Here is a 144,179-nt window from a genome sequence, read left to right on the forward strand (position 1 = left end):
AGTCATTCATGCCTTCTATGGCCTTCTGAATGCACTAAGAAAGAATATTAAATATTAAATGGTACTAGGTACTAAGATTCTGAGGCATGGTGAGAGCTGTTGCTTTTGTTATTGCTGAATTTTTGCACTTAAAAATATCTTGTTGATTATCTGTTTCAAACAGTGGACATATCAATTCTGCTAACTTGTGCATAATCAGGCAACATATAAACATGACCAGAACTGAACCTTACAAGTGTAATTGATAAGGTGGATTCATTTCATTATTTAGACGTATTTGTAGAAAGTTGCTAAGCAAACCAGCTCTTGACATGAAATCATAATATTTTGTGCAAGCAGAATTCTGAAATTTGGAGATTCCTGCAGTATAACTTTACTGTAAGATGTACTTTAAAAGTCCAAGCCACAAATATGTTAATGTCCTATCATTGATACATGTTTATTTAATGATACAGAAATTCCTCCATGCAGTAGGCTGGCTCCATGCCTTTGACTTCTTTTTGCTTTTCTAATAGCAAAACTATTGAATACACATATAGTAATGAGTTACTCTATTAAAAACTCCTTGAGCAGTTAGAATATTAAAAAGTGAAATAAAGTACGGTGCCTTAAGATTTAAACAGCAGCTGTTGAGAATATGTGCAGGTACAAAAATAATTCTATTTATTCAAACAAAACAACAACAACAAAAACAAAAGGTGCAGTAAGTACAGTCAAGATATTTCAGAGTGATGTGTATCCTGTTGGGATCTTCTACATGCCTCTGCCTAAATTAAGCCCAAATTCAGGAAGCGCTTTGGGTCATGGTTTCACTCTGTGAAGTCTTTTTTGAGAAGACAAGATCAAGGCTTCAGGCCTCTGGAGCATGGTCCTATTCTCTTTCTTCCAGCCTAGGAGGTGTATAGGTATTTACTGGATCAGCATGAGAATTAGGGCTGAACAATGTTAGTGCATTAGTGCAAGTGACAGAACAGAAGGAGCAAAAAGAAAGGAGAGGCAAGGAAAAGGATGATATTTCCACCCAAACTGTTCATCATGAAACCACTGCACTATGCTCCAAAAATGCCTTCTCAGTTCCTGATTAGGCTCTGATTCAAAAAGGCACTTAGATATATGATGTGGCCCATCTCTAATCAGGAAGGCATTTCACCACCTTGTTTAACTAGATGCACATTTAAGTATTTTATTAACTGTGTGTCAGTGAGGAAGGGGTAATGCCTTGATTCGGGGTTTTCAGGACCTTGAATCGAATTATCATTGTCCAGTGACTCTGCCAGCAGTTGGAGCACTGTAAATACAAAGGCTGACAGCACAAAATCCTGCATAGCTGAGCCTGTGCAAAATAGCAGTGTATGCAATTGCAACTGTCCTATGAATACCATGAGGAATTTTTTCTGTCTGAATAAAGTGGTTCAAAAGCAGGAGGGCAGTACTGAGGTAGGTGGGAGTGAATGACCAAGCCTGAGCCCTGTGACTTCGCTGCTGCTCCAGCTCACTGCCACAGTGGGAAAATAAATAATCACAACGGCCCCAGCAGGTTTACTGGAGATGCCAGTGACAGAGTGAAGAAATCAGATCTGGGAAAAAAAGCAATTCCCAAACAAACAAATATAAAAAACATCTGAATTGCACATGGACTTTCTCTGTCTTGTTCTGCCCTCAGGCAAAAGAGCCTAGCAGAGTGCATTACTTGTCTTTGCACCTCTTAAATGTTCCTTTACCACATGGTCTAGATAATTACCTTTAGCCTGAACAGTGGTGGGGCCCATCCCCGTTTTGTGACTTAGCAGAGGCTGGGGAAGTGAGTCAGTGCCATTGATGAAAAACCCTCACATTCATGGTTTCATGTCCTATTTCTGTGTCTAGCTCTGCTTTAGAATAGGATGAAAGAAACTCAGTGTCTTACATTTCACTTGAAGATGAAAAGACTCAGAACACTTTTTTTGTTCCCCTGAAATAACAGCCCATTTTATGGCAGTTTTCAGTTTCAGTTGCTGGCTGTAGCTATTTAAAGTATAAACTTTTCTTAGAACAATCATTGTTGTTGTGTTGTTTTTTTTTCATATCACTGTCTCTGCAAGACACAACTATTGGACTTACAGCATGTAAATGCTTGGTGTAAATGTGTTCATGTGATGCCAATACAGAAAATACTGCTACAGAGTCAACATGAGCTCTCCCAAATATTTTCAGAATCACAGCTGTTTGTTTGTGTACTGTACGTCAGACATTTCCAAGTAACATACTAGTGTGAGGACCTGTTTCTGACACACCAATATCCAATGTAGTTGGTTTGCCTTGAGGGTACAAAGAGGGTTAGAATAGCTTCCTCATGTCCCATCTTTTATGTTGTCTGAGAGTAGGGGGTCTTCCCACAGCAATCCTTTATACCAACCAAATTAAGCTAATACTAATGATTCTGCTGACATTGACACATTTAGTCTCATGTCTATGCCTGAATATGTGCTTATTTTTATTGTTCATCTTCTTTTGCCTTTTCTTAGAGGCTTGATGTTTCATCTCCTCACTCACATATGGCTACAAATGGGCAGAGGGTTTAAAACCAATAAAAGGGAAGAAGGTGATGGAAATGGGCAGAAGCATAAAAGCAGCACTATCATCTATGTTATATCTGCTTTACATCAGGTGAAAAATACGGTGTCTGTGTGCAAGTGACAGTTTGTCCCCTTTTAACATTTCGAGTTCAGTGACAGGACCAATATAGAGGCAAAATGAAGTTTTCTCTTTGTGCCATTTGAGCTGAGAGATGAGGTTCCTAGTAAGGGCTTTTGGAAGGACTCAAAGAATGCTGGCATCAGTCCAAGGGAAATGGATTATGGAAGGGAGATTGGTGAAACACTGAAAGGATGAATAAATGAATCATTTTCTACTATGTGTGGTGGCCCCTCCTCCCACACCATGACTGCTGGCAGTGATGTCGCTCATTGGGCCTGATCACTTGCTTTGGGTCACTCCTCCATCTTTATATAGTGCACTTATTTAATTTGAAGAAAGTGCAATCAATAAAAAGCGATCCTTTTATCTTCCTCATCAATCTCTTCTTAATGAACATGCACTTTTTTTTTCTTCTTAGATTCTTAGTTACAATGCTTTTAATTTCTCAGTGTATGGTAGAAAAAGGGGTGCAATCAAACACGATGGAGCAGTTGGTGCTGCATGTTGCTGGTTGCTTCTTAATGAAGAATGGGCATGTTCTTAAAGGAAACCAGTCGGGGGGGGGGGGGGTGCATATCACTTGTCCTATATTGATGTATGGTCCTCTGAGTATTCTTTCTTAAGCTGTTATACAGCAGAGCCATGAATAACCACTTGTGAAGAGGTATTTTAATTTCCTAATGTCCCAGCAGTTGCAAGACGGCAGATAATTCTTAGGGAATCTTTTTGTGGACTATTGAGACTGTATTTGAAGGACATAGATATTTGAAATCCAGTGGTTTCCACGAGAATGACTCATCAAGCTTACTTTCCAGAACTTTCAGCAGGTTTGGGTCTTATTATGGTATGACTGAAGGGTCAGCTGAGTTAAATGGTACTTGTGCTCTATTTGGAAGGTTGATGTTGGTCATAATCACACATCTATTCACATCCTTGTGGCTGGCCAGAGAAAATAGTCCTCTGCCGTTTGAAGTCCACCTCCTTTTAGCACCTATAAAACTGGTGTTTTGTGCTATTTCCTTGAGCCTTTTGGGAGTGAAACTTTGCAAAAAAACCCCACTTGATTCTTTGCAAAAACACTCCATGAAATAAAATTACAGTTTTCTAAGGCTCTTAGTTTCAACCTGTTATTTGGCAGGAGCCCAAATCTCAGTCATAGATCAGCTTCATTAGTGTAGAGTCAAACTGCATTTTCCTCTAAGCCAAAGAGACCCAAGCTGTGTGGGAATCAGGAATAAAGCTTTGCACATGAAGCTAACTTTATTGAAACAGGCAAGTAATTTCCTTCCTTATCCTGCTGTATATACCACCAATGGGCTACCCCAGTAAAACTTCGTTTCCTTCAAGGTCATGCCCCCATTTGATTCTCCAGGCCTCCCTTCCAATGAGCCATTTGCTGACTCTTCCCATCCTCTCATCTCCTTCAGCTGGGCAGAGTCTGTGTTTAAGCACAGCATGCAACTGCTAGCGTGTCACTACAGAAATGTAAAAAGCTCAAGCCTGCAGGATAAAGTATTTCTGCATTGCTTTGGGGGCAAGAGGAACAGGAAGGGCCCCTGAAGTCAGTGACCTGTACCTTCAGTTTATATTTTTATCTTCAGACCCGAAGTGAGAGATCATCATCAATGAGCGTTTACTACAGCCTCGAGAGCTGACTCAGAAAATAATGTGCTCCCGTACCCACCCCGACGTGGTAGAGCGCACGGGGCTTTTTTGGTCCGAATGGTCCCGGGAGGAAGCAGCCCGTAAGGTATAGGATTGCAGCATGGCGGGCAGGCTGTGTTCTGGCCCTGGCTTTGGCCACCTGTGGAGCGGGGCCAGGGAAGTTGGCTGGGCGATGATTCAGCGCCTCCTTTCTCCCTTCTCGTCGGGGAATAACGGGAGCCACCAGGCACCCCGAAGGCGGGGACAGAGCGCCGGGTGCCGCCCCGCTCTCCGGGTGCCGCAGGCCCCGTAGCCCCTGCGGAGCTGGGGCGCTGGAGCAGCTCTGCAGGCTTCCCTGCGGAGGGGAGGAGGGGGAGGAGGTCTGGGCACAGCCGGCTGCGTGATGCTGAGGCAGGCAGGCAGCGCGCCAGGGCTGGAGGTGCGGCGGGGGAAGGGACCCGCAGCGGAGGAGGGCACTGCAGCCTGGCCGGGAGCCAGGGACCGCGGGCACGCTGCGGCCGCGGAGCCGGCGGGGGTGTGCGGGTGTGCGGGTCTGCCTGCCTGCCTGCCTGCCTGCCTGCCTGCCTGCCGGGAGGTGCTGCTGCGGGCGGGCTTGGCCTGCCGGTGGAGGAGAAAAAGGCGGGGAGAGATGCTCTCCAGCCTCAGTTTAGCCAGCCGGGCTGGGGCAGGAGCCTTTGGAAGAGCCCATTCCCGGTCCGTGCGAGCTGACGGCTCCTGGCGGCAGCAGGGTGTGGAAGGGGGCGATGCCCCCGCGTGCAGAGGACCCCCTGAATGCGTCCCCCCTGCAGGTAGCCCGCCATCCCTCTGTCCAGCTGTGCAATGTTTTGTGTGTTCGGTTTAACTTCGTGGCAACCCTTATACGGAATATGCAAGGTCTCCACGTTCGTTTCTGTTCAGCCCCGCACCAGGAAGATGTGAGCAAAGCAGGAACATGATTTAAAGGAGGGCAGATAAGTGTAGATAGGATGGAGGGTCACAAAGATTACTGGAGATTGAACGCAGGCAGTTTGCCAGGAAGACCAGTGCAGGAAATATGTGGACAGGACTGGGGATTAAACACAGACTCGGAGAAGTGTCAGCAGGGAAAATTATCTTACTGGAAATAGGAAGGTTGAAAAATTAGACATGGATAAAGAAGGAAGGGAATTTTAAAAAATTTCTGCCAGGCACTCAGATGCTGTAGTATCTCATCTGTGCAATGAATAGAATATTCCCAGCTGGTTGTCAACTTGCACTCCACTTTGAAGAGTGATGCTGTAGCTTCACACTTGAGGAACAACTTGGGTGTGTGAAAGTGTGTCTGGTTTTCCCAGATTTATCAGTTGATCGAATGAAAGGTGCATCCTTTCTCTTGAAACCGTGCTTACTTGTAGCCACAGACCACTGCACCTGTCACGGCAGTGCTACTTTTTGTTACCCTTTCTACAGAGGTTGTGTTGTCAGTGCTGTTTGAAATAGGTTTTGAGATGCTCTAGAGAGACTGCACTGATGCAGGATATTACCAGCAAAAGGGAACATGTGCTTTGTAATAAGAGAAGCCATGTATGTAAATATGCAGTGCAAGCTGTTCGTTCTGTCTGAGGCTGCTGATCACATCATTAACCTAAGGACCAGACACTTCAGTGGTAATGTAGGCTAGATTGTAAGATGATTTATCTTTTTACATTCCTTCAGAGTGTTATCACTAGCTGTACTTTAAGGTAAATGCTCCAAGCACTTGATTGTAGTAGCATTGTGATTACTTCAGTGGGCTACAGCCACCTCACAGGAAGCTTTGTGATCAGACATCCATCAATTAGTCCTTGACATGACGGTCCGTAAAAACACTATGGGATTCATTCAGATTTTGATAAATCTTTTCCATGTGAATGTTACTAATGTTCCCATGGAAGGACGGGTGAGATGGGAGTAGAGTTGGAGGCAGAAAGAGAACATGGATAGAATCAGATGCCTCTTTTGACACTACCAAAAATAGATAACTACAAAGGAATTTACCTTTCATGTGCCTAAACAAGACACCAACAAAAATTAGTTCAGAGCAATTTTTAGCACTTGATTCTTTGTCTCCTTATGCATCCTGCAGCCATTCATACTATGGAGAAAGGGGGATTCTCACCAGCAAAACTTCAATGCAAATCTTTCATTAAGTTCAAGGACCTGGAAATTGTATTATAAGTGCCTTGCCTTTCATACACATCTTTATTGTTGCACAGGTGTATTTTTCTGTAAGAGACAAAAGAGACTGGAAATCGATCTGATTCTAGTCTTACTTTCATTATGTTAACTGGACTGTTGATTTACCCCTGTATTATACTGCATTGGTGGCAATGGTAGTGCTACATATTAGTGACAGTGAGAAATGGCAGCCAAATTTAACGAAGTGTAAGCCTTTAATTAATAATAATGATAAATAATAAAAGAGTTTATTTTTTTAATTTTTTTTTTTAGTCTAAGGTGAGTGAGGATCTATTCTGGCAATATGTGAGCTCTTGAAAAGTGCATTCAGGAACTGATTTTAGTGTGAAGTCTGGGGCTTTTTGTGTTTGGAGAAGGGTCTGGAAAGGAGGTTGGAAAATGGAATTTTAAAAAAAGCAAACCTCTTTGCAATAGCTTGAATGAAATTTATCAGAGATGGGAATGGCTTGGGGTTTTTTATTTCCTCTGCTTGATCTAAGATACATTCCAGCCTTATTCCTAGGAAATAAAACTTACTCAGGAGCTTGGAAAGAAAAGCTGTCTCTAGGTGTTAGGCAGGGAGAAACTGCTTCTGGAAAGAGGTCTTCCCCCTGGGAGAGATCGAATATCAGCCTAAGCAAGCCCAGTCCAACCCAAAGAGCTCCAACCGACACCCAGTCCTTGCTGGAGGACTTTGCCATGGATGGCCGCTGCTGCCTCTGACCACGCTTTGCCTGGAGAGAGGGAGTGGGTGGGTGAGCAACTCCTGTCCGCTCCCTCCCTTTGATTTGATGGCCTTTATTCCTCCTAATTGGATAAAATAGGAAGTCACTGACAGTCCTGCGTTGCTGAGTGTACTGATTTCACTCAGAGCAGCCCTGCAGAGTGCGGGGGGTGGGGTAGGGGAGGAAGGAGCGAGTCTGTACATCAGGGAAACAGGCTGCGAGGGGGCTGGGGGAGCGGGGCGGGCGGCGGGGGGAACGGAGGAAAGTGAATGAGCGCTCAAGGAGGACAAAGAGGGAGGGGAGATAAAGGGAGTTACCACCGTCTTGGCATCGCTCTTGCTTTCAAACCTCTCTGTAATGATATTGTTTGCAGTGATGCTCAGACAGCGAGCACCTGCTGCTCTGTAATGATTCAGCCTCTTTCAGCCGCCGCTGTAACACGACAGGATGCTGCTTCTACTGTCACTTCTGCCGTTGCCGCTGTTGTTAGAGATTTTGCTTTTGCTCCTTCTACCGCATGACAATTGTTTTCCTCGTCTGAGCAGATACCAGCCTCAGATGCTCAAGGTGAGAGTCTTGCCTTTCGCTCTGGGCTACTGGTTTACTTAATCTGGTCAGTTTGTTCAGTGTTTGTGGTTTTCTTTATCTCATGAACCCTCCTTATCCCTATTTTGTTTTGTTGTGCTTGCTTTTGGGGGAATGTTTCTTCCCCCTGCAGAAGAGCTGGAATTGCTTGAGAGGCATTTAAGGAATTATAAAAGTGTCTAGCAAACAGGAGCTCAGTAATTGCAAAGCTATTCTCAGTTCAGAGAAGCAGAGACAGTGACAGAGGGCTTGGGGGCACAGGGACTGGGGGGGATCTAATTTTTCCTGTGCATTACTCCTCTCTCAGTTTGGATGATGTTGCTGAGCTTCGACCTTTTATTGACTCCCACTCTGTGATTTTTGCGGAGCACTGTGACTATTACTACCATCTCTTTTTGTCTGTGTCTCACAGTAATGGACTGTGATAGAGTTAAGGCCTTTTGGAGGTGAGCTGTTTGAGAGCTGATGCTTAAACATGTCTGAAGTAGCTGCCGACACTTTCCCCAGCCCCTCAGCTCAGCTGAGCCCTGATGCGTCCCTCAACGGGCTCCCGGATGAGGAGAACATGCCGGGGACCCAAAGAGAGGACAGGAGGGTCCAGGGGATAGCAGGCCTTGCCGCAACCTGCTGTGTGTGCCTGGAGGCAGAGCGACTGAAGGGCTGCCTCAACTCTGAAAAGATCTGCATCGCCCCTATCTTGGCTTGCCTGCTTAGCCTTTGCCTCTGCATTGCTGGTCTCAAGTGGGTCTTTGTGGACAAGATTTTTGAGTATGACTCTCCTACCCACCTTGACCCTGGGAGGATAGGACAAGACCCAAAGAGTGCTGTGGATCCTACAGCTCTGTCTGCCTGGGTGCCTTCGGAGGTGTATGCCTCACCCTTCCTCGTACCTAGCCCCAAGAGCGAGGCTGAAGTGACAGTGCACAGTGACAGCTCACTTGTACCCTCCAAACCGTTCCTCCAGCCTTCTCTATATAACCGCATCCTAGATGTTGGGTTGTTGTCCTCTGCCGCACCTTCGCTGTCACCACCCGCCCTGGAGCCTACCACAGCATCTCAGGCACAAGCAACAGAAACCAATCTCCAAACTACTCCAAAACTTTGTAAGTAAAAGCTATGTGTTTCTTTGGGTTTTTTTTACCTTTCACATTAAAAAAAAAAAAAAAAAAAAAAAAAGAGGCGCTTAACTGTTCTGTGACTGTCTACAAGGAGGGCCTGTGATTGACTTGTGAAGCTTAAGCATGTTAAGAAAGGTATAGCATGGGTTGCCTTCTGAGAACAGCATCTAGAATCCTCAGAACTTAATTCTGAGGTGGGCAGGACTTCATCTGGGATGTCTGTAAAGGGCTAGTACCACCTTTTTCTCTCCATCCGCTTGCAGGGAAGTACACGACTTCTTCAAGGGTTTATCTGATAGCTATTCCACATAGTGTATTTTCCTTATAAATTGGCTTTGTCTCGTGTGCTGGATCTTCCATGTGTGTTCTTTGCCTTGCCTGCAGAGCATTTCTGATACATCCTTCCTGAAGTCTGTGGCTGCCAAATATCCCTATCATCCTCATGAAACTCTCAGAACAGTGAGAAAAAGCAACAGCAGATTTGAAGCAGTTAGAAACTGGGAACTATTAATTTAGCATCTAGCTTATGATTTTTCCCTTTCTCTTAAGAGCAAAGCATACATTTCTCTGTGTCTTCCCCTATCTCTAGGAGCTGCTTCTTGTTTAACTTGTTTCTCATATATTGCCTTACTCCCTTTTGTGGGGCATTTCAGGAAAGCATTCTTGCCGATGTGAGAAGAGTCAATTTCTAAATTAATCTTTGCTCATCAAAAAAACAAACAAAAAAAGGTATCTATATTATTTTCTTAGTAATCATAAAGCATCAAAATACTGCATTGCTGAAGTGTCATTTCTTTGACATTCATGATTTTAACCCACCAAATTCAAATCAAACCAAGCCAGCAATTCCTGAGCTGTGTAAAGCTGTGTAACTCTAGTAATAAAGAAGACAGCACACTCTTCTGCTGAGAGCACAGGGCTGGGGCTCCCTGTGGAAAGCTGCAGTGATCAGAGTGAAAAATTGCATTCCTCACAAATTTCCTTGCAGGACCCCATGTCATTTATTCTCCCTCATGCCTTCCCTGTAATGCCGCAGGCTGGCACATTGAAGATGGCACATTCTGGACCTCACCCTGGGGCTCTGAAGTCACCAGAAGTTCACTTCTAAGTTTAGCCCGACTGGGACTGAACTTAGTATAGATATGTGGTGTTTAGATTAAATCTAACATTTTAGGCCAACCCCCTTGCCAGTGAAAATGAGCATAATTACAGTGATTTCAGAGGAGGTGCTTTCAGCTTAGAGTCAATCTTGAACAGCAGTCCCAGAATGAGTGAAAGAAAGTTCTGAGTATTCCTGTAGAAACCCTGCTGCCTCTTGCTTAGATAATGGGTGGCAGCCATCCTTCAGATCAAAAGTAATTTGTCAGATGAAAACAGTCTAATAGAGAAATACTGCTGTACCATTAAATGACAGGGGGCTTTGCCTGTGGTATTACTTGAATTAACCACCTTTGCAATTAAATAGAACTATACTAAGTGAGCTTTCTTTTAAATGTTGCTGATGCATAAAATCTTTTTTGTAGTGCAAACATTCTGACATTAAATATATGACTTTTTAACACATTTTGCTTCATAAAGTGACCAGACACCACTATTCAGTCATAATTGCCTCAAGAATCCCACTTAATTTCTATGTATGTGGCAAACCTTTTTCAAAAACATGCTAACTTCATCTCTGAAGTAAAGGAAAGGGCAGAGGGGCTCAGAAAAGATTCTTTGGAGTTGTCACTGACAAACAGCCATTATCTGCATTCAGAGCTGCTTACATCTGGGAAATAAATTGTGGTCCAGAAGTTTGGTGATTAGGTTGAGAGGGTTTTTTTTTATTTTTATTTGGGGGTTTTGTGTGTGTAGGAGTTTTTGGGGTTTGAGGTTTTTTTTAAGGCATTGTGGAGTTCCATAGCTACAGACTGAAAGGAGAGGGACAACTGGTAGCAGATCAAGTTTGGTTTGCTCTAGGGGAGAATGTTGCATAGACAGAATTTATTCTAACTGTGGTACATAATTCTGACTGTGGCAAGCATCTCTGATTATCTGCAAAGAAAAATCAGAAAATCTAGCTGGAAAAATACACGGCAGAAGGTCTGCCTAAGAATTCCAAGAGGCATGAAAAGAACTTTTTTGGATGGCTCTTAAAGCACTGTCTTGGGGTTTTTGAAACAGCTGCATTTCAAACACATCATTGTGTTTTATGTAGAGCAAGATTTGTTGAAGAGGTTGACAGATTGCATCAGTGCTAACTTTTTTTTAATGCCTTTGACAGCTATAAAATTTTCAGTGACATGGCTTGAAAAGTAGCATCTGCAAATTGGATTGTCCCTTCTTTTGCCTTTCAGTGTCCTTTTTTTCTTTTCAGGCAGAGTGAGGTAATATGTTCCCAGAAAGTCCTTTATATGCTGAATTTTTTTTCCAGTGCAGAAATAAAAAAAAAAAAAGCACATTTCATCTTCTGTGCTTGATGTACTGTTTCTGAACCTATCCTCTCCATGAGTTTCCAAATCTTTTTCTCTTCTCCTCTCTTTTCTGTCTTACTCAGCATATTCCCCTTAAAGCTGTATCCTTCAAGGTCATAGTCTGCAGAGGGCTAATTGATTCTTCTTTCTCCTGGAGCCTGGAAGAGAAAGCAGAAGAGAGACAATCCTGATAATTGTGTCTGGTGTATTAGATTCAAGACTGGTCTTGTTCCTTTGGTTATTCTTTGCCCTTTATCAACAGAAAAATATTTCTTTCCATTTATCTTACCTTTTGTATTTTAATATAATTTTTTCTTTGCTGAAAGAGAAAGGAAAGATGAATGTTTTAAAGCATTCCCATATTTAGGGAGATTGTCAATCTTAGCATAATTACACCAGAGAAGATATTATTACAAGCAGGATATAATAATACACCCTAACCTACAATCTCCCTCCCTCTGAGAAGACATGAAGATTGTAAAAATGCTAACTCAGTTCAGGAGCTAAATTTCACTTCTTCTAACACTATCACCTTCAAACACAATTCCAGCCTTTATCCAGGCTGGTTAGAGATTCAGTTCTGTAGTACTGAAAAAAATGTGTTTCTGTAACAATAGCTTTTATATATATCTGCAAACCAACCATTCCGCTCTTTAAAGATCTTCCAACAGCCTCCTCTTTCCATTTAAGTCCACACAAAACTCCCAGAAAGGCCTGTGCAGAGCTTCCTTTCTGGGGTGACAGCTCTGCCAAAAACAGTGCAGCACTCCTGTGCTTTGGTTCTGCCCCCCAGCAGAGGCACTGTAGGCCCTGGCAGGCCAAGCAGGCCTTGGCTTTGGGACCACAACTCTTATAGCTTGGTCAGGTGCCACAGGGCAAACAAGAGACAGGGCAGGAGACAGACCACAGCATGAGTTTTCTGGAGTGGGTTTCCCTGAGAGCAGAGCTTGAGGACCATCAGAGAGCAGGGCCCAGAGGATGCACATGCCTGGTGGCACATCCATGCAGCCCCTGCACCCATTTCACTTCTGGCTTCCCTGGCCAGCTCAGGTACCATGCGCTGATGTGCCAGCTACACACATGCCATGCTGGTGGCCAGCAGACAATCAACAGGTGTGTCTTCATCTCCTTACAGCAGTGGACCTGCGCATGTCCCTTGGGAGGCAGGCAGTATTCCTTCTTTTCTCACTTTTGCTGGGCCTCGCCTACAGAATGTGGCAAAGTGGAAAAAGAGTTCTACATTACTGTCAAATACCTCTGACTACTCGAGGGACAGCTCTTTTCCAGTGTTTCTGATTTCTGCTTCCACTTCAGGTGTGCTGGGTCATTATTAGCAAAGGATGTTGCTTTCTCATCCTAAGTGGAAAAACGTTAAAAGATTGCTTCTGAAGCCTGGTAGTGGCTGTTTACCTGGGAAGTAGTCTCAGCTCGCCTTCTAATTTGACAAACAAGCTCCCTAATTATGGCAATGCTTTAAAGCATTCACCTTTCCTTTCTCTTTCAGCAAGGGAAAAATAATATTAACATACAAGAGGTAAGTCAAAGGAAAGGAATATTTCTGTATTGATAAAGGCATAGTGTAATAAAAGAAGCGAGACTAGTCTTAAGTTGAGGCACAGTCGCTAAATTTCTTGTGTCCTTTTAGAGCTAGAGATGGGGAAAATTGAATAAAAATTGTACTGTACTTTGTATCATACCGTAAATATTCCTTACATTTTTTCCCTGCCTCTTTCACTTCCACTCATTCTTTCTCAGCTCTGCATTTGATGTCATTTCTCCTATTCACAGTAATTTGGGAAGGTCTGTACTTTAGCTTGATAGCAGGCTAGAGGGAGCCTCTCCCTCCACTTAGAAATGCTGCAGCCCTCTAACTTCAATTTAAGGACAGAGGGTTTGTTCACAGAATCTTCATGCAATGTTTGTTCTTATTCTTGAAAGACTAAATCTGACCACCCATGCTCTATATTTCAAATCCCCATCACAACACCATAGGATTGAGTCCATGCCTGGCGATCTCTGAACGTGTCAAGGTCTGGGATGTCTCAGAGAGCTGCAGGGGGCTGTACTCAGGGGAGGGGAGAGGACATGATACAGCGCAGGCTCTACTTTAGCCTTTTCTGTGCTCACTGTTGCTCTGCAGGGCAGTGCCACGGGAGAGATTGTTTTTTCCTAAAACTTGAAGATGCAGGAACTTAGAGCACATGCTGGTCCATTTCTGACACAGTACTGGATTTGATTAGCTTCAGATACTTGACTTAAGTGCCTGCATTAGGAAGCTAGCTAGCCTTCAGCTATATATCCAGCATAAAGGGAGGGACTTCCCCTAGACAATTCCCAGAGTGACTCTTTAACAGGAGTCACTCTCTTTCCCCATGGGTCTACAGGGAGACTACCCTTGCAGTTCAGTTTCTAAGTTAAATATCTACTACACAATATGAGGAGTAATTTTGAAAGCCATGACTTTTCTTTATGTGTCTTGTGGATTAACAACATCTTGTCACAGGGAATTTACAGTTAATCATGATTAAGATGCCAGACAAGTTTTGAGCCTAACTCAGGAGCGTAGTAAAGGGATGCTGATCTCAGTAGGCCCAGGAGACACAACCAGGCCTCCATTAACAAGCAGCAATAAAGCAAGTGCCACTGTACTGAGCCAGCCAGTCTGTATTGCTCTGCTGTTCTAAAGGTCATGATGGCTCCTAGAGGTATATACTTGTGACAGGAGCACTCATGGGGACTGATGGGGTGAGATGCATAAGATGGAGCAATTTTTAGGGAGTTCAGGTCCATTAAGCCTTGCAAAGCAATAATTGAGACTTCCCCTCCCCAGTCCAGTTAGCTCACACTGTCTTTAAAATGTCCTTAGCAAGCACAGTTTGCTCAGACAAATTTATTGTTTTGTTTCTTTCAGTATCTCTACCACCCCCCTTTTTAGCTTTCATTGATTGCATGGAAACAGTTCTTCTGTTTAACATGCAGCAAACTATACGGATTGGTCTTGTGTTTCTTTCTCATGGACAAGCACCCCAAATTCATGGCTTTTAAATTTTCCTCATGGGTGTGGTTTTCCTTTCATGAACCACTCATTGTTCACAGAACATGGTGGAGGAAAAGCAGCATTTCTTGGGGTGTTTTCTTCTTAATAACAGTCTGAATTTCTCAGTACAAAACAGTAGTCTGCATTTGTATTTGTTTTTTAAAGCTTCATTTTGCTTTGAAACTTCCCTGAGAGTAAGTAATGTATGTGTTCTGCATGGAGCCTTTTGCATGTTCTCCCTCCTCATTTATATACAGATGGATATGTGAGTATAGAGAATACAGTAAATATGCAAAGTATATGGCCATTATTTCTTTATTTTAAAATGACATCTGCAACTGTTCTGCATCAAAAGTTCTAAGGAAAATAGATTAATAATTTATGTAATTACAAAATTCAGGATTGGATTTTCACTGCAGAGGACTAAAATTATCCTCTTTCTATATCTGTTGTATTTTTTACACTGTTTGATTTCCTGTTAATGCACTGCAAATAAAGCACACAGCAGCCTTCCTCAGATTTGCTGTGCCTAACTTCTGGTTACAGAGAAACCTTGGGGAACTTTCTCTGCATCAGATGAGAAAGCACAATTTGGCTTGCTGGAGGCTAAGTAGCAGGTTAATTGTGGTGCAGAGCTGGGATGATATAAATGAGCCTTTTCATCATTTGCAGTCTTGCTAATGGAAGTGCAATAGATTTGCTGCAGAAATCCAACTCAGAATCAATAGCAATGCAATGAGGCAGCTGGTTCAGGGGGAGCACATGTGATGCCAATCTGCTGCAGACAGTACCTGGGCAGAGATTGCGCTGTCTCTTTCAGGAAAGGGGAGACAGACCAAAAAAATGCCATAGCAGGTGATAAAAGAATTTTGAAAAGAAAAGGACTGTTTCACCTTGGATGGGCTGGAATTAGGAGAAAGGGCTTTTTCTGACTAAGGGAAGAGATTTGTTTTCTTTGAGGGATTCAGATCTGTTTGGACTCAAAGCTGGGTTATTGTTACACATTACTAAGTTCGGCGGCAACAAAAATCTTGGCGCTTCAGGTCATGTTCAAGTCACATAAAATTAAGGACTGAATCATGGTGTGTACTTTGGAGCTGGATAGATGGGTTTAGAGTATCTTCTGCCAAAGGCTTCTGCCTTCTTGTTCCCCAGGCAGACCACAAAGAGGAGCAGGCCCTGTCCTTTGTGGACGGTTTTATATTAGGCACACTGGCTATCTTTACAGTTTATACTGAAAGGCAGCCACTTTCCTGGAGAGTGAGCACTGTGAATCTCATCTTGATCCTTCACTTTAAAACATTTTGTGAAGTACCAGACACAGTGGGAGGTACACATGAAACTCAGGAGCTGGAGCATGACCACTGTTTGGCATTTAGGGAGCAGCAAGGGAGAAATGCATTATTTTGAGGTAATATGAACTCTGCTTATTTACACCCTGACCTGTCTCATCTTTCTCCCCCATTCACATTAAAGTCTTAGTCACTGAGACAAAAGAAAAGGTTTTAGCTGAGGGAGAATGTGCGGGAACAAATCCAGTGGGACATGGCTGGCCATCACTAAAGGCTTCCCTAAGGTAAACCAGAGGCAAGGTCTGTTCAGCTCTGGACAAGATCAGTAGTATTGCAGCATCCATCTGTTACATTTGGTCCTGTACTGTTTAGCTACAAAAGCCTTATTTCAATGTATATCTTCTCACAAGAGTAAATTCAGCTTTTTCACATATGCTTTCCCTACCCCCTCCCCCACTTTTTTATATCTCTGCTTCATCCTGGAACTTGCTGCCGGTGCATTCTCATAACTCACACAGCTTTTTATTTTGGCAATGAATATTGTCTCAGTTTTTGAGATGAAAGGAAATCAATACTGGGTTGGTAGTCACATGGCACTGGGGGAAGTATATGAAGCTGTGATCTTAAGCATGATTTGTGACATTGTTCAGTATTTGTATGGAATTCCTGAAAGATGAATTTTTACAATTTTTAACAGTCAATTAATTCATGTGATTAGACAGATCAAAGTAGAAAAAAAGAGTATCAAGCTCATTCAAAAGCTTCTCTCATATTTAAAAAAATGAAATATCTCTGAGGTCATAAAAGATTACTTAAATCGTCTAAGGAGGTAAGTGGAAGCAAGTGTAAGGCTACTGGAACAGCTTCTTGAGAAGAGAAACTTGGGCTTTTCTCTATATTAAATTAATCTGGATAATTAATTTAGTATTTCAGCTAGAATTAAATGGCCTGAATTTTCACTGGTATAAAGATTCTCAGATCTGTAGCCCTGTAAGACCTGTAAGAGCACTGGAATGCACATGACACAGTGTCATCCCTACTAAGGGGTCTTCCAGTTTTGGTGTGAAACCTGAGGGCAAGACATTGTCTGCCTTTTCCCTTTTTCTAGCATCTTTTTTAGATAAAACCACCTACTTTGACTTTGAAAATACTTGTTTGTATTCTGGCCACTCGTTCATTTACACCTTTTACTCCTTCCTGCCATGTGTTCCCCACTCATGAAGATCCATATACACTGTAATCAGCTCAACATTAGTAAGCCTTTTTGACAGGGTAGGTAGGCTGAACTCTATGATTCTTCCCATGAAGGAAGTTGTTTTCAGTCCATGAATTATTTCATCACTCTTCACATTTTCTTATTTTTCAGATAAATAGAGACATAATTTTGATGGTACTTAGACATGGACTAGTGCAAAATCCCAGCAAAAGACAACAAAACCTGCTCATTGCCTTGATCACTGTTTAGAAGTACTCAAAATGTATAAAGTATCATCAGTGGCTTTTTAATATTTTAAGCAGTAAATCAGTAGTCCAGTCAGAGCAGAAGACCAATGACTCACACATGCAAGGACCCTCACCAACCTGCTTCTTTAATTCCCAGGGCTGCACACTGCTTCTCACTGGAATAATAATTCTAAGGGCCAGTCAAGGGAAGAAAAGACAAATATTGCCCAGCTGTAGCAATGCTGTGTGCATTTTAGGAGGAGTTTCAGCTCCCTCATTCCACATCTGATTCTGTCCTACTCCAAATCATGCCTTCAGCAAGTCTCTTTGGGTAAACAGGAGGCCAGCTCAATAATTTGAACTGTGTAGAGTTCCCCTGTACACTTGACTTCTGCTCATGCTTTCAAAGATTTCTCCCTCTATGCCCCACTGATACTTCTCCCACTGTTGGCTCAAGGACCATTTCATCACTTTTCCCTTCATTCAGCTTATTATTCATTACTTTGCCCTTCATTCAGTTTATTATCTCAAATTCTCCAACATTCAGTTCTTCCTTCCAAAAGTGGAAACTGTCCTAGTGCATGAATTAGTGGGATGGAGGATTTTGGTCCTTACTCCTGTCTTCCCAGCTTAAAGATACTTTGCCTATGAATTGTTTTTCCTTTCTGTCCTACAGTGGATATGCTGAATGGACTTATCCTGATAGGGTTTCATTATGCCTGAGCATCTTTTATAGTAACAAGACATGAGAATAATGGGGCATGATCATAGACCAAGAAAGTCACAACGGCTAATAATGTCAAGATATCTGGGATTTTTAAGACATTTTTATATTTTCAAAATAGGTTTTCTTGGGTTGTGGGTGGGTTCAGCAGGACAGTTAGCAGTGTGACAGTAAAAATTCCTTAGCAAGGGAAATAAAGTGTGTCAGGGTGAAAGGGACAAGAATAGGGGAATGGAAGAATGATCATTTATTTACTAGCCTGAGTTGATCAGGGAACCAACCACTGAATATGTTGTTATGGTTTTAGGAGTTAAGGAGTACAGGATCAAAAGCAAGACAAAAAGCTTCCTGCTGTGTTGGTGCAGGATCTTGGATGAGCTTGAGCTCATACTTAAAAGAGCAGAACGTAATTAAGTAGCCAGGAAAGGGCCAGGAAACTGCAAAGAATTGATTGTAGCTGTCAAGCACAGGAGACCAGGGAAGGTCTGATATTTTCTTCACTGGATAAAAGCAGGAAGAATCTGTTCTCCAGTGCCACAGGTATTTACAGCCTGCATGGAACTTGCAGCAGATCCCAAAGCAGCTTTTCCCCCTGCTGAGGATCTGAGCTAGGAATGCAATCATTCCCCTGTCCATCCTTCATTTCTAAGGGATCCTCTGTAGGGCAGATCATCCTGCCATCTGGCCATGCTGAGTGCACACTTTTTGTTGATGGAGAGATCCAAGGAGTTGCCCTGCTTTCTCCAGCCACCCCAATGGCTGGAGTTGCTCTGCTTCCGCTGCAGACACTGCAGAGTATCTCTCTGTTACTGAATTCCCTCCCATCACTTTGTTCAAAACCCCTCAGTGTGCTCCAGCCTTTGCCTCATGGAGGTTAGTCAACTTACCCTTATTTTTGGAAGTGTTGATTTAGTATAGTGTTAATAGATTTTGAATGTCATTACTGACAATATTTGCAAATTCCTCCAACTGCATAATTTTTAGGACATACAACTGTGAATGCATTCTCTTTGTGAGCAAAGAGAGGCTGTGTTTCTGGATGAAAAGGCCAATGAATGCATTAGGACACAGACTTTTGCTTCAAAATCAGTTAACAGAAAGGCACCTTAAAATTCTCCTTTTGGCTTATAAAATGGCATCTGGCCAGTAAAGCCATCAAAATGGGATTTGAACGTGTGAATGTTTAAGAATGCGGCTAACAACCTTTCTGTTGTTTGCTATCTCCAAGCATTTGAATTTGCTGTGCTGTAGAGATTAATAGAGGCCTCTCATATAAGTAGCTTCTCAAGCAACCCTGTAATTTTCCTAATTGTTGGTAATAGATTGCTTAATGTGTGTAGTTTTTCCTTCCCCAAATTTGGAGGAAGGATTAAAATTACATGTTCTGTAAGTGTATTCAGATAACTATTACAAGCCCAGGAAGCAGATTTGCTAGCTGTGAATCAGAGAAAGTACCAGTTCACAAAAATCACTTAGCTGGGCAGAAGCTTGCAGGGGAGGGGGCTGAAGATGAACAAGGCAGAAAAATATTCTGATGTTTCCTGAACAGGACTGAGATCCAGATTGCATTGCATGTCAATATACCAGGATTCAAAGAAGAATCTAAATTTATTTGTCTTTAACATATCTAGCGGCTTCCCCAAGTTGCAGAATAATATGTGGCTATACTTTGCTTTTGCTTTTGCAGATTATCTGTAATGTCTTCTCAGGGGTGTTACTGATACTTTCAGCATGCTAATACACATTGATTTTTAACAAATGGGTACACCAGCATTACTATCTGATGTTAACTTACATTTAATTCGTATCTTGGTTTTCATACATTATTCTGTTTTACAAATGATGATGACATAATGGCATTTTTTGTCTGATAATGGATCAAAAATGATGACTTAGCAGAAACTCAGACACAGTTGAAAAAAGCACTATTGGCAAATGTTGGTCAAGTCATGTAAGTACTGCCCACTCAAAGGAGATCTTAAAAATGTCACTCAATAGAGAAAAATCAAACAACTTGATCAGGACTTCTGTGTCCTGATCACGTAAGAGAAAATCTGGAGTATTCAGATCTGGCAGGAAAATCTGCATCATGCAAGACTGAGCTGAAAATAGATTTTCTAAGCTGGAAATTAACCACAGTTCTTTTAAGAATAAACATGTTAAACTGCAGGAATTTTTCCTTTGGGGGTTAACTAACCCCCATCAACCACAGCAATGTCACCAGTTGTACCACGGTAACTTGCTACCCTAAGGTGACTGTTTCATATCCCAATCTCATCAAGAGAAAAACTTTCGCAAATTCAAATCTCTCTCTCTGGTAACTTTGGGTTGATGGAGATTTCTTCATGATTACAACAATTATTTGAAACAACTTTTTACCTACACACTGACTCTAATTTTCACTGAAAACCAGTGGGCAATTCAGCTACACTGACCTTTGTTTTACCTTGTGTTTAATTCAGGATTGGAAATGCTGTCTACCTTTCCAGTTGTAGCGTGACCTCTCCTGGCTTAAATGTAAAAATAGAAGAAATGTTGGGATGATAATTTAAAACCTTAGAACGATGCTTTGAAATCTAACACTTAATTTGCTCTGAATTCTGCTTATTTAAAAAGCATTATACTCCTTCCTCATGGAGGACCCATAGGGTGAATATTCCTGAAGTATAAGAAGACTGTGTAGCAGAAGGGCTACAAATCTAGTGATATTTCTTAAAGTATGAGAGTTTCTGGGGATGTTCACTTGTTAAGAGAGCTTTTAAAATTGTCAGATTGTGATGTGTAATCTCAACCTCAGTCTTTCCTGTGCTTCATTTTCTTTGCACTGTTAATGATCTGCCCTTCTCATTGCTTCTCAAGCTGGTGCTGTTTGTAATTCTCAGCAGACTTGGGCCTAGAGTTCTGCTCCTTAAGGCAGCTCATGTTTTGAATTATGCATGTGTCCATTTCAGAGGGGCTGCATTTCATGGCTCCTTTTTGGGGGTGGTGATGTAAGGGAGTTTAAGTACTATAGTGACACTTTTCATTTTTCATGTCCTAGCTCGGTTAAGAGCAAGCCTTGAATTGTGTCATTTTTCTCTCATGTGACTGTTTAATCACCTGAGAGAGCACCAGCCAGTTTTGTGGTAAGATTGATTATATTCCCAACAAAGTGCTTCCTTCAGCTGAGCGCCAGGAAGTAGCCAGTTTAGCAGCTAATGGGCTTCAGTCTGATGTGAAAAGGGTGGCTGTGGTGGAAATGTCACTGCAGCTCACGCCAGCCCTTTCAGCTAGGCTGCATGCTGAACTGAAATGATTGGAGGCTGCTCAGGTTAAAGATAAGGGAGATACTCCTAATCTGGGCTACACAAAGCTGTGCTGTGTGGGCACATCACCTCCTCCTTTGAAAGTGTCAGGGCAGCGCTTGTGGGAATATCCAGACAAGCGAGTGGAGAATGGTGTTGCTGCAGGGGTAATGATGACTTTTTTTGCCCTGTTAATCTTTATAGGACTGATATAAAGATTAACAGGTATAAAGATTATAGCCATGAGCTCTGCAATATCAGTGCTGGCATTGGCAAAGGGTGCTCCAAGATCAGACGGGACCCCAGTTTGCATAGCATGAAATGGAGAGAACCAGAATGGTCTTCCATTTAACTCACTCAACACACGTTCTGAGAGCAGCTGACTTTCATATCCATTACAAGACTGGGAGAGAGCTAAGGAAATATACTCACCAGTCTCATTTTGCACAGCATATAATAACATTGTAGGTGACAGTTTTTGCACAGTCAATAATAACATTGTAGGTGACAGTTTACAAATGTTTTGCCTTGCTTGGATGAATTCGTAGTCTCTGAGTGCCAACAGCCCCTCTTACAGATGCCTCTGTGATTTACCCTGTACAACAGAGGAAAGTCTGGCAGCACCTCTGGCAGCACCTCTGGCAGCACCAAGAATGAAGTCCCCCAGACCGAGAGGCAGTTGTGCTCCCTTTAAGTGGTAGCATCTACTAAGGAAAATCCAGGAAGAAAAATTCACAAATAAGGGGTAGTAAGTATAGACTTATACTTACAGGCGTGTGCATAAAGACAGCGCAAAGTAAAAACCATTCTGGAATCCTTCTCTTAGCAAGATTTTTTTTCTTTTTTTCTTTTTCATTTCTGCAAAGAAATATTGTCTAAAATACATAGGAAGACAATATGTCTTCACAGTTAAAATACCTTTCTAGCATTTATTACTAAAAATGAATGAAATAAATGCAACGAAAATAAGATCCTGACATTTCAAGTCAGACTGTTTTTGTGTCATTGTCACTGATCGTAATAGACTGTTGGCTAATGGCTCCCTTCAGGGAAAAAAAAAAAAGAAGCAATGTTGCTCTTCTTTGACAACTGACAAAGCACTAGTTAACCAAGGTCTGCTGATCACATTTCCCTAAGTTGAGAGCTTTGAGTGTTATAGAATAGTTGTTCACCCTTTATCTGAACCTCAACTAGCTGCAGGGCCTGTTTGTTTGTGTTTGTTTCTGGTTTCTGGTTTTGTTTTGTTTATTTGTTTGTTTTTAATAGAGATAGATTGCTTCTTTCCAATCTTGGCTAGTTTCAGTTTTTGTACATAAATACACAAAATCGGATCATCGTTTCATTGAGCACGGTCTGGTCCAGTGGCTGTTTTTGACCCTGTCCATTGTATAGTATGGGCTCAGCCCTCAGTTCCTCAGCCACTCATGAAGCTCCATTAAACTTAGCAGCCTTCATGTGCATACACAAAGCAAGGTTGCAGGCATGACCTTCACACCATCATCTCCTGTCACTGGCCAAGGGATTTCTCCCTGGGCAACAGTCACAATGAGAGTGCTTATGTCCCTTTTTCTCCTGCTTGGGTTGGAGGAGGAAGGAACCCACACTCTGCCAGATAGAGCAGCACTGCTGTAGGAACAAGAGGAGCTGTGAAGGGCCTGCTGTGCATCACCACCCCACTGCAGTGGTGACAGGTTGCCAGCCCTGTGGCTAGAAGGGCCAGCAGTCCTACAGCACTGACTGGGGAGGTTGCAGGTGTCTGATGGATACACAGCACAAGGATAGTTCCAGCTCAACAAGCAAAAAGGCTGATCCTCTGAGCAGGAGAAGAAGGGACATAAGCATTCTCTGAATACCCATGGGACACTTACAGGCCTAAGTGCAATTTCTTTGGCAGAAACCACCTCCTTGCTTGTCAGCCCTGTCCAGAAAGATTTTTTAGCTTTGCCCTTCACTATTGTCATTAATATAATAAATTGAGGATAATTGCTTAGTTTGAAACAGCTCTGTCTTCTGCTGTGTAGGTGGAGAAATGATGCCAGGAACAATCCTTTCTTCTCCTGCCAGTTTGCTTTTCTCTGCAGCAGGAATATATACCAGTTCTGTATAGATGCTGCTGTTAGCAAAAAGCAACCTAAGCATTGCCTCAGCTAGAAATGCAAGATTGATTACATTAGATGCGCTTTATTCCCAGTGTCCTGCATGAAATCAGCTCCAAAACAGGTTTATACTGTTGCTTCTGAGTGTAAAATGCCAGTGTTAATATAGGGTTTGTTACAGATAGACAGCTTGGTACAGAGCACAAATGCATGGGATTGGGTCGCTGCCAGACTTGTAGAAGAGAGGTCAAATGAAGGTTTGCGTGGGATGATATCTCCTATACCAAACTTAGCATGTGACCATTTGTTGGGATAACCCAGGGAGCTGTATCCTCTTTATATCTGAGTTCAGCTCTGCTATGATGCTGTTTACGGAAGACTGAAACACTTTTTCAGCCATGATCCAAATTATTCTGCTGCTTCACAATTAGGATAGGACACCATGACAACACTTTAAATCCCACTTGACAATGAAACATATCTTCTGGAAAGCATCTGGTTTGGAACTGCAGGGAAATTACTGGAATCAGAGCAGAGCACATGATGCCTACTGCAGGGACAGAAGCCTCTACATGATCTTTGTGCACTGCAATGGATGGATCACAACTTTTTTGGTACAACACACAATAACTAAAAGGTAGCAGGCCTCTGCTCCAACATCAGTGATGTTGGAGAGGTTAAGGGATTTTTCATTGCTTCAGACTTAGGAGATCAAGCTTGACTTTGTCTTTGCTTTGTGAAGCTCTTCCTCAGTGGTTCACGGAGCAGAGAAGAAACTGACACTATCAACCATATGAAGCCAGTGTACCCCCTACATGAGGCTGCGGTCCTTGACTCTCTGGGGACTGATGTGCAATTGAATGAACAAACCTTTTCCATCTGTCTTATCTCAAAGTGCCCTTGGAGTTCAGATTATGAGTGTTGCTGCATGAGCAGTGTGGGCTCCCACTTGGAAATTCTGTGGCTGGTGTGGGTCTACTCACAGTCAGAATGGAGATTTGTGCAGAGCTGGAGTGAATGCTTAGTTTGGAAGGGTGCCCCAAGAGGGGGCGAGTGATGCTGTTCCATGACCAAGGAGTGCTGCGCAGAGCCTTCCATCATGCTCCCATATCCCCAGTCCCCATGTGCTACGTAGCATCTCATTTGTGGCAGCCCTCTGCTGTAAATTTGCCTTCCAGAGGAGACATTTCTAGAGCAAGATTGTGCTTTCATACAGTAACCTGGAGATGCCTGAACGGTAAATGATCTTTTGCCCTTTAGGTGAGGACTGGTGCTAAGCTACCAGTACAGGGCTCTATACTTGGTTGATTGTTCTTCAGGACTGCAGGCTGTGAGGAGGTCCCAGTGCTTCTTCAGGGAATGATCACGCCAACATAGTTCAAATTTGAGGGTCAGGATCTGCTAGTTCTTTTAGATAATTTCCTGGCTTTGCACCTTCTCAGGTCACAGCTTATATCCATCCTGCACCCCAAGTGCTTTTTGGTAAATATGAGAGGACTAGTCAATTGTAAGGTGGGGACACAACATTTCTGAGACTTCTCAGTATCTTCTGTTACTGAGAAAGGTTGCATAGTTTGTGTAGTGCTGCAGTCCACAAGGCATGAGGTAAAATGCTGCACACCTCTTAGACACCAAACGGTAAGAGCTCTTTGGTTCACAAACTATCAGCAGCCAAAGTGATGCTCTGCCATGTGATACACCTGTTTCACATTCAGACTGGAGCAGAAAGCAAACACACTGTAGGCTATTTTTTACTCTTCCAGTGAGTTGGTGGATGTGGCAGAGGGCAGATCTGTCATGAGAGTTAATATCATTAGGAGAGAGTTAATATCATTAATTTTCTTATAGCTAGTCGTACAATAGAGTACATGTGTGAGTTAATGCCTGATTAATGAAGCTGTAATTTTAGGCCTGACTATTAAGCTTTTACCAAACACACTGGAACAATCAAGCACCTGTTTTCACTTACTTTGTTGGGATGATCTCTGAGGCTTGTGTGGACTTCTACAGGTATTAAATCTAAGTATCTGGAAGATAATTGAGAAATATGGATTCAGCATGCTGTAGGTGGTGGCCTTCTATGTTATAGCTGTGTCTTCTCACCCTTTCTTAGAGAATTGAAAACCCAAAACCAAAAACATCTGTAGTAAACAAGGTTGATTTTCCTGTCGTGTGAAGGTGATACCTGTGATTAATTGTCTCCCGACCACCTTCATCTACTTTCTATTTCCAAGGTAGTTTTGGGGTTTTTTTTCTTTAAGAGGTCTCTTGCATCCTGAAGCATTTCAGTGGAATATTGTTTCCTGTTCACATACCTTGTATGTCCTGGTTATCTGACACTTTTAGAGAATGGCAGGGAAGCTAAAGGCTCTTTATCTATTGCCTTGGGACATGGCTAAGAACTCCTTTTGCTTAGAAATTCGAGGTCTTTACAGGGGAAATGGGAGAGTTGCAATGGCTTCTCACTGGGCTAAAATTACTGTATTGTTACAGAGATTAAATAGAATAATCCTGAAAGCCCCTAGTATATTAGCACTGCCTGATTCCAGCTAAAAGCTGCTGGAACAGTTTTTCCAGGGGGCCATCTATTATTCATCTCTCTTTTTTTCTCTAAGAGAAAGACCATACACCCAGAGTATAACTAGTTTTACTTTTGCTTCAAAAGAAATGTCATGCTGTTTATTCTTTCATGGTGCAGTTAAGTCCTTTTGGAGAACTATGTAACAATCTGTTCCTGCCATGGTTGGGGAGGCCATAATTTATTCTGGCCAAAAAGGGCTTCTCAGGAGCATAAGGCATTAACCATGAGCAAGCTACCAGGTTCATAAATCTGCAGAAAATGATAGCGAGCTCTCTAGTAAATGAGGATTCTCGTACAGCCTCCCACTCCCCTTTCCAGGGTGTTGCTAATATTAAGGATGACACTTGTACCAGACCTTTTCTAGTAATGTTTTACTCACTTCCTCTCATGCAAATACACTTAGTTCTGTAATTGCTTTTCATAAATTGCACTTGTCTGCCTAATTGCTGCCATGTCATTCCTGCAGTACATGGTCTTCCTGGTACCAATAGAGCTCTTGCAAGTTCAGGACCATGCAGCCATGGGGAGAGGTTCTGAAATCCAGTCAGGGCCTAGATTATCACAAAAGGGTGTTTTATTGTGCAGTAGTTGCCTGGGACAGGAATCATCCCTATATCAACCAGCCTACTGTGGTACAACAAATTATCTGTGTGCTGGCATGGGAGCTGAACATGACCTGAATGGGGGGCAGAACTAATCAGCTCTCTCCACAGGCACAAGAGTGGTGCTTTGAGCGGCACACTGTTCTGGGCAACATGGACAGCAAGGACCTGTTTTCTCAGGGCTGCATTTTGTTCACCTTTTGTCTTCATGGATGTGACAGACCCTGGCTTTGCTCTGGACAAAGGTCAGAGGACTTCAGAGCAGCAGTGCAGAAAGCTACAGGTTTGAGCCTCAGCAGAAGCAGAGTGTACCAGCCCCAGTGCCTGGCCAAAAACAAAGCACTTTCCAAGGATGTTGGATGTCCCCTGTACTGCCCAGCTAAGGGCAAAGTTTGTGACTACTCCTCACGGGCATGTGAGAAGGAAGAGCACAATAGCTGAAACAGCAGGGCTTGGTCTGTAGTGCCTGCTGATTTGGGCTGTAACTCTATGCAAAAGCCCTACAAAAGCAAAGTCACAGCTACTGGCTCATTTTGTGTGGCAGCACTTAGTTAATGCTGTGTAATATAAGAACTGCTCTCTGCCAAGACCACTGTGTCCCTCCTTCCTTTGGCCTCCCTCCCCACTACCAGACACATCTCCAAGCTCAAAACCTGTCCCTCCTGCCCCAGATGAGAAATACATCAGGGCAGACTTTACATGAGTGGACAGAAGCAAAATCCCTCCCAGCACAGGCTTTGTTCTGTTACATAAAAGCCACATGGACATGGTCAGGATTATTGCTATTTCCTTCTTTGATCGTGCAAGTTGACATATTGCTCCCACAGACTCATAGCAACTCATGCATTGGAGTAGATCAAAGTAACCCCTCTGTACTCAGGTGTGAAATCCCGACCTGTGGGAGAAATTAATATACAATACCCACCCCAACCCTCCCACCTTCCTCCCAAGGAGAAGTGAAAGGCACTGGGGGAATTGCAGTGGGGCTGACATTCAAAGGTGTGGAAGATACATGCTCAGCTATTGCCGGTGGATGTGTCTTCTGTGGCAAATTGTTGGAACCCATTGGTAGCAGATGAAGTTATAGAAATTACCATATGCAGAAGGAATTGTGGACAATGCATGAAATGTCCTTACTCTCCTCCCTCTTTTTCCTCTTAAAAACTCTATGAGATGGAGACAGGCAAGGAAGAATGGCTGTGTTTTACTTGAGGGTAAAGTTTGACCCTTTTAGTAAATCTCCTTAGGTGTCAACCACCTTATTTAGGTATATAAATCTCTCTGAAGATTTGCCCATGCATTAGAGAAAGGTTGCACTGCCAGTGGAAAAACAACTTCTGCATCTCTAGCCTTGGTCTATTTCATCACAATAAATATTTTGCTGTTGTCAAAAATGAAATCCAGCATTGCTTTCCACTGGCTTTCTTGCTGCAGTAGCACATTTGCCCCATAGCATCTGTTCAGCCATTATTTACCTAGATTGTCAGTAAAAGCTCTTGCTTTTGTGATTTCAACCAATGTAGATGGTGTCAGCTGTTACTTGGATCGAGGCCCTGATTTGGTCAGCTGTTGTCAAAAATTACTAATGACAATTGACTAAAGATCTGCAAATGTTAATTATGATAATAGTTCTTTAGAGATACCTGTTTTGCAATAAAAAGCCCTTCAGAAACATGGATTGTCAGAACAATTGACTCAGAGGTTGTTTGTAACCAAGTGATATATTCCAGTGATGTAGCAATTAAAACATAAGCATGGCTTGTGATAGCATTAAGATACAGACACGAGACTCTTGGTACTCAGAACTTTCTTGACAAGTATCAGCCTATTCAATTCTGATACTACCTGAGCATCTGTACTTGATTCCTCTGTAAGACTATTTTTTCATAATTTCTAATTGTGATGATTGCAAAAATAAGTTTGAAAATCTGCATAGCTAAAGATGAAAAATCCAGAGGCCAAACCTAGTGTATCATTTAGTGAGATTTTCATTTTCATACCAATTTCATGACTTGGGATCGGCAAGATGAACTATATAACCTTTTATTGAGAACACAGGCTTCAAATCTTGGCAACTTCAGGAATCTAGACTTCAACAGATTTTTTTTTTCTTCAGGCCTGACTTCTGGTTTACTTTTTCTTGTTCTAAAAAGTATCCACTTTGGCTGAATAAAAAATAAACAGGCCCATATATGTTATTGGTGGAAGATCTGCATGATGTTACAAATGTTTAAAATCCTCTAGAATGTTTCAGAAACACATTGGATAATCTTTTAAACTTTTTGGAATTACTCCATTAATAGTTTTTCCCCACAGGAAATGACTATTATATTCCCAGTAATAAACATCCAGCATCCTCCAAATGACACTAAACTGATGAATTGCAAATATTGCTTTCCACTCAACCCTATACAGAATTTCTTGTGTTCATATGCACATGTACATGCACACAAACACACCGTGATCCAAACACCAAATGTTTGCCAAACAGAGCATCAGGATCTCCTTCACTCCCTACTAATTCCTCCTCACTGTCTCAAGACTTGTATGTCCTGTGTTGCTCAGAAAATCATGTCCATGGAATATAACAACTCTTCGTGAGTATAAAAAGAAGTTCTGAGCCAAACAAATGGTTTTCTCAGCTGCCCCAAGCAGACTGGAAATATTTGCGTTCATTGTAAAAAAGCATTGTAAGCCTACTCTAAAAACTAAAGTCCTTTAGCTCTGTTGTCTAGTGCTGGTGCTCTTAATGTAAGAGTTTAAAGGTTGCAGAAAGAAATTTGCTGAATGCTTATTTAATTAATATGCTTCTACCAGAAGAAGCATGGAGCAGGTTATCTGAAAAACCTTCCTTGAAAATTACAAGGGATTACAAGGCCTATTGTGGTGCTAGCCTCTCCTATGCACTGAACTCCATTAGAGTTTGAGCTCTGAAAGGGAAAATGCAAACAGCATGTATTTGGTATCAGAACGGAACCTCCATATCCTGGTAAAGTCAGATTTTGGTCTGCAGCAGCAGTAGCATTAAGTTGTTACACAGCTTAGGGCCAGGTCTGCATCTTGAATGTGTATAGTATCTGTTGCCCCATTTCAGCATTTCTGACCTTGAAGTCATTCACTCATTTCTATTCATGTGTTCATACGTTCATGCTCATGTTTGGGGTGATTATTGCTGGACTCTTCTTGGTTTGTCCACATCTTCCTTCTTCAAAGAGTGGACTGCAGTCTTCCATGGGGGGCTTACTGATGCAGCATGCCATGGGACATGATTGTTTTGTGGCTTTGTTGTTTCCCACTATTTGTGATCCATAATGACTCAGATACCCTTTTGTAGAATCGTTCATCCCTACCTGTGTGTTTATGGCTGGTTTGTTCTGTTCCCAGCATCCTGCTTCTGTTTTTCAAAATCTTTTCTCATGAAGAGACTGCCTGCTGTGCACTCATACTATCAAGACCATAACCAAACTTCTCAACCTTTAGAGTTTTGCCAGTGTGTGACACAAGCAATAGCAATGTGTGACAAATGACAAAAATGTGGAACATTTGTGCCCCATTGCATAGCATGCTGTAATTGACAAATTATAATCGTTTTTAGCCATAAAAACTGTTTACAGAGTGCCTTTTCAGAGACTATGAGTCACATAAAACAGTTTGGGTCACTCACTTGTTTACATGTGATTTGCAAAATGGGTTCTTTGGCCGAGTTATCAGATGGCTGTGGCCAAATTATCAGATAGCTAAGTCAGAGATCCTCAGCTGAGAGTCTTTGTTGGTACCTTCAAGGGTGAGATAGTGGCCAAACAAGAACTACCCCACTGATTTAGCTCTTATGTGTGATCTCTTATGTAGCTTTCCAGGTGTTCATGCTCCTCCCTACAGGAACTGGAACAGGTGTTACCAGTTGCAAATGTGCTACCATTTTATATAGCCTCTCCCTTATGCCCTCAGAGCTTGAGCATTGAGACTTTTCTCTTATCCATTCAGTCCCTTGCCAGCAGTGCTCAGAAGGCACAATGTTTTGGAAAGATCAGGCCCCAGCTGTCAGAAAGATGAGTGAAATGACATTAGTGGCCATGTCTAAGAACATCCTCACTTGCTAACATTGCAATGGAAGCATATAGCAGAGCCATGAATAAAGCTCTAGTTCCCTTCCAACAAAGCACAAAACCTTAATTGGGTTCCACCTCTTCCTCTATCCGTGTGGCTTCTTCAGTGATGGTTCTGGAGTTAACTGGTAGAAAGCAGCACAGTACCAGAAAAAAAGCATGTATCCTGTGGCAGGGAGAGAGCCAGGAAGACATCCCTTATGCAGAGGGACAAGAGACCACTGGTATTGCTAGCCTGGGAGTTGTGCAATTATAAATGTGACGGTGGAGTCTGGGAGTCCCACAAAAAGGAGTCTTTCACCCTTCTCTTCCATGCCAGCACAAATCCAGTGAATGTGTCGGCAGGATAATAGAACCAGTCTTATAGCAGCTTTAACCCAGATCACATTTAAATGTGCAATCTCACACCCATTCTATAAATTTGCCACATTCCAGATTTACAATTGAAATGAGGGAGCCTTGGTGAACGTTGCTTTTCATGGGATGCCACAAGAAAACACTGGCTTTTTTTATGTAGTTTTTAGAAAGCTGCTACCACTGTGCCCTCATTCCATAAATGTATGATTATGAGAATAAACTAACAGTGAGAATGGAAAAGGGAAGTGTAAAAAATTTTGGAAGAAGCTCAAAGATGTCTGTTTGGTTACCTGGAAAAACTCCCTAGCCATACTGGCTCTTGTAATCCTCACTTAAAAAAACATCAAGAATCAGATATTATAATGGCAATAAGTCCTCAGTGGGGGAGAACAGATAACTTAGACTGACTCGGCAAAATTTGACATTTGCCTTCTCTCCCAAATGTATGATGAGACTTGTTATTTTTCATGGTTAAACATGCAGGGATTGTCCACAACAGTGTTTGATCTAGGCTTCACCAGGAGCAGTCAAGGCACAAACACATAGCTAGCTGACAATCCATCCCCACTCCGCCTCCCCACACTAAAACATAAAGGAGGAGAAGCATATTTTAGTCCTTGAGAAACCAAATAAACTTGCACAAAGAAGCTGCAGCTGCTCCTACATAGTCTCTGCAGCAAAAAGTAAAAACTCTAATAAAAATCAGGTTCTGAAAAAAGTGCTTGCTTCTGTAGTTACCACTAGATCTGCACAGCAACAGCCACTACAGACTGCTATGCATTCATTAGTTATTACGGTTATTTTAATGAATTGCTTAAAGATGTAGGGAAGCATAAAGTTCCAATACCATGGAATTTTATATAGATTTTTATATAAACTTCTAGATTTTTATATAAAATTCAGCACTTAATAGTAAATTAAAAAGCTTTTGCAGTTTGTTGGCAAAGGTTTTTTTTGCAAATATATTATGTAATAAATCTTCTCAGGACAATATTGTCATGAAAATTGTGTCATTCATGCAAATATTTGATAACTTTTCAGAGCCTGTTAATTTTCAGGATATAGCTACTTACTTCACAGTGGGGGGACAAGAAATAAAAGAAGACGTTCACATTAGTGTTCATTGTTGCAGTATCAGTAAGACAACTTATTATGTCAGGAGTAGGTCCTTCCTAATTCAGCTGCACTCACTGAATTTTTTTGCTCTTGCCTTCACAGTACGTGCTTGCTATACAAAAATATAGGTAACAGAGTCCTAGAAGATTATCTTATGAGTTTGAATGCTTTCTAGCACATGTATGCCTAAAAGTAATTCACTCTCACCTGAGGGCTAGATATTATGTCAACAGACCAGAAAGGGGGAAAAAGGTACAAAACCTTGCAGTTTGTTTTGCAGCCCCATTTTGGGCGTCAGCATGTTTTCCCTTTGTTGTGCACTGAGGGGACTACCTCTTGCAGTCAGAGTCTATTAAGTGCTGGACCCATACTGACCACAGTGGATGGGAAAACTGAAGGGACCCTTTCCGTCAGCTCACGTTGCCCATGTGCATGTAGCTGGTGAAGCAGGTCTCATGGTGTGATCTCATTGGGAAGATCTTCATCACAGCTTTTTCTTTCTACAGGTAACAGTAATAATTTCAGATACCCAAATTCATAAGCAAGCCTTCACACAGGATTGCTTCCTTCTAAGTTCTCTTGCCATCGCAGTTTTAGCAAGGCCTGAGCTCTTGTGACACGAGCTCATGGTGACAGCTGCGAAGAGTCTGTCTCAGGTGCATTTCTGGACAGGCAAGTGGGGATCACACCAGCATCTCAAGAACACGGCCCACACCTGCATTAGTTACTGTGTGTAACAGTGACCACAGCACAGAGAGCTTGGACCTCAGCATAGCGCAATCATGGCAGAAAGTGCATTGTGTCCTTTTTGCTGCCAGATGAGTTGTGAATGTGGCAGGGTTTGTCTTCCAGGTTCAATCTCACAGCAAGGACATTCTCTTCCCCTATACATACTGATGAGGCTCTGCCAGGTGAACAAGTTCTAACTGTGTGAAAGCAGTGGATGTAGATTGTGTGGTACTAGTTTTCTCTTTGCTGGAAAGAAGTAAAGAAAGTGTGAGCTTTGAAGGCACTTAGGCCCTTGAGGAAAAACCATTGTTTCATTCATTTCAACAGAAGCCAGATAAGCTGGACACTGTTTAACATCTTGGTCCTTGAGGACATCTCTGATCACCTGCTGTTAAAGTCCAGCTCAAGGCAAGATATCAGGCAGTTCCACTTACAGCAGTAATTGTCTAATTATTGTGGAAAGGCTGCCTTTCTCCCTATGTCCCATTGTGTTTCCTTCACCAGTACAGCCTGCTACTGTGACTCATCTGCCTAGGGCTTAATGAAGTTATTCTGCAGCATCAAAAGCAATTAAAGTACCTTTGTACAGCAGCTCCATACAGTTACCTTTAGCTTGTCCTCTGAGAAGTCCTGTACTGCATCTGCAAAGAACCCTCTGCAGTTTTGCAGGAACAATTGTGCTCAATCTGCATGTGAGAAAAATAAGCCAGGATTGCTCTTGCCCTCAGTTCAGCACTGCTCAGGTCCTGAGCACCTGTGAATATAAGCCCTAAGATGCCAATGTGCTCTTGGGTTGCTCAGGACTCTGGCTGAGGTGTTTCAGTTGGGCACCATAACAAAACTCATTCTTTTCCAATGCACTGAGCACTAGAAGCTCAACAGTGAACATAATCCAGTTGAGTACATGGAATGCAGATTCATTCCCACTTCAGGGGACAAGGGCTTTGATACCATGTCTCTTATGCCCTCACTAAGCACACCAGCCATCCCTTCTCAAAAGGCTGCTGTCTCAAGTCCACCTGAAAACTTTGTAGGAACTAGGACTTTTGGTTTGCAACAAGTCAGTGCTTCCTAAAAAAATTTCACTGCAGAGTACCCACCTCAACTCTCATGCATGCTAATCCACACCCTCTGGGATTTTTCAGCTATGGAGATGACATTGACAGCCAGCTGCATATGCATATCTCACTCTCCCTAAGGCCTGTGCCTTGTTAGTATCTTGCTTTCCCTGATGCTGAAACTGATTCTCCTTCCACACACAGGGCCTTCAGGCCAAAACTGAAAGTTAGGTGGAGCAAGTTGTGTGCATAGTCAGAGGAAGTGAGCAAGGGGTTAACAAAGTTGAGCAGCAAACACATTTCTGGAAATGCAGGGACTAACTTCCTAAGCCAGGATGGAAGGCACCCTGAGGAGAATGCAAAGATGCTCCAGAGATTTACAGGGAGAAAAATAAGGATAGCTGCGGATGCAGAAAAAGCAGTATGCAAAGCAGGAACAGGATTTGAGAGGAAGACATAACAAGTAGTGTAATTCTTAACAGCTCTTACTCTGAAAAAGGGAAGTGTGGCAGAAAGGAGAGAACAGCTTGCTTTGTAGCTGTGGCAGCATCAGAGATCTGACACCCTCTCCTCCTGCTCATACCTCCCCAGTACATCTGTCTGACCCCCACACTGGAAGGGATAAGATCCCTGTTGTCTCATTCTCCATAGTTTGAGTCTTGTTTCTTTAGTTTTTAAGCTTCATTTGTGGCCATTTCATTCAAGCAAATCAAAATAGATATGTATTTTTCATCTTCTTTTGTGCCCTATCTCAATGCTTGTGGTTTTATGCACATTATATATTATCTGTAATGTTTCCTGGCAGTGGATGGAAACAGGATGCACAAGCAAGGATGTGTGTGTGTGGTCTCAGGAGGTGATGTGAATGCATGGGCAGTACCCTGGGCCAAAACCATGCAACGAAGAAGATAATTTTAGAAATAAGGGGCATGCTCTGCCTCTAGGATACAGTCTGGCAGGAACTGGTCTTGGACTGTTCTGCAGTGTGTTGCTTTCCATTACAAGGATAGGACAACAGTATGAACAACTGAGTTGCAGTCATACAGAAGAAATCAGGTCCCGTTTCATTGCTGCAGCCCAGTGCTGAGCAAGGAGTTTCCTCCTCTAGTGAGTTTTTAAACTGCTACTCTGGGGTATCAAGATGGTAGTATCACCATTAGAAAGAGTATCACCCAGGTCTGCAATGGGCACATCTGCCTTGGTATGTGTACCAGCTTATAAACCATTGTGCAGTGATTTGTTCCTCACTATATGTTCCAAGACTTCAGGCTGCTCTGCCAGGGGCCAGCCTTCATCCCAGCTGCCCAACAGGTTTGTCATGAAGACCTTCAGAAGGTTTGCTGAAAAGCACCTGTTTTAGGAAGGTGTTAGTACTCTTCATCACAACTGGAACAGGCTTTGTTTCCTAGAAATCGAGGAGATGCAAACAGTAAAACTCATTAAATAAGCAAACAACAAGCCGAAATGCTACACAGACAAACCCAGATTTTCTTGTGCTTCACACCCTTGGACAGAGTCTGTGGCACTGTGGTTTGAAAAATAGTGATCTTTCACATTGTGATTCCAGCACAATGTGAAGGAAGAAATGTTGTTTGAATATTAAAAGACTCAAAAAGACAAAAATAGCTTAGTCATGAGTGAATAGCCTCTGTAACGCCCCATGAGCTGTCTCCATGTCCTCTTCCAAGAGTACAAACCTGCTGCTTCTACAGCTCTGCTTTTGGTTTTAGGGTGTTGGGGTTTGGGATGAAAACTGATCCATTGCAGAAATACCTACCCCAGACGTGAGGAATGCCACGTGGACATGGCCAAAGACAGCTGTGTGAAGCGGGAGGGGGTGGGTGGTGGGGGTGGCAGGTGGTGCCCTCTGGGTACACACAACTCCTATTGTGAGATCTGCAAAATGAGAGAAAATCTCTGCTCTCACACAGCAAGCAAATAGGCAGGCAGCACACCAGCACCACAGCCAGCATGCTTTTAGTCAGTAGCATCTCCAGATTGTAATTTATAAGACATTTCTCAGTTAGCACATCAGTTTCTGCTAACTCACCATGCAGCAGAATGAGAAAGGCTGGATTCTCAGGAAGTGGTGGAGTGCAGCAGTCTCATTTGAATGCTGGGACCATTTTGGAGTAACCTTCCTCTGCCCATGGGCTACAGAGGCTGTTTTAACACCCTCATTCTGCATTCTCCTTGAGCCTCTAGATACCTCTGATCACTTACTGAGTTCAGGGGATTGCTAACATGCCCTCCCTGAAAGACTGCTGTCACTGGAGCTCTTGCCTGTTTCTTGCAAGACAAGAATAGGATGATTATTTGTAGTATTTTAGATGAAAAACATGTGAACCAACCTTGTAAAACTACTAGCCTGCCCACAAGTTTCCAGAGTACTAGTACAGAGACAAAAAGAGGTTATAAATTAACTTTGGAAGAGAGTGATTTAGTGTTGAGATACTCATTGAAATTCAGAGGTAAATGACTGGGGAATCTCAGAGCTGTTGAATATTTTCAGTTCTCCATCAGTATAACAGCTTTTGCCTGCTGGGATCTGCCTGTTTCTAAGTCACAGGGACAGAGAAGCCTTGTATATTTTGGGGACAGAGCTGGAGTAGGTGAGGAAATTACTGCCCATGGATGTTTTTACTGCCAGTCTTTTGGACTCACAGTTGAGTTTGAAAGTACAGCACTAATTTGGGGTAACTCTATACAGATGAGGACAAGATGCCTTGGTTATAGTGGAGTTACTTTGGAAGTAGTCCAGATTCCATCCTAATATGAGGGAAAATAAGGGAATTCTTAAGTGAGGGGAATTCTTTTAGATACTAGTTTAAGAGAATTTGATATGAAAAATCAGTTCTTATTTAGAGGCTATGCATAAGACTGTTAAAATAACAGTTTAGTGTAGCTGAGCATTTCTGGGTAGTAACCATGTTAGAGTCCTATTTTGTGCTGTTGTTTGAAATGCTTTACCTGATTTTGTTTGTAAGTGCAACACTATCCTTTTTTTTTCATTGCTTTGCCAATCTTATCATTACTTTCTGGTGCCTCAGACCATTTGAGGTATGTTTTTTGGACATGACATAGCATAAAACATAGCAGAATAAAAATGTATTGTGCCTCTATGTCAACACTCTGGGCCCTGTGTGCTGATGAGGCCCTTAGAAGAGCCCTTCACTTAGCAGATTGTGTGCTGCTTCTGTCATCCCCAACTCTAGCAATGCATGTGAGGGCTGTGTCACTCCTGTTAACCCCTTCAGGCTCCATGATCTCACTTCGGCTGGGGATACCAGGAGGCACATGCACTTGCAAAGTCATTATGGTAACAAAATAGTGTCAGTGTTTCAGATTCTGATTGCTACGGATCACATGGCGCAATGCAGAGAAGGTCATGCTTCAACCCTGGGGAGGACGGGAAGGGAAGGGAAGGGAAGGGAAGGGAAGGGAAGGGAAGGGAAGGGAAGGGAAGGGAAGGGAAGGGAAGGGAAGGGAAGGGAAGGGAAGGGAAGGGAAGGGAAGGGAAGGGAAGGGAAGGGGAAATTCCTGTTATGTGATCGTAGAACTGTCTGTTGATCTGTTTGTTGTGAAAAGTCATGGAGAAAGGAGGTAAAACCTTCTTGAATGATTGAATGAACCTTCTTGAATGTTGTCTGTGTGGAGATGGAATCTCATTACCTACATCACCAAACGTCTCCCAAATTCCATAAGAAGGGGGAAGTTTGGGGAAGGGAGGGTGAAGACTTGAAGAGAGGGGAAAAGAAAATGGAAGGCATGGGATAAAATTTGGACACTATACTGACAGATACCCTATGACTGCCCAGTGGCTAAAAATAGGCTGCTGATAGTGCGCACATAATGGATATTCAGTCTGTCTCCAAACTAGATGTGTGCAGGCTTTACAAATGCCCATTTTCTTCCCATGAAGACACAGAAGCAGGCTGCACCCCTTCTGCTTCCATGCACACAGGCACAGAAGCTCCTGACTTTCATTTGTACTTATTTAGACTACAGATGAAGCAAACTCTGCATGCTTAATCTAAACAAAGAGCCCAGGCTCCCAGTTTCACCTAGCCATTTCATGTTTCAGGAGGAGTGAAAATGGACTTGGAAACTAGGAAGAATGAGAACCCTGTGCAGGGCCAGCTTGAGGAGAAGCTGCTTGGGCAGCTCATCCCCTGAGATTTACAGGGCAGGTTTCCAGCTGGTGTTGCTCTGAGGAGCTCTTGTAGCCAGTGGAGCTGCAGGGATTTACAGTTGATGAAACTGAGACTCCCAAGTCTGCAAGCATCTGGTGCTGACTCACTGCTGCGTGCAGCAGGGTGTGGATATGGTGTGAGAAGGCACTGACATCTCATGCTCTCTGCAGCAAAAGCAGCATTAAAAATGGGAGCATGGCAAGACCAGTTCTTCATGCTGAAGGAAAGGCTCACTCTGCCAGCAGCTTTCTGATGAGGCTGGGAGGGGGATTGGGGGTAACTGGGTGGGTGAAACGATGCATGATGTGTTATACAGAAGCTGTGAGGCTGTGGATTTGTTTTAAATTTTGTTTTCAGTTCTTTGCTTATAAAGAGATTTCTTAATCTAAATCCCCCTCTTCTCACTGCCCACACCAGGAACAAGAAAAGAAAATACTTGTAAACAGCCACTTTAGTCACAGAGTATTGCTTCTGTCACATTACTGGCAATAGTGTGTAGCTCTGTACAAACTGCTGCCTGCCTGTGCTGCCAAACCCCTGCCTACAGGAGCCCTCCTCATTGTCAAATGTCTCAGCTTCCACATGTACTCGGTGAGAAGCAAGATTTATGGCAGTGATAAGTGGTCTCTGAAGTGCAGTTCTGCTGCTCTGTAACTGAAGCCAAGAGCCCGGCTGTTCCCAGGCCTCATGTGACTCTCAGCACAGCCAGCACTGCCTATTCCCTGTAGTGTTCTTGGCTGTACTTCTTCCCCATGCCCAGAAGCAATGCCCCCCTGAGACTTCTGCCCTCTTCTATCTCCAGTCCTGTGTCTTAGATTCACATAGGCAAGCAGTTCACTTCTGAGGCATGTGCAAGCTTTCCTCTGCCCACCAAAGTCCTAGTTAAGGAAAAGGAAAACTCTTCTCTTATTGTGAGCAGACATCAGTTGTGAGCATCTACTTAAGATAATGTTACAAACAGAGTGTGCTGGGTATGGGCAGCTGCTTTTGTCAAAGTGGCCAGGCAAAGCTATCTCTCCTAGGCAGACCTTTCACCTGAGGCTTTCTGAACAACTTCCCAGGAAACATCACATTAATAGGGGAGTACAAACACTGCAGGATGGGTAAGCAGCAGCCCAGGCTGGAGGGAAGGTCCACATGCTGGGTTTGTTTTTGTTCTTATTTGCTCACTTTGTCATTTGAGGAATTTCTCTGACACTTCCTTTATGAGCACTGCCTTGCTCCTCAGGTCCCAACAGTCAAATACACAAAACCTTCTGCAGGGATCCCAGAGGGTCTGAGAACTTTTTCTGCATGGAAATGTTTAGGGAAAGCATCAGGAAATGAGGAGAGGTGAGGATACAAGAACTGGAGAATATGGTTTCAGTTACTTTACAGCTGAAACATTCCAACTAAGGACATTTAGGTATTTTCCTAAGCACTGTACCTGTCTGTATTTCCAACCCAACACAAGCAGTGTAGAACACGGAGGGACTGTGTCAGAAAAGCTGGAGTGACCCAGCAGATTCCCATTGCCCCAGTCAGCCAGAAAGAAATGCCAGTGATGTACAATCACATTGCTGACCCTCGACAGGATCCAGCCCTGAAGACTCAACTACATATTAAATGTCTTGTTGTGCTGCACTCACTGGGAAAGCCATTTGCATGCATGAGGCTCCTTACCCTGACTGCCCCAGGGTGGATTTCTAGGCTGTGAGATGTGCACAGAAGTCACCCAGGGCACTGTCTGAAGTCACCACGGTTGTAGTTCCTTCCATTCCAGCACACAAGAACAGGCCAGAAAGTGAAAACAGGAATGGTTTCCCAGGGTGTCTTGTTTCTACCAACTGCTGTGATCCTTGGCAGTAGTGAAGGGAAAGAAGAGAAACTGTGTGCAAAGAGCTCAAAGAATGAAGCAGAGCTGTTAGCATTATTGAACTGAGGTCTTTCATACCTACAGGCATCTTAGAAGCTATTTGTTAGCATCCATGTTGCAGGCAGTAGGCTGATGCTGACTCTGACCAAATGCCCATGGATAAATAGTATGATCGTGTTACCTGAGGATGGTGGGACACAAGGTGCATATGAGACAGGCTGGCAATTCACAAACCTCAGACTTAGTGTACCCAGTTTCCTGAGTGTTGGCAGCAGAATTGCTGGGTTTATGAGCAATGATGGGACACAACAGAAAAGCTTTCAAAAATATTCTTGGTTTGGTTGCAGCACAAAGAAATCAGGACAGATGGCAAGTGGTCCAGAAGTGTTTGAAGTGTTTGAAGGCAAGAGATATGACAAGTTTAGCAAGCTTAGCCACTTACATGTTACTGTGTTTAAGGACAATACCTGTAGGTGATAACCCAGCATCCGCAACATTGGGACCACAGCTAAGTCCATGACATCTTAGCTCAGTCAGTTTCATTAAGAGAGGCTCACTAATATATATACAGCACATGTACACATACATCAAGCCATATCCACCACAGATGGATATGAGACACCCTGGGAAACCATTCCTGTTTTCACTTTCTGGCCTGTTCTTGTGTGCTGGAATGGAAGGAACTACAACCGTGGTGACTTCAGACAGTGCCCTGGGTGACTTCTGTGCACATCTCACAAAGGCCACACTGACCTTTGTTTAGTTAAGTCTCAGCACCAGCAGAAAGCGATACTTGTGGAGTATAAGAACATTGGGATTAGATTAATTTGTGGAAACTGTAGAGGCTTCAAAATACATTGGCGGGCTCAAAAGGTTGCCTAGCTTGTTCCAGTTCAGTCCATCAGTCTACCAAAAGACACTGCTGCCTAATAGAGACCTTAACTCATTTAAAAGTTAAGATGTACGAGAGTTACAAAGATAACAAAGAGGGTTCTGCCCTAAGGCAGGACAAGGTAACTCGTTTACCTCTGTTACTGCAAAAAGTACGATTAAATCTTCAGTGGTGTGACAGGGATATCTCCTGCAAACATCAAAGCATTGCATACACCCGTTATATTTAGCGGAGCATGCTTAAAATGGAAGGAAAGGTGTGAAAAGCAAAGAAAGTTTCACATCCATCAATAAGTTACAAAAAACATCCTCCTCTGTTTTAAGATGGTAATGAAAGAATCAAAGCTTTCCTCTCAATGGAAGACATGGTTGCTGTCAACTGAGTACTATTCCAGAGATGTCCAAAGTAGCAAATAGCCTCAAACGACAAGCAATTAGCTTCAGATGAGAATGAAAGTGTGCCCAAGATCTTCACGTTCATCTCAGCCATGGCCACAATACACTGTAAAAAGCCAAACCAGAGAGTATGTCTACTGTTTTATGGCCCAATCTGAAAGTCCCTGTGGAGCAATGTGTATAGTACTCTGTGTTCTTGAGACAAATAATGCCTACAACAGGGCAAACCAGAAAGAACAGAGAGGCAATGTACAAAACCAGTAACAGTGAGGAGCCAGACACACTTTAGTTACTAATGCTCTTTGCAAGAAGCTGGATACTTCATGTTTAGTCAAAGGCAAATTGAAAGTAGGATGATGCAGAGAAAAGTGGATTCAACATTTTATCTTTTGCTGAACACCCACATGAAAACAGCATAGGCATCTATCTCCACTAGAAGGCACAGAGACAGTAATCCACACTGCTGAGTGTGATGGTAGTCTGTGTTCATGGCAACAATGTCAGAGCAGAAAAGCTTTTGACACAAAAACAGAGATGAAGAAGATCCTTCCCAGCACTCACTGATTGTTTATAGGGAGTCAGGAGGGAAAAGAATCCAAAATACCATAAAGCTTATTGAAGGAGTGACCCTGTCTACACCTGGCCCATATTTAGCAAAGCCCAAATGACAAAGAATCATTAAAAATGGGAGGAAATGAGAAAAAAAGTAAGCCTTCCCAGTCAGGAAGGTGGCTAGTGGAGATCTGCCAGATGTCTGGGTTTGTCTGCCAGTGAAGAGCAGCCAGATGGATAGCACCTCCCTTTCTTCAGTGCAGAATATCTTCAAGGTGTCCTCTCCCACTGGAGGATGCAGGACAGTCTTAGCAACCCTGTAGGGGTTTTGCCAACAAACCCATATGCAGTACAATGCCAAGCAGGAGGGCAAAGGATGCAACTCCAGTGCTGCTGTACGGTTTCATTTCTATGGATTTGCCCACCCCCACCAGTCCTTTCTTGTCCTGCTTCTCCAGAGGCTTTCCCATAACCACAGTGAGTAGGCTCTGTGAATTCTAGACATGAAGACTGTGGGCCAGCTGAGTGCTGGAAAACCTGTCACCAAGACACCCTTAACTTCCACCAACACAAACAGTCACATGTCAAACCTCCAAACCTGAAGAGCACTGGAATAGAAGACAGGTCAGAGGGCAGACTATGAGGAATTTGCCAGAAGTGACTTGGGTGATAGTCACCTGAGACATTACCCTGGATTTTATGTAACAAGGTGGTATGCTGAGTGACCTGTTTGATGCAATTTTCCTTGAATTTTGGTCACTAAAAAATGATTGTTATCCCTCTGTGTTGCAAAGGTTCTTTTCTTCACTGCATCCTCATCTGAGATGAGCATCATGTTTGCAGGCTGTCAGTTGAGCATCTCCAAAGGAAACCTCTATTACTTTTTATTTCACTTAAAGTTTACTGCCTTCAAGTTGCAGTCAGCATCCCTAAGTCATAACACCCCCCTCTGAAACATGTGTGCTTTTTGTCCCTGATGTGTTTAAAAAAAAAAGTTTTGCAGCCAAAAAATAGTTTTAAAAAATAGTTTTAAAATCTTGTACTCACTGAGAGACCTGCTATTATTAAAAACATCTGCACAGTGAGCCTTACAATAGACCAGAAAAACTGAACATTCTACTTCTAAAATGATGGTCAGTGCATTTTCCACCAACCCAGCTAGTTTTAAAAATGTTTCTCTATATGACAAAAATATTTTAATTCCCTAAATTGTTTAAAAGTCTTCCTTTCTCAAACAGGTACTGTGTCATTTTTTTTTATGGAAAACTTTTTATAGGACAAAAAAAGGATGAGCATGTTCATTTTTTTTCTTTAATCACCTCATCCCAAGGAGATGTACATTGCATCTATCTGTATCTAAAGTGGGAAATAGTTAGATAAGTATGAACCTTGTGAAGCTGGACATAGAACAACTTGGTTTTGTTGTTGTGTGTGATACAAAGCACCATGCTTTTTGTAATTGTTTAGTACTGTTCTGCTCTATGCTGCCCACCTTTCAAACTCCTGAAGACAATATAATGTATTATTTGCTAGTAAGTGGACAAATCTGATAGCCCCACTGCGGTGAGACTGCAGCAGATCTGTGCCCTAGATCCAGGCAGCAGTGAAACTGGGCACCCATTCATAGCAGGCATGCACACAGACACATGTATATATACACATGACATGTAGACACAGGCACATCACTCCCCCATTAAAAGAGTTGGAAATGGAGTTTCATGAGAAGATTGGACAGACTGCTCTCATCATATGCAAGGCACAGCCACAGAACCACAGTGATCAGTGCCTGTTTATGCGTATTGTCCTCATATCTCCCTGTTTCCCCATGTGCATTCCCTGTCAAGCCTCTCAGATCCCTCTCCTTCCCTGCTATTGCTTCCTTCACTAAACATCTTGAGCCTTGTACCATGCCAGAATGTCCTTCCCTCACATCCCATGAGGAGTCCCAGACATCCAAAGGCAGCAATACCCCTCTGTTTGAAAGCTGCACCAGGAAGCCTTAGGAATTGGATCACAGTGGTAGATTTCATCCCTTGATGTGCGGCTGAAGGCTCCTGTGATGGCTCTGGGAGGGGCCAGGCAGGGCATGGTTTGAGGACCCCCTATCTCCCCTTGTGTCTGTGCACTTTCTCAACAGTGGGCAAATGAGCTTTCATCACTTAACCTGATTAGAATAAAAAATAAAGGTGAATTGTGATCAAAGTAAGTTGTCCCCCTCTCTTTCACTTCTGTCATTCTCCAAATTTAAGATTACTTTCATTATGGGTCTTTGTTAACTGTGTCACTTACCAGGAAAATAACCCAACCCTAAACAAAAAAGTCAGTGTTTCCTGCTGATTTTATTTGCCTTTAACTGTGCTACAGGCACAAATTATTTCTGCGTGTTGTGATTCCTAGGTTGCCTCCAGAGGCATTTTATGTGTGCTTAGTGCTGTCACTGGTTGGGGTGTGAAGAAGCACAGCCACAGCCACATTCCCATGAGGTGACATTTCAGTTTCAGATCTCAGACAGATCATAGTCACACAGGCTAACCTGGTTTGTCCTTTTACATTGCTAAACCTCATACTACAGCAGTACCTTCAGCTCTGTCACAGATCTTGCCTGTTAAAAGGCAAGGGTTTCCAGCCCAAATTTTCCAAAGAAAGGCATATTTTGGTGCAACACCAGTAGAGCTGAGGGTCAGAGGAGGGAGCTGACCAGGACAACTCAAGTACACAGCAGTTTGGGGTCCTGTAAGAAACTGCTAAGTGAACATGGTGCAAAACTCAACAAGCCACTGCTGCAGAAATGTTCACCTCTTTAAAAATGCTCTGGAAAAGGCACGGTGCTGGGGAGGATATAAGGGTGTCAAGAGAGGTTTGTTTGTAACCTGATTATGGGGCTGAGAGCATCTGGCTGCTTTCAGTCCCTCTGCTCTGCCTTTACTTTTTATCTGTCCAGAGACTGGGTGCCTAGGGAAAGTTTACCAGTCTCCTGTCAGACCTGACTAGCATTCAAGTAAAACAAACTTTATTTAAATAAACACTTGTTTAGAGATTAAGTGCAAAACTGTTTTTTCCTGCCAAGGTCTAAGCTCAGAGCTTTTTACTTCCTCTGCAGCAATGAATGACATCATTGCCACTCTTACACTGTGTTAAGCATAAAGGATGCCATCCAGTGCTGAGCAGAAACAGAAAGCAACTACTTAGAAATCTTACATAGCAAAAATAAGTTACTTTCTTTTAAATATTGAAATTTCAGTAGCCAGTGCATTGTAGCTAGGTGTCTATGGAATTTGCCATGACAGGTCCATGCTGTCAGTTGTTTGCAACTTTTACACACTATTCAAATGGAAATTTTCCTTTCCTCATGGTTTAGGTAGAGCATTGTTTGAAAAATTTCACTGAAAAGAAGTTTTCTGTTTTTCTGAGAGACAGATTAGGGAAATTTTTGCAGCACAGGTTTGGTGGTGCAAAAGAATATCTTGTGAGTACCTACAGGATGAGCTCACAGTCACGTATGAAGCTGGCTCTTTAGATACGGAGTTATGTGGTGGCAGCAGGGACACTACTTCAAAGCACCCATATGCAGAATTATGTTTCAATATCAGTGCACTTGTCAGACAGGTAGATCAACCTTGATAGCATTTGGAAGAGAGAGAGAAAGTATTTTGGCAGCATGTTGTAGTCGGCATCTTGCATGTGCAAGTCGGTCCTTTTCAGGCCATTGTGTGAGCATTAACTCACATCTGCCTGCCTCCATTTTCTGCTTTTCTGCCTATTAGTTTTGCAAGTTGTTTGAATCGTGTGGGATCTAGACAAGGTACAAAACTGCCAGCCCAGTGATGGTTTCAGGCTTGGTCACTGGCGCTGGGGCTGAAGGTCTGACCCAGGCAGAGATTTACCAGTCCTCTGGATGCCTGTCAGCTCCCTGGTGGTTCATCAGCTTCATTCAGCCACTTCATACAGCCATTTCTTATTAGTGACACCCAGTTTGCACCCATGTGGGATGCTGACTTGCTGCTGTTATGATCAAGGTGTGTCTAAAATATCTCTGTGTCTGTGGATTGCAAATACTATAAAGGGGAGACAACAGGGAATTAGTGGGAGGACAGAGATGTTAACAGCAGATTGATTTGATTTAGTGTGGTCCTGATAGGAAATGGTGGAGATTGTGCTCACTATGGTAACCTTGTTCTTCCCAAAAGAGAGGGGTGGAGAGAGGATAAGGGGACAATTTAGAGGGAAAGTATATACCTGCTAGTAGTAGGATCCCTGAGAAAACAGTAGAATCTCTTACTTCATTTTTGGCATGGCTGACAGATTCACCATTAAGGGAAAATAAAGGTGATCTGCCTCCCAGAGTGAATCAGCATTGTATGCAATGTTGAGAGGAGTTTGCTTGGTGTTACTCATCATCTGGAAGAATAAATATCTGGAATTGTGACTAAGGACCACATTGCCCTGAGGCATGGTTTTTGGGTTTTTTAACTGTTATTCATCTCCTTATGTATTTCTTTTTTCATTTTATGAATTATCTGCTTTACTTTTAGCTGAAAGACACATCCTAGCTCATTCACTTGGAGCAGTCTTAAACTGCAAATGGAGAGCAAATTAAAAATTAACAACTGCAAAGCACCCCAAAGAGTCAAGGATAAGAGCTGGCATCATCAGTGATCCTTCCAATTGCATTGAGAGGATGTAGCACAGGCCACATTTCTGTTTTCCCCTTTGATTTGCTACAAGTTACTGTGAGCAATGTTAAATAGCTTAGACTTCTATGCTTCTCTCATTCATTTCCATAATTTTTCGGTCATCTAAGATAATGCCCCAACAGACAGAAAAGAACGAACGTTGGCTTAGAAACAGCGGCTATTTGTCAAACTAATTCTGGCCGCTCTAGGAGAAAAGTCTCTCCTATATGTCTAACTCCCTTATACTCTCTTCATCTCCACTTCCCTCCTCTATTCATTGTCAGTTTTTGTTCTGAAGGGCTTGTCTCAAACTCAGCCATCATTTAAAATCCTGGGATAGTAATCATAAAGCAGTCTGGCCAGCATTTTAATGAGCATACAATATTTCTGGCATTGGATATGATTCTGTTGTTTAGCCTTTTGCATCCAAGAGCGAGTGTAACTACATGCACCCCTGTGTGTGTGTGTGTGTGTGTGCACATGCGTATGCATGGAGGCTTTTAGTCATTAGTTAGCTAATTTTCTTTGTCACTCTACGTGCCATACAAGGTAGACTCCTGTTGGGCTGTGCATAACAGCTTGGATTTACATTCCATCTGATCTGGGTTGTGTTTGATTCATACAGTTGCATTGTGGCCATTGCATGAAGTTGCATTCAAAATTACAAACAGTGTGGCATGCAAGAGTGCATGAAAAGCAAAATGTGCCATTTGTTACTGTATCTCTAACTGCTCTTAGGCAGCTCCTAGGGCTTTGTTAAGGGCTTGCCTATCTTGCGGTGTCCGTCACTGAGTACCCTGTGTCTTCCTCTCATGTCAATCCCAGCAGCCTGGAGGCCCAGCATTAGATCTGGGAGCTGCGTAGTGCTGTCAGTGGGAAAGGGGTTTTACTGTTCCTCACAACCTCTGTTGTGAGACAAGAGATAGCACCCCTTACACTGCTGCCCTGGGAAACCCAACTCCATTGGTCAAACAGCCTCTAAACCTGCAAACGTACAGGTGCCTTGGCAGAGCAGCTCTGCAAACCCTGCACTGGTCAGGGAGCAGCAGTCCCATGTGGTCAGGAACTGGCTGTAGTGCTTGTGGGGCATCACCATAAGCCTGAAAATGATGGAGAAGGGAGTATCAGGGCTTTGCAATGTGGGAAGTTACAAAGGCTGCCCAAGCTGAGGACCAGTGGAATCTCAATGCAAGCAGGAATTAACAGCAGCGGGGACAGGCCCTGGTGGAAGAAATGTCTTTGGGAACAAACAACTGGTTTTGGAGGACAAAGCTGTTGAAATCTTGAAATCACAGATTTCAAAAGATCTTTTGTAGACTCACACATGTTATGAATGCTCATCAGCTGAGAATGGATTTTCTACAGATAGGAACGGGGAATGAAGTGTCACATTGGCAGTCAATGGGTGAAAGTAGCATGTCCACCAAGGTGCTGAAATGTCCCTTTCCTGATATGAAAGAGAGTCTCTCATGACTCTGGACTTTGGCCCTGAACTACCCTTTGGAAATTCTCTGCAGAATATCTAAATCTGTGGTTGTTCTTGATAGTTCTGGAGTTTTTCAACTTCCTGTATATAAGAAAGAAAGAGCGTAGAAAGATGACCTAAAGTGGTGGTCAGGTTTTGGTAATACTGCAGCCTTCATTCAGGAAGAAGAGTGTAGATGGTGGCCTCATATTCCCACATTTATTTTTTAAATTAATTGCATTTTCTTCTGAAGTGAAAACTGTTATCTCTAAGTACAGTTAAGAACTCATAATATAGAGATGGTGAATTTCTTTGTATCCTCTTCTGTCAGAGAAACCTCATCAAGTTACAGTATCATAATTTATTGTAATACTTCTGCATTTTACCTTCTGATAAAAAAACTGTAGTGCTCTTCTCCCAAGAGCCCTAATTTTCTGTGTTTTCCTCTCCTCACTTCCATTTCAATGTTACAGATCATGACAGCAAAGGCATTCAATGTACCCTACCATGGTACAAAAGCAAGTGTACAAGCAGAGTCTCAGAAATGCCAGTTCTGTCAAAACTACATTTTAACTGATGCAACTGATGCACTCATGCAACTGATTCTTTTCCCCACCACCATGGTTTCAAAATCTTTAAGCTGTAGACACTGTCAGTGTAAAAAGCAGGCTTTGCAGTGTCAGAACAAAGGAGGTGGTCTCCCTGTACCTAAGGTTGGATTAGCTTTCCTTGTTAAGCTTGGAATTAATCCCTCCTATTACAGTTCAATGAAATTGGTCCATCTGTGATGTACTTGTAATTCTTGCTAGGTACTAACAGCTTTAGAAAGTCAAGGATAATTGAACGGGAGAGAGGAGAAAGGTTGTCATACATAAAAACTCAATATTACAATTTTTGCATATCCCTGGTGGCTACTGGATGGGATAGAGGGGGAGGATGATTTACAGAAACAACTCCAGCAAGAGACCTAGATTTATGTTTTCTGTTGTTTTAATTGAAAGCCAATGCACTGGTCTGTGTAAAGAGTGAAGTGTAGTAGCCCTAGAGGAATGGATAATCCAAATAAACTCTTCCAAATATCTGGCTTGGGTTTTGTAGTAACATGAAAATAGATTTTCCCTAAGTCAGGAGAATGAAAAATTGTAACAATCTTGCTTCATATTAATAGGGGTTGATTTACAGTCTTTTAATTGTCTTACAATTATTTCTTTTTTTGTATCCTGCATTGTGTCACTAGCGAAGTTTGACTGCTTCCAGCTTCAGACTTCTTAGTTAGTAGTCCAGGCAATGTTGGAATTAGAGTGATCCTTTTTTTTCCTTTGAAAGCATTTAAGCACAACCTGGCATCAGCCCATGCCAAAGCACCACCTCTTCTAATAACATGGTAGCATTTAATTTTTTTAATTCAAAATGCCAGTCATCCTCTTTCTTTCTCTGCTCAATATGCATAAAAAATGTTGTGCAACATGAAGATCCAAGAGGGTAGCTGTGGCATTTTGCTAGGGCCTGCCTTCAGACATTCTAGGGACATTTGCTAAGCAGTTGCTAAGTCTTCCTCGTTTGGAGTGAGGCCTCAGTTCTTTCCAAGTGACTTGGCTGCACCTACAGCACTGCTACATCTTGTTACTTCTTCCTGCCCAGATCAACTGGCAGTTGCTTTTCTGTCCAGATGGTTCCTGTGGTTCATCATCACGTTCTAAGTACAATACAGGCAAGATTACTCTGTACCCAGTTGTGTCACCAGGGTGCCCATGACACTCTGCTTGCACTAGGGAAATTACAAGTACTTCTACGATTTTCCCAATGTAGGTCTTTCTCATGACAATAAAATTAATATGAGGAGCAGTCTTGCTTGGTGCACTTTTCCTGTGTAAGATTTGGGATGTGTTTCAATGCAGCAATAGATGGAAACCTGTCCTTTTACTATGTACTTGTGAAAGCTAAAACTTTGAGTATTCAGAGCTGAAACAAGTGAAGTCTGACTGTGAATGGGAGAGAGGTTCAGGAATTGTTTGTCTTGTACTTTTCCAAACACAGCTCCAGCCCTTTATTCTCCTTTGGGAGAAGGTAGCTGAGAGTTACTCAAGGTCTAAAGCAATGTTCGGAAGAGACATTCTAGAGGAAAAGGCAATGGTAGAAGCTCCCCCTCTCCTGCTAAGCTGTCATACCTGTTAAACATGACTCATCAGGGTGCTGCAGCAAGCAGGTTGCTACCTGCTTCGTTTGTTCATCTGTATCTCCTTGCAATCATGTAATCTTGAATGTCCTCTCCAGATTTTGCTGCCATCATTCATGTTGTTATCACTTGGAGACTGGATGTTGCACAGTGCCCTCTCTTACTGCCACCTCCCATCCACTCCATGCCCATACCCCATTCAGGAAGCACCTGTGTAAGTGGAAAAGCGGGAGAGGCAGAATGTGTTCAGGAAGTTCAGTGCTGTCCTTTTAGTAGCACATCATCACACAGGTAGGCAGATGCCTAGCTATGGCTGGGTGCTGTACTTTGGGGTATGCATAGCTTCCTCCCAGGTATTGCAATGTCTGGACTGTATGGGTTCTTCGGGATGTTCTTTCCAGTCCTTGACTAGCTTATGAGAGCCACTGTAGTTTCTCTTCCAAATAAAAAAAATTAGGTTGCAAGAAAGCATTATGGTTCTACAAGATCCCAAATGCAGACAGTTCTACAGGCTTTACAGGGAGATCTCTCTTTCTCACAACACACCATCTGAGAGTTGTGCAAATGTTCTTCCTTTTCTGCAGTTCACAGCGGCCCTTAACCCTGAGTAAGGACTTGTGCAAGACCCATCTTCTTCACTGCCTTTTGTTTTACTTGTGCTTGTGTTGTTTATCTTTGTTTATCTTTGAACACCCAGTACTTCTGCTGCTTCACCCAGTTTTGCAGAGAGGTCCTATACCTGTTCATGACTCCAGACATCTCAAGCAATTACTTCGTTGTGACGCCTATTAGGAGAAGGGCTGTGAAGCATTGGTTCTTTGATACAAGGCAATGCCTAAGTATGGAGAGCAGCTACAAAGGAAAAGTTCAGTGTCATTCCTGTTTCCATGCCATCCTTCACTGAGCTGTTTATGTTGTCATTTGAATAGCATCTTGTTCTTTGAGATACTGTGGTAACCTTGAGGCCACCACTGGACCTTGCCTGTACTTTGGCTTGGGTGATCTCCCAGAGCTCCCAAGAACACATCCATGAGATAGAATGCCTAGCCTAGCAATCACCCCCACTTTCTGTACAGCTGTCTTCCTCAAATTCCCTGACCAGTGGCTATCCACGAATAAAACTGCCATGCCACTTCTACTCTGCCTTTAAATAAGGGGTTACTGAAAATGAAGCAGTTTCACTTCCTCCAGTCCAGTAGATGACAATGATGGAGGGGCCTGGTATGCCCACAGTGGCACTGAAATTGATTCATTACATTGCGTCAGCTGTAAGACCCAGATTTTGATTAGTTAAACAGCTTGGTTGGCTAGTGATTAATGTGCCTGGAGGACTGAAATATGTTTTTTCTAGAAGACAGAGAAGAGAATCTGTATAAAGTAGAGGCTGTGGTACACACATTTGATTGTCAGAACAGTGACCAGAACAGATTGCAGTTCTGGGGATTTTTAAGGCGAAAGGTTAATGCTACAATGCTCATTGTATTGCATACTCCTCTGCATTGCATGAGGAGCACACTGATGCTGCTGCAGAGCCATCCATGCAGCCTTGGAGTAAGTGGAAACTTACATCTCCAACTCACAGATCTTTATCATTTGGAGGCCAGTGGAGCCCATTCAGCCTGAGATAATGTGAGTGATGGCCGCTGGTAAACTTCCAGTTCTGCACCTCCAGCAGAGAACCTTCACAGTGACAGGAAGTGTGGGAAAGTAATTCATACTTCTCATGTAGTAGGAGATATGAAGAACATGGAAGAGTAAGTCCTAAGTTACTTATGCAGACTTTTCTACTTGGTTTCTCAGAAAGCTCAGCTTTTAATTTAAGGAAGTTTTCCTTGATGGAAAATCTTCAAGGAAGTATGTTGCTGGCACTGCCATCTGTCTCTTTTCTGGGGAAGTATATCTAGTGAGTGAGGAGGAATGCTAGCTGGTGACTAATAACAAATTTTACCCTTGCAATTGCCAATTCTGGTCCTAAAGACTACTGGTCTGTAATAAAGCAGTGAAAATATTACATAAATAAATAAATACATAAATAAATAAATACATAAATATCTGAAATAAAATATCAAAAATTATAAGCTGTTACAAGAAAGTTTAAACAATTTTTGATCTAGGGACATCTGTGACTCTAAAAGCTGTTTACAGAAGCTCTGCTTTTGGGGTGCTGACACATCCTAGTGCAGACTGTTTGGGGTTGCCTAGGTGTGGGGTTGGCTGGGAGATGTGTTCTCTCAAACCCATCACCTGTGTTTTGGGCCACAGGCACAACTTGGACCAGTAGTACATATCTCTCCCTTTTGCTCCAGCTCTGGGGTGGGTATTTGTCAGGAAAACAGGAAAAAGGGAAGGAGGGATAAAATGGTGAAATAATTTTTATTCGGACAAAAAATTGAAAGCTAGTAGAAGGAAGTACTTTCTCACATAATACACAATTAGCTTATGAAACTCACTGCCAAAGGATACAACTGAAGCCAAAGATTGCAGACCTGTTCAAAACAGGATTAGGCATAACATGAAAAGCAATATTAGCCAGACTCATAACAGTTAATACTTAAAAATAAAGAAGACATCTTGGAAGGAATATAAATCCTTGGGCATCAGGACAGAAGCCAAGTTCTAGCTAGCAGGATTTAGGGAGAAATTATCCCTCGGGCCTGCTTCTTCTGTAATAGAGTCTTAGCAGAGTACCTTGCACCTTCCTTTGAGGCAACTGATCCTGGCCACTGTCAGAGAGGAGACACTGGGTGAACTGGCCCACATCCAGACAGAGTCTGGCAAAAACAATTTCCTTTATTTAAATAAATTCAGAATTAAATAGAAATGAAGCAAAAGTTTTGGGAAAGCAGAATGAGTTTTCTTGCTTCAGAATCTGGGAGCAAAGAACAGAAATTAGCTTATCCCCATACTCAATAGCAGGAAACCTAATACCTAGCCTCATATGCTGATGTAATCTATTGAGTTCAGTGAGACCTAACCACATACATCTTTTTGTATGGACATCAGTATGAGTCCAAGAGGCCACATCATGCTCTTCCACTGTAACACTGGAGCCAATCAAAACCCTCTTTTATTTTTAATGCAGCTTTTTAATTTTTAAAGCAATCTCTGTGGGATCTTCTCTGCAGGAGAGGAGGTGTGCCAGTTCTGCTAACACAGCAAGAGGTTTGCCAAGACTAGGTTTCTCCTAGGACCTTCCAGAAAAATCTCACTGAGCTGCAGCCCCTATGAAAGAACAGCATATCAACACAGTTGACATTAATTGTTCCTAGTGAAGAGTTAGGGAGGAGTTCCCATGTAGAGAAGAAAGCTCTGCAGAGGGATCTGGACATGCTGGATTGATGGGCCAAGACCAGTGCTAAGACGCGCAATGAGTCGAAATGCCAGGTCCTGTCTTCATGTCACAACAACCCCAGGCAGTGCTGGGGGCAGAGTGGCTGGAAAGCTGCACAGTGAAAAAGGACCTGGGGGTGTTGGTCAACAGCAGATAAACATGAGCCAGCTGTGCCCAGGGACCCAAGAAGACCAATGGCATCCTGGCCTGTATCAGCAATAGTGTGGCCAGCAGAACCAGGGCAGTGACTGTCCCCCTGTACTTGGCATCGGTGAGGCCACTCCTCAAGTTCTGTGTCTGGTTCTGGGCCACTCACTACAAGAAGGATACTGAGCTGCTGGAGTGTGTCCAGATGAGGGCATTGGAGCTGATGGTGAAGGGTCTGGAGCACGAGTCCTGTGAGGAGCAGCCGAGGGAGCTGGGGGTGTTTAGCCTGGAGAAAATGAGGCTCAGGGATGACCTTATCACTTTCTACAACTGCCCTACGGGAAGCTGTAGCCAGGTGGGGATCGGCCTCTTCTCCCAGCTAACCAGAGACAGGATGAGAAGACATAGCCTCAGCCTGCAGTAGGAAAAGTTCAGGCTGGACATCAGGAGGAATTTCTTAATGAAAAGGGTTGTTTAATATTGGAGTGGACTGTCCAGGAATGAGATGGCTTCCAACCTTGGAGATGTTCAAGAAATGACTGGACATAGCACTCAGTGCTCTGCTCCAGTTGACAAGGTCATGGTAAGTCAAAGATTGGACTCCATGACATTAGAGGTTTTTTCACAACATTATGATTCTGTGATTCTGTTTCAGATGGGACAGTATAACTGCAGCAATGCAATGGGGAGGGCAGGGAGAGAAGAAAAGAGGAGTTTGGAGAAGGTACTGAGGTAGGCAAAGAGGAGACTGGCCCAAAAAAAAAGGTGGACTTCAACCAACATTCAGATGCATCTTCTTCTTTTGAATAGGCATGTACAAAAAATGCACATCTGTTTTAAAGAGCAGCTCCCACTCATCTGGATAAACCTGTTGGCAGAAAGTTTTCTCAAAGGAACCAGCAAAAGCATCACTAATCAATTTTGAAAACTTCCCTAGGCAGCATTCAGTGTCACCTCTGACAGAAAACAGTCCCCACAGAAAGCCACAGTTGGAGAAAATCAGACTACTAGTAGAAGCAGGCAGCTTTTCAGTCTTTGGAAAAGTCTGTCCTCATTTTATCAGGTTATTCTTTATTGCTGCAAGATTTGGCACATTTTGATGCCAAAATTGAGCTCATTTTCTTCTTCCAAACTTCAAGGCAAACTTTTGTTAAATCTAGAGAGAGAATGATATCAATACTGGAAATTTTTCTATTCTAAAATCAATTTTGGAAATGGATGAAGGAGGAAATAGAGGGTTTCTTCTTCATTTAGCATCACACAGGCTCAACAACATGAGTCTGGTAACTGGAAAACTGTCACTTTAATAAGAAAGTTCATTAAAGTGTCTGCAATAATTTCCTGTCTAGTGGCCATTCTTGGACCAGATGTGCCAGCAGGAACATGACAAAGAAGCAAGAAATAAAAAGTGAGACATATACCTATTTATAAATCAGACCAGCTGTAAGACTCAAAGAACCCCTGAGACCTATGGAATGAGGAACATGAATTAAGGGCTCCCCATTTCCTCCTTCCCCTCTACCCTGAAAAATACTCTGTAGAGTGTATTATGTCTTTCAGGAATAACTGGCTGACTTTTATCTTTGGTTTTCTTCTTTTTTTCTTCCTTGAAAACTTTGGATCAAAGTCATTGCTTATTTCCTTGCTGAAAGTTACGCTTTGGCTACAAGTAGGTTAGTTAAAGTTTCGTTGTCTCTTGGGTGACTGTATCTGTGCAGATCTGTTAGAGCAGAGCTTGTGAAACAGTTATTTCTCCTGATTCATATTAAACAGATCTGGCAAATAATACATGATACAGGGAGAGAAGAGGAAGAAGAGAGCCTCTGGGGGGACAGTGTGAGAGGTATGCCTCTGGATACAAGAAAACAGACTTTGGGAAACAGGTGTATTCCTAGCAGTTCTTTGTGATGCTTCCTCTCCCATTTGGTTAGATTGCTTGGAAGTGATAAAGGACATAGGTGTAATTAGCTCAGCTATCCATTTCCCAAGAGAAAGCCAGAACCACAGCACTCAGTCACACTCTTGGTTTTTACTCAGGATAACCAAGTGTTTTCTCTGTCTCTGCTACTGACCCTGTCTCTATCATATTGCCTCTTTTGTCTCTCTGCTGACTTTGTGTTGGAAGGACCTTAGGGATGAGTCTTCATTTGCATTACAGATGTTTCTGAAATGCAAAGTTTATTCTGCTATTTTAGTACAGCTGTAGTTCAGTAATTGTTGTTGTTGTTGTTGTTTTTAAAGCCATAAAAGGGGCCCTTCTGCACATACCATGTGGTCAAAGACCCAAGCAATTGTTAGGTAACATAAAAATTAGAATAGGAAAGCTATAGAGAAAATGTCATCATGCCTTAATACAAAATGGTGACTCTAGTACTCTGGAGTGCTGCCTCCTGCTTCATTTCATATTTAAAATAGCAGAGTAGAAAGGGAATCAGCAAGAAGTTAGAGGAATAGCAGTTGGCTTGGAATAAGTCTAAGGGGGATTCCTGTGTGAGGAGTTCTGTGCTGAAGTACTTGGGGGACAGCTTGGGGAGACTGGTGATTTTAAAACTGGCCCTTAGAGGATTGATAGGAGGTTCTGTTCTCTTTATCCAATAGTACAAAAGCAAGGATGTTCTCAGTCACATTGCTTGAGGGACTAAAAAGCTGATCAAAGTCAATCATATATTGCTTGTAGTTAAAATGTGAAGCTTGTCACCACAGAAAATCATAGTTTGAAACCAGAACAATGATTTGTTGGACTGGGTTTCTGAGCATGGAATTGTCTAAAAAGTACTGGAACTGCTTGGTGGAAACTGCCATTTTCTTCTTGGAAACATTTGTTTCTTAAAGGTACAAGTAGCAGTATCTGGCCAATTTCATGTCCTGCAGCAAAATAGGAATTCAGGACAAGGTGATGTGCAGGTGAAGAGGAAGATTGCGCTGGCTCAGTCCAGGAAACAATGCAGTTGAGATTGGTCAGCAGAAGGAAATGCTTTAGCTAAGGAATGAGCCATTGGCTAATCTATCAGGTTATCAGAAACCAAGCTTGCTGGGGTCCTTCAGGCCAGTCGACAGCATCACGAGATAAAAATAGCAGCTTTCCAAGGGCAGCCAGCCAGCTGCTTCTGGGCAGACAGGAATGCACCGCAGTGCTGCAGAGCTCTTTCACCTTCAGTCCCAAAGCACACAGGCAGAAGAATTTTCTGCCTCAAGTTGGTACCATGTTTGTCATATCCCCATAGAGGAGAAGGTCTTCTGAAACTTGTAGAACAATCCACTGAACAAGAGAGGGATGGTGCAGAGGTAACAACAGCAAATGTACCATCAGTTCTCCCTACAGGCCTTTCTCCTGGGTCTGTCTTTTGCTGCCAGGTGATGGTTGAGCCTTACAGACTTGTCTTCCTTGATTTTCAACCACCTTGCAACTGCATATCCAAGATGAAGGGGCAGGGACAGCACAGCTAGAGGTGAGCAGTGGGGCTCTGGCTAGTGCACAGGCTGAGCTAATAACCTGCTTCAGGCTGTGGGATCTCTGTCACAGCTGATGAACATCTCACGACTTCCAGAGAGCAGTCCCAGAGTTTGCTTTCAGTTACTCCACTCTGCTCTTGTAGATCTTTGTAGAAAACACAATTCTCTTTATAAGATTATGTCCTGGCCCCAGGCTGATAAAAAATGAATGGATTTGCTCCCATGAACAGGTTCTGCGTGGATCTGGGCTAGGAACAAATGTAGCTAGACTTTTGCTCCCCAGAAAAAGAGAAGGGAAAAAAAAAAAAAAAGAGAGAGAAACACATAGCACATTAAAACTTGAAACTTGATTCTTTACAGGTGGATTTGGATTAAAAATGTTCACTGTTTCTCTGCACTAGCAGACCAAGACCATCTGTAGCCCTTATCAAACAGTCTAATTTGGATGTTGTAACAAGAGATTAGATTTCTTTCAATAGCATGCTTGTGTGTTTTAAATAATTTGTCAGATGAGCAGAGAAAACTTCCTGTATGCTTTGTTAACTCAGAGAATATATGGTCCCAAAAAGTAAAGCAGAGAGACTATGAAGAAAAAATTAAACATTATAAAGAAAGTTTTCTAACTAATCAGATCAAATTTTCTGAAGTAAACAGACTTAGGACACTGAAAAACAGTAAGACAGAAGCACAACCAATGTGTGATACAGGAGCTGATATATGTTTTCACTTACAAACCATAGCTGCAAAGCAAAATCAATTACTTTTTTCTACTTTTCATAATACTAATAGAGTAAATCTCACAAGAAAGCAGTAACATTTTAGTTCTGGTTGGAATAAGACAAACCCCTTCGAGTGCATTCCCAATTTACATTTGTAATTTTTCGTCTGCCTTCTCTACGGCCTTGAAATTCATTGGCCCTTTCAAGAATCTTTTTCCTTTAATAATACACATGTACTCTTGGTGGGAGAAAAAAAGCAAAACAGAACAGTGATTGCACAGACACTTAGGTATGATGAAGGAGATAGTTTTTGCCTCGAACAGCCAGAGGAACTGGGAGACTCAAACCACCCTAGTACCAATGCGTAGCAGCAACTGGTTCACAGGTGAAGGCAAGCAAAGACTTTTCTTTCTTCATCTACCCTGAAGGTTTTTACTTTCCGGCATTTTTGCTGTTCAGAGGCTTAAAGAAACAAAACAATCAGGAAATAAGACCCTGCACAGGCTATTTTGCTTCAGTGTTTTGGGACTGATACCAGAGACCAGCTGTTTGCCCCATGTATGTTCTGGCAGTGATTGGGTTCCCTGTTAGTTGATGTGATGCTGCCCATGTTGAGGTCTTCCTCCAGCTTGGCAGCGGGAGAGTGATGTGCAGGTGTCCATGAGCTGATGCTTACCTGCAGCCAAACTATGTTTGTTGTGATTTCAGGAACAAAAGCTGCTTGAGCCTACACAGTTTTGGAATGTGACGGTTTTTTCCTGTGTTTCTGCATGGTAGGGCTGTGGAGCATACAGAAACCTGAATCTCTGGGCACAGGGCTCTTTCCCAGCTGGTGTTAACCAGTTTGCTGTCTTTCAGATGTTTTGCACATCCCCTGTTGCGCAGACTGAAGCCCTTGAAATAAAAGGATTTATTCTCTTCAGAGCCCTTTATAAGCAGTCTGAAAAGTTACTTTCCTGGTTTAGAGGTGAAAGGGCAGAAAAGCATGTGTTTACTCAATGTTAACTCTCAGCATGCTAATGAAGAAGCCAGTTGTTTTCAGTCCTCCTTATAGCTGGTGGAGACATTCCCAGAATATGATTTAGGGGGAGCACACCAGAGTGTCACTATTCTTTCCGGTTGTATGGACCTGTCTGCCTGAGCATTCTGTTGCTGCTCTGCCTGTTCACCCATCTCTGAGGAACAAGTATCAGGTGCAGACACAGAGCTGTTGCGTGGCAGCACCCTTGCACAAAGATCTACCATGGTCCATAAAGAAACTGGCTGTCCTTTTCCTCTTTCTCCTGATGCAGAGCCTTAGCAAATCATTCAAAAGTACCCACGGCCAGAGAGGGTACCTGTCGCACATGTCTGCTTTTGAGGTCTTGGTCGGTCACCCTGAGAGATATAGCAAGGCTGGAACAATAAGTTAGCAAGAGGAAGAGAAAGAGAAAGAGGAGGAGGAGGAAGAGGAGGAGGAGGAGGAGGAGGAGGAGGAGGAGGAAGACTCCAGACCTATTTTGCAAGTCCCATGCCTTCCCAACAGCACCTTGGACCATCAATGGATGGAATAGGATTTTGGTCTAATTGGATTTCCCTTCCACCCCATCCTTGTCCACATTTGTTCATCACTTTGAGGGCTCCTCCACAGAGGCTTATGAAAAAAAGAAGGCAGGTGGAGGAAAGATACAGTTTCATCTGCTTCTGCTGCTTCCCAAGAGAAATGAGGTTGTCTCTTCCCAGCCACTATTTCATCTGGTTTTAGCAGTATCTCATCTGTCGTGTATGGCAGAAAAATTTCCTTCTTCCCTTAAGACTCCGGTGCTGTCAAAGAGAGCACACAGCCTAGAGTTTTGTGCAGTAGAGGAGATCAAGCCCAGATTTTATCTATTCTGAAATAGGCTGCATGCAGTTACAAGGAGGGTTTTTTGTGGGGTTGTTAATGTGTTGGAAGAAGAAATTCTGATAGTAATCCCAGCATAAGTATTTGTATCCTCACAGAAACCTTAGAAAAGGCTAGAGAGTCTGGATGTACTGTAACTATAAAATGTCCCTAGATTCTTTACCTCCATGTACTTTTAGTGCCACCACAGGGAGCTACATGGAAATAAGAAGAAAGAGAAGGAAAATAGAAGAGCTGTTAGCACGCTTCTCACTGCAATGCAGCCTCATTTTAAGAAAGGGTGATGAGGGCAGTTGCAGTTAGTCCAGCTGGGTACTCACATGCTCAGGTGCCCAAATTCATTGATCAGTTCAGATATCCAAAAGCAGTGCTTGACATCAAGGGCCTGCAAGCCTTTGGCAATGTGCCATCCATCCCATAAATCATTGTTCTTTCACTGAGAGCTGCCAACTACTACTGCCATGCGAGATTTATGTTGTGCATGAATGTCTGATAAAAAACATAGAAGATTAATTAAACAGAAGTAATAAACACTTGCCAGTGCCTTTGATTTCAGTGAAAGCTGTTCATACTCAACACCTATGAAAAAATATACTGTATGAGATCATTATTTAATTGAAGAAATATTTAAATAGAGACAGAGTCAAGGGCAAAGCTGAATTCTGGAATATGTTCAATAAAATCTAGCCAAACCTTTTTTTTTTTTTTTTAATGTGGTAATGTGCTGATTCTAAGGAATGAGGGAATTGATCCAGACTCATGAGCAGGGAACTGGGAATTGCATGTGATATGTGTTTCCATATGCTTAAATGTCCACCTGGAAGTGCAATCTTTCATTTAAGAAAAGTTTTGCAGACATTATATTTAGAAGGCAGGAAACCAAACATAGGAGTTTAAGCACTCCAAGGGACAAAAATAGCATCATAGTCATACATAAAGGATGTGAAGATCTGTAAGTCTTGGGATCCATAAGCACTCTTTCCCATATATGTTTTTTCTTTTTCAGGGTTTGCTGATCCTTCAAAACAAATATTTAGAATACTGAAGTCTGCTTTACAAATTGGCTGTAAGCTTAGTGGCTGAACATGCTGTTTAGAAAGTATAAAATCATAATTGCGGATATACTGTAATGGTCAGAGATACATTTTCTACTTTTTTCCTTAGGTTTTCACATAAGTATCTTGCCTTTAATTCTGTGAGCTAATAATCTCTTGTAGTTTTTAATTTACATTGGACTCTCTCACTCAACAGACCATTGCCTCTATGCATGCCACCAGCTGGAAAATTTCACTTGATTTGCTTGATCTGAATGAGATCCCACTTTTTGAGATCCCACTTCTTGTGAGGTCACTGTAAAATGATTGTGGGTGGCAGACATGATCTGCATTCGTGCTTGTTTGCTGTAAGTGTAAATTTTGTTCAATATTTAAAAGAATTCTGGAGAAGACGATCTCACAAAATGACATTGTATCATAACTGGGGAGGGACTGAGGGAGCATTACTAAGCTGCACTGTGTAGGCTGCAATGTGTGAAAGCACAGGCTGAACCAGCACATGATTTGATCAGACAGTAAAATCAGCTCCATGGGTAGCTGGTGCAGAGCTGGAGCAGAGCACAAAACCTAGCACTGAGCTGGTTGTGTTTTAGCAGGAGGGGCAGGAAAGATTGGCATGTCTGGGAAATTTCTGTCCTTGATGAGCAGGGCCGGCATTACCACACAGTCAGAGGATGCTCCCACAGCTCTGCTGACTGTAGCTTGGCACTGAACACAGCAGGACCAGGTGACCTGAGCTTCTCCAGATCTACTCACTGACGTTTGACTCTGGACGGGGCTTTTCAAGGCATTTGAAAGCCTCTGAGACTGAGATTCAGTCCCTTTGCAAACCAGTGGGTATTCCTTGTGCACCTTTAGGAAGGTATGTGTGCATGTTGCATCAAGGTAGTGCTTTAAGCAGGCTGTCTGTGCCAGGTTTTGCATAGGGTTGAAGCCCAAAATCTAATTAAGTTTATTATTTAACAGACTGAGAAAGGGGGGTTCTTTCTTCAGCTTGCTTACTTCATTGCTGGAATTAGCTCAGATAAATGCCTGTCTTCCTTTGAGGTCTATTGCTTGGTCATTTCCTCTCATAATGGGTCTGTCACTCTCTGCTCTCTACTGAAAATCCAGAAAGGCCTAGGTAAGTGCTCAGAAAAAAAAAATACACAGAAAAGCTGAATCTCCAAGTTTGAATCCAGAGCAATAAGCTCTAAAATACCTTTTTTTCAGACTAAGTAGCTGAACTGAGGCTTTTCTTTGTGACTCTTTATTTAATACCATGGGCATGTTCTGTATCAAGATATAACCAGACCTGTCTCAAGAGAGCAGTCAGTCTAGGAGAGGAGCCAGGCACACCAGAACATGCAGGGGATGCAATTAGTGATGGGTCTGGTTACTGTGTTGAGCCTGCTCCCACACATAAACTGTCTCCCAGCCTCTCTTCTAGACCTGATTACTCACTTCTCCTTCCTTCCAGACAGACACATACCTGCAGGTAGGGAAAGAGGACAGCCCTGTTCATGTTGGCTGCAGAGAAGTTGTCCCTTTGCCATCCCAGCACATCTCTGGCTGCTGCACATCTGGCTGGCATGGGCAGGAGCACGCCAGCGTTTGTCAGGGTGTGCACGAATGACAGAGACACCCCACAGACACTTCTCCTGTCCTTGCCTCCTGTAGGGCCACTGCTCCAAGGGCATGCTGAGGGGAAGGGAGGAGAAAGAGAAGTGGCTTCAGCTGGTGAAGAGAAGGGCTGTAGGGATGGCTAGAGGAAAAATTGTGACAAGAAACAGAGACCGACAGAATGGACTGCTGGTTTGACATAGCCTAAAATAAACTATCGGGTAGAGGGTAAAAGGATCTGAAAACAGAAATGGTAAGTGTTAAATGGTAATGAAATGGTACATGTGCTTCATAGGTCCACTGTTGCAACAGTGAGAGCCAGACTTGGACTTCAGTTCTGTGTGGAGTCAGAAGTACCATTTTAGGTAGCCATAATGCTTTTTGAGACTGGAGACAGTCTAGTTAGCAAATTTCAAGCAGTTATAGATAAAACCCTGAAAATTGCTTTTTCCTGGTTTATCTCAAAGTGATAGCTTCTTCCATTTCTTTTTCAATGGGATACACTCCTCCAGATCACACTGAATATGTGTGAAAGATGGGAGTTAATGAATGGCATCCTGTTCTCCCTCATTAGTAAAATGTGTCTGCTATTGACTTTGGGCCAAACACTGATCTCAGTTATAAGACAACAGACTCCTAATTCTACTAGGAGCTTATACTGTTGCCATTTAAACTCAGAATTTAGGAAGAGACTGTTGATTTTTTAGGTACCTCCAGTTTTGGACTCCCTAATTCAAGGTAGCTTCAAGATAGGATCAGTTCAGTTTCTCAAGTTGGTCTAACCAAACCAGCAGTATGCCATAGCAAAATGCTTCTATCTTTTTTTTTAGGAGAACAACTTTCTGACTATCTCGACTACTGAACACTAAAACAAGGTTGGGGGTGGGGGGGGAAGAGGAGGGAAAGCATTTTTGATAGAATTTCTTGAAAAATTGGTATTTCTTTTCAGACAGAGGTAATGATGTTCATGACACAAGCAGCATATACTGCACCTCTCTGATAGAGACAAAAGGTGCCTGACAATATACCTGAAAGATTTTTATAATTATTCAGTTCAAAGCTTTATATATCTTCCTTTTTTTGCCAATATTTCATGTAGTGTATTTCCCCATAATTTAGAGCAAATTCATAAGCAAAATTGTTTCCTTGCAGCAAAAATTATGACTGTCAGTCTTTCTGTTCTTTTTCAAGAAAGTATGGAAATAAATATTGATCCAATTCCTTTTCCAAATTGTTCATTTTCAAATCCTTTCTAAAATATTAAACATTCTCCTTGTGATCTCCTTCTTCATAACTGCTGTCCATTGATTTTTTGAAGCTTTTCTTTTTGCTTTGATTACTAGTTAGGAAATAAAAGTCAAGAACCAAAAAATTGTTCCTCGTGCTTTTGGAAGCACAAAATTGTTTAATATGTTCATCGGACTCCTTGAGCCTATTTCTAGTTTTGCAAAATATAAAAAGGGGTTTTTTTCATTTATTTTTTTCTAGCATCATCTCTTAATGGATATCTCTTTGATATCCACATTTCTTCTGATCAGCATGAGTAATGAAGGGAAGATTCTATGCCACAGTAAATTTCTGCAAGACCACATAGAGCTAACAGACCAAAGCAAGGAGAAAAAAAAGTAGTTAAGCAAATGTATTTCATATCATTCTTAGTTTATTATCTGTGAATTCATTTTTCCATTAGTCAACTCCTTAATCAGAGCTATCATCCACTGATTTAGACTTATTTTTCCCACATGTGCGTGTTCTAATCTAGTCTTTGTTTTCATCCCTAGCTAAAAAGGAAAATTTTCATCTAGATGCTCAAATTTACTCATTTCCATGCCAGCACTGTCTCATACTATTTATTTTGAAGAGCTGCTTCTAGCATTAAGGCATTAAAGAAAACTTCTCCAAGGACCACTCTTCATTGGTACATGTAAATAAAGGCAGAGAAATCATGCAAAAACATCAGAGAGAAAATGTCTCTATCTCCCTTCCCCCTCCCTTAGTGGCATTAGTTTCTTATTTCATTCAAGTCATAAGTGACTTTGGCAGATAAATTCTCCTGGACTGTTTGCCCTTTTGTCTCAAAGCAGACTCCTTGCACAGCAAAATGCAATTTCATCCCATTCAGTCAGTTTCATAAAGGCCATGGAAAATTAATGGCATCCAGAGGTCACATCTACAGCACTGTGAGAGTAAGAGATTGCACAAGCCATGTGACTTAGCTCACCACTGGCATATTACCAACCCAGGGCTTTCATTACCTCCACGATGTGGCAGCTGCCACTAACAAAATGTAGGCTTTGGTGGAACGAAGCGATGTTGAGTAAGTGGACGAAGACAGCAATGTCTGCCACAGCACTATCTGTGTCCTGCTGACCAAGATTAAATAAGATAGACAGCTGACACAGGCCTCTGATACAAGAGGAAAGTTGGAGAAGACATGAAGTCAGCTTTGCTTGGCTGTAAGAGAATCACCCTGAAGAAAGAAAAGTCATTCTTTTTTGCCTGACATACTCAAATTTGACTTGTCTTCACTGACCTTGAAGTCATTTTCCAGCAAGGAAATGCATCCTCTAAAACACAGGTTTAGGCTAGAAGTGATGTTCTCAACTTATGTTTACTGAGAACTTTGTGCCAGGAAGCTTGCTGAGTTTCTGCAGGTTGAAGATTGGTAAGGAAGGCTGCAGGAGAGGGCTGACAGCAGAAAGGGAAGAGGCACCACTCCCCAAAAGCATCTCCCACAGTCTCAGGTGCAGCCTTGTGCCAACAGCAGCAGCTCTGGCAGCACAGAGATGTGATGTCTGGGCACAGCCACAGGACTGTCACACATGCCAGGCTGGCATCCTAGTCCTTTCCCCCGCACTCTTTCCAACCCTGGAGAAAATCAACCAGTTACTAGTTTTGCCCTGTTAAAAGGCTCAACCTTTTTAAAAATTTGTAAGCATAACAAAAAATTGCCATTACTAAATCCTTTATCCTTTCACAGGCTGGTAATGTGCTCCTTGCAGTTCAACCTGCAACATTATGGGGTACAGCAGCCAAGGAACATTTGAAAGCAATATTTACAGGCAGTTTGCAATGGATTGCAATGTTTTCCTGGCTATGGTAAAATGCTGAATTACTGCAACAGCACACAACATAGAGAGAATCCCTTCAAAAATTATTTCCTTCTTCAAGCTACATTTTAGCTTTCACTCAGAAGGAAAAAGGGAAAGTCTAACTGTTTGGATTGCAATACAAGATAAGCTCAAAGGCTTATCAACAAAACAATAAAAATATCTAGTGAATTATTGAATTTTATATATATATATATATATATATATATATATATATATATAAACTAAACTAAACTCAGGGTTTTTTTAAGATTGGCCCAGGATTTTAAAAGAGCTCCGACTTTTGATCTTCTTGTTTTACCTCATATTAGAAGATACTATTCAAGAAAAAACCTGCATCCTCTCTATCCTCAGGAGAGCTCCACTGCTGTCTTTATCAAGCATTCACCTGTGATGTTGGCTCTGAACACTTGGTAGCTTCCCTTTTCACTGATTTGTGCAAAATTTCTGTCCTGTCCTCAAGACTTTCAGGAGCTTCTCTCTTTCTGTCCTTAGATTGGTACATATACCCAATAACTGTAATACGTGGAACACATTCTGCTTTTTGGTGTGAATAACACTGAGTTTTGCTGGGCTCAGGTGTGCTATTCTCTTCCAGTCTTTGGGTTATCTTTTGGGCTTTGTTAAATTGCTGGCTGAAACCCATGAAATAATGCTGTTTGACAAGCAATGAGATGAGGGAAATCCCCAGGGTCTCTCTTGCAGGGTGGTGGACGGCAGTTTCCTGAGTCACCTGCAAGAGGCAGTGACACATTTGATACTCAAGGTCCCCATTAGCACAGATTTCTTTCTTAAATGTATGCCTCCTGGCACTACAAAACAGATGGGTCAGTTGAGAAACCATAACAGTACAGCTGTAGACTGAAAGAAGATTTAAAGACAAACCCACCTTAACATTAACTAATGAAAATATACCAAATCGCTCAAAAAATTGTGAGCAGATGGAGTGCTTGGAAGGTCATTGGTAGGGTACCACATGCACTAACAGTTTTCTGTAAGGAACCTTAAAGATTAGGCCCAGTCTGCAGAAGAAAGCTGAGCCTCCATCTTTCTTGTAGGCTCCCTTCAGGTACTGGAAGGCCACAGTTAGGTCACCCTGAAGCCTTCTCTTCTCCAGGCTGAGCAAACTCAGTTCTTTCAGCTTTTCCTTGTATACATGAGATGCTCCATACCAGCAAAGAATCCCTTTTAGAACTGAAGAGCAAGGACCAACGATAGGACTGCCTTAGCAACTTGCTTTATGCTGGAAAGGCAATTGCTAGGTGTACATAGTGCAGTTCTTTTGGCTGGGTGGCTGCATGCATTGTTGCCACATTTCCTCCCTTAGCTGGACAAAAATCTTTGCTTTCTGTAGAAAGTATGCTGTTCATCTGGACTGCATGTTCTCCTTCACTCAGAGCCTGTCTTGTCCTGATCAGACTGCTGAACCATTTTCTCATTCCTGCAAATCCATCCTTTCTGCATGTCTAGTATCTGCATGAATACATGAGTATGAAAGTGGCTCTATTAGCAGAGCAACTGCCCAGAATCTGTTAGCATTCCATTATAAATCTGATTTATGACAGATTTATAACCAGATTGTAGAAATCAGCTGCTGGAGAAAATGTGCCATTTATTCTCAACAAGAACACATTTTATTTTTCTGCAATGGTTGTTACTAGACTGTTTTTTAGAGGCTAGAAAAATAATGTTATGCTTGTTTTCATGTATTTCTTTTTAAGTGAAAAAAACTTCAATCTTTTGATAAACATTTGAAAACTGTCTGGTACAGTAATGTGTTTACTGTGTAGTCCTCTCTGATGTTTCTTGAGAACAGGAACTGATTAAATGGCATTACTGTACCAGCACATTAAAATACATCTTAGCTGAATAAAATAAGATTAGCAGGTGAAAAATACATGTCAGAACAAACAGTATTGTTGATAGAACGAAGGTAGTCCTTTCTATTGCAACAAATATACTACTATATTCATTTTTTAAAAAGCCTGAATTGACAGCAGATGTAACATACAGCATTCCAATTCTCTTGCAGGAACTTCTGAAGTTTTGCTGCAAAACTTTGTCAGTGAGCCCAAGGTGAACTACTGCACACCTTTTAATGCAGGCAGTGGAAGAAGTGTCAGGAGTGAGGGCAGGGGAAAGAGAGCAGACTGTCAAGACTGGTCTGGGTGTAAGAATTTGCTCCTCTGCAGTCACAGCTGCCATCTGCAGCAGTTCACAGAGGTCCTGGGCAGGGTTCACTGAGGACACCAGGCTGCTTTCTGCTAATGTGACTGCTCCTGACACATCATGCAATCTTTTGAAGCCTGTGGGAGTCAGTCCCACCAGGACTACACTACACAGTTATGAAAAAAAATTCTTTCAGGCTAGGCAACCTGAAATCTTTCCACTTTGCCCTACTGGTCACGTTTTCTAGGCCATTCTTGTTTGTCTTTTTACTGTCACAAGTATGATTTCCCTGAGTGCCACTTCACACACACTCATTCTCAAGCAGCACTATAAACAGTGACAATTTCATACCTCCAGGCAGGAAATTAGGGAGGGAAATGAGAAAAGGTTCCCTTGCTACAGAAAGCTCTTTCTTTGATAGGAATTCTAAGGGCTTTGACAGTTTGCAATTAAAGGACCCTGCTTAAAGAATCCAAAGGATCTTGTTATGAGCAAGGCATAACCTAATATTGTCTCTCTCCACCACTGTTCTCTAGAGAGAGAAATTCCAAACAGGGAGGTGGTAACTCTGTATTCTTCAAAACAATAGGTCCCATTGCTGTGCTGGTGGATAACACAGTCAAAATTTCCCCCTGCAGCCACCCTGAGAGAATTTTTCTCTCTGGTCTCAATGAGCAATTCCCAAGGAGGACAGAAGACTCAATCATCTCGCAGAACCTGCATAAGAGACCTAACAGCTCTGTCTGAGATTTTATCATACCTTTTTCCAAGGAAACTGACACATTTCAAGTTGAGGTATTATTTTTAACAGCAAAAGAATAAAGCCTGTCTTCTTGCCTACAGGTTATATTTCAAAACTTTATTTTGAATTGTACAGGAAATTTTAAATTTAAAGAAAGGTAAAAAATCAAAGGCCATGGAAATCTCTGGTGTAATACAAATATCCAGGTAAACTGACAAATAAATTGAGTGCATTAGAAAGGAAACTGTCTTTAATGAGAATGCTTATTCTTGTTCTTTGCTTATCTTCCTATCTGTCTGTCTATTGAGAGTCCTTTCTTGTAATTCTTTCTTATCAAAGATATCAAGGAGATATTTGGCACTCTGTGAGCAACCCTTTGTGTTTTCTAGAGAAGTTGCCTTTGCTGTATCTTCAACTCAGAACTGAAAGCACATTTCTGCACTAGTCTGTGTCAGAGCTTGTGACAAGGCTACAATTATATCTTAAAAGCTAATCTCTGCTACTCTGCTCTTCCCCACCGCCCAGGGTCCTCAGGCTGGTTGAACAGATTGAGCTTCCATTGCCTTCAGGTTTAGCACATCCCTTTCATGCCTCACATTTCCAGAGGCTTCCTCTCATCACCACCTCCCTGAAGCAGATTGCCACAAGGAAAGCAACCAATAGCCTTCTGTGCTTTGGGGATGGGGGCATGGGCAGGAAACGTGTCCTTAATGACTTTGAAGATGTGCTTCAAAGTCCATGAAAGCTTGTTTCATTGTGGAATTAGTAACCTATATATTTTTCACTGCAGAGTATGCTGTAGGAGACAAATTAATGGGTGCCTAAGAATCCTGGACTGGACATTTAAAATTTTTCAAGGAAAGGTTGCAGACACAGCCTCCTCTTGCAAATTTATTTAACATGAAGTATTTCAGTGGGTAAATCTTGCTTTCAAGAGGACTAAAGGCACTTCAGGCTTAAGTGCCTTAACACTTAAGGCACCATGCTGAAGTCCATTCTCCTTCAGAAAAACTTTATAAAGACACAAGGGGAAACATGGAAGTGAATGTGTCAATAAATTTAGTGGGTGCTTGAGTGCAATCTCAAATTTATGTGGGCTTATTGGCTCACTTTTAGTTATATTCTTGCTGTAGTGCTTTTCTGAAAGAGGATTCATGACAGGGATTATCATGAATTTATATGAAATGTAATTTGTAATAAAAAGCTTCCAGGCTTTCTTTCATAAGCTGCTAAATATTCTTTATTATCCCTGCTTCTCTGTGAGTTGATAGAGCTAAAGAGGTAAAGCCATTTTGCACTGATCTGCACAAGTATAATTGGTTACTTGGAATTAATAACAAAAATCCTTCAGAGGAAAGAGGAACAAGAATAGATTTTGACTGACTATGTTATAATGGAATGAAATTATTTCAGTACTCTATGTGATAAGGAAGTAGTTATGACAGTATCACTACATACCCATTAGGGCAAACTTGATGGTACCAAATGGAATCTGTAATCTGCCACAGTAACTTTCAGGAGGAGTAAGACAGCACGGCTACCTGAGCTGAATCTAGCTGCAGCTAATCAGATCTAGATTTTCTACCATTATCTATTTGAGTAATTGAATATTGGTTACAGCACAAGTGAGCTAAATGATCAACACTCACAGAAAACATCATATGTGGACTGTAATAGAGAAAAAAAATTCCAGAGTTTGCATCCTGAGGCAGGGAAAGCAGTGGTAATACAGCTGTACTTGCTATCTCATTTCCCAGGAAGCTTGCTGCCATGCAAATCTGCAGTTGAATTTGGGTAGCTGGCAGGGCCTTAAGATAATGTTCAGATTCCCTCGGGACATTTTCTTGAAGGACAGCCATCTGTCTTCATAATCTTCATAGTCTTTGTGTGCTTGTCCTTTCAGTTCTGTCAAGGTTGTTCTTCCCTGCTTTTTAAGTGAAAAGTCTTCTTGAGTTAAAACTTTTGGCTATGGTGGTTTGCTCGTACAGAAAGGATGCTGTTTGGATTAGGGTGCCCCCCCACACTGCCTTTCAGAACCAGGACATTTAGGACTTGAGAAAAGAGCCTAAGTTCTCTGCTTTACTGTCTTGAGTCCAGACCTCCTGCCAGCAGTTTGATTTCCATATAGATCCAATCAGTCACCTCTTCAGGCTGCAATGCAGCTGCAGATGGTTGCAATAGCACCTTTCTTATTGCTTAGACAGGGCCATGACAACAACTGGAAAACTTGATCTGCCCAGTGATTTGGTGCAGTCAGTTCTCCTGAGGTTGGTATCTGTGCCTTGGCACTCAGCAGAGGATGGCTTCTCACCTGTCCAACAGCTGTTTTCTCTTCTGAGTGAAATGGCTCCACTGGGAGCAGGGCTAACAGGGGAGGAACTGGACAACCAAGGCAGCTCTTCCTTTGTCAAGCTCCACCTCCACTCTAAGTCTCCTTTTCAGTTTCAGTGGTCTCCTCTGCATCTGCACTGGTGGTCAGCAGACTGAAGAGACCTTTCAGAGCTCTGTAGAAGAGCTGTGAGATACACAGGAATAAGACACACATGATGAAGCATCTCCTAGCAAATGTATTAATGGTTGTTTAGAATGGGCTCAGCCCATTATTTAGCCCATTACTTCAAGACCAATAAGTTATGTACCTTACCTTGATGCGCAGTGAACATGGAAAAGAGGCCTTGTGGCCTCCAAAACAAGGTGAGCCAGGAATACTTCCCTAAAGTTTATTTGGCCACTCAGGTTTTTCTGCATGATGGGATCTTCTCCAGTGCAGCAAAGGACTCCTCACTGGATAACATTCATTGTATCATGACATTTGGATTCAGCTCCTTGTCTGCTGTCTGCTTTAATCTAAGGTCTCTAAATTTTCAGACCCTCCCACCCATTCCTGGCTCTTGCAATGTTGTCTCCCAATAGTAAAAGCACTTCCTTGTCTGGCTTGTCTGACCACTTCCTGTCAGTTTAGCATTCCTGAGCTTAGACCTGTTTTTCCTGCATTGGTCCAATCTATGTATATTTCCTCTGTGCCTCCTTTCTTTTCTTTACCTTCTGTTTCTTTCTACCACCCACACACTTTTTCCTCTAGGAATGCTCTTGTCTGTCACTGCCTTGTGTTTCACCATTCATGTTTCCCTTCATCAGGTGGGGAAAGTTTTCTAAAGGCTCTTACAAACCTTTCACTTATCACACCACTCTCAAGTGCAAGCTGACATCTTTCATGGTAGTGAAACAGTATGCCTTGTCTCAAAGCTCAGTTTCAACCAAGTCTTTCCATTCACTAGTAGTCTTCCACAGCCTACGTTTTCCACCCTTCTTCTGAAAACTTTCTTTTGCAAGCAGTGATTGCATGTCCTCACTAACAACTTGTGAACTTCATGTGTCTGTGCCCATGCTTTCTACCATCTCAAAGTTAAATGAAGCAAACAGAAATTGTTCTTGATCAGCAGTGTTTAGCATGTGTCACCTCTTGACCCTCTGTGGTGAGCCAGATGCTGTGCAGGTCTCGCCGTCGTGCGCCTGCCAACTGGGTTAGTCTGTTGGCCTATCGGGGAGGAAGCGATCGGGTGGTGCAGCAAGCTGAAGCGTCTGTGCTTTGTTTTTCTTCTTTTTTTTAATTATTTTTTTTTTACTTTGCTTTGCGAAGGTTGGATTTGTGAAAGGAAACCACCACTGAGTCCGTGTCATAGGGGGAAGAGAGACATGCTGCCTTGGTTCAGCAAGAGTTTATGTGCTCTCAATCTTTCCTGAAGTTTCTATCTTGCAGACCCGGCGATTTCCTGTTTCCTTCTTGCTGGCCCTGATCTTCATAGAGATAGTGCCAAAGTGAGAAAGTACTGTCTTAGGGCCAAAGAACAATTCCACTAACTTTCAAGCACTCAACTCCAGCTGCTGGCTGAACAAATCCTCCTCTCGTGTAGAGGTCCCAGGAATCTCTTACACTGCATGTTATTTGTGAAGAGAGAAGCTGAAAAAAATTTTAACTGGATTGAACAGCCAGTTTAGGGTATTAAATCACAAAAACAATGTGAAAAATTCTGAGCAGCCCCATGAAATAGACTTTAAATGTCTTATATAAAGACTTGGCTGTTTTGGAGGGTTTTTCCTCTGGTGTTTATCTGTTGGTGTTGGTAGTGTTTTTTAAACCTTTGGTATGTTCACAGCTACATGAATGCAGTTTGAGGTCTGAAACAATTAAGTGTGAAGGACTGTATGAAATATATCTTTTTACACACCTGGTAAAATAGAAAGTCTTGTGATGTTGTCTCTTCAGAAAGGGCCTAACTTTTGATTGCTCTCATGTTTTGGCTTCTCTTCTCCTTGAAAGTACACATATAGCTTCTGCTGCCCACAGTTACACTGGAACCAGCAGCTTTCCTCATTCAGTACAGTACAGAAATGCCAAGCTTTTCTGTACTGTAAGTACCTTGCAAGTTGGATTCATCAGGGAAGTCAGAGTGAGTTGAAGAGGTTCAGTACTCAGCAGGAAGAAAGTGTAGGTGGTTTCATGGAGATACAGTGCTACAGCCAAGGTTGCACAGGGAATCAACGTACCCTACAGATCAGGGATGTGCATCGCTAAACTGCTTATCAGCAAGTCAAGAGGGAGCTGGACTGTGTTTTCAAAGAAATGAATGAACTTCCAAGTGTAGGGATATGAGTTTGTAAAACTGGCTTTCATCTGGGAGCAGACACTCTGTTGCCCCAAAGCATGTTTGTGTGTACCTCCTTCTGTCCCTCTGTCCGTCCTTCACTCCATGCAGGTCCCTTTCTCACCAACAGCATGAGCCACAGGTTCACAAAAGGGGACTGGAAAGATGTCCATATGCAGTCCAATAAGGTGGCATATTTACCTCCAGTAAGTGGCCTTCTAGTGAGAATGGCAAACTTTCCTTTGTGCTGCAGATGCCACTTTGCCTCCGTTGAGTCATAAGCATCTCACTAGCTACCTTGCATGAGTTTGAGTGTGTCCTCTGATTTTACACCACCTTTGCAGAAACTCAATTCAAAAAGGAATGGATACTATTCTGTTTAGGTTGCAAAGCTCTTCCCTCTTAGTCTGAATTGAGTAAGAGATCCCTTAGGGCTCCTCTCAGTGGACCGTCTAGTCTGTGCATGGTCTGGGAGTCTTGGTGCTGTAGCCTCTAAACATCAGAGGGTTTCTTGGAAAGTAAGAGAGAGAAAGAGAATGCATTTTTCTTTCAGACCAGAAAAAAAGGGTCAGAGATTTCCCAGGTAAGAACAGAATTACATGAAGTTTTTTCTGTTTGACATGAAATGAACCTAAGGTAGTTTTACAACAGTAATTCACCTTTCATAGAACTGCTTTTGTAAAACGGAATAACTTATATTTTTCTTCTTGTTAATGTCTTTAGGCAATTCCCATGAATGGGAGCCAATCTCATTGTTTTTCACTGCCGTGTGAATATTTGCTCTACAAGTAGTGACCTTGTTCACACTGCCTGCAGCTGCTTTTTTAAATATGGTGTTTCTGCCTTCAGAGAAGGAAGAGGGGAGTGTTTTCAGATATTCTCTCATGCATGATATTTTCAAGTTGTGATTTACCTGTACTGTGTGTAACTTAGTCCTTGCAGTAAGCTGTGTTAGAAAAAAAACAGCTTTTCTCTCTTGTGCTTGTATAGCTGAAGAAAACATTTTAAAAAAGAAAGTAGGTACAAATTTTGACTAGGTGGAGAAGTAACAGTGTACAGATACACATTCTACAGCTGTGTGCTTTACCTCATCACTGCTGGTCATTCCCACTTAACATTTTCCGAGATCATGTCTGCTAGAGATGTACCGAAAGGCCATATTCTGGGTGTAGTTATGGGCTATATGAAATGGCTCTGATGAACACCTGCTCCCAAACACAACATTTCTTCTGTTATGTGGTTTTAAGTGAAACCCAAACCCATAGTTAGTGTTTCTTGTATTTAATTGGCAATTAGGCTTATAGTGCATACACTGAATACGGGCCATATGCCATAAAAACTATGCATTCTTTGCAAAGAAAAATTAATATCATAATTAATTCCCGGTAGATCTTTTTCCTCCCCTCAACTCATTACAAAACTCAGACAGACAGGGACTATGGTGCCAGCAGAGCAGTAATGCAGAGAAACTTCTTGTGCAAGATTTATACAACAGTTTTGAACATGTGATGCCCAAAACATGGATGAAGATACTCCTCACAAATATATGTGAAGCCCTTGTCTCATAAGATTCCTCTGAGAGCTGCAGATTATTCCCATCTCTGATAATCAGTTCAGAGCAATTGCTGCTGTCCAAATCTGACTTATATCAGTTGGAAAATCACTGGTAACTTTGAAACTCCATGGTGTTCTGGTTTTGATTGAACTTCTGCTTAAAGAAAAAGCAATTACAGATAGCTACAAGTCCACTTGTTACGGTATCTACCTTCAATGTTCAATTTAAAACATTACATTAGCCAGCAGGTTAGCAAAATGGTGGGGTTTCTTTTTTTTTCAAAAATGTTGCGGACAATATTGCTGGTTTTCCCCTTTCAAATTAATGCACTAGCTTTCTGAGCTCAGGGACATCCTCAGGTATTTGACTCACAGCTTGAAGTGTGTCCTTTATTAAGGGGTGGACTGTTTATCAGCAGTGATAAGCTTAATATTGTGTGCATGTTGAGACTCACAAAGGCTTCAAAGTATGCATTAGCTATGCAGATGGAATTTGTTCACCCCCGTTGTTACATCAACATGGTATGACACAGCCTGTCATGTCAGGCATCTCCTTTCTGATAATAATCCAGGCTTCTTTCAAACTGGCAGAGAAGGAAAGTCTCTTCTACAAGGCAAATCGCCCCATCCTAAGGGAGGGGAGATCCTCAAGGATGGTGGTCAAGCCTCTGACATCAGATATAGAGGACTCTTCATTGCTGAGCGGATGGCAGTCTGGAGGCCAGCCTTTTGTCAACATTGGGTGCAAAGTCCTGTTTGAACTGGTGCTAGCTGAAAGAGTGTCAGACTACTCTTAAAACATGACCCCTTTTCCTGCCCCTAGACCAGACATTAATTTATCCTGGTCTGAGAGGATATAAATCATGCTTTGAGGGGCCAGGAAAAAGGAATGTGTTATTAAGAGGAATCTGTACTCCATGTTTGCATTTCATTAACACTAAGAGGCCCCAGTCAAGACCAGGATCTGTGGAGATGTGAAACAATGTGTGGATGCAAGTGAGAAGTAGAAGGGAGCTTCAGTTTTGGAGGCCAATGGAGGGTTTTTCCTGACCTGTTAGAGGAGAGCACCCCATACAAGCAAGGCAGCATGGAAGAAAGAGAAAGAAGGCAAGGTAGTGCACTCGCCCAAGTACTGAGTGCTAAATATGTGTTTACTTGGAAGATAATGTGAAATGCATAAAAGTGAAATGTGACAGGGACTGTATCATACTATAGTTTGAAATGCATAAGTGGTATTTGTTCGTAGTTGATCTGCTAAAACCATGTTTTCTTCAGATTCAGTGTGCACAGGAAATGGTAGAATGTCACACATCACCTATTATAAGCATACCCCTTGGGTGCCTTTGTGTTAGAAAAGGTTTCAAATATCAGACAACTTTTCTGTAGGTATTTGCAGCTTTCTAGTCAACTCCAGTGAAATCAGTCAATAGGCAGTAGCATTGTTTCACCTCAGGGTACAAACTGTCTCTCAGAAACAAAAATATTGAGTTTTTTTGATCACAGTAGCAAAATTCCTAACTTCTGTATGTCTGGAAATAAACAAATATCATGCAAGAATCTCCACCACTTTTTACAGTTTGCAGGTAGTCACTTCAGTTAGTTTTAGCATTTAAAATGTATGGGCATATTGTCAAGAGTTTAAGCTTCACCTGCAATCAATGTGGACAGACCATCACCACCAAAGGGGCTTATCCCTCTCCTTGGGGGGATAAGTTGAGTTGCTTTCTGTGAGCTTATGAAGAGCATATCCTTGACAGAAATTGCATTGGCAAATCCTAAGACTGTGATTGCTTATCCTTCTCTGGCAGCATCCCTAAAGGTTGCTAAATAAACAATGCTCCTGCCTTCTCTAGATATTCCCTAAATCCAGCTCGGAGTAAGCTACAAAACACTGTGATCAGGGTGATCCTTTCATTTAATAGCAATTTAGACACCTAATGGTTTTTAGCAGCGTTGGTGTCCCAAAACGTCATGCTCATCTCAAGCAGATGAGCCCAACTGCAGAAGATGCTAGGCTGGCCTCTGGATCAAAGATTCCTGTGGACACAGTGGTTGCAATTGTATATGCACAGGAAGGAACAAAACCTCTCTTCCTCCTAGAGAGTCAATCCAGAAAAGTCACAGCTGTCATTTATGAGCAAGAACAGAGACAGCCAGAATTCAGCCATTCACCCTCTCCTCAGGGAGAAGGAAGTGGCTGGACTTGAATAAGCACAGGGCTTCAGGTTAAGCTTCACTGAAAAATACCTGCTTCAAGGCAATACCAGGAGGAAATATCATCCACGACCTTATCACTGGACACTGTATCAGCAATTGGTAATGACTGTCACACCCCAAAATCACTTGAATGCAATTAATGCAACAAAAATTACTGCACATAAATTACACATTTTCGAGGAAACACCTATGAGTGGTGCAAAAATTTTAGGCCACTTCATGGACAGGGCTAGGAAAACCCTCACTTCCTCCCAGGCTGAGTATGGGATTGTGTGTCTCTGAAGTATGTATTTAAACTCCACTCTCTCTGGCAATCAGCAAAATACAGGGTCAAGTGATTAGTGCTTATGGTAGCAGCAGATAGAGAGCTCAAAGGGCTTGCCATATCCTCCCTAGCATTACTTCTTCCCTCACATAGAAGTACACTTACCAGTCAGAAAGAAAAACAGCCTCTGATCTGTGTTTTCATTCTTATCTTTTGCAGCCACTTCCACATCTACAACTGGGACAAGTCATCTCACAAAATGTGACATAAAACAGAAAGCCTTCTGTGTGAATGGGGGAGAGTGTTACATGGTTAAAGACCTCCCAAACCCCCCAAGATACCTGTGCAGGTAAGAAATCCTATCTGTTTCTTTTGTTGGAGCCATCGGGTCTCACAAATGTTTTTTTCTTTAGAGAAGCACCTGAAAAATGTCTTCTTCTGAACTTGCATTTCTTCATTTTTTAACCATGTGGATGTGGAAAGAATGCCAAGAATAACCTCTGTGTTCTACAGAGGCATATGAAACAAAGCAGAGGCTAACTGGGAAATATTTCTACATGGTGATGGCACAGCATCTTCTATTGGTGTTTATATGGCACAAAGTAACACAACTTGATCCTTATGTTAGAAAAAAATGAAACAGACACTGTAAAATAAATATGCTACATTTAGGGAATAAAAATGAGGGGGTGGAAACCTGCATTGAATATTACACTTTGTATAGAAGAAACTGTTCTTTTAATTGTCTGATGTATAACTGAACAGTTTCTGGTGAGACCAGATTCACAACTGTTGTTGCATTTAATTGCATAAAATCAATGAATGTCATGATCATGGTGGAGGTTACTATTTTGTGTGCTGATCTTGATTCATGAAATCATATGAGTTTTGTCTAGTGGGGTGCTTGTGCACCTTTCTCAGGTCCTGGTTGTGCCGTGTTTGTCTGCTGCAATAGTTCCTTGCATCAGAGAACATCCATGAAGAGCTGCAGCACTGGAATTTATCTCCTGTCTGGGAGCATGTCATGTAGCTTTTACCCCTGAAGATGAGCTAGCCATAGGGACTTCTTCACGCTATTTTGAGAGGAAACTCAACCTTTAAACCTTGGTACCATGCTTGGTACCTAAGAGTGGTGAGTGAAAAGGGTGCACTTTTGTGAGGATAATACTGTTTTCAGACAAAGAGATAGTGGTTGGTGAAGACTGTCATCTGCTGAAACTGCAGAATTTTTCAGTCTCCTTGGACTAAAAATTCAAAAAATTAAAAAACACTAATTTTGAAGATAGCTTTGGTAGGTGAGTTAGGTGAAGGTCTGTGATGCTTTCCCTAGGCCAGGAAGAAATTGACGGCTTGTCTTTGTTGGGTTTTTTGGGTTTTTGGTATTCAGGTTTTTCTAAAGGAAAACAAACAAACAAAAGCCAACAAAACCCCACCAAACCTCACAATGTCACAATGTGCAGGCTTACCTGTAAGTTTCGTCTTCTTTTTTTGTCTTTTTTTTTTCTTTTTTTTTTTTTTTTTTTTTTGTAGAAAGATATTACCTGCACATCATGGGCTTTGTTTTGCTTTGAATTTTCATGGATTGCTGTACTGCTCAAAGCAATGAATGCTCCATTGAATTTTAGGATCATTTTTAACTAAAGCGAATATGGAAAAGTTATATGTGCTGTGGGTTGGATTCTTTTTGAGAAAGAGAAAGAAAGATTTGTGTTAAATTTACATGGTCATTGTAAGCCAGCAGTCAAGATGAGCAGTTTGCTATGACTCTCCAGAGCATGTACAAGAGCCTGTGGGTTTCAGCTTCCTATCCAAACAGTGCTCAGAAAACTCCAGTGAATGGCAGAGCTGAGCATTGAGTAGGCTTGCTAATCATGAATATTGTCTTGGTAGTTTCAGAGGTATCCCATCTTCACTGGTATGAAGACGTCTTCATTTTAATTCAGACATCTGTGTATGTTCTGTAATGATGTTATAGACTGGCTAATTTTTTAATAAAATATCTTGGGGACATTTGAATAAAGTGGGGGCTGTTTTTCTCTATTGTGGACAAGAAATAACCTTTAATTCTGGGGCTGTGTTTCAAGGAAAAGACGATTCCCAGATTTGGCAGATGTGCCTCTGCCTGGGTGGTCCAAGACCTATTTGGAAAAAGCATCAGAGCTGTTAATTTAGACAGGATGAATCTCATTTACAAGAAGGCAGTGGAGAAGAATTCTTACCCTGAGAACAGTCAGGGCCACCACTATTTTGCAGGGCCACTTGCTATGCCCTCTAATACTTGCCAGAACAAAAATTTTATGTTGTGTAGTAAAACAATGCAATTCCACTACATAAGAAGTAAAAGTGAGTCTTTGAAAGTGGATGAAAATGAAGGGACAAAATACAAATACAAATACAAAATTAGTTTTCTTCTTACTTCTTTAAAAATAAAGATGTCCACTATTTATTCTAACATACCAGTTATCTAAAATAGGTATCTAACCACTACACATTGTCTTCATTGTTCTAAGAAAACAAATCTACTCCCAGAACATGCTTGTGGAAACAGAATGCTTGAAATATGGTACTTGCTCTTCATATTTCTGCCTCAGTAGCAAGTTCACATTTTTCCATATGGTCCATCTGTTGAGAGCAAAAACAAAATTTCTAAAGCATGAGCCATATCATTCTAAATTGGTTTTATCCCTAACCAAAAAAACATGACTCAGATTCAAAACAACCATGGAATTTTCCAAGTAATCTCTGGTTTTTTAAATCCCCTATTCTACTAAAAAAAATCCTAAATTCATCTTCAGTTAAAATCTGGCTACATATTAAAAAATAAAGTTTTATTAAATACATAGTGATGATCTGGACAGGATCAGATCTTGCTCTTCTGGATACTAGTGTGAACTTCAAGAAAATTCCCTGCTTTCACGAGGTAACCATGTGAAATGTTCAAGAAATGTGTGAAGACGTAGTAAAGCAATGTACAGCTACATCTGTGGTAGCATGTATTTTCCCCACACGTATTTTAATTAAGGTCCAAGATGGAGTAAAACACTCTCAAAATAGGACAGTTGGAATAGGAAGCTTTGACTATTTAAATAAACTAGTGTATAAAATTTTCAGAAGCTTTGTAAAAACATGAGTCACATTTTGAAAACATCATAGACTTAAGAAGCCTGGATGTTACTGGCTTCCTATGAGACTGGGATTCCTAAGTCATTTCTCTTCTGTTGGAAATGAATCCCCAGGTTCACTGAAGAAAAAAGATTTCAATAAATGCAAAATTCCTAGCAATTCCTTCTTGCTTGAAAAAATCTATGTGAATATAAGATCTGTTACACTTTTGGAGTGTTCTGCTTCATACCATGAAGGTCTTGATAATCTGACCAATTGATTTCTGACTTGCAGACATCATCTTTTCTAGTGGTTTTGTTATTACTGAAGAAATGAAATTTACAATGGAATTTCATTGGATTAAAAAAATGCTACTGTCTTAACAGAAGTGTGCTGCTGCTTTTCTTAACAGCAAAGGAGTGGATTATTTACTATTTAATGATATAGCCATTTTCTACATCTGTCTCCATGTAAAGGCCTTTGTAGAATAGAAATGGGCAGAATTTTCTTCAAACCAGCAAGTTTACAAGCAGAAGTTCCAGAAGTATTCATTCAAGAGACAGGATAGAAATACTAGTTCTTATTTAGGCCATGAAATGGATTATTAAGTACTGTACTTCCCATGGTAAAAAAAAATTCTCTACCACAATGCATTTGTTTGTAGGCAGTGAATGAAATGGAAATACAAACAATTCAGCCGTTTCCCTCCTGATGAAAAACAGTCTGATGATATGTGTTCAGTGTTCTGAGAAGCATCCACTAAACATGTGCAAATGCTGCTCTTTGCAACTAGTGTGTGTAGAAGGAAAAAAGCAATTATTTTGTTATATGTGGTTTGCTATTTTGGTTTTACCCAGTTAATACAATAAATAAATGGTTCAAGTAGCCTTTTTTAAGGCAGAAACAAAATTACAAAGCTCTTACAGCACAAACATACACATTTTGCTCTAAGTTGTTTGACCTCAACTTTTGCTACTGTCCTAAAGGAAAATGATACATGGATAACGATACAGAAAAAAAAAGCCATAACAAGAAATAATATCTGAAAACTTTGAGTAGGAAAAGGTGTTTGGGAAAGGATACCATAGCAAGCTGATTGTAAAAGTACAGTCTACAGGAAACAACCTTTCAAACTGGAAACTGTGGAAACTGTGCTGCAGTGCACATCTGAGCAATGAAATACCTTTAGCATTCACACATCCTCGTAAGTGGACAGGCTCATCTCAGCTTTCCTCTCATCTGTCCCACCCTGAGCTCATTCTCGAGGCAGATGCTGCAGCCCATTTGCTGACAATGGTTTCAGAGCAGTATAAACACACTGGAGCTGTTTTCGGCACCATCTCAACAGGGCTGACCCTGCTTGGTCTGGAAGTGATTTCTGCATTGTCTATACCAGTGCTCAAGTTGTTTTCATCACCTCCACAGCTGCACCAACATCTGAAAACTAGTACAGACAAAACAAGCAACCACCAGCAGCCAGTGGCAGGAGGAAAACATGAGGCTTTCAATCACATTCCTTGGGAATTTGTAGCATTTAGCCTGATGACAAAGATGTAAAGGACCCTGTGAACTGAAAGCCAAGCATAAGCAAATGCCGGCTTTCCAGGGACAGCCATTTAACAAGATCAGTAGTGCAAAAATATTTTTATTGCTGATTCATTAACACAGATCAAAATTCTTGCTATCAAAAGCACTTTACCTTCTCTCAAATGTGCAAAGTCTTCTGTCATGCCTAGCAAAAACATCTTCTAAAGACAGAGTTACCCTTGTTGCGTTTTTCTCAGCTGAATATGTCTGTGGAGACTGGGATCTCTCCACACTGGGTACTCGCCAAAAGAGGTGACTTTGGCTCTGAAGAACCCAAACTCTCTTCCTTAATAAACAAATATATCATTGCAGCAAATCAGGTTCAAAGAATCAGCTTCAGATTCTCAAAATATACCTTTATTACACAAATATCATTCCTGCATGGTTTGTTTGAACAAGATGCTAGTGTTTATCCCTGACGCTGATCCTTTGCCAGAGAGATTTTCTGAAAGTCTCACTTGTGCAAGGGCAGCATCCCTGCTTTTTAGGGCTAGAGGCAATTGTAGAAAAGCAGAATTTAAAATATTGGGACAGCTTTCAGCACACATGGAACTCAGATGGATAGAAGAAATGGAGGATTCTTCTGACCAACAAGTATTTGCAAATAATAAGGCTTTTTAGCACATGGCAAGTAACTTATGAAGACATTTGAAAAAGAGGCCAGCACCATGTCATCAGCAGGAGAAAAAGAGTGGGAGATTCTTGCATGATGGCAAAGTCACGGAAAGCATCACGAAGACAGGCAACACAACAGAAATGTTTTCACAGGAGCGGATATCAGGTAATTTCAGGTTAATGCTGAGTAAGAGTGGCGAGAAGAAAGAGAAAGAGGAAAGATTGAAATATGTAGATCCTTAGTATGGTGGACAGTCATTCACACTTAAGTCTGAAGCACAGGAAGCCTGTCTATGGTGATATTTTGGGAGCCTGAGCCCTACCCCGCCATGGAGAATGAAGGTGAAGGAAGAATTGGTAGGAAGCATCAGAAAAGAAGGGCAAATCATTGAAGAGAAATTCCTTCTCTATGATCAAGGAGAAAGCTGCCCTGAAGTTTTTTGCAGAAGAGCTTATAAGCTGGAAGGACAGATAACTCCAGGGCTGCAAATCTTGGGAGCACTTCTGCCCTCTCATTTTACTTATTGTCTGGACTGACTTATTTTACCTTCTTGTGAGCTATGTTGAATATACTTCCCTTTGGGTCTGACTTTGTCTTCTCACCTTTTGGATTTTTGCAGCTTTTTGGTGATCACTGTACTAACTATTCCTCCTCAAAGCAAATTACCAGAAGACACAACGTGCCACCACAGAAATAAGAAAATCATGGTATTTTCATAGATTTTATGTGACTAATGAAAGCAACAGTGTAAATTGTTGTTATGCACTGCATTGCAAGTTTTAAAAAAGAACTCAAACTGGGCCTTTCATGAGATGGAATAAGCAGTGAGCTGGTACACATTTTTGCTAGCCATGATTCTTCTATCTTTTTCAAAACAGACAAGGGAAAATACTTTTTTTTTCTCTGATGGATTTTTGCTGTAAATTTTGCAAAGTTTTATCTTCTGGAAAGGTTATACTTTCTTGCTTCTCTTCTGATCATTTGTCACTAACACCCAACCAGGAGGTCACTTAATGCACTCGCACTCCATAGACCAGCAGATGTAAGTCTGTTAGTGCAGTGGTTTTGGTGTACTATTGCTTATCACGTTTTTGCCCTTTAGGTGCCAACCTGGATTCACTGGAGCAAGATGTACTGAAACTCTGCCCATGAAAATCCAAAACCAAGAAAGTATGTTAAAATAATCTGAACTTTGCTTTCTTCCCCAACTACAGCAACAAAATCAATAGTACTTGGTGTTTTCACAGTTCAGCTGGAACCGGCCTCTTTACTCACTAATTTGTGACCTGATTTTCTGAAGTACAATCTGTACACCATGGCATTATTGACCTCCAAAATATTTCTTGTTTGTGTGATTTTTGATCTTTCCATTCATTCACAGATGCATTTGTTTTGCACACGCTGGCAGTTTTCCTATTTGGGAGACTGCTGCAAAGTGCAACCCTAAAAGACCAAACTCATGGAGATGACTGTGTACAGATCTTGTGTCCTTGCTGCCTTGTGGAAAGAGCATCCTAAAACCAATCTCGGTCTCTGGAATGGTGAATTTCTGTCTCAGATCTTGAAACACATTTTGATCTGGATTGGTTTGGTTTTGGCTGGTTTTGCAGGGGGTATTTCTTTACATTTCCACAGAGCAAATGACTTGCTCTCAACATCCTGAGCTATTTTAACACACTAAACCGAGATTCAGTTTCTGAAAGTGAACTCACCAAGTCATATCAGTTGACACTGAAGGAGCTTCTTTCTTAGCATATATTCACCTCTTCTCTTTTCTCTGTTTTTTTCTCTACCATTTTTTTTTGTTTGTTTTTCCTCTCAGGTGCCCAAATGAATTTACTGGTGATCGCTGCCAAAACTACGTAATGGCCAGCTTCTACAGTACGTCCACTACTTTTCTGTCTGTGCCACAGTAGAAGCATGCTCAGTCGGTGCTGCTTTCTTGTCGCTGCATCTTTCCTCCAATTTTTTTTTTAATCTGTAACTAGATTTGTTGCCTAAGGCCTAATATTGATTGTCTCTGCCTGTTGCATGAGAATTATAACAAAAAGCAATTGCAAATTATAACAGAAAGCAATCCTGAGATTGTTTGGCATTGAGGGTAGGGGGAAATGCAAGGCTTAGGAATGCTGTGAAATTAATTCTGACTGTGTGATATGGACTCCCTGCTGACATCAAGCAGAAAAAGTACAAAAATGAGATTTTGAAAGTCTCCCCTTTTATTTGCCACAAAAAGCTTAAGAGTCACGATACAGGCCAGCACTCCCTCAACCAAAGGATGGGTAGCTAGTCCTCTACTTATATATGACATTTGGAACTAAAGGTTAAAGGTAATTGAAGTGCTTACATTGTTTCTAGTGAGTACTTGCCAAATAGGATCAAAATTTTCTTCCTCCTCCTTGTCCAAGCTTCAGTGGAGAGAGCACAGAAAAAAAAAAGAAAAAGAAAAGATGAAGACATTACTTAAAGAACGAGGTCTAACATGTTTTGGGTATATTGTGAGTAAGAGGTGCAAGAGATCAAAGATTAATCGGCCAAATGAAAGTGTCAGACACGCACATACACAGACTGCTAGAATCAGCACTGTAGTCACATCCCATAAGATTTCCCATGGAGAAATGGGCTAATTATTATTGTTTGACAAGGATGTAGCAGAAGGTACACTATATATTTATTTTCTCTCATTGGCTATAGCAAAGTCAAAGGTAACGTAGAAGAAAATTGCTTAGGTCTTACATTTAAATGCATGTGTACTACTTACATTTGATTGTTCCTGGCATCAGAATATGTGATCTAAAAGCAGTATTATAGAAACTGGTTTTTTGATGGATTACTTGCCAGCACAGAAAGACTATAAGCCAGCTTAGTTTAATTTCCATTGGTATATAGGACAAAAAGCTGTAAGTATGTGCTGGACATTTTGGAGCCTGAAGAGGTGCACAGGTTTTCTCTTATACTGATGGATGAAAAGCATCCATACATAATTCATACTTTCTGTCATAGAAGCTACCCACATAAATCCCAAGAGTGCTGACTGGGGAACAGACCTTCCAGCACTCAAGTGTGCATTTTAAGCCCTGCTTTAGAAGCTTTATTAGTGTGAGTTATATTTAAATGCCTCTGGTAATGATGGCTCTAAAAATTTTAATGCTGTTACGGTATTTGTTTATCAAATGTTAGATTTAAGTGGCCTTTTCTGTGGATTGTGGTGGAAAGTACAGTTCAGATTTTCTGATCTTAGAATAATAATTTAAAAGGAGGTGGTGTAAAAATATGAGATCCATTGTTTGCTGCTGAATTTTTTCTGAAAACTAAAGAAGAATTGTATGTTGATTATAAATTCATTTTCCAACCTAGGAGAAAAAAAATTTTTAGGCAGGTTTTCCTTCCTTTCTTTTTCAGTTTCCGAACCCTGGTTGGGATTTTTAGAAACACCCGGTTGAGATTTTCTGAAGTTGATGCCATGGAAAAGGCACAGATGTTCTTGCCTTGCTGCAAGAATTACACATAGTTATTACTACTTAAGTTGGTCAGCACTTCCTCTCCTTGAAATGCAGAGACAGAGAGCACACCCCTGCCTACCTTAGGCCACCCTGAGAGCCCCAGCCAATGGCTATGAGAGTCTGGCACTTCTGCCTGCCCTGCATCTGCACTGCAACATCTGATTTCTTATACTGCTTAAGATCTTGGAATGACACTTTTGGAAAGGGTCCACTGAGGGCACATTTATACTTAACTAAAAAAAAATCAATGAAGAAGCATTTATATGACTTTTTATTATCATGCCCAAGGCAGACCAGACCAAGTTATTTAACAGAGAACTTGGAGAGTTCTCTAAAGGCAAATGTTCCATCTGGGACTTTAAGCCAAGCTCATATTTTGCACCCAATTTTGTGGATGATTAAGTTAGTTCTGTGGATGCAGCTTTTGCAAAGTACAGAGCAAACTGAGATGCTAAACAGCGTAAGTGGTAGTAGGAAACAAAAGTGTGTGTGTGAACCATACAGCTATCTAATTTCACTTGCTTTTAGAAGGGTCTTTCTTCATTTGGAAAGAAAGAGTCAGTGGGGTTCCAAGCCATGTGTACCTACCGATGAGCTGTTACTGTCTTAATTTGGCTGTTAAAGAAAATTTTTCTTCTGAAATCTCCCCTGGAGTTGGTATTTGAGAGCCCTGAAGCTACTGGGCTGAGGACCTTTTGCCAGATGAGAACAAGGCACCACTGGGCATTCTGGAAATGCCCTGTCCCAACAGAGTGCAAGGCTAACTTGACTCATCTCACAAGCCTGGCTCGCAGACCCTGTAGTGTCCTTTCCTTGAGCATAGCAGTCACAGCTGCTATTAGTGCTGCCCTGGGCTTTTTCTGTGACTGCTTTGACTTTGAGACTTGTAATCCACCACTGGTCCGTAAGACAGCAGAAGGCAGTCCACAAATTGTGGCAAAAATACATCAATTCCATGCATTTTCTGTATGAATATTCACACATTTTCCCCCTTGAAGTCAAGGAATCAAGGCAAATGGAGGACAGCAAAAGTAATGAGTTAACATTAAAAGTTTTGGGTAATTTTCATGTAGTTAGGCAAGAGAACTCTTACAGCAGCAATGTGCAGAATGGTCCCTGGGATAAGAAACAGTGATAAAACCATGAATTAATAGAAGGTTGAGGGAACATCTCTAGAGTTTAATCACAGGTGAACCCCTTGTCCTCTCAAATGCCCCAGATGGACCAAGGACCTCACTCAAAGGGGCTATGTACTTGCTTACTTCACTAGTTAACAATTATATATGAATTGTGAATTTAGAACCTGCTGGGGGCAGGCTGTGGCCCTTCTTGGGCATCACCTGAACATGGTCCATGCCATCCTTCAGCATGAGGCACCAGTTTAAACAGTGTCCATTTCAGCCCTGCCATCCCTGATGAGCAAGAGGGACAGTACCAAGAGGGGTGGAAGGAATTTTCTGTTTAGATTATAGTGGCCCTTGCCTCATATTGTCACAGTGAAGCTGGCTGAGGCATTCAAGGGGGCAAGAGAAAAGCTCTGATGTTCTAGAAGGATGATCAAAACTGCAGTTACTGTGTGATGGCCTGATTTTTCAGCCTTTTCATATAAACTAGAGGTCTTCAAAAGTCTGCCTTTAGCTATTCTACTACTTCAGTATTTCTCATTTTCTACATATTTCTCTATTACCCTCATGCAGAAGTAGTCACATCTGCATGAGGGTAATAGACAATCTCACCTGAAATTTTCATTTCCTAAAGCCTTTCAGCACCCTAAGTTGTACACTCTGTGTGCTGAGACTAAGACTCCTAAATGAACAAGCAGATTTGAAAAATTCCATTGTTCATCTTTTGCTCATAATTTAAAAAGACAGGTTTTCACTATAAACTGCTCAGTTAATGTTCACAAAGTGCTAAAATTGCTCTGATAGGATACTTCAATTATGAAAGGACAGATTTTCCATGCTCCTGAGGTTTGAACCAATTGTCACTTTTACAGGAGCCATAGGACTTAAAACATTAAGTTCAAAACCAATTTTGCAACCTGAGTACTCTTGAAATGAACCAGATTTTGGATCCAAAGGGGAATCTAAATGTCACAAAGAGACTGTATCCCAGTCTCTTAAATAGAAATTGTTGACAGACAGGGGTTCTGCTCTTTGGTAGTTTAGGAGATTTGAGTTTGTTTTTAATTGAAATTGCATGAAGAAGAACTTATATTTTTTAACATTTTTCATTACCCACAGAAAGAAACATGACACTTAGGTGCTTTAGAGTTGCAATGGGTCTTCCTGGACCTCTCTGCTGTTGCAGTTGATCCAGATGGGTCCTTTCTTTGCCAGGTGCAAGTTCTCTACAAACACCTGAGGTAGTGCTCACCCCTCCCTGGGCAGCACCATGTCCCTTGGCTACCCACCCACCTGAATCCAGCAGCCCCCTCAACAGCAGCTGTGGCACACCACTCATAAACAGAGCACGTAGTGCTGAAGGATTCTGTTCCACATTTCCCAGCACCATCCTCTTGTTCCGTAGACCCTGCATCTCAGCAGGCTACAATATATCCAACAAGTTGTAGTTTTAAATTACTTTGGTGAAAAAAAATTGCTTCCTAAGCATTTTTCCTACAAGACTGCCATATCACCCCCCAGTCACAACCAGAATGAAAACAGAGTTGTTAAAAAATAATTATTTGTATTTATTCTTAGAGCACCTAGAGACAAATATTCAATAGAAGCCACATTGCATGTAAAAAGCGTGAAAAAATATCAGGCTAAGTAGGAAAATATCAAAAATAATCACCTGTTTATAAAATGAGAAGTGTTGGGATGTTCTGCTTTTCAGATCTAAGGAATGTAACTAGGAATACTGTAGATAAGTCAGAGCTACATAACATCTAGATTTGAATAAGCAATGCATGTTTCTTCAGCATGTTTTCTTGTTAGGCCTCCCAGACAGAATATATTCTGATTTTAAATACCAACTCCCTATTGAATTATATGAAATAGAAACTGCATGATATGAATGACTTCCCTAAAATTAAATTACCTTCAAACTAGGTGTCTTAGCTATAAGCAAGCATAATTACAGCAATATATGTGCATGGGCATGTCATTCATTTTACTGAAGATTTAATCAAGCTTTCTATGCAACTAATGTATATCATTAGCAGAGGTCAGGTAGGCATGTGATACTGGCCCTTTCGGAAGAGACCTGGATGGATTCCAACGTACTTAACCCTTAAAATGTTACTGATTGACAACAAAGAATTGACATTCCCCATGTGTGCAAACTACATTAAAAAATCCATTTGCTGTGAAAATTATCATTGGATGTAAATTTCACAGCATACAAGAACAAAAAAAGGCAAGAGCTACTATGGCTGTGGTATTGACCCCATGGGGAGGGTCTCCTAGGGTACCTGCTGGGGGGAAACCTGTGTTCCTCTTGACCCACAGGTGCTGGGGCCTGGGTGTGCTGATTTAGGCAGTGATTACTGTAAGGGATCAGGACCCCTGCACCCCAAGGTCCATACAGTTGGTCAACAAGTTGTTCTGCCAACACGGCACAGTCCAAAGACAGGGAAAGGGGGTTGGCTCCTCATTTTCCAGAAGATGGAGGCCTGCTGCAGTCCATTTGCAAAGCAGAAGACTCCCACTACTGAGTAATCAGTGCCAGCCCCTCTGGGTCACAGCCTTCAAGAGCAAGGGTACACATTGCGGGGACAGAAGCAGGGTCAGAAGAGAGAGCAATGCACAACCCATTTACAGGGGTATGCTGCCCTTCATAGAGCATCCCTTTGCTGTCATGTTCCCAAAACAGTCAGCCGTTGTACATGGCATGCTCAGTCCACAGCCCTGTTTATCTCAGTAAGATCTTTAAGGGTTAATGGTTCCTGTTGCGTTCCCTAGACTGTGGCTGCTCAGATGCTCCATGTATACATATTTTTGTGTATAAGCCTTGCAGAAGGTCTGGTCACATAGCTAAGAAAGGTGCACTTGAGCACTGCCCACATAACCATGTGCCCTTTGTCCTGTTTCATGTGCAGACACAGAATAGCTGTAATTCTCATATGTAATTTATTTTTAAATACAGTGTATTGCTCTTTTCTGAAACTTTTTCCTTTTTCTTTCTTTTTTTGACAACTTTCTGCATTGGCAGAGCATCTTGGGATTGAATTTATGGGTATGGAACAATCATTCCTTTTAGCCTGCAGATTCTAGACCCTGAGAGATAAACTCCTTTTAATTTTTTTTTCTCCACTTCCCCCTTTCAATTCCTAACCAATTTCTTCATGCTTTAAAAGGGATCATACAGCTATAACAACAACCCTTGTCGAAGTGTTAGTGGAGATTAGTTCACTAAAATGGTCATCAAAATATGGATAGGATATTAATAGACTTAAGGAGTTTCTAGGAATTACTGGAGTGATCATAACATTGTGTACATTCCTTTTTCTGCTGTATAGTTGTGACTAGTTTTGACCTCTGCTTTTGGTGAGTTTTTCTTGGGTTGCCAGGTTTTGGAAATACTCTAAGTGTTAAGCAAAATGTCTAACTAGTATATTAAAAGGCAGAAACTGTTATGGCCACTTAAAATCATGCAAATTTGCAGTGTTGAGCTCTGATTTTCAAGTCAAGTTTCATGTCTAAACCCACATCTTGGTGGTTACACATCATGTGTAAACCAATTGCCTATACATATCTGTAAATGATATGAATATATACGTTCCTTTCCAGGTCTGTAAATTCAAAGTGGACTGAAAGTTATTTAGGAATTTAAGTAGAAGTTTACAGCTAGACTCCAGATCCTCAAGTCAGCAAATAAATTGAATATTTCTAAAAGTAAGCTCAACAAGAACATTGGCAATGGGTACTGTTTTCACACTTCAGCTTTAAATATAATAGAAATAGATCTTTTAAGTCTTATTCATGAATAGACTGTACTTATAACTAGCTATTTGTATTCAGAGGTACAAATAATGCATTACATGAATAGGCTAACTTGAAATTCAGATCATTTTTAGTTTGGAATCTCCTATAATTATTGATAAATAAAAATATAAAAAAACCAGATGGTGAGGCAGTTTTCATTCATGTTCTTATTAAAAATGCCCCCACAAAATGTCATTAGCTTAAGCTATGAACTGTGGAAAACCCATTAAAAGGCCAAATTTTAAAAATCACTCACAACCCAGCTTCTTTTTGTTTTTATTATTATCATAAGTTAGCAGTAATTCCCACTCACATGTATTAGATTATAGTGGAAGAGTGGAAGACGTACAGCTACATTAACATATGAGGAGTTAAATTAAAATCCTTTTAAAAACTAGCATGCATGTTATGCTTTATATATGGAATTACATTAGCAGAACAACCTCTTGGAATTAAATTCTTTTAAAAATCCCCAGAGATATGTAAGAAGAAAAACTTTAAAACAGAGCAACTTCAAGACTTCATATATCATCAGTTATGTATAAATTAGAGTGATGTGAAATTAATTGCATAATATGAATATTTGAAAGGCTGCTTATGTAATACCTTGACTTAAGTATTATTATGATTTGATTTTCCTAGCATTCTGTAGGGTAAAAAAATTATTGAAATTCTTTTTAATACTTAACAGGGTAAAATCTTTCCTAAATTCTCACTGCACATAAAATTCTTTACAGACTTTCCTGCAAGGCTGCTATAAATTTTTTTCAAGGTAGTTTAATCAGCATACGTAATTTAGCTGGGTGTCATTAATTGACTCCATAAATGTAAACACTGGTCAGAGACAGAAGGCAGTTTTGGGGCAAGATGTAGTGTAACCCAAGTGCCCCACAGGAGTTCTTCACAAAACTCTTCTTGCCCTTAAACAGAGTCCAAGGCTTGTCTTTGAGGCACCAAGCCATCTGCAAAGTCTTGACCAGGCTATCCCAGTCACGTCCCAGCTGCCAGCATCCCCTGTCACCCTCACTGGCCCCGCAAAACATCTGGGCATCCCTCATTTGGCCTTGGCTGTCCCCTGCCAGCTCGGAGCACAGCCTTGTTTACATGAGAGCTTGCTGGTTTGCTGGGCATGACATGCCCAAGTGCTTTCCTGGGCAGACCTTGCTCCTGGAGTTTGAGGGAGGGCATGGCAGCACCACCATTCATGCACACCATGTCAAGCTGCATTTTCCTTCGGGCCTTGTTTCAAAGGGCACAGGAGGGAACTAAGGCTATGAAAGCAGATCCAGGGATTTAGTTTCCCATGCCCATCAAGACCTATAGTCCAGCAGTATTGCTGGTGCTGGGAGCATTGCTCAGGGCTGCACCCACAGCCCTGCTCCCTCTCATCGTCCCCCATCCCCTGCAGTGAGTGAGCACCCAGAAAGTCCCACACATATGAAACCAGCCTCAGCCCACAGGCAAACTCAGTCAGACCATCACCAGCCAGCTGCCCAGCTCATTTGCAACTGCCTCAGCCTGCGCCAAACTTCCCAGAGTCAGTGCAATTTTTCCATCAGTACAAAAACTGAGCAGAGTGTCCACTGTTAATCTTCTACTTCCTCTGCCTTGTGCTCAAAAAAAAAAAAAGAGCTTGATACGTCATTATTCATTTTGCTTTCATAAGCTAACAGCTGACAGCATGACAATAAAATAATAATAATAATTCAAAGCATTTCAGATTAGCCCCTAAATTGCTTAGCACAATTCTCCTGTTTCCTGTGACATCCTTGTAATACACCATTTCCATGGCTAACTAATAAGCGCTTTCAGAAGGGGCAAAAAAGGGAAGGGGATCCAGTGCCACTAACTAGCCTAGGTGAGGAGTTATGCTGTATGAGAAATCCCTTCACACTCTGCTTCAACCTTTTTTTTGTCCCCAAGCATTTCTTCTCTCTGGTTTTTTCCAGTTCCAAGCATGCTGTGCCAGGCCTGTAGTTGACTTCTGTACCCTTTTTTCCTGTCTTTCCTTATATTTCACCTTCCTCTTTTTCTTTGTCATAGTTTGGTTTGGTTGGAGTTTCAGCCATTTCTTCCTTCTCTTCTTTGACTTTCTGTTCTTGGAGTGATATTTATTTTTCTTTAATAAATTTTTGCAGCATCCTAGTTTTACCACACTCACTTCTTCTTTCCTCTTCCCCCATCTTTGTTAATAATTAGTACTATTAATTTTGTCTGACAGTGCTCATGACCTGTTTGCTGGTGTTTGATTTACAGTGGGTTTGGCTTGTAAGACAAAGTTGTTCCATGCTGTGGTGCATTGTATCAGAGAAATTAAGATCTATTTTTGCTTTTTGGTTTGTTGCATGGAGTATTTGCCACTTAACCCCAGAAACTTTAAAATAAAACTAGACAAGCTCAGGAAACATGAAGAAGGGACGTCTACTCCCTGTTCAGTAAGGAGTATTTTCCCCTTAACTGCTGTGTCATTTATGACAGCACATCATTTGGACACGTGAAAGATACATGGCACGTGTGAGAGATCACTGTGCACCTCTGTACCAGCCAGATGTAAGTCCCTTCCACCAGGAATAATGCTGACATTTATCCCAAAGGTAGTGCAAAGCTGTGCAGTTCTAATTCATTCATTTATTTTTAATCACCTGCTTGTATTCTGACTGTGGTCAATATGGCAGATCACTATTGTTCTCTCTGCCTAAACTGCCTAATCAAAAATAAGACTTGAGTAAAGGTAGACATCCATTTTTGTCCTAATAGCAGGAACACAAATCCTCATCTGTATAGTGTCAACACAGAACACGCCTGTGTTTCAGAACTCCTTGCGTAAAATTTCCCCAGCAGAGCACTCAGCACTGCTCTCTGCCAAGCATGAGCAAGGCTGGAAAGCATCAGTAGCTCCAGCCCAAACATTAGCAGTGCTACTAACACCTTTATAAAAGCGAAATATCTCCGATGAATGAGATTGGTAGCAAGTTGTCATCACTGAGCAAGCTGCCACCCTAGATAGAGTTCCTTTGTTGATCACAAACAAGTTGAAACTCTGCATTTCTCTCACACAAGGCACTGCTGGTTGTGGATATCGTTGTGTTTTAGGAGGAGCACTGGAGAAAGGGTCTGAATTTTATGACCAGAGCTCAAAAGCTGTCTTCATTTCCATTGGTGATATAATTACAAGCCAAGCTCATGTCTCAAATGTACAAGAGCATTTTAAAATTTCTCCTGTAAAGACAGCTGAGATATAAATTGATGTGGGACCAGAGGGATATTGCACGTGAAAACAATCCAAAAAAGATAATAAGAAAATAAATTTCTCATAAGACCTGTAAAAATGGCTTTCATTCCAGCTGTCTTTGCAAAACTTCCAAAGCATTTGCAAATTCTTGTTATTACCTTACCACACTTCATTTTTATTTCCAGCAAATGCTGTGTTTGTCAACTAAGAAGTTGTTTCTTAGATATTATTCTTGTTGGCTTAAAAAAAAAAAAAGTGACTTTGACTGTAATTCTGTAATTGTTCTCATCCCCAGTATTGTGTTAATAGTTTGTGGTATAGTCCTGTTCTTGCAGTCAATAATGAGTCTGCCTGAAGTGTGGTGGCTATGTCTCGGTGTGGCTGTGTGAATCTATGCAGTGGTTTGTAGCATGACAGCTGTTGACTGTGTGTTCCTTGCCTAGCCACCCTCCATGTTGTGACTTTCTCTGTTTTTGTCCCTTTCTAGAAGCTGAGGAACTGTACCAGAAACGGGTGCTGACCATAACTGGCATTTGCATTGCTCTTCTAGTAGTTGGCATCATGTGTGTGGTGGCCTACTGCAAAACCAAGTAAACTTTTCTCTTCTATTCTATATCTGTGGTTGTTGGTCAGGGCCTTCTCAGTTGACTGTAGCTTCTCTGGGCAAAAGGTTGTATCTGGGTTTCTCTAGAGGTGAGCTTAAGAGACAAACATGTGACCAGGGTGCTCTGGTCCAAGCCAGATGAATGTGAGTCTCCATGTCCATCAGCACTGCAAAATTAAGAGAGGTATCTGAAAGATTCTCAGTCTTCAAATGTACTTTGAAATTTTTTGTCTTTTTTTGTTTGCTTTCTTTTCTATCACCCATTTCAGCTGGTTTCCCCTGTTGAAAAGCAACAAACTCCAACCCTGGAATCACGTTGCTTTCCAGCAGTGAATTTTATGTATAAGCCTAATTTGTTTGTACTTGAGACACAATTAATGATGGTAGAAGTTACTATACACCAAAGGCCAAAAAATGAACACAAAAGCGCTCTCAATGCAAAAGTAGGCATTTAAATGTGTTCTGTGAGTCTCTAAATTACAGGGGGTGACTCTCAAACATGCATGAGGCAGTCTGGACTATAAATTACACAGAACATCAGCAGAATTTCTGCTGCCAAAACTACTGGCTGCCTTTATAAATCTCCCCACCAAAACACAGAAAGACTTTATCATAAATATTCTACATTTACATAAACCTGATTTACTGTTTCAAGGCCTGATTGGCAGTTGGTTTTTGTTTTAAGCCCCACCAATAATGGATGTGTTGAAAGTGGGGGAGGAGAGAGATCATTTGTTCCTCTCAGCAAGAGTCCAGACACATACACACAGCTGCTCCTACCCATAACCTTGTGCCAGTGGTCAGTGGGGAGCAGCTGAAACAGTAATAAAAAATCGGATCAGTTACTGCTATTTAGAAATCACATCCCCATGTATTTCAACAAACATTTAGTTGAGATCCTGAAGTAAGATTTTCTGTATAAAGAGCCCAAAGAATCCGTCAGGGGTCTGGATGCTTTTTTTGTCCCAGACATCAGCAATCACTGTGAACCAAAAGTTAGCTGTTTTCAAAAACAGTTGATGAGTGTCCCATGCCAGGACATGGCCCTCCAAATGCAGCAGTGGTGCCAGACTGGTATCTGTGAGGTGATTTGCGTATGCTCTTTTCCCTAAATAGGGGAAAACTCAGAAACCAGGATAAATCTTGGAATGGTGTTAGGAGAACAACCAATGTAATAATCTTAATAGCTTAGATTTTGTTGGTCTCCTTGCAAGAAATACTGCTACTAAATTGCCAAGGCATTAGCTTCAGACACTGAATCTTAATTCAGAGGTACTTTATTTGCACATCATTCACCTTGAATATAAAAGCTTCTTAAGTACACACTAGCTTGCCCGTTATTCTCTCATCTCAGTTTTGTAGAGTCATTTCTTTTTTTAGTTAGTGTCCTTTTACTACAGGACCACCAGCACAGATAAAAGCATGCAAATTCAAATACACTGGTCACTGAAGGTGGAATAACACAGATTTCTAGGGACAGATTCCCAGATTACATGTGCCAGGATTTCAGTCCTGTAGATGACAAACTCAGACTCCTTCTAGAACTCGCTTTCTCTACCATGTTCAGGAATTCAGATTGTTCTCAGTCTCCAGAGCCTCAAGAAGGGGAGCTTTAAATCAAGTTAAAACCTTGCTTGAATCCTGCTTCTCAGCCCAGGAGGTGTTTGGGTAGCTCAGATATCTCCTGGCACTGCTCAAATATCTCTGTACACCTTAACTGCTTACATGTCCTAAGATGATGCCTGGTTATCCTCAAAGCATAAAGTCCACATGAACCACAGAGTGTATCCTTCTGAGACAGGAGCATTTCCAAGACAGATGTATCTGCATATGCCATTCATGTGATGTGATATAAATTAAGCATTTTCCACTATCCAGGCACATACACACAGAGAAAATATGTGGAATGCTGTATGTCAAATCATGTTTTCATTGTCTTTAGGCTTCATGACTATCAAGCTTCAACATATTTATTGCACTTCCTCACTCCTCCTTTTCTGTAAAGCTTAAAATAGTCCCCTTGAGTTCAAAACAGGGTTGAAAATAGTTATCTCTTATGCTGTCCTACCCTGCCATCACTATCTGCATACAGCTTAGTATTTTAGTTTTTGCCACAGCCAAAGTCATATGCATTCCAGAGTGTGTTGAAGCCTGCATCCTCCCTTCACTGCCCTGGATTCTGTGAGAGTGTGGTGGAAGTTCTCCAATGTAATGAGAGAAAAATGGCTAATATTCATAAATTAAGTCTGAAATTGAATAGCCCTTTCTCTGGTTATTTATTTTGGTGTTTTAGTTAGTGTGTTCTGCATAGCCAGGTTTTACTGTGCTGTAAGTTTTGCTGCTGACAGCTTGTAATGGTTCTAAAAAGTTCTTCTGAGGAGAGCTGGAAGGATTACAGAACCACAGAAACATTTAGGTTGGAAAAAACCTCTGAGATTGTGTCCAACCTTTGAATGGCCACCACCTTATCAGCTGGACCATGGCACTAAGTGACCAGTTATTTCTTGAACACCCCAGGGTGGGCGACTCCACAACCCCACTGAGCAGTCCGTTCCAATGCTTAATAACGCTTTACATGAAGAAATTCCTCCTGATGTCCAACCTGAACTTCTCCTGGCCCAGGAGGCCATTTCCTCTTGTCCTGTTGCTACTGTCTTGGGAGAAGAGGCCTCCCTCACCTGGATACAACCTCCTTTCAGGCAGTTGTAGAGAGTGAGAAGGTAACCCTCCTTTTCTTCAGGAAGGAGCCTCCTTTTCTTCGGGCTGAACAAGCCCAGCTCCCTCAGGCACGCCTTGTAGGACTTACACGTTGTTAGCAAGTGGGGAAACAGCAGCTAAGGACAGGAGACAGTAGAAGCATCAAAGTCAGTCAGAGATCACGTCATTAGTACATGGATAGTTCTACTAAATGCATTAGCACCCATGGCATCCACCTGGTAATCATTAGGCTTCAGAGCAAATCTGGTGTTGCTGAAACAAAACCTTCCAGAGCTGCCAGGAGGTGTGTAGGCTCAGGCCTATGCCATTTACTCTCACTTTGGATTTCTGAGGCTTAGTCTGTCTCTTCTATAACACATTTATGTATTTGAAGTACGCTGTTGAGGTAGGGGATGAATCCCTCCAAAAATATGTGTAACTGCCACATCACAAAGACCATGTTCCAGTGTCTGCAAGCAAGCCCTGAGGCACAGACACCTCAGCTCTCTGTGGTGAACGGAGAGGTATAACTTGATGGGCTCTCAGAAGCTCTGCCTTGGCCCTTGTGAGGGTGTCAAAGTGTTGCCTGGGTTAAAATCTCTCCCCCCTCCCTTCTGAGTGCAGAAAAGTCCTCCTCCTAAGACAGAGCACTGCTTAGAAATGGCTTCCCTTTTCCTCTCACTTATTCCTGTCCCCCTTTGTCCTGCTGACTCCTGGAAGGGATCCCAAATATCTTTCCACCTGTGCAAGTCCCCACAGCTCCAGCTGCAATTAGGCCTGTGGTTTTCAGAGTTACTCTGAGCTCTAGCAGCAGTGGAGAAAATTCTGGCAAAAAAAGTGATGTTACATTATTATCACCAACATCAATATGCTGAGAGGTGCAGCTGCTCTCCTTTTGTGTATTAAAATTGTTTCTGCGTTTCATGCACAGGAAACAGAGGAAAAAGTTGCATGATCGCCTTCGTCAGAGCCTGCGCTCGGAAAGGAACAACGTGATGAACATGGCCAATGGGCCGCACCACCCCAACCCACCACCTGATAACGTCCAGCTCGTCAATGTAGGTTTCACTGTACCTGTTTCAGCCTAGGCTGCCAGTGCCACAGGAAAGCTCACCCCACAGCTTTTAAACATCTGCCTGCTGCTGCAGGCTGCTGGCTGATTTCTCTTGGCTTTCTCCACACAGAAAAAATTGCTATCGCAAACTGCTGCCATCTTCTCCATCAGAGAGTAGTATTTTTGGTGTATCTGATGGTAATGGGAGGTTGCTTTTCCACACATCTGTCTACTGGGGCTCGTTCCCTTGTTAACTACATTTTTATACCTTGTTTGTGATGCAGACCTTTGCTACTTTCATCATTTGTCTCCTCCTATTTTGAGTCTAGATGGGCTGTGTACACAGAGGTGTACATTAATGTCCTCAAGTGTGTCAATATGGTTTCTGCATGTATTTAAATGACAAAATTTGTGCTTTGGCACATGTAAAAGGTTGAAATCTGGGAAGGAGGGATTGGGAATTATGTCTACAAATGTGCTGTGAATTACAGTTTGTAAACCTGATGTTTGTCTGGGTTTTTTCAGCAGTACGTTTCGAAAAATGTAATCTCCAGTGAGCATGTCATCGAGCGAGAAACAGAGACCTCGTTTTCTACAAGCCACTACACCTCAACAACACATCACTCTGTGACAGTCACCCAGACATCTAGCCACAGGTACTAGAGGGGAAGGCAAATAGCAGCTGCAATATCTGATCTGTTGCTGTTGTAAAAAATGTGTAAAACAACAAAGCAGGGAAGATCTATGCTCCCTTCATAGTGTTTTCATTTTTAAGGCTAATAATATTTGATGTCATATCACCTAACTAATTATCTTCCCAGGAACTGACAATGACCTTTATTTTCTGAATGTCATTCCAATACTGTCACACTGAATTTTAGTATATGCAAATTGCTAAATCAGTGACAGTTCTAATGACTGGAAAGCCCTCCTTTCCTCTCCTTTGACCCATACATGCAAAATCACCTTGATTCCTGTGGATTCTCTAAATTCTGCAGCTCCAGTTACCCAGCCAAAGGGTATGCTGCATATCTTGTGTGGCAACAGAGCCCCTCCTTTCCCTGTCTAAACTTCTGCTCATACACAGTTGCCACCAAAGGCCACTCTCACACTCCCCCTTTCTCTTTCCCTGGTTGCTGCTCTCCAGCTGGAGCAATGGCCACACTGAAAGCATCCTCTCTGAAAGCCACTCGGTGCTCGTCAGCTCCTCCATGGAGAACAGCAGGCACGCCAGCCCAGCAGGGCCCCGGGGCCGTCTCAATGGCATCGGTGGGCCACGGGAAGGGAACAGCTTCCTCCGGCATGCCAGGGAGACCCCCGATTCCTACCGAGACTCTCCTCACAGTGAAAGGTAGGACACACCACCCCATCGCTTTCAGCTAGCAAGATCTGGTGTTTTCTCAGATGGTTTCAAAGCTTGGGAGCACAGGAGAAAATGTGGCAATCCAGCTGTTCATGTAGGGCATGCATCTCCTTATTCATAAAGGTGGAGAGCTGAGTAGCAATTTAAAGTTTACCAAAAGCATTTCTTCCCTTCTTGCCTCTGCTGAATTTAGTCCTATTAGCCAGCAGTTCGCACTTGGAAAAGCTCCATTGGATTAATTAGAAATCAGAAATTTCCATTGGAAACTATAAACAGAACTTTGCCTACTTACCTATTTCTTAGAAGATGCAAATGAGAAGACTGAGAGATTTTGCAGTGAGAAAGTAATGTTTTGATCCACAGGAGAAGGGCACTAAGGACTCCTAAGCAGTATAGAATTTATGCCACCACTCACTTTCTGGAGTGTTCCAGCTCCTGAACTCCCCTTAACCCTTTATTAAATAAAAGCAAGAAACACAAAGTGCAAGCCAGAAGGACTCAGGCCAGGAGTTTTCCAACCAAGTAATTTTTTTTCTCTTAAAAGATTGGTTCATCAGCTCCTATGGTCTGCCTAGAAGTACATCAGTAACAAAAAACTTTAACTGAAAAAATCGTGCTCAGGTTTAGGCTAGCATTTTAGTTCAAGATGGCCCCAGAATAGCAACAGAAAGATTGACAAGAAACAAGACATTTAAAAAGAGCTTTTATTTAAAGGCAGAATAAAAGGAAAACAAAAGGTTATGGACCAGTTCTCTGAGGACTTTGAAATCACAAGGGATTTGGCCTTGTGGAGTGTCCATGATGCCAGAAATGCAGCCAGGCAATCCCCAAGGAGACTGAGTTGTATAGGAGACAAATTGTGGTTTTCATAAAAATGAATGCACACATACAGCAAACGCCATTTCTGTGGTACTCCCTCTGCCACACAAACAACTGCTAAGCAGCAGGAAGAGGGACCACTGAGGAAGGACCCTGAGTGTAGTACCACCACCAAGGATAATAAACTACCCTCTCATTAAAAATTTTGTGTTATTTACTATGGAATTTAATTTGAAGATACGTGGCTCACATGACATAAACAGCCATGGCTCCTATCCAGCAGAGCACTTTGACAAGATTATCTTTTAATTGTGCAAGTAGGCCCACTGAAATCAGCAAGATTACTCACATGGGTAGAGCTCAGCATGTGCTTAAGTGCTTTGCTGGATCAGGACCTGTAACAGTAAATACCATGTTGTCTCCTGCCTGGGAACCAGCAGGATGCACGGCCACACGCCTGCCAATGGTGAGTAGTACAGCTTAGTATATTTGGGCATCTGCATGTGAGAAGTGAAGACCATTCCTGCTGTCTGCCTGCATTGCATGGAACACCCAAAGCATCATTCTAATACAGACTGTTTAGATTTAACTGGGGGGGTGGTGTTGGGGGAGAGGAGAGACCATATTCCTTTTTGTTTCTCTAAGAAGAAAGAAGGCATTTCCTCAATTATTTTGTCTCTTGAAGGTTGTACTATAGGTCAATAGCAGCAACATTTCTGTGATAATTCCTCAGGCATTGACATCCTTGCCTGTGTCTGAAGCAAACACAAATTTGGAACGTGGGAGATGATAGTTCCCTGGGCATTAATTGCAGGCCTCATCTTTTTTTAGCAAGCAAGAAATACATCACCCATTGTTCCTGAGATGGCTTGTGTATATAAGGGAGAAAGTGAGAGTTATTTGGAACTAAAAATTACTTAGAAACATAAAGGAATGTAGGAGCTGACAAATTACTTCCTGAAGCCATCACATGTTGCTGTACTGAGAATTGGTAGACCAAGGCTCTACTCCCTCAATTTTCAAATTAAATTGAACAGACATTACAAGGGGTTATTTTGCATTACCCATATATTTGCTGGATCCCATGCCCTGCCACCTGTGTACGCAAGCAGAGGGCACAAGCAGTTTTGTCTTGGATGTCCTTAGCTGTCTTACAGGAGAGAAGATCAAAAAACACTGTCTCTGCATAAAAAGCTGGACTATATGATGAAGCTGGCAGCATATAACAAGTTAATGTGTGCTGGATGGCCATGGGTACGCTCTGATCCCCTTTCACTGAGCCAGCATAGTTGGCCATGAAGCTGGATAAATCAATCACCTTTTAACCTTCCTTTCAGGATGGGCTAGAGCTGCACAAGTTCAGCTCCTGAGCCTCAGATTGCAGACAGCAGCTAGTTAGCACTCCTCTGTTAGGGTGTGGGGGAACAGACCAGAAATGTGTGAATGCACAACACTTCAGTGTGAGTAACTTGACACTGTTGGAAGCCTGCACAGTACATTGAACACATTTAACCAACTCAATAGGTTAACAGAACCAGTTTACTAAAATCCAGTGTGTCATAAAGACATATATCCAACAGTGTACCAACTGGGAAAGTAGAAAGGCTTCAGTTTTTCAGACAATGCCTATTAAAAATGTGAAAGGAATTAAAAGCTCACTCATGGAAACAGAAAAATTACTTAATTCATCCAGTGCACAGACCTATTCATTGCCCTTTGCTTACCAACTTAATTCCTTTGCATAACTCCAGGTTTGGTTTTTTCCTTTCTCTTGCTCCTCAGTTCATGTAAATCAATGTGCAATCAATGCGCCTCTAGTGAAATCAATTTATGCTGCTGCACATCTGTCCAGAATCTGTCCCATTTTCTCCCTTTTCCTGTAACTCCATTTTTATCAAGTGTAATATGTGCAACTGAGTCATAGATTGGATAACAAAGATGGATTCAGGTTTATTTTGGTAATTTCAGGCTCAGATAAATAAACCACTAATGGAAAACTAAATAACTACATCAAGCATAGACATATAGCTTTTCTCAACGGGCCTGTGATGGTGCTCAGAACAATTTTAACTTTAGACACAGACGAAATTCGGGCAGGTGAATTTAGGATAAGAATAAAAGCAAAGCCCAACCATGCAAAGTGTCATGCTGGGCACTGTGGTTTTGATCGAGTGGTTTTAGGCAGATCCTCACCTGGCATGAATCCAAATGACCTCATAGCATGTCTACTGATTAAAACTAGTTGAGAGCTTCACATTTTTTGTTCTGTTTCTTTGGGACAAACCCTGTAATGGCACCTGAGCTTCATTTTCAGAAATCACTTGTGACCACTACCCTTCCCACAAGAACAGGGAGAAATTTTGCAGAGAAGTCATGGGCACTAGGCCAGATAATCCTGTCTTTCAGCATTTGTTCCCATATGAGGACAAATGATACTCTGTGCTTCTTTGCAGATAGATCTACCAGCCAGGGTAACTAGCACCCAGGAGTGGAGCAGCACAAATGCTTCTCTGACTACCCTTGGTGATTAAAATTAGCAGAATCTGGCTCTATATTTTATTCAAACATTACTTTTCTCCCTAGCCTGAGACAGTTTGGTTGCCAGAAGAGGGTGAAGCCCCAAGAGGACTGTCCTTCAGTTCCCTTCCTTTCTTTCCCCCTGTCTGTTTGCATGTACCCCAGATTCTGGTCAAATCCTTCCGGAAGTACAGCAGCTGTTTTCCTTTTGAGAAAATACTTGCAAATGTGTTTTGTTTCTGGCAGCCTGTCTGTCTCTGAATCCCATTCTTGGATTCATTCCAGAAAGTTATTCTGGTAAAAAATTTACAGCATCTCCCTGCCTGGGATCTGGGAGTTTTGCTGTGTTCCTCCTGCTTTCATATGTTTTTGCCCAGAGTCCCAGAAGTCAGCAGTTTATAGGATTAATATACAGGAAAGGTTTCTTAGTAGCCCTGTGTGAGGATGCTGGGGATCTTGAGGGAATCCCTGTCATTTCTCTCCCAGTCCACGTGAGCTGCTGTTTTTACAGGTCACCACTGCTCCTGTGCTCGCAACCTGTCCCCATCTCTTTTCTTCAGGTATGTCTCAGCTATGACCACACCAGCTCGCATGTCACCCGTTGATTTTCACACTCCAACTTCTCCCAAGTCCCGTCCGTCCACGACGTCACCCCCGGCTTCCAGCCTGACCATCTCCATCCCTTCCGTGGCGGTGAGTCCCTTCATAGAAGAGGAGCGACCTCTGCTCCTGGTGACTCCACTGCAGCTGCATGAGAAGTACGACCACCACCTTCAGCAATTCAACTCCTTTCACCACAATGCCACCCATGAGAGCAGCAGCCTGCCACCAAGTCCTCTGCGGATCGTGGAGGATGAGGAGTACGAGACCACGCAGGAGTACGAACCAGCACAGGAGCCTCCAAAGAAACTCACCAACAGCCGGAGGGTCAAAAGAACAAAGCCCAACGGCCACATTTCCAGCAGGGTGGAAGTGGACTCTGACACAAGCTCTGAGAGCAGCAGCTCTGAGACCGAAACGGAAGATGAAAGAATAGGTGAGGATACACCATTCCTGAGCATACCGAACCCCGGGGCAGCCGGTCTGGAGCCAGCCACTGCCTTCCGGCTGGCTGAAACCAGGACTAACCCGGCAAATCGCTTCTCCACACCAGAAGAGTTACAAGCAAGGTTGTCCAGTGTGATAGCTAACCAAGACCCTATTGCTGTATAAAACATAAAACACATAGATTCACATGTAAAACTTTATTTTATATAATGAAGTATTCCACCTTTAAATTAAACAATTTATTTTATTTTAGCAATTCCGCTGATAGAAAACAGGAGGGGAAGAAAACTTTTATAAATTAAATATACGTATGTACAAATGTGTTATGTGCCATATGTAGCAATTTTTTACAGTATTTCAAAAATGGGGAAAGATATCAATGGTGCCTTTATGTTATGTTAAGTTGAGAGCAAGTTTTGTACAGTTACAATGATGGCTGTCCCATAGTATTTTGCAAAACCTTTTAGCCCTCAGTTGTCCTAGCTTTTTGTGCACTGCATTATAATGACTGGATGTATGATTTGCAAGAATTGCAGAAGTCCCTCTGGTCGCTTGCTGTAGAGTCTCGAAATCAGAAAGCCCTGTAATGGCACTCTCACCCTACTCCACCAGAAAAACACACATATACACACACACAGAGTCAGAAAGGAAAAAAAAAAATATAAAAAAAAAAAAGATAAAAAAAAGTAAAAAAAAAAAAAAAGTTTCTTATATGAGAACTTTTATTTGCTTTCCGTATATGAGATGAGTTTTGTCTGCTCTCTGCCAGCCAAAAGGTTTGCTTCTTTGAGCACTGGGATAATAGTAGATCCAACAGCATGCTACTATTAATTACAGCAGGATAACAAAAAACATACAAACAAAAAAAAAGCCAACCTGCATTAAGTAATTTAACTTATAGAAAGAAAGTAATACTGTGATTTTAAACCAAATATATTATTAATCAGAGGTTAGCTTGTAATCACTAGGAGCTGCCATTTCATTATTTTCCAGATATTAATTGTTCTAGTTATCCCTTAGGAAATGGGTTTAAGTTAGCTGAGGCTTTGAACCCAATACTCTATTCAAACAAAAAAAGAAAAAAAAAGAAGAAAAAAGGAAAAAAAAAAAAAAAAGAGAAAACATTTATATTAGTTTATGTTAATGGGGCAAATATAATAGATATCTGTAATCAAGCAAGGAAGAGATCTAGCTGGAAAACAAATGCCACTAATAAAAGTGCAATCAGTTTTCACCTCTATTTCTTAATGTTGATTTCTAATACATGACTTATTCTTTTGTTTCCACTCATTTTTCTTCCCCTTTTTTCCTTCCTCAGAAAGAACCCTGACAAGCTTCTAGCAATACCTTGTTAGAGTTGCTGTTGGAGTAAGGCTTACTCTTGGACAAAGAAAGGCCTTTCAGGGAAGAAGAACATGATTTGCTGAATGGTTAAAAAGTATAGGCACGTAGGAGGGACAAAGCAGATGTGTGGAGTTTATTTCCACTCACCTTTACTGACTCCATTGCTTGGGCTGAGAGAGGCAAGGCTGATGCAGAGCCCATTTATGAAGGCAAGCACACCATGTGAGGTACAGCCCTAGTAACCCATGTGTGACTATTTAATATCAGTGTTTATATAGCCAGTGACAGTCTTCAAGTCATTGACTAGTAATGAACAAGGATGCTGTCAGTGCTGGAGTAGAAGCATCCATCCAGACAGAAGCAAATGGACTCTTTTGCACTGAATTCCTATCAGTTTAGTCAGGGTCACTCTGCCTCTTCTATACTTTTGATTTTTTGTTGTGTGTTCAGTTGGCACAGCATTGACTCAGGATTGATGTGGAAAACAAATGTTTTTCCTAGACTCTGGGGATTCTGAAAATGAGAACATGTGTTTTACAGGTATTACTGAGCTCTAAATAAGAGCCCTGTCAAGACAAAAATAATTTCAGCCAAACTACACTCATCCTTTGGGCCACATTCTGGTCCTAGTTAAATGAAGAGAAATACATCAAGGAAAATTTGTGAGATGCAAACCTGAGGTACAAAAGTCCCAACTCAGTAAATTGTTCAAGCATATGCTTATGCTAATCCCAGCAAAAGTTACCTTCAGCATGTGCTAGACTCTCATTGACACATCCAGCACATGCAAAAAGTTAAGCATGTGCCTAAGAGTTTTGCTGAACAAGGTGTCCTATTGATTTGAGGCTGAAAGCAAAGTATAGCAAAAGAAGATCTTTGCCAGGATGACAAAAATCAGTGAGTTCCTCACTGTATAAATAACCATATCACATTAGTAAGAACACAAGTGAGTCTACATGAAGACCAGATTCAGCAGAAAAAGAACAACAAAAAAAAAACCTTAGTATAGGAAACAAAGTTGTTCAATAGAATGTCAGGGGTAGAACCAAAAGGCTAGGAAACTAGCACAGCTTTGGGCTATGTGGTGGCTGGAATAGCACTGCTTATTTGAGAAATCTGTGGAAGATGGCAAATACATACTGTCTGGACATAAGTCCACTTTGCCATTTTTCCCTAGCTGGCATGTACTTGAACACACTTTGCCTTTGCAGACTGAAACAAAAGCTCTCTACAAATTCTATATGCCATATTCTCATTTTCATCCCTTTAGTCATGCCTATTTATCTGCAATCCCGTGCAGCAGAATATCCATCTCTCCAGTAACTCTGCAACTCAGTAGTACAGAGGGTCAGGTGGGCTTTCCTAATGAAGGCCACGAGTTTCCAAAAGATTTGCACTGTTGAGTTTCCTTGGGCACTTGAATATCTTCCCTTCAGGAAGGCCTCTGACACTGCAAAGACCTTGCAGGACAGATGAGACAGAAAAAGGATGGCAGAGAAACAAGAGATTTGCCCCAAAATCACCCATCTTAGTTGCAGAATAGAGATTATAAAACAGGTCTTTTGTAAACTCCTCCAGCATATATCAACCACAAGGCCAGCTCTCGTTTAAGTATCTATAATATCCCAGACAGATTAATGAGGATGGAAAGGGACCATGCCTTGATGTTGAGTAGATTATTTGACTACTAACACTGTTATTGTGGAGGGACAGTACAAAATGAAGGAGCAATTCCATACTTGGGAGCTGTACATGTGAGATTTGTTTGGTATAGGTCTAGGGGGAAATGTCACACCTCTTGTGTTGCAGTGCCTCAAAGTCAAATTGTTGTGCAGTTCCCGCTATTCCTACCCCTCGGAATATATAACAGTGTGTTATAGAGCAAGCATGAAATTAGGCTGGAGACTTCACATGGACCTAAGAACAAGAAAATACAATTGGGGATATGGCTGCCTAAGCCCTTAGATCTTTGTGAAGAACCCAGCCTTACAGCACAATTCATGCAGCAGTGAATTCGGGAATTGCCCTGGCTTGGCACGCGCAGAAGCGGGAAGAGTTCACCGACCCTCACCTCTCAGCTTGTGTTTATCGCACTGTGAGCGTTCAGTCAGGTCCACACCCAGAAGTTAGTGAGTCTACGTGGCCACAGGTGCTGCTGGCAGGCTGCAGCCAGTTCCTGCTGGCCAAGGGGCTGGAGGCTGCAGCAGCATGGAGCAGAGCCAGCAAGTGCCTATGGAAAAGGCCAGCTCCCCTGTTGGGGATATTTGCTTCATTTCCCAGACCTTTGAGCTAGGCAGTCCCAACACCCTTGAGCCATCACTATGTGATGCTTGCCAGTTCTTTGCCTGAAAGTCATGGCAAGAAGAAACATACTTTAAAGAGGGGGGAAATATTCCAGTGGTGGCAGAGTTGTTAAGATTGTCCTGGTTTATTTCCATGTCATTTAAGTTGAGCCATGAGTTTTTCCTGTGTATGTGTTTATATGCAGGAATTCTTCCAACATGAAAGGTTTCTTTCAAGAGTGTATAGCTAGATAATGTTGTGCACAACCTGGTACAGCCTGCCTATTTAAGGGGTGTAGACCATTACAGCTCCATACAGGTTCTCATGGAACAGAGAAAAGCCTACTCCCTCCTTTTGGCCCAGTTATTCCCTTCCTCACTTGAGCCACCCCAACACACCCAGGTTTAAGAGATCAATCACTGCCTTTATCAGGGAAACAGGAAAGCTCCTTCTTTCCAGTACTCCAAAACAACAATGCTGCATCTCCCTGCTTCTCTCACACACACTGCAAGCAGTTTCCTGAGCATCCAGGATAGCAAACTGGTGTCTCCTCCTAGGACACACCTCTCAGCCTGTTGAGCACTTCTTGGCCCTGCAGTGTGGCTACTTACCATTACCTGGGTCTTACTTCTAGTAAGAAACATAAAAGCACCTATGAAATGCTGCAGAGAAGGGCAGACAAAGAACATGGCCAATTATCATAATTTGTAATTCTCTATTCTATTGTAAATATGTCTTGTACATATGTGGATGTTTTCATTATTTACTGTCTTTATGGATATTGTGTTAAATGAGACGCTCTTAGTTTATTGTGTAACACTGTAAATAACATAACATCCTTTATTATTTATGCATAGGCATCTAACACTCAGAGAAAGTTATCCTCATATTATTTTAAGATATATGTCAAAAAGATGTTGCATTTTTCCTTTTGCTTTGAAAAAATTGTAATATATCCTCTTTTTCCCCTCTTTTCCTTTAAAAAAAAATGAATGCTAATTTATTGTTCAGGAGAGAAAGGGGATGTAACTGAAAGGCAAACTGTTCAAAGAACATGCTGTGGAAGCCACAAGCTACTGATAAACTAAAGAATTTATTACCCCAAATACAGCAATAAGTAATGTTGATTTATTAAGGTTTTGTTATTCATTTTCAGTAAAAGAGGTGCTGGATTAAATTGTTGATGTGTGGTCCTGGCCCAGCTGCTCAGCAGACTGTGCCAGGTCACTAGCTACCATCTTTCTGTATCTAAACACTGTTGTAAAGGTCTTGTTCTATTGTTGTGGACCCCTGTTCCTTGAGATTTCTGGCTCATCCCTGTGGGGGTGTCTGGCAGACACTCTTGCTTCTACAAATATTTTTAGTTTCTTAAGTTAGAATTATTAGCTCTACCCTGACCATTACTACTTAAGATGGATGGGATCTGGGGAGAGGGAGGAGTTGGGGGGGCAGAAATGACACAGTCTTGGGACTGTGGGAGGCTGCTCTACAAAAATGTCACCTCACTGTTCAGCAACAGTCAATAAAGCAAAGCAGATACTGGGAACTCTTAGATGGCACCACCATGCCACTGTATAAAATCATGATTTGTGCCAGTTATAAATATAATGAGTGGTCCTGGTCTTCTTGTCTCAGGATAGAAACAGTATTACAGGGAAGGATTTGAGGGGCAACTCAGGTGAATAAATATCTGGAGCTGGTGAGGTCTGGGGAGCACTGGGTAGGCTGACTATCATTATTCAGAAAGAAAGGACCGCAGAGAGAAGATATTAAAGGTCTGTTGAAACATACTTATCTTGTAGAAGGTAAGAAAGGACTGGATGTTTAATACCTCTTCCAATAAAAGAAATGGAGTTACCAATCAAAACTCCTGGGTACCGTATTCCCAGAAAGATATAGCTCTTCATGTAAGGGGTAGGAAACTTGGAGAATTACTTGGTGCAAGGGACTGTGGATTGTAAAAGTTTCCATGGGTTCATGGTGGGGGCCAGATCTTAGGCATTAATCCCACGAGGATTACTAAATCCATGAAAAACACATCAGATGCAGGAAATAACTGAACTGAAAACATGTGGAGATTGCATAAATTGGAAGTATTGTGTATACTAGTGCTGCTCTTACCCTTCTCCAACTCTCTGCCACACTTAGAAAGAAGGAGGGCAGATATCCGATCTCTCTGTGCTTACGTGATATAAGTATGTAAAGCCATTTGCTCTTAACGAGCATTAAACAAAAGAAGAAAATCTAGGCATGAGCAGAGGAGAGAGGAATGCACTAAAAACGTCTTGGATGTGTTTCACATCCATTTGTTCCCAGGGCTAGCGCTCCCAGGCCTACCTGTGGGTGCAGAATGAGATGCCAAACTGAGAATGGATGGAGAAATGGGAGGATGGAGGGACAGAGGGATGGAGGGAGGGAGAAACAGAGACAGGGAGGGAGGGAGGGAGGGAGGGAGGGAGGGAGGGAGGGAGGGAGGGAGGGAGGGAGGGAGGGAGGGAGGGAGGGAGGGAGGGAGGGAGGGAGGGAGGGAGGGAGGGAGGGAGGGAGGGAGGGAGGGAGGGAGGGAGGGAGGGGGACAGATGGAGGGAAGGAGGGACGGAGGGAGGAAATGACTGGCAAGGGTTTTCTGTCACTCTCCCTCTTTCCTGGTTCTCAACACAGAGAGTAATGACCTCGTGGTCCAGTCTGATCTCAGTTTCCCTCAGACAGCTTCCCTGTCTTTCTTTTCATGTGGAGGAATCCTGTGGCTGGAAGGCTGGATGCTTAGGCTATTTGCTTCACCTGAATGCCTTAGCTGTATATGGTCTTGTCACCTCACAATCAGCCCCAAGCTAGCACATTATGGCACAGTGCTACAATGGAGGAAAGGATGGTCCTTCCATTGCAGGATGTTGAAATGGACTGCTTTGAGAGGACAGACCTGTCCTCAGGCATTCCCACTGTCCTTTCATGCATGGAAGTGGAGGTAGACAATTTCCAAAGCAATTAAGTACCATAAGAACCACTCAGAGTCAACAGAACCAAGGACCTCATGACACATTTGATACAATAGGGCTTTAGGGAGCACATCCTTGTGTGTCCCAAATGTCTGTCCTTGCAAAAGTTGTTTGTCAGTCCATGCTGTCTTTATCCTATTGGCTTTCTCTGCCAAGCTTCTGCCTCTGCACTTCCCCACAATGTCTGGAAGCAGATGGCGTCAGGGAGCACTATAGGAAAATCAAGCAAACCCTTCTCATTTCTGCAGCCCACAGCTGGGTATGCTCTTAGCATGCCAACTCCATCCAGTTATGAGCACATGATTTGAAGAATGCATTCCCCAAGTTAATCCTCTCTGTCTCAGTTACAACTGATGGAAAGAAAACTATCTCAAATGCCTTGAGAAGTTGCAGTTAGTCAGTGATGATTAACCTGTCCAAAGTGACATGGACTGTGCCTAGGTTATGAGCCTGATAACTCTTCTTTACTGACAACAAATCCTTGACAATGGCACTTTCAGGGCTGAATCTCATTCTACCTTCCAAAAAAAAAAAAAAAATCAGAGCCTTAGGGATTTCTGATGTTACAACCTTTTGCTGGAGTTATTTCAGAGTAGCTCTCATGACAAAAGTTCTACTGATTGCAAAAATTATTTCACATGTCTCCAGACTAAAGCTGCCAGGAGAAATGTCATAAATCACTGACATCCTCCTGATGTCCCCATTTCCACACATGAAGACAAGGACTAAAGGACAGTTCAACACTTCCAGCAAAGAGGTGGAACAAGATCAGGCCAATGCACATCTGGAAAGGTTGCCATGTCACTGGGGTTGGGCACAATATGGTGACTCCAGAAGGTATTTAGAGTGCTGCACTTTCTAAGCATCACAGAGATTGTCAAAACCTGAGACAAAGCCTTCAGCATGAATGGAATAATTCTCTTGAAAGCTAGACCTTACTCTCTAAGGTTTTAACTCCAGAAGGTAGCCAAGCACCAACTTTAGTTGGAAATTGGACTTTTAATGTAAATGGCAGCTGCTAAGTTTCCACTTAGGTTTTCCCCCCTTGGGGATAGCAGGAGTTCCCTGCACTGGATGTAATAATGCCTTAGGAACTAGAGAGGAACCCTGGCAGCAGTGCATAGCAAACACCTGAAATAAGGCCAGCTCATTTGATGACAGCAGCAGAGGAGGTGTCAAGGGAGTCTTTGCAAGGTTGTATGCACATCAGTTGGTAGGGAGTACAGCGATTGTTAACAACTGATTAAGTCATTACTCTGGTAATGGCCAATTTGGAGCCATGCTTCAGAAGCCAGATATTGTGTGGGAGGTATTTTAACTTACCCTGCACATTACTGCATCAGTTGGGTTATGCATTCTCTATGTGTACACACACACATACACAGTCTCTCAGTTTTCTGTAATGATTTCCTGATGTTCAGTGCATGCTCGGTGACAGGAAAGGAAAAAATGTCACAACAAGACCATTCAGCAGCTGCAAAACTGCCTGCATCCAAGAGAAAACACTTTCTCATCTCAGAGAGGAAAAAATTGAGGGTGGTATTTGTCCTGCACAGCTGTGAAAATACAGAAAGGGAATGCCTCTTTCTTCCCAATTGGACAGGCTGGGTCACTGATTGCAGAGGAGCTTTCACGGGGCCACAGCTGAGATGGGACTGGTGAGTTAGAAGATTGAGGTGACTCCAGCTAGGGTAAAGGATGGCCATGTGCCTCTCATTTCACTGAAATAACCCTAGAACAATGGATTGAATCCCAAACAAAAAAAAAAAGAGTCCCAAATACTGTGTCTTGGGCCTTCTATATGTGGCAAAGAGAGACAATTTCCAAAGAGCAATTATTGTCCCATATTCTGGTCCTCAGGATGTTCCCATTTTGTGCCCCCTTCCTCACCCTCAAGGGCCCAAAGCTGAGTGTGAGGTGAGTCAGACAGTAATGTATATGAGAAGACCTGTGCTCAATGTGTATGGGAAGACCTGTGGCTAGAGCAGCATTCCTAGAAAAAGCAAAAGGAACTACTAAACAGTGCTGTGAAAGCAGTAATCCAAAAATAAAGGCCAATTAGGAAATAAAGGTGACTTAGATGAATGCCACAGTATAAATCCAGGAACCTGAAATTCAGCATACTGTTTTAAAATCATCTCCTAATCAATGCTCCAGAAAACAAAATAATCCTAGTGATACATGAACCATTTTAATAATTAAAAATGCCCTGTAATTCAGTCAACTTAGTTAGCCATCTGCACACACCATCTTATCATATACACCTAAAACATGCAGTATTTATCTGATGGCTAATGATTATGAAATAAAGCTGAAAGTAATAAAACTCCAAATAAGAACTGGCAGACTACAGCTATCGTGTGTCTGTTTTTATAATCAACCTCTCAGTTGTCATGGTAAATCACACATTCTGAGTCATATCAATGGAATAGCAGAAAGGAACTCTTATGTAGTAAGCCTATTAGGTTGATTTCCAAGTGCCAGCATCCTTCAAATAGAACATCCATGGCCAGTTACAAACTCTGTTTACTGAGATAACAGAATGGAAGTTCACGTAACATAAAGTCCAGGTAAGAGGATTATTATTGCAGTGATTCTACACACAGCTCTTTATTTTGCGGTCCAATACAGTCCAGAGCTTATCTAATTATTTCTGTTTCTCTCAAAATTAGTTAAAATTGCCATTTTAGGGCTTAAGATGGAAACCATGGTATTTTTAGCAAACTTCACTTTCTGTTTTACAACTGCATTTGACTGACAAGAGCTGTACTGGCTCAGCAGCAAAGCAGCTCTCAGCTTGGTCCCGATGTGATTGCACTAGGCCTTCAGCTGCAGGGGAACAGCATGCTTTCCACTCCTCCTTTGTTATTTCACCAGGATCACATCATCAATGTCAGCACGGCTGCTCTTAGAAAAGATTTTTGGTTCATGATCTAAAAGAGCTGATTTTGTCTGTTTCCCACCTCATTTCCATATGTATGCACCACATCGTTTAGATTTTAAAACATTAAAAGAACTGGGGAGGGGTGGGGGGAATAACAAAGCCGATGCCATGAGATTCTGTCTCATAGAAGAGAAATAAAAGACAAACAGCTTTGCCAAAGTGTCCACATTTAGCTTCCTCACATACACTGAGCAAGATACTCTTCATCTCAAACTGCAGTGGTGGGAAATAGACCATACTGCCTGTGGAAACTGGTGATGCTGAATTTCAGAGCAGAGACTCGAGCCCCCTTGCAGTCTGTCAACCAGAGGCCTGGATGCCCGGGAGTTCCAAAAGTATTTCAGAGCCTTGCTCTAAACAGACAGCTGAGTGCGTTGAAGTGCGTCAAGCCCTTGGCATGTGTGGAGGTTCCAAAGGTCAGCCATCCTTGGTTGCAACTTGCTTTCAGGGGTGTTAAGTGCTCCCACACTGGCAGGGAAGACCCTCGGCTTGAAGTCACCTAGCCAGAGCTTTCACCCTGAAGCAAGCTGACACGCTCAGGATAGCAGCAGTGCTCCTTCCAGCCCAGGGGAGGAAACAAATGCACAGCTTGACTTTCTGTGTGTTGGCCTGAAACCAGACACTGTGTCAATACTCTGCTATGACAGCTATGGTAGCAAGAATTACTTCAGAACACAGGCATCCAGTGACTTAGAAGCTGAACAATCTCTTGCACCAAAGAGCAAATGTTTTCCCTGATTTCTTGGAGGGGTGGTGGGTGGGAGCTGAGACGATGAAATGCAATGGAAACCTGCAGCCTGCAGGCTGGGTTAGCATCCTTCAAAGCCTGGGGGCACAAAAAGCGCTCAGCAGCAGATGGTCTCACCCACTACCAACACGGAACCTCTCCCTTGTACATCTGAGCATGACATGAGTGTCCAGTGACTGCAGTTTTGTAACCAGCTGTTGCATTCACCTATAGATAAACATTGTACCTATGTAGCAAGAACTTGCAGGATATTATCCACTGCCCATGCAAGATATTTATTTTGCCTAAAGCATGTAACTGCACTTGTCCAACTGTTGACTCTCACAGAGGACTCCTTAGTAACTCCAAAGGTGTGATCTCTCTGTGAGAGTCCTCCAGATTTTGCAAGCTGGTATCCCTCTAAGTGGACAGGACATCCTCTTTGCTGCTGATGGCAAAATAGCAGTGACAGCAGAGAGCCAAGCATGCCCTGGCCACAAGGCTACTTGGCTAGACTTGTGCTCTACAGATGGCATTTCTAGGAATTGCTGAAATATCTCTATGGCTAAACATAGTGGTCCTAACTCTCAGTCTTGTACTGAGGCTAGTATAGCCATCTCACCATCTCTCTCACCAAGGTATTTTACTCAGTCCAAGTACAAAATTACCTATATTGTATATGCTGAATTCTGTCTCTCTGGAACAGCCTTTTCCACTATTGCATTAAACGAGCAAGATGCCTGAAGTCAGATTCTGGAGGAGGGGCTTGGGAAAGTGCAAAATCTCTCAAGTAGCTGGGGAAAAAGAATCCTACCTATGAGCCATTAATGCTTTTGTTCATCCCTAAAGAAAAAAGAAAAAAAAAAGTTGTTCACTTTTAACATTTCATAGAAATGAAAAGAACTGGGTTAAATGCATGGAGTCTTCACCCCTGCCCTTCCCAGGAGAAACTTCACTACTTTTCTTGGTCTTTCAAGAGTAATAATTTGCCCTGGAGCAGAAAACCTTCTACAAGGATTGTAGCCCTGATTTGCATGTGCTGATTAGCCTCAGTAGCACCACAGTTTTGTTGTGCAGATGAGCACTCTGAAGCCCCTCTAAAGGTAATGTATATTTCCTGCCTTCATTCACAAAGCTGCAGAGGTCTGGCAGCTTGTGAGTTACTGTTTTGATAATAGTAGTCACTAATTCAATGCCTGGTATTAAAAATAGGATTGCTAATTGTACTAATAAGTGACAGTGATAATATCACAGTGCTATGTAGTACATAACCTTGTTATAGCTGAAGTTTGTTACCATGCTTTTGGGTTCTCTCTCAGCTAATCTGCAGGAAGTTTCAGCTGCAAATGGCCTGTTTGAAGTATGAAATACCAATCCCATGCAATGTCGAAATACTTGAAATTACCCCAGAAAATAAATCTATCTGACCCTATTGCCATTACTAGAAAGAGAGAGGAAAATATTTCTGCTGGTGGGTGAAAGACAACAAAGCTGCTTGGAGTGCTCAGTAATACAGTCTAGTCGTGTTCCATGATGTCTGAAGATGACTTTCTAGGGTGCATGTGAAAGAGGCCATGACCAGCTTCAAAGACAAGGAGGCAATCATCTCTCTGCTACTCTCATTTTCTATTGACTGCCGAGTAATTCTGCTTGGAGTAATTCTCCATGTGGGGTAGGGCAAGAAGCTGACCAGCAGTCAGTATTTAGTACCTTTGGGGAAGAAAGGCAGGAACAGTTCTGAAGGCATAACTGAATTGGATCATCAGCATCTTGCTGATGAGAGAGAGCAAAAATTCAGCATAGCTCTAACACTTAGGGATGCCCCACAGCTATTAGGGACAGCACCACAGTTCTTTGGGCTGAATAGATGGGACTTGCAGCTCTGTTTTGAGCTCACATGTGGAACTCGTTTCCTTAACACCTACATGCAGCAGCCAGAGTGCAGTGGCCCAGGACAGGACAAGTGCTTTAATTATTTAATAGAAAGCCAATTCTAGAGGGGCTGTGCAAAGCACTCATCTCTTCTGTCTCCTACATTAACAGGAGCACATTTGCTGCACATCAAGGGCTAGTACTAAAAGGAGGAACAAAACACGTGGGACTATTGTATTATCCAGCTTCATTAGATAGAAGATTGCTGTTGAAGAAGCAGCAGTTTTCTTGTCCATTGCAAACAGTTATGCGCAGCGGCCAGCACCAGCATGACAGAAGTTACCCCTGTGTGATCAGGAGGATCACACAGGAAAATAAATGGAGGAAAATAAATGTGAAATGAAACAGTCAGTAAGGCAGTCTGCCACACTGCAGGGAGAGGTCTGCTTCCCTCCTGGCACTGATACCCCCCACAGCAGAAAAAAATATGACAATGGATTTCAGCAATTAGTAGCAGTAGGCTTCCAGAAACTGAAGACTTTCCTCATTTACTCTACAAATGGAGAAACAGTGACTTTACTCGTTGGCTGGGGCATGTTTATATGGCTGTCCACTAATGACTCCCAGGCAGTGGGCCAGTCAGCAGGCCTGTGCCACATCTGAACGGTGCTCACTAGAGCATTCTTGCATCCTTGCCACTTCTGAGTAGAAACACACTCATCTTCCAAAACACCACCTAAGTGGTGACCTCAGACAACAAAAGCACACTAGAAAACAACAAACTGTTCTTTACACTCAGAGGGGGACAAAGTTTTGCCTTTTGATCTTTTGCCCATTAATTTCTCTTTGATATCTCAACTTAACTCTTCTGCTCCACTTCAGGGTGGCTGCAGCCAAAGCAGCTTCTGAGAAAAATGTTGTTCCTGTTTTGCCACACTTAATCCCAACCTAGGCAGCTTTTCACCTGCGGAAGACTACAATTTTGTCCCTGCAGGGGGATTAGCAGCAGACCAATTAACATTTTCTTGCTGACCCATAGGACCCTGGGAGTTGGTAAACTGGGTTTTTCGAGGTATGCTGTGGCTGTCTTGCAAGGATAGACAGTAATTATCAGGTTGCACTTTGGCACTGCCAGTTTTGTCACTTCTGTGACATGGCCTATAGGTTGGGCCATGCCTCAGCCCAGAGGCTCAGCTAGGCTCTCACAGACCATCATCTCTCTGCAGTTATAGATGGAAAACAAATTGGTGTATATGGCCAGAGAAGTCCTCCTACGTTAGCCACAAGGAAAGGAGTGGTCCACCTGCACAGGGACAGGCACTGTGAAAGCTGAATCAAGGACAGGCACTGTGAAAGCTGAAGACAGACCCAGGCAGACAGTTCTTCAGTGGCATGCCTTGCCCCTTGGCCATACCTGTTGTTTTCACCATTAACAACCTCTGTCCCCCACAATTTCTGAACCAGTACCTGGTCTCAGTAGAAGGACCCCAGAAGCATTTATATCTGATACTAGTTGTTGTAGCTATAATTACTAAAATCTACATCTCTGTCAACAATTTGACTCACGCAAGGTCATATGATGGGGGAGGCTGCTCTAAACCATTGATATTCTATTGCTTCCCTACCTTAATTTGCACAAAATGAAGCAGAAAGTCCCTTGCTCCCTAGCTGTTCCAACTTCTTCATTAAAAACATCTCTCAAAAACATATCTGCAATTCTAAGAATTTTTCACTTGAAACTGCACTTAGAAAAAGAATCATAAAGGCCTTAATCATGTTGAAATGTATTGTCTGGTTTCTTTTTCAGTTGAAGGAGCTAAGTTACATTCTGGTTTCCATTCAATTGCAAGAGAAATAAAAGACCCTCCTGGAAGTGGGAAATAACCTAAGCAAGGTAAAAGTCAAGAAGGTTAATTAATTTTTTTTTTTTTTAACTGTGCATTGAAGTGCAGCCCCTTAGAAAGTAATTTTCTGGATGTGTAGACAGTGTTGCTGTAGGCAACAAGAGTAAGCTAGAAATTTGATCAGATTGCTGGTCTCACTTTAATGCTGACCTATCCTATCCAGTGCTATTCATGCATTTAAAAACTCTGAGAGAGGGCAGGCAAAGTCAATTTCAGATTAAGTGTGCTGAAGGCTAAATGAATGCTGTAGGAAAGGGTTTCCAGAAGTTATGGACAAAATAAAAGGAAAACCAAAGTATTGTCTTAGTTGCAAATAAGTCCCTGTAGCGTATTTATTCTATCTTATGCAGGGAGATATCCAGTCTTTGAACAGTGCCAGATGATTAATTTTGAAATTATTGGGATCTTTAGAAAGAAATCTGTTACATCTCCAGTATTTCACCTATTTACCAGCTATATTAAATATTTTCTTGGGTGTATTGCTCAAGTGGCACTGTCCTGACTGCAGAAATGCAGACAGCACACATATGGATTGTTCAAATGATTCAGTACTCAACCTAGTAATGCTAGTAATGCTGAGGCCAGCAAACAAAGGTCTGTTTACTGCAAAGTCTCATATAGAAAGGACATACTAAAAGGAGGCAGAGAGACTGGAAAGGTAGGTGTTAGTCTGTTTAGTAATGTCAGCTTTCTCAGGCCGTTTAATGGCAGACAATAAAAAATTGTTTCAAGGACACTGGCTCAGCTTTGGCCAAGGCATCTCCTCTATGAGCCTTCTGGAATGACTGAATTCAGTTATCTTCTTCAAATGCACAATTTCTTTCTCCATTGCCTGGGAGGAATGGATCTGCTTTCTCCAGCATGCACTGTGCTGTCTTGCATCTGCCCATTCCTGGTCTCTCACTGAGGGACTTCAGGATAAGGCACTTCAAGTGGATGGGAATATTCCCTTATAGCTTTGAACAGACCAAGTCTATTCAAAGCAGAGTATCTATAGCCAGCTACACAGCTCTTCCCTTCCAGGACTCAGCCACCAGTTTATAGCTGAAAATGCTATGTCATCTGGCTCCCAGGCTGACATATTTTATGCAGAAATCCCAGCAGAGGGGTTCCTTTTCACCACAGAGGTCTGAATTCAAGCTCACTCTGTGGATTAATCACCCTAATATCCTGAGCTGATATTGCCTGGAAGACAAATACAGCAGAGAAGCTTGGTGGCATCTACCAAATGAGGCTTTGGGATGGAAAGCATACAGTGAACAAGTTAAAAAGCAAGTGTACTAACCAGAGAGAAGACACAAGCCCAAATATATAAAGATCAAAAAATCTACTGTGCTCATGACAAAACAGAAGGGCAAAGAAACAGCAAAATTGCAAACATCTCATCCACCATGCTGTTACACTCAGTGGAAGTGGAGTCTGACAGGGCCACAAACTCCAGACAATTTTACCCAGCCTTTGGGACCTTTGGGACCCCTTGAAGGGCTGGATTTGCACATGTATGCAAGGCATGAATCAAACATTGGCCATTTTCTACAGTCCAAAGTAGCAGACAGAGTACATGATCAGGTAGGTAAGGGAGTCCATTTTGACCTAGATTTTCAAAGGTAATTTTTGTCCGTTCCTGTTTTTTAAAAAAACCTTTATTTATTTCCTTGTTTCAGGATGACATCTCTCCCAAAACTGGGCACAATCTTTGATTTCGGGGCAGAAAAATATGGATCTGCTTGTGTGACTAGCATTTTTATGGATGTCTATGTGTGTTAACAGAAGCACGGTGTATCTGTTTAAACTGTTTCAGCAGCTCAGAGAGTTAGGGTGTCAGATTTTTTTCAGATTAGTCCTTTTAGCAGCTGATAACATATGGTCTGAACTGAAAGGCTATGATGTAAGCCTTGCAAAAAGCCTGAAAGGCAAATTAAGCAATAACACGGTTGGTGCTCTGGCATCATAACAAACTGTTTTTCTTTCTAAGAGGTGCACAGTGGGGAGAGGTATTCCCTCCCCTTCACTCTTCTTGCATTCACCCTCAGGCACAAGATGACAGACTCTGTGCTAAGTATCTCAGGCTGCTCAGTACAGCTGAGGGTACCAGCTGTCCTGCTGGCAGACCCCAACAGCTTGACAGAAGGACAGCACCTGGAGGAGCTGGCAGCCTCATTTCCTCTCCCCCTGGGCTCCTCCAGTCCACCCCACAGCCATGTAGGAAGGGCATCCCAAAGATGTGAGCCTAGGGAGAGGAGAAGAGAGAGAGAGGGAAAGGCAGGGAGGAGAAGACTAGGGAGTTGGATTAAGAAGGAATGAGAGACTGCTTTAACTCTAGACCAGTCACACTTTTCCTGGTCACCATTGCCTTGTGGATGGATAGAAGGCAGATACAGCACGTGGAAGAGGACAGGACAGCATGGGAACACAGGACAACCCTTCTGCCCGTGCACCCTCTGTTTACAGCCAGAAGGCTGAGATGGGCTTTGCCGGCTGCCTCCACTGTGCTTGTTTCTTGCTGCAATCCAAGAGGTTTGGGAAGGAGACAGAAAAATGACAGGGAGAATGAAACAGAGAAGGACACTGCTGGCCATTATAGTCCGGGACAAAGAGCCACCAATCAGAGCTCAAGAGAGTAGGAGGGGGAAGGGGACCATTACTGGGGACAGCTGGAGAATTTGCTCAGGCAATAAGCAGAGGCCTGCCCTGAGCCCTGCCAGGAGCATTAGCAATGCTGTCTCTCCTGGTCAAAACAGGGACAACTTCTCTTAAGACCCAAAACCTGGTACTGTCTGACCTAACATTACATGGTTTCTTTCTGAGAGGAGGTCTGCTCAAAGCGGGACTGAGAGGGGGAACGCAGGGCAATAACTCCCTGCCTGCTCTGGGGAGCTGGCAAGGGGTGCTCAGTGGCAATTTCAGGATTTCAGGATGCCCTGGTGATGCTTCAGCTGGCACCCACCACCTGATCAAAGAGGGCTGTGGTCACACACCAGTAACCATGAGGTCGCCTCACTGCCATGCTCCTGCTTAAGCAATTTGCTGGGAGAGGAATAAAATATGCCCCCAGAATGGTCAAAGACCTGCCAGGATGCCAGGGAGAGGTGTGGTGTGGAAGAAACAGGAGAGATCTGTGCAGTCAAGAAAAGCTCCATTGTTGCATTGAATCCTGAGACTTCCTGAAGTCCATCTTCATGTTCCAGTGGCAGTGCCAGCATAACAACTCCCAAAGCTAGCCCGATGCTTTTCTGGATCCTTGTAAATCTATGCTGGCCTCAGTAACAAAGTGCAGATACACATTGGAACATACAGGCATATCCTGTGCTGTAATGCTGTGGTGAGGGAAACTCCTGTTTTTGAAATCATTGTACTACCTAGCTGAACTGCATAAAGTTCAAATAACCTCTACTGGCTGTAGTCTAGCCAGGAAACCTCGACCTCTGGAGTGAGGTCATTAAAGCCAAACTTCTGGAAGCTCAGAGGTGTTTAGAGAGCCTGTTAATTACTGTACTAATCCTTTAGACAATGCTGGCTCCCGGCACTTCCGGAGCATTAGCACTTTAGTAGCACTTGAGCCCAGACCACTCCACTCCCCCCTGACAGGAGTACCTCCTGATGAAATTACTGCCAGCATCTTTTCCAAGTCCACACGCGCATAAGTAAGGCAGTCAGGAGGCTCACAGGGTGTCAGAAGCTGGCCCTGAGCATTTCTTTACAGATGTGAGTCCTTTTTGTCTCATTATCTGGAGCTGATGTCATCTGTTTGCTGTGTTAGTCTGACTCTTATGAAGCCTCAGATGGTTCCTACCCACTGTGGAACAAGCTGCCTATTTTTTCCAAAATCATGTCTCTTCTAACACCTTAACCTTGTAGGTTCAGCAAGCCAACAGGTCAGCAGAAAGACAGAGCACTCTGGATCCTGAGCATGGGTTTAATGATAGTGTGGAAATCAAATGCCGAATCCATGAAAAATGCCTATGACAAAGTATGAACAACCATGATCACAGTAACACTGGGAATAGAGCTCATCAAAACAGTGGTATTCATTCAATCAGACAGTGTCGCTGCTGCCCAGCAGCTCTCGCTCTTTCCAGCTGGGCACTTACATTCTCAAACACAAGCCTTCCTTACAGGAGAGCAAGCGATGCCCCTACACAGCAGAGGTAGTAGCAGTGGTTTTTGGACCCCTTGTAGTCACTGATCTTTGTCTTGCTGATTTTCTAGCAGGTTTACAGGGCCATGGTTAAAAAGCAGTCACAAGTGGTTTGTGTTACTGCATCTACTGTAGCAACATACATCAACTACCACTCTATCATGGACATGAGAATGCTGCTTAGAACTTCTGGCCATCAGACTTCTTGACTGGTACTCCTTCAGCCCAGCACATACAATTTCCCAAGGACATTTAGGCATACCAATCTCACTGATTAGGCACTGAGGTTTCCAGCACAACTGTTCACATAGTGGGAGCCCCAGGGGCCCTCGGGGATTCCCTACTGTCTCACTGACTATACCTGCTACTCTGCAGGCAGCTCAGAAAAGTCCAAGAGCAGAAATTGAATTCATGCCCATGTTTAACAATGAGTGCAGTGTCTCCTGGATAAGGCCTTACCCAAGGACTGGCATTTGCCTGGCTTTGAAATTCACACGGCATAGAACATGCCGCACAAAGCATGGTGAGACAGAGACACAGTCCCTATTAGCAGGGCCTGTACCTATTGACAGGCATTAACTGTTATGGCAGATGTTACTCTGGGGGGAAAATAATATTTGAATTAGAAAAAAAGAAAGGAAAAGTAAGAAAAACCTCTCTGGCAGCCAGCTGGGAGAGAGGCAATGGAGAGTCAAGTGTCCTTTTCCTGTTTTTATCTCCAGGGCAGCAGATGATCCCCTGTAACACTTCACCACAACAGTCATAGAGTTTTTCATTAGTCATCTAGACTCCCTCCTGGTACTCCCTGCTTATGGGATGCTGCACACACTAAAGCACCGCTTGCTCAGGTGCAACTGTTGCACATTGCCTGGTTGCTCATCTTTGCACTTACATAAAACAGGCTCCCAAGTATAAATCAAAGCAACCACAGGCAGGGAAAAATGGGGAAAGCAGGCATAAGTCTCAGATTTGTGGCAGTCACTTTCTGCGGGAGCACTGCACAGCACAGAGTCAAGGCTGCACGACCATGAGAACAACAGCAAAACAACAAAAAGAGAACACTCCAGCAGAGGATCTGCAAAACACAATGATAACACCTTGGGGGTAAAATTGCTGAGTTGCAATTAGAAGGCAGGCTGCACAGTTGCAAGTTTCAACTTGCAGCAAGTCTATCTGCAAAAGCCTTTGACCTTAAAAGAGTGAAGGCACTTACCGTACCCTGCAATCAGCAGCTTCAGCAGGGAAAATTGCAGAAGCCTTGCATTGGAGTAATCACTAAGGTAGTTCATGAAGTGCTATTTTTCACTTTGAGAAAAGAAGGCCAAAGTTGCTGCCTCATACCTGGTATAGAACCATCAATGCAAGGATCTGAGCTGCTCTCTTCCCCATCCCATATTGCTGCCATGTGTCTGTGTCTGCTCAGCACAGGACTGTGCTCTCTTGTGCAAAGACAGGAGCACTCTGTTTAGGAGCTGGACAAGTGTTTATGCTGGGGATCCAGAGAGAGGTTACCTTTTCTGGCTCTGCTCTAGTCCTCTGCAGCTTGCTTGTGCCAGGCTTAACCAGCTGTAAGCTTGTCCTCTTTCTTCTGGTGCTAAAGTCTCTTTACTCATTGCTTTGAAAAGTCTCTGCATCTGATCTGAAAGCAGAGAGTCAGAGGTGTGTTACTTAGCTCTTTCCGCAGACCTGAGCAATCACTCCACCATGTGGAGTGTCCTCAGCCACTCCACCAGAGCAGAGATGTCCTCAGCCAAATGATAGCACTTGAGCCATTGTTTAAGAGAAAATTGGGGCCTTCAGGAAAGTGTAGCAAATTAATGGATATTACAGACTAAAGCTTTGCTGCAATCTATGGTTTTCTGTCTCTCCTTATATGAAACAGTTTTAGCACTGGCAACTCAGTGAAGATAGTCTGTGAAAACACAGTTTGTTTGTGAAAGAAACTGTTGGGCAGTTTTCTGTCTTTGTGACCTCATGTACTTCAGTAAGGCAGACTGGTGAAGAAGGCTAAGCCTGGCCTAATCTTGGATTGAGAAGCATAAAATTGTCACACTCTGAAAGAAGTCTTTCTATTGCCTCTGTGTGTGAGCTTCAGTTAACTCTTTAGTCACTAGCAAAACTTAACAGCCTGTTTGTGGCCTTAGAATTGGATCTAGACCATGTAAGTATCAGTCATGTAACCTGAACACCATTAGGCCCGGGATGATCATGGCAGTTGTGCTGCTGTAGTGTTTCAACAGTTATTAGACAGCTCTCATCCTTGTGTCCATTCGTGAGCAAAAAATAATAGTGGCCAAACACTTAGGTGTGAATAAATCCAACAGTCCTTGTTACTTGGGCAATCAAGTCATGTGAACAAGCCATATTTTATAACCTAGCAGGTAAGATGCTGATTTTTAAAAGCTTATCAACCTTAAGCTAAACACAACAAAAGCTTTTATTTCTGTTACGCAATTCTGTAAGAGGGTCTTTAGAGAGTCGCTCTACCAGGTTAGCAGTAGATTCAATACTTAAGTGTGTATATTCTTTTGTATCCTCAAAATAACAGGATACAAAAGGGACAAGTGGGAAGAAAGAGACAAGCCCTTCACCTCTGGTCAATAATGCGCCATAGATGAGTTTCCAGCTTGAGAAGTACAGCAAGATGCGGTGTCTGAGGGAGGCAAGCAGTGCAGCACCTTCCTAACAAGAAGTCTCTTAGTCTTCATAATCATGTCTGACCTTTGGTTCCTGTGAAGAGAAAGAAGATGTTCTGCCCCAACTTGCCCTGCCATCTCTTTCTACAGATGGGGAGAAGTCTCTTGCAACAGGGAAAACAAAATAGTTGCTACAAAATTATATGGTGCATAGTGGTGAAGAATCAGTCACAGTCACATTTTTGAGAAGATGTAATAGGGTGATGTTTTCTTTCCCCTTGTGCGTTGCTGCACAACACTGCCATGGACAAACAAGATTTTTCACTCTGAGGGGCAGAAGGAGATCTTGTTCAGGCTGTTATGTATGTCAGGAACAGCTTAATCACCAGTAGGGTTGATTTCTTGCCTGAGACCATTGCTTTATCTTTCAGGAATCATCAATGTTCCACTTAGGAAATATTTTTTACTCTAGTGATTTGTATGTGTGTGTTAGCTAGGCAGCAAAAGATGGCATGACTAAATAATCCAACAAGTGTTTTATCAGCTTGTGTTTGCTCCTGATTCAAAGACAATGCCCCCCAAATAGTCATTACCCAGGAATGCAGATCTTAGAGCTTTGGCATTAGATTTCACTTAATGGAATTTGCTGCACAGATAAAACACAAAAAACAGCTAGTCCTGACTCTGAGGACATTTCCTGTGATAACAAACAGTTGACATAGGAAAAAATATAATTTATCCACTGGTTTTTCTGAGGTCAGTGATTTAAAAAAACAAAGGGCGCATTTTGAGGGATTTTTTTTTACATCCAGACAAGCACCCATTTCAAATTGATGAGGTATTTCATCCTGATTTTCAAGTCATATGAGCTCACTTGTTGCCAGATATGCTCTAGAGGGCTGGCACTAGAAACTGCAGTGGAATTGTGTTGCCATTTCAGCAGCCAGAAGAAACCATGCTTCATAGCTGGTGCCCTAAGAGCACCCTGGACAAGCAAGTGTGACAGATATCCAACTCTGCCCAGGACAGTGGAAATGAGTGTCACACATACTTCAGATGTCTTAGGAACAAAACCAGCATCCACAGACATGTTGGTCCTGATGGCCTCCTGTGTCTGATGTGTGCCAGGGCAGTCACGGGGAGACTTTCTCTGGTATGCCATCATGCTCTGCCAATCTGGAGATTGAACATGCTGGTGAAAACTCAGGGAAAACCAGAAAGGGCTTCCACCTTTCCAGAGTACACTATCTTTTACACAGGCAGCTGTCTCTGTAAGTTTTGCTATCATGTGTTCTTTACATCCTATGTCAGGGGCCACTGTCCCCTCCTTTGTGGATTCGGCAGGCTGCAATGAGTATGGAAGGGAACTGAGAAGGGTTGTAATGTGTTTTAAAACCCTAGCACGTTAAAAATTTGTGTGATGTGCAATTGCCTTTATTAGTTACTTCCTGGGCAGTCAAGGTTCCAGAAAAACTAACCTAAAAACTCCTCCATCAGGTGGAGACCATGTAATTGGACAGGTATATTGTCCAGCTACCACTCTCTTAAAGGATACAATCCCTGCTTTTGCCTTCTTCATGGCCCACCTTCCTCTCATGGCCCTCTTGTCTGAATTCATGAAGGTTCACCTCTGTTACACCATGGAATTATTTATTTCTTTATGCCAAAGCAAAGGCCTGGTTTGTTCCACAGTGCCAGGTAAAACATAAACAATCTGGCACTGCTCCCTTTTTAGGCAGAGAAGCACACTGCACAGAACAATGTGTGCACTGGGAGTATGAAAAAGGAGCATTCTTCTCAGTTCCTGTGTTTTGCTTGTCTCCCTCAATGACAGTCCTGAAACTAAGGAGTGTGATGCATTTGCCATCTCTGGTAAAAAAGAAAACAACACTTCAGCCCTAGAGGGTATTACAAAGAAGCACTGAGTGGCTTGACATTTGCTACAAGAAATGGCACAGTACATGTTCTTTTCAGGAGTAGGTTTCAGTCCCCAGGTGAGGCATTTTTAATAACAGTATACCTGGATAGGCACAGCCTTTCTCAGGGAAAAAAGAATAGAGCAACAACTCAGTCTCTTAGGCAGGCAGACCTCCCTTCCCTACCCATACTATAAAAGCATGGGTATTGCAAGAGTATCTGGTGTAGATACATTTGTAAAGTAAAAGACAATGTGCTATGGGGTTCCCTGTTGTTAAAGCCTTGAAGTCATCTAAGGAAGCCAGCTGGTGGTGGAGAAAAACATTTCCTCTGGAAAGGAACTCAATTTTCAATAATTTTCCATGTGTTTCTAGAATACAAGTCTGCCCATGCAGTATCATATTTCCTGAAGTACAAGGGAAGATGTGGCAAGGGAGTTATCAGCCATGAAGGATGACATCATGACTGGCATCCAACAGCATCCAGGAGCCTGCTCCCATCAGGAGCTAGGTGACTGTCCTCTCCAAAGCTTTGCATCCATAATGGGCTGACAGTGACAAATGTCACCAGGAGCAGAGCTCTTTCTATTCAGCTCACTTTCACAATAATCAAGTACTAAGAAGTAATGCATTTTTGCTGCTGGGAACTCTGCAGACTTTCAGCTAGTTCTGTAGTTTGGAGGGCAAACGAAGATGACAGCAGGCAGAAGAGGTTATTTGTAGAGTGAGTTGGAAAATTGATTTGTTCCAACCATAAAGTGGTATGGCTGAGATTAAAAATAGAAACCCTTACTCAGAAATTTCTGCATTCACTCTCCATATTTATAGCATTTCTTGCAATGTGGACATGAGCCTTTGAGAGCACTGAAATTTACTTTTGCTTATCTCCCCCCTTTTCTTAATTATTTTCACTTGTCAAAATCCTTAGGTATCAGAAAATGGATCTTCTGATGAAGACGAACTGCCTTCTCAAAAAACACCCTGATCTGATATTCATCAAGAATCGAGATATAAAAATATGCAGCTTGCTTGCCATCAGTCACTCTGTTCTATAATAGTCATTGAAGGTATTCACCAATATCTCAGAGAATTATATTTCCATGTTTTGTGGAGGCCAAAACTTGGGTAGGTAATCCTTTGTAAAAGGGACTGTAATTTAAGTTCAGCAGGTGGCCCTGGGCTGCCTCATTAGCTTATGTCACCTGCCCAGCTGGCAGCTGAGGGCCAGCTGAAGGGACAAAATAGTGTATGGGGACAAAATGGGGAAGAGTAGCAGTGCTATCTAGTAGAGTGAAATCCTGTAGAATCTTCTTTGGAGAGTGAACTGGAGTTGTGAAAAAATTGCCTCCATTAGTTTTTCAGCTAGTTTGATAGACTTTCTGAGAGGAATTAAATACCCCAATCCTCTTCATTCACCTCTCCAGGATAAGAAAAGCAAGCAGACAAATTGCCTTTTTCCTCTAATTCATTACTGCTCTGAGCAAACAAATGCAGAAATCCAGCTGTTTCCATTGCCTCTGTGGTCCCAAGATGAAGGACACATCTGGAACTCTCTTGGTGGGCAATGGAGGTGTCACCTTGAATTAGGCATTTGGGACAAAAGACAAAAATATCTATTTCAGCCCAAAAAGGAATTATAAGGTCCTAGCAATATCACAAACTGTGCTTCATTATCCATTGAGAACTTGAGTGATAACATGCTAAGAACACAAATCTTGCAGGCATACAACCTTTTTTTTCCCCTGACTGCTAACAGAATATGATGGAAGAGCAGTTAAGTCATCTAGGTCTCTATAAAATGATCAAATCAGGTGAGATTTGAGCCTTGCTCTGCGTTAAAGCTGAAATTGTATTCCCATTGATTTAGGTGTGAATGACAATTTTCTGCCTTGACTATCAACTCATCACTCTGTCATGGAGCCAGTGGTGATCTAAAGCTCCACCACTTCTCAGGAGTTTCCTCAAGCCAGCCTGTGATCTGCAATAGCACAACTGTTGTTAGGAAAACAAAGATGTATCATGCTATGGTGCAACTTCCATCAAAATGTTTGCTAAGTTGTTAGGAAAACAAAGATGTATCATGCTATGGTGCAACTTCCATCAAAATGTTTGCAGATTCATTTTAAAAGATCTTTCATTGAAACTGGGAACTCAAAAATATAAGGAGGCTGTTTTAATTGTTTTTTTCCAGCTTGCATGAAATCCATCTGTCCTTTCATGGATGCAATTAAATTCTTTCTTGACTCTACAAACATAGTACCTAGCAAGTGCAATTATCAGAATGAAAGAAATACTTAGGTTTCTGAATAAGTTCTGACACTTTTCTTGTTTGGTTCTTTGACCTTTTCTGTATGCAGCCATTGTGCTAATTCAACTGAAATGGACCCTTTGTGCAAATTTGTCTGTAAAAACTTTGTCAGTGGTTTTACTAAATTCTGTGGTTTGCACCTCTAAACAAATCAATTGAAGTTAACCCAGGATAAGCCATTTTCTCTGGGGAAGCTTTTAAAAATATTTTTAGAGCTCTGACAGGTGAATTGCAGTGGGTCAGCTACAGCAATTTAAGGATTTTTAAGACATTCCTTGATCCTGGTCTTTGCTGCTGCTACAACAGAAGTAATCACACTGGTTCCCTTAGAAGTGCAGGGGAGATGGGTTGTAAGCAGCAGAGGCCAAGCTGCAGAAAACCCCTTCCCTCAGCAGCCCCTGCTGCTCATAGGCTGGGAGTTACTCTGCTGAGTGGGACCCTGCACAGACACTCTCCAAAATACTGCTTTCAGGTTTGCTGCCTGAATTGCCTTTATGGCTTGGCACAACTGGGCCTTCAAAGATTGGTTTGTCAATTCAGCAGTCAAATATGCCACAGAGCTGGAAGAACCCCCACTGACCCAGAGTTTTGGCCTTATGTGAATTCATATTGGCTGGATATGGCTTATTTAGCAGTGCAGTGACATGAATCCACCTGAAACTGTCAGCAGGCTCTGTGCCATTTGGACAGGTAGCCCAAATTTGTTTTCAGGTTTTCTTCTAAACATGTCAAAGGGCTTGCTGAAGATGCTAACGTCCTGAAATGCTAAATCACTATCCAGGTTTGATTCAAAGTGCTGGCCATTTGTTTTATCAGACAGCCCATCTCAGGTCCACAAAAATTGCATGACCTTGGCCTGTACATAATACCAGTAAATATCACAGAATCACAGAATACGCTGAGTTGGAAGGGACACACAAGGATCATCAATTCCAGCTCTTGACCTGGTGTCTGGCAATCCTATCAGTTACTGCAGGCAGAGTTTCATGGGCCAAAAGTGAACAAGGCATATCTGGGCTCCCTCTTGGCTATAAGATTTGTTGTGCCAACATCTTAAGCACCCTCTGGAAGGAACGGCCTGGGAAAATTCAGTTTCTTCTATCTGATATGAAGAGTCAAAGGCTGCCCTATTCCTTTCCTAGGTGTTCAGTGACATGGATCACTTGAGATCAGACTCAAGAAAGGGCCACTGCAGCGCTATTTGTCTCCTTCAGCTAGGACGGAGAACTTCAGCTGGCACATTGGATGCCCTCCAAAACAACCACTGTAATAACTGGATATTGGATTTTCTTCCATCTCCTGGCTGGACATCTCAGTTGCATTTGTTACTCAAGGAATTAACTGGTAGACAATGGCCAGCAACCTGACATTTTTTGTTGTTGTTAGATTTTTAATGAGATGGTTGTCTACTGTGCATATCCCTCCTGAAACAAGACATGTATGTGAAATCCAGGTTACCAGAGAAGGTGATAACTTTCATATTTATCTAGTGTGTCTGTTCCTGTATTGTGGAGCATTTACTCCACTTAATTCAAGCACAGTGGGTTTCTCATTCTTATTTTTCCTCTCCAAACGCCATTCTGAGGCTGGTGTGTGAACTGTCTCTCATTCAACTAATTTACTGTGTGTGGTCATACCCTAAATGATGAGTTTTCCATAAAGAAACTACAACCCTTTTAACCCATGGCATTTTATGCTATACTAATACTTCCTTGTGGAGGAATTGTAACTGATGAGGAATTGAACCTCGTCATTCTATTCTGGTGATACACCCAAACTATTATTTGTGCCAGACTTGCTTTTCTTGCTTCATGAATTTGTTTTGCTGTGTTTTTCTCAGTAATTTAGTAGCTTTTTCCTACAACTTTCCCATCTCATGAGTCTCTCTGGGAAGACAGACATTCAGACTTCCTGAATTTTGTTTACCTACTAAACAAAATACCTGAAAGTCATTTATGAGAGCAGAGTTTTCACAGTGGATTGAACTCTGACTTTGTGTGTTTTTTGTGTGTCCCTTTGTTTACAAGGGTCTTGGCCTATCCCAGATGTCTACTGGCTGAGAAAGGCACAGCAAGAAAACTGCCTCAGTCCCATGCCTTGCCTTTTTTTCTCCTCTTCAAAACTTAACATACTTCTGCTTTACCTCTTTTTCTTTGGAGACCTTTTTCTGCTGAACTCTTCCCCACACTATGGCAAGGAAGGTCATGGACTGGATGGAATGCTGTCCATAAAGATTGGTGTGTAGGGAGACTGAGGATGTTGAGAGTTGTGGTCCCAAGAGAAGAGCTGCAATTCTGGCTTCCAAGGGAGGAAAGGTGATGTCCTGCATTTGCACAGGTCACAGCCCAGAAGAGCACAAAAACTAAAAGAAAAACACACATGCTGCATGACTAGTCTTACATAGTCTGGTGAAAACAAGTAGAGTAAAGGGAAAATAGCTCTTATCTCTCCGGGTTTCCTCTGATACCTTCTTTTCTTCAGTATGTTTACGGATAGAGAGAAGGCATCGGGGAAACACTATTATTTCCAACTTAGTCCTTAGTCACTTTCTTTATGTAAATACTCAGAAAACACAAGGCCAAGACTCCACATGAGGATTTTTCTGGCCATTTTCATCCTGAGTCTTAGCAGTTATGATCATGCTCTAAGAATTTGTGCTATCAGTAAGCCTGGCCCCTCAGAGACTGGTCATGCAGCCAGTCCACACAACTGTGTCACCACACACCTCAGAGCAAGCACAGCTGTAGCCCTGTATACCTTGTCAGGTGCCAATCCAAGAAGCTTTTTAAGGCCTCCCACCTTGGGCACTCCTTTTTAAACTGAATTAATGTCTTTTAGGGTATCAGTCTGTAACACAACCTGTATTTAGATGCAGATCCCTTATGGAGACCTGGCTTTGAGGCAGGACTTGCGCATTCCCTCTGTGCAACTCAAGTATGGCTTCTTAGTATTCAGTGAACAGCTTCTCCAGTTTGCTGAGATTGTTTTGATTGTTAAACCTCTCCTGCTACTGTTTATGCATTGCCTCTTTCCATTTGGCAGACTGAATGAAATATAAGACATGGCTGTTTAAAGGCAGAACAAGGTGCTACTGAAGACGTGATGGTCATGTCCAGAGAAGAGCAAAAAAAGGGTCTAGAGCACGAGTCTTATGAGACTGAGGGACAGCTGAAGGAACTGGAGTTGTTTAGCCTGGAGAAAAGGAGGTTCAGGGAAAACCTTATCACTCTCTACAGGTACCAGAAGGGAGGTTACAGCAACATTGGGGTCAATCTCTTGTAAATCAAAAGCAGTAGGACAAGAGGAAATGGCCTCAAGCTGCACTAGTGGAGGTTTAGACTGGATAGGAGGAGAAATTTCTTCAGCAAAAAGATTCTCAAGCGTTGGAATAGGCTGTGGAGTCATTAAAAGACCTGGAAGTGTGGCACTTAGGGACATAGTTTGGTGATAGACTTGGAGGTGTTGAGTACATGGTTTCACTTGATGATATTAAACGCCTTTTCCAACCTCAAGGTGCTATAATCATGGAGTTATTTAGGTTGGAAAAGACCACCAAAATCATTGAGTCCAACCTTTGACCAATCACCACCTTGTCAACCAGACCACAGCGCTGTCTGCCACATGCAGTCGCTTCTTGAACACTCCAGGGGTGGTGACCCTATCACCTCCCTGGCTAGTCCATTCCAATGCTTAATAATCCTTTCCATGAAGAAATTCCTCCTGATGTCCAGCCTTACCAGCAGTTCACTAACAACTCTTTCCCGGATTGCAGGGGGTCTATCCTGCTCCCTATCCCTCTCTACTCTCAGCCACTACTCCGCAGCTGAGGGGACTGGTTGCCCTAGGGATGTCTTGTCTTATTGTTAAAGACCAAGGCAAAGAAGGCATTAGGTACCTCAGTCTTTTTCTTATCCTTAGCTACAATATTCCCCTCTTTGCATCCAAGAAGGGTGGAGATGTCCTTGACCCTCCTTTTGTTGCTGATCTATTAAAAAACCCTTTTTATTATCTTTTGCAGCAGTGGCCAGATCGAGTTCTAGTTGAGCTTTTGCCTTTCTAATTTTCTCTTTACATGACTTAACAACATTTTTTTACTCTTGCCTGCCCCTTCTTCCTAAAGGTCATAAACCCTCTTTTTCCATGAGCTCTACAAAAGCTCCCTGTTCAGTCAGTCCAGTCTTCCTCCCCGATGGCTAATCTTTTGCCACATGGGAACAGCCTGTTTCTGTGTCTTCAAGATTTCCTTCTTGAAGTGTGTCCAGCACTCCTCTATTTATTAAGGACAATAGTGGGGCTTTAATTCTAAAATTGTATTATACTGAATATATGTAGATGTGTGTGTATGTGTACAAACAATAGTACACAGAAATGATACTGTAATTCCATGGTCCACCTGATGAAAATTAGCATCAGTAATAAATTCAGGCCAGCTCCAGCCTAACACTGATAATCTTGCAAGTTTATGTGAGCATCAGGAACACCCTCCCAACAGTCTTTTCCATGTCCAGCAGTGACACCAGGCACACAAACAGCACTAGATCCAACTTGTGCTAGCACAAAACTATTTTGAACACATTGGTGGTTTTTGTATTATGGGCGTTTGTCCTAGAATTTCAAATTTTTTAAGCATTCCTTACTCTTCTGCAATTTCTTTCTTTACTGAACTTTGCAATTTTTCTTATTGCTCACACCATCAGAAAGAAGGGCCTTTCTATTTCACATTATGGATTTTTCACACACTCAGATCGAAATGCTGCTTCTACTTTCAAAAGCTGAATTGATTCATAAAATAGGTGTGGTGCTCTAATGATGGGAAAAGAGTGCGGAGGTAAAGAAATCTAGTTAAAGAAACATGAAACTGAAGAGTGCTAAAGCAGAAGGTCCAGAAGTAATAAGAGGAAGCCATGAATTTCAGGCACCCCTAAATAAAGAGTCTCTCAGTTAGGATACCTGGCGACCCTAGGGGCTTCATAGCATAGTCAAAACTGAGGTGGATGAAGTGGAGGATAGGTTGTGTGGAGAAGTTAGGGTGATGTGGATGAGGACTACCCTGCTGCAAAGAGAAAAGATCATTAAGTTGTACTGAATCATTCAAAAAGAAGAGAACTGGGGGATAAGAGGCCGGGGGGGGGGGGGGGGCATATGGAGAGAGGGCTGTACAAAACAGTATTTGTGGGCTGCATGGGCAAATTTTATTATTAAACATTTCCTAAATTTCAAAAATGAAGGCCTGTGATTTCATTATTGTAAATGGCTTCCTTCTCTCTTGACAGTACCCATCCTTAATGTCACTCATGTTTAGCATCTTGGCCTCCTCAATACCCACAACAAGGAGAAATTGCTGTAAAGCAATGCAAGACTGCCCTTCTTTTCTGTGGCTGTGCAGCATCTGGCACAGTGAGAGGCCATTCCAAATGCTGCCCCTCAGATGATAGTGAGTGTGAGATCTGGCAGTTCAGCACAACTTGTTCAAGGTCTTTATATATCAGTCCTGGTACTTGTTCAGAAGCAAGGAAAAATTTATAAGAAAACTGCTGAAGAATGTGTCAGTCTCCAAAGTGAGAAATGAGTGTGTCCTACAAGAGTGCATGTTGGCTTTCAGGGAATAGTTTGTCTTCAGCAACTGGAGGCAGATTCCTTAAAACTTCTTTCGCTAATCTTTCATTGCCCTCATCTCTGTTCTCCATATAGAGCCAAATAACTCAAACTTCTGCAACAATAAAGTTCAGATTCAAAACAAGTTCTGACAGCTCAGAAATCCCAAACACAGTTCCCTCTCATGGAATCCATTCCCAGTGCTGCAGCTCTGCTTCCCTGGGGTTTGGACATCACACCATGATGGTGAGCATGAGCTCTAGCATATTCACCCTCAGCCAGCTCTTCTCAGGAAGAAGCACCCTGCTTATATTTAACCACCCTGCATGCTGCAGCCTCTCCACACCCCAGTCATTCCCATGGTGCTCCTTTGGCTGCACAAAATTCTGTGATGAACAAATTGGAGTTGGTATTCAGGATATGGATATCTTAGGCCTTATGGATTAACATAGTAATATAGCCTCTTCTGTTGTCTTCCCATCTACTAACTTTTAGATTAGTTCCTTTTTGTATTTTTACTATTTACTGAACAAATGTTTCTGCAGACCAACCCACAGTAATATAATAGTCTGGTTTTTAGGGAAAATGTATAATTCACAATTCACCACTTTGTATGCAGCATTGACACTGCTGTTGCCACATGGTAACTGCTTTGTATTAAATACCAGAGTTTAATCTAAAACTTTTTCTTACGTTATTTTGCTTCTTATGATTTTTTGACAACCCTTCTCAGTACCACTTGTTTCACTACGCCAACTTTGTCTGCTTGCCAAAGTTGATTGCCTCATTAGGCAACTACCCCTTCTAATAATCATCTGTAAACAAGCTGTACAACATGCATTTCTGTCTGGATCTGTTTCATTTACAACCTGTATACTGTAAATTATGACTTTTTATTCGTTTACTTTTTCCTTTATTTTATCCTGTTCTTTAGCTAGGCAATACATTTTTGCTTGTAGCCTATCAGAGCTTCAAGTCTCCAAAATCCTGTAGGGAATCACAGAATGTATGGATGCAACAAATACAGTCAAGCAGAGTCCTTAGATCCTAAGAAATCCTAGGTCTTTCTGACAAACAAATTCAGTGGTTCTCCAAAATAACCCCCACAGATAAGTGAAACATTACTTCCTTCCACAAAAACTGAGTACGCTCCTCTTATTTGTTATATCAATAAATTCTATCTTGTATTGCTCAGCATGTACATCAGAATTTCTAACCTGCACACAACATCTGTCTCCACAGGTCTTTTAAAACATACCTTACCTGCCACCCACCATTCCTCCACTGGGGCTGTTGTAAATGGTAGCACTCACACCATAGTAACTGATGTGGGAATTTCATACTTGGGCTCCTTTTCAAGTTTTGGATGAATGGCATCATTCATGGAGACTTTTTCATTCTTTATTTTAAGAGGTTATTCTATAGGTTTATTTAGATACAAATCCTTGAGCATATCCCAAGAGATATGCCTGAAAATAAACTGTGAACCTCAGAGAGCTCATTCTGAATTAATGCAGGCATGAAGAATGTATTTGGTTTTCTGCTGTGACCTGATCTTCTCACCTTGACCTCTGCAACCATCTACAGCTTTTACACAGCCTGTGAAGAGCATCCTTCTCCTGATGACTGGAGTAAAATGATATGCCCTTGGCATGTTGCTTCTCTAAGGCTTTTGTCCTGCCTGCTCATAACAGACTAACCAGAAGGATTCCTGTTGTCCTCATTTGGTCCCAATTGGAACTCTTATTTCCTTTTCCTGATAGCATCTTTACCCTGCTGTTCAATCCTATCAGCCTTTCTCTTTTGAGCTGAGTCTTGCATATTGCTAGCAGCAAAGTAGTCACCTGCTGTGACATTTCAGAACTCTATTAATTATCACTCTTCTACCAAGTTTCTGCTACAGTCTGTTTATTAGTAGTTTCATTTAAAACCATGTTTTCAGTTCCCACACATTTCTAGGATGACCAGTATTTGACAACCATATGTATGTATATTTCTACATGTGTATGTATGTACGTATCTATATGCTGTGATTTAATTTCCTATTGCCCATTGTCTGCTTAAATGAGAATTGATATCTTCTCACTTCCCCTTTCCTTTTCTTTCCCATGAGCTTTTACTGCACTCTTCTTTTTCTGAGGGTGCAGTTTCTCTCATTTCACCCTTACAGACACAACATTCCAAAGAATATCTTTGTTGTACTTCATTGCTTTTTCTGCTTTTTAATTTTCTGATTTGCTGTTTGACAGCTCGGCCCACTTCCATGCTGGATTAGCTGAAGACATTCCACTCCAAAAGTCAATTATTTGAGTGTTTATGATGAAACTGAACATTTCCCCCTCATACCTTCCATATATCATCTGCTCAGCTATTCATCAAGGCTTTGCTTTTCCACATCTCTGACTTGCCTTGAATACCCCAAAGGACTTCCAAAGATGATGCTGTCTGAAGCCATAAACTTTACATAAAGAATCTTCTTTCTTTCCCACCCCTTTTTCAACCACAACTGACTGTCTATCACTATCACCTCCTTTCCAGCAGTCCCTAAAAGGCCTGTCTAGACACAGAGAGCAATTTACTACCTTTGTATCATCTGCTAAGCAGGTTTCCATGCAGTCCTCTCCAACATCCTGAGCAGATACTTACACACATGCTATTTACATGCAGGCACTGTAACTGCCTGCAACTTACTCTCTGTCAGGATACCTATTATCCTTTGTGTAATATGTGCCCTCCTGTTTCTCTCCTTTTTTAGTTGGATTCATCCCTTTCACAGCTGCGATGCACTGCTAAAGCTGCATTGGACTGCCCTGACATGTCCAAGAAATGTCAGGATAAACCCCTCTTTCCCACTGATTTGGTCTAGACCAGTCTCTGGGGTAAGTGGTCTGTGTGTCAGAGCTCGGGATTGATCCACCTGCCTGGCAAGCAATGGCATGAGCTATGAACAGGTACATCCCTTGTGCTCCTGTGCCTTGCAGGCATTCCTGGAGAGGAAAATGAAATTTCCTTGCTACTCTTCCATTAATTTATTCCTTGGTTTAGACAGGTAACTTGGTTTCCATTTGTGGTTGATTTCTCTGACAGGGTCAGGACAGGCTCTCTGTTACACAGCTGCCTGGGTGTCGGGGCTTGTTTTGGTTACAAATACTACAAAAACCTACATAAACAAACTCTGTGTGCCTCAAATCTTAAAAGTAGATATTCTTCCAATCTTTTTTTCAGAATGAAAGCTTTTCCTGGATCCTCAGCATGCTTGAAATATTCCATTTCAATTGCCTTGTCTCCAAAAAGGACTTATCCACAGCACAACAAAGCTAATTCTGCCTGCATGAAGATCATAACTGGAGTTACGTGCAGCTAAAGACAAATAATTTGTTGGTAAGAGGTGTACTGGCCTGCTATCTCATACATAGCATCCGTAAAGATTTTGTCAGTCAAGAAAAAATGGATGATCTCAAAAGCACTGGAGAATAACACATTTTCCTCCTAGCATCCTTTTAAAAACAAAGAGATTTGGGTATAGCCCTGGAACTCTCTGGCCTAATTCTGGACACCAGGGATAAAACGCTGCTCCCTAGTGGTAATCAACAACCCCTACCAGTAAGAAGGCAAGTCCCTCTGTAGAACAGGGGTTTGAAGAAGATGCAAAGCACAGCATCTCTGAAATACAGCAGTGGTTTTCATACCTCTCTTTTCCTGGACAGCAAAAAACTGTGGTAGGAAATAGTAGGGGAAAAAACCCACAAAGAAATGCTGTGTTGTCAGCACCATGGTCAACATCAATTCCCCAGGCTGCCAGGACCAGAATGAATGCACTTTCCCAAATGAATAAGGTTTCCATTGTGTTCTAAAGTACCTCTTCCTTAAAATAAGCATGGTCGAGGAATCAATAAGTCCTGTTAAATGGATTAAAAATGGACCAAAAAATAGATCTCAAAAAGTAATTGTTCAAGTGGACCAGTGTGTGAATGCAGATGATATTAGCCGTATCCCTGAAGGATGGATTTCAGTCCAAGGGCTGTTCAATATTTTAATCAATAATCTGGAAGGAAACAGGAAAATCATTGCTGATAAAATTTGCAGAAGAAACAGGAATATATGGAATAATGAATGGCTAAGGAAGCATTCCTCAGGGAAATCCAGATTACTGAATTGTGTACTGCCCGTTACATAGTCCTTTGTGTTTGGCTAATAGTAAAAATCAGTAAGAAGCAACTTCTGGTGAGGGAAAGGACAGTTTTGGAAAGCAGTGCCTCTGGCAGGCTTCCTTAATGTGCATTTTAGGTGAGAGGCTCCAGCTGTAAGGGTTAACACAATCGCTCTGTACAGGGGCTGTGAACAAGGAGCAGAGACAGGGAGGTAGAGACTGTTGGCTTCAGCTGTGGTGGCACCATCCCTACCCCACTGTGTTCAGCTTGGTGTCACTGGTACAAGGAGGAGGATGCTGGAGGATGCTGGAGGAGGCAAAGACATGAAATGGGACAGCAGAGGACTCAGAATACAGATATATAAGTGGTGCAAGGTCTGAAAAAGCTGCCTGAAAGTAACAGCTTCAAGCACCTTGGTTTATTTAGAGGGAGGAGGATGGGATGTTGATCTCTTTAAAAGCAGTTGTTTTCATCCTGTGGTTACTGATGCACTGACAGGGGACAATCCAAGATAACAAAGTACAATTGGAAGTTCAAAATTTGCTGGCCTGAAATCAGCTTTTGTATGGGGAAAATGCTCAGATATATGTAAATTTAAAAGCTTGGAAAAGAGATGTTTGCAAATAATAAAACAATACGACAGTATTGGGTTTTTATTTGCAAACAGTACTAGAGGGAAAAATCCTTCTAAATCCAGGAACTGCAAAGACAAAAGAGGATGGAAATGATTGTCAGGTAGAGTAATGGCTGGAGTGGTGGATCATTGTTTCATTGAAAGCTACATATCCTCCTGCAGAGTGAGGTATGCTAATTTACCAGCTACACATGGCTTGCAGCAGATCAAATGAAGACGGAGGTGTAACAGGGCACGTAACAGGCACAGCATCTCCCTGGCTGAGAATTAAAATGTTTCTGGGGCCTGTGCTCTGTGGACTTGCAGAAAGGTCACATTGAGGAAATTTATTTCAGGTACTACCTTCACTTGACACTAGCAGCTACTACAGATGAGCTACCTTCCATGGGAAAATTTCATTTTTGGGAGGCAAACTCAGAAACAGGGCGCAAAGGCATTTCTGATTCCCTGAGAAGTTCTGATGTGTGAAAGAGCATGCATGAAAGGTTTTACAGCAATTAGTGAAGTGTAAGGTCTATTCCTAATATCAGTAAAAGTCTGAACGGAAGAATTCTTAGCACCCAAAGCTTCTCAACTCAATTTGGTTGCCTGACAAGTATCCTGATCTCAATGTACCAGATGGCACAGTCTCCTGGAGGGATGGAGCTGTGCGGATGTGATGAAGATAGCTGCAGGTTTCAATTTCAGTCCCAGACTAATTTTCTCTAGTCACTGATGCAAAATATTGATTTCGAGACAGATTTAAAAGTGCTGGTAATCCACAGGGGAACGACAGTATATATTTAAATCCCATGTGTTGCTTAGAGCAGTCAAAGGTCTTATGTGTAATTAACAGTGTGTTTTGGAATACATTTAGTTTTCAGCTCTGTACAGAACAATCTTCAAGATGAGGGATAGAAAAAGAAATAAGATTGCAAGAGTATAGAAATGGAGCATTATGAGAAATGAAATAAACTGCCCCAGACATGTAGTCTCAGGTGCAAATGGTGGGTTCCTTCCTTGTTCACTCAGCTTAGTGGCTTCAGGTCCATTGCATGAGGATGTCAGTTTAGAAGGGGAGAGCTCCAATATTACAGGGCTTTGGCAGGGTCTTGACAGTTCCATAGTTTTCTCATTCCAACACCTTTTGTGAAAGTTCCCTGGCCACTAGAAGAGCTCAGTGTAGGACTCACTGAATCCCTCACTGAGACTTTCCCAAGCAGTATAACTACCAATTCCCATGATCTCTTTTTGATGCTGCTGTCTCCTTAGTGCTGTTTTCTTCCTTCATGCTCTTGCAGGCATGTGGCCAAATACGTTACAGCAGCCAGCTCTGCTTTGGGTGGAGAAGCTCCAATCCCTGATGATATTTCAGAATCTTTCCCTCGATTTCTTGATTGCTTTTTGTTTATCTGTTGTAGTATTTTGGTGTTAAGTGGAAGAAGTGTGTTAACACAAATCAATACCAAGTGCTTTTGGAGCAATAACCTCCTTGAAGTTGCATTGAGCCTTGAGTGTCTAAGTCTCTAGGGTGTGTTGGAAGCTACTTGCTAAGTATCTTATCAGAGCTGGTTGAAATATTCTGACTGGACACCTGTTCATCCAGCAAATGCTCTTTTGATTAGATTGAAACATTCCACAGGAACATGTGAGTTTTTATGAGAATTATTGAGGTATTTTGTTTCTTCCAAGCTGGAGCTTTTGGTATGATGAAATTTGGTTCACTGGAATGGCATTATGATATGCATAATGGCAACACTGAGGTGAAAAATTGGAGCCTTTGCTGAGATGTTACATTTTGATAAAATTATTTTTATTACACTTTAAAAATTAATTTTTAAAATTATTTTTATTATTTATTATATAATTATATTTATATTATATAATTTTATTAAAAATTAATTTTTAAAATTAAATTTTAAAAAAATTTAAAAATTAATTTAAAAGGGGCTGTGTGGGGGACAGCTTTGTGGAGAATTGATAAAAGCAAGGCTTATCAAAAAGACAACTTACACTTTCAAGCTACCTGTCTAAAAAAGCTCCAGATGCTAAGCAACCTGCTCTTCAAATAGAGCCTGTTATCCTCCCTTCCCACATCAGCAGCCCACTTCAGCTCTGCTCCCCACCTGCCCCCCTGTGTGACCTCCCTTCCTTCCAGCAAGAAGCCTCTCCTTCAGACAGGCATCCTCAGGTCCTGCTAAGGATCTGCTCCAGACCTGCTTTTCTCCGGGGGGAATTCAGAAAAAGGGTCTCAGGAAAATGGGTATGCCCTAGTGGGAAGAGAAGGTGCAACTCCTGAATAGACACTTTTCTTCTGAAAATATTGAAAGGAACATTGAAGAGGTTGCATGGGGCACTGCAGAGGATGCCAGGATGCAAATCTCACAGAGAATGTGTTCTGAGTGTGCATCTGCAGGATGAAACCCTTGAGATTCATTCTGCAAGGGAAAAAGCAAGCTGTGCACTCATGGGTATTTATCTGTGCACCCTGGGAGAAGAGGGCAGGTGGAGGAGTCGAAGACAACCACAGGCTCATGGGCAATTCCCCTTGAACGGAGACTAATTAAATTTGTGCTGCCATGCAGAGAAGCAGATTTGTCAGTAAGACTTCCAAAAAGGGATTAGATGCCTTAAATGGCATTATATACAATCTGCATTTATAATTACACTGCTTAGGATAACATTTCTGTGAGGTACTTAGCCTTGTTGTTTGGGGAATATAATGATCTGCAGCAGGGCTTAGGACAGGAGTTCCCTTGTGCTGAAGAGTCTTGAACAAAAGGAGCATTACACATGTTTTATTGCTTACTCCAAAACATTTGGTTGCCAGCCACTGCTCTAGGCAGTCCCTGGACTAGACTGACTATCAGTTTGAATCTCTGGAGCATTTCTAATGCTCCTCCATTATATTACATTAGTGTGATAATGCAGGCAATTCTGCTCTGCAAAGCCAGAGCATTAGGAAGCACTGCAGTATTAATGCAGCTTTCTGTTACCCAATCTGTTGTTGGGAAGAAATACAATGAAATATAACTAATCTTTGATATTACACCTGACCTGCTTTCAAGGGAGATTTGTTGTCTTCTGGGAGCCCAGATCTGCAATGTACTGAGACAGTCTCAAGTGTAGTTAAACCCAAGGATTATTATCCACTAGTAGCGTGCCTTGTGGTTGCTGGTGAAATATATATTGAACAGCAGTCTGGGAAGCATTAAGAAGGACTGCAGAGGCCTGGGTACAATGGGGACCACTCCATGGATAAAGAAAACTGCCTGTATGGCCACACACACAGAGCTGTTGTTACCAGCTCATTGTCCACCTGGAGTCCAGTGACCAGTGGTGTCCCTCTGGGGTCAGTTCTGGGGCCAATACTGCTGAACACCTCTGTCTGTGACATGGACAGTGGGATCAAGGGCACCCTCAGCAAGTTTGGCACCAGCACCAAGCTCTGTGGAGCAGCTAACACACTTGGCAGGCAGCAATGCCATCCAGAAGGGCCTGGACAGGCTGGAGGGCTGTGTTTGTGCAAACCCCACGGAGTTCAACAAGGCAAAGTGCAGGGTCCTGTCCCTGGGTTGTGGCAATCCCAGACACAGCCACATGTTGAATGGAGATTAACAGCAGCCCTGAGGAGAAGGACTTGGGGGTGATGATTGAAGAAAACCTTAACATGACCCAGCCATGAGCCCAGGAAGGCAATGGGACCCTGGGCTGCATCCAGAGCAGGGTGGGCAGCAGGGTGTGGGAGGGGATTCAGCCCCTCTGCTCTGCTCTGGTGAGAGCCCACTCAGAACCCTGTATCCAGCTCTGGGGTCCTCAGCATAAGAAGGACATAGTGGAACTGCTGGATCAAGTCCAGAGGAGGCCACAACATTGATAAGAGGACTGGAGCACATCCCTGTGAAGACAAACTGAGAAAGTTGGGTCTGTTCATCCTGGGAAAGAGAAGGCTGTATGGAGACCTCATAGCAACCTCTGATATCTAAAGGGTCCTACAAGGATGTCAGAGAAGAGCACTCTGTCAGAAATTGTAGCGATAGGACAAGGAGTAATGGGTGCAAACTGAAAGAAGGGAAATTTAGGCTAGATGTTAGGAACAAATTCTTCACCGTGAAGGTGGTGAGACACTGGACCAGGTTGCCGAGGGAGATTGTGGATGCCCACTCCCACCCCCCTGCCCCCACCCCTCCCATCAGTGTTCAAGGTCAGCTGATAAAATGTTGAGAAGCCTGGCCTAAAAAAAGGTGTCCCTGTCCATGGCAGGGATGTTGGCACTAGATGATATTTCAGGTCCATTCCAATCCAGGCCATGATTATCAAAAAACAACAAACATGAGACACATAGATGGCCCTTTGGGTAATATAAGGCTGTTTGGTATGAATTTATCACTGTTTCTACTGAGCAGTGTAGCTTTCTTATGTGACATTAGAGGCTTAAATAATTGCAAAGTAACAATGGTTTCTCTCTTTCAACTGTGGAAGAAAATAGCAATTTAAAATAGAAATTAAAGCCTTCAAACACTGTGAAATTAAAGCCTTCAAACACTGTGAAGAGATAAACAGTCTTTATGGGCCACCTACTCTATAACTCATGACTGAAGGGAAAGGTAAATGGAAATGTTTAATCCCAGAAGAGTGACAGAAATAACATTTGGGATTAAACTACAAACTTTTCAGAAGCATGGAGTGAGTCACAGGGGAAATTCTAGAGAAGATCAAGGGGATAAACACAGTGTTTTATATTGTCTGAACTTCTGCACAGAGAAAT

The 144,179-nt window shown here is 42.2% G+C and overlaps 2 protein-coding genes across 6 annotated transcripts; both read left to right on the top strand.

The window, feature by feature from the left end:
* Positions 1 to 5,057: 5,057 nt before the first annotated feature.
* On the top strand, positions 5,058 to 8,198 carry LOC129047014 (uncharacterized). The gene is made up of 2 exons (XM_054517824.1): positions 5,058 to 5,129; positions 7,615 to 8,198. Exon 2 carries the CDS (start codon positions 7,689 to 7,691, stop codon positions 7,848 to 7,850), a length of 162 nt encoding a protein of 53 aa, XP_054373799.1. The 5' UTR covers positions 5,058 to 5,129; positions 7,615 to 7,688; the 3' UTR covers positions 7,851 to 8,198.
* On the top strand, positions 7,738 to 108,848 carry NRG1 (neuregulin 1). Of its 5 annotated transcripts, none has more exons than XM_036402772.2 (9): positions 7,738 to 7,808; positions 77,135 to 77,264; positions 84,043 to 84,101; positions 89,879 to 89,902; positions 94,371 to 94,473; positions 98,116 to 98,242; positions 98,764 to 98,894; positions 99,386 to 99,589; positions 103,498 to 108,848. In XM_036402772.2, exons 2-9 carry the CDS (start codon positions 77,224 to 77,226, stop codon positions 104,147 to 104,149), a joined length of 1,341 nt encoding a protein of 446 aa, XP_036258665.1. In that variant the 5' UTR covers positions 7,738 to 7,808; positions 77,135 to 77,223; the 3' UTR covers positions 104,150 to 108,848. The 5 variants fall into 5 exon arrangements, with proteins under 5 accessions (XP_036258665.1, XP_054373798.1, XP_036258662.1 ...); XM_054517823.1 differs by lacking the exon at positions 103,498 to 108,848 and adding an exon at positions 8,239 to 8,929 and having other exon boundaries at positions 7,755 to 7,808; positions 99,386 to 99,593; XM_036402769.2 differs by lacking the exon at positions 7,738 to 7,808 and adding an exon at positions 8,239 to 8,929.
* The last annotated feature ends 35,331 nt before the right edge of the window (positions 108,849 to 144,179 follow it).

Source organism: Molothrus ater, chromosome Z (assembly GCF_012460135.2).
Source record: "Molothrus ater isolate BHLD 08-10-18 breed brown headed cowbird chromosome Z, BPBGC_Mater_1.1, whole genome shotgun sequence".
Classification (NCBI taxonomy): Eukaryota; Metazoa; Chordata; class Aves; order Passeriformes; family Icteridae; genus Molothrus; species Molothrus ater.

What these genes read in the sequence shown, in the direction of transcription:
- LOC129047014 (XM_054517824.1), top strand. Translation starts at nt 7,689, where the DNA reads ATGCTGCTTCTACTGTCACTTCTGCCGTTGCCGCTGTTGTTAGAGATT.
- NRG1 (XM_036402769.2), top strand. Translation starts at nt 8,302, where the DNA reads ATGTCTGAAGTAGCTGCCGACACTTTCCCCAGCCCCTCAGCTCAGCTG. An exon ending in CCAAACTACTCCAAAACTTT is followed by an intron (nt 8,930 to 77,134) that starts GTAAGTAAAAGC and finishes TATCTTTTGCAG; the next exon opens with CCACTTCCACATCTACAACT. An exon ending in ATAACGTCCAGCTCGTCAAT is followed by an intron (nt 98,243 to 98,763) that starts GTAGGTTTCACT and finishes GGGTTTTTTCAG; the next exon opens with CAGTACGTTTCGAAAAATGT.